The 138,929-nt window shown below is 32.9% G+C and overlaps 20 protein-coding genes, 1 non-coding gene and 1 pseudogene across 31 annotated transcripts in view; 8 read left to right on the forward strand and 14 right to left on the reverse strand.

Annotated features, from left to right (window-relative positions):
• Nucleotides 1-657, forward strand: part of LOC100808207 (uncharacterized protein At5g01610) — a 920-nt gene extending 263 nt beyond the window's left edge. Inside the window, exon 1 of the mRNA XM_003536038.5 lies at nucleotides 1-657. This exon is cut by the window's left edge and continues 263 nt beyond it. Within this exon, the coding sequence (XP_003536086.4) occupies nucleotides 1-535 (535 nt within the window). The 3' untranslated portion in view covers nucleotides 536-657.
• A 5,791-nt stretch (nucleotides 658-6,448) lies between these two features.
• On the reverse strand, nucleotides 6,449-7,764 carry LOC100306369 (uncharacterized). Its single transcript, NM_001250814.2, has 2 exons — nucleotides 7,542-7,764; nucleotides 6,449-6,890 (listed from the first exon to the last, which is right to left on the reverse strand). The coding sequence occupies exons 1-2, from the start codon at nucleotides 7,613-7,615 to the stop codon at nucleotides 6,677-6,679; spliced, it is 288 nt and encodes a 95-aa protein (NP_001237743.1). The 5' UTR covers nucleotides 7,616-7,764; the 3' UTR covers nucleotides 6,449-6,676.
• A 7,071-nt stretch (nucleotides 7,765-14,835) lies between these two features.
• On the forward strand, nucleotides 14,836-20,770 carry LOC100814110 (poly [ADP-ribose] polymerase 2-A). Its single transcript, XM_006588523.4, has 17 exons — nucleotides 14,836-14,996; nucleotides 15,067-15,309; nucleotides 15,682-15,763; nucleotides 16,008-16,243; nucleotides 16,529-16,655; nucleotides 16,882-16,937; nucleotides 17,344-17,417; nucleotides 17,627-17,673; nucleotides 17,818-17,867; nucleotides 18,151-18,213; nucleotides 18,459-18,539; nucleotides 18,846-18,956; nucleotides 19,123-19,198; nucleotides 19,321-19,463; nucleotides 19,802-19,875; nucleotides 20,342-20,447; nucleotides 20,547-20,770. The coding sequence occupies exons 1-17, from the start codon at nucleotides 14,910-14,912 to the stop codon at nucleotides 20,643-20,645; spliced, it is 1,755 nt and encodes a 584-aa protein (XP_006588586.1). The 5' UTR covers nucleotides 14,836-14,909; the 3' UTR covers nucleotides 20,646-20,770.
• A 6,141-nt stretch (nucleotides 20,771-26,911) lies between these two features.
• On the forward strand, nucleotides 26,912-27,001 carry MIR164B (microRNA MIR164b). The gene has a single exon (NR_048773.1). It is a non-coding gene; the product is annotated as a microRNA MIR164b (primary transcript).
• Nucleotides 27,002-30,601: 3,600 nt separating this feature from the next.
• LOC100819794 (gamma-tubulin complex component 4 homolog) lies at nucleotides 30,602-40,513 on the forward strand. Its single transcript, XM_003536060.5, has 16 exons — nucleotides 30,602-30,993; nucleotides 31,131-31,398; nucleotides 31,479-31,615; nucleotides 31,928-32,026; nucleotides 32,968-33,088; nucleotides 33,745-34,011; nucleotides 34,146-34,226; nucleotides 34,319-34,402; nucleotides 35,325-35,411; nucleotides 35,531-35,586; nucleotides 35,685-35,882; nucleotides 37,924-38,149; nucleotides 38,374-38,462; nucleotides 38,933-39,086; nucleotides 40,027-40,149; nucleotides 40,237-40,513. The coding sequence occupies exons 1-16, from the start codon at nucleotides 30,845-30,847 to the stop codon at nucleotides 40,294-40,296; spliced, it is 2,199 nt and encodes a 732-aa protein (XP_003536108.1). The 5' UTR covers nucleotides 30,602-30,844; the 3' UTR covers nucleotides 40,297-40,513.
• Nucleotides 40,514-41,477: 964 nt separating this feature from the next.
• Nucleotides 41,478-44,468, forward strand: LOC100777029 (blue-light photoreceptor PHR2). The gene is made up of 4 exons (XM_003536065.5): nucleotides 41,478-42,644; nucleotides 42,797-43,023; nucleotides 43,117-43,218; nucleotides 44,214-44,468. The coding sequence occupies exons 1-4, from the start codon at nucleotides 41,733-41,735 to the stop codon at nucleotides 44,293-44,295; spliced, it is 1,323 nt and encodes a 440-aa protein (XP_003536113.1). The 5' UTR covers nucleotides 41,478-41,732; the 3' UTR covers nucleotides 44,296-44,468.
• A 335-nt stretch (nucleotides 44,469-44,803) lies between these two features.
• Nucleotides 44,804-50,660, reverse strand: LOC100792839 (magnesium/proton exchanger). Its single transcript, XM_006588525.3, has 9 exons — nucleotides 50,409-50,660; nucleotides 49,592-50,040; nucleotides 48,349-48,524; nucleotides 47,735-47,853; nucleotides 47,482-47,639; nucleotides 47,218-47,345; nucleotides 46,513-46,729; nucleotides 46,262-46,391; nucleotides 44,804-45,332 (listed from the first exon to the last, which is right to left on the reverse strand). The coding sequence occupies exons 2-9, from the start codon at nucleotides 49,950-49,952 to the stop codon at nucleotides 45,035-45,037; spliced, it is 1,587 nt and encodes a 528-aa protein (XP_006588588.1). The 5' UTR covers nucleotides 49,953-50,040; nucleotides 50,409-50,660; the 3' UTR covers nucleotides 44,804-45,034.
• Nucleotides 50,661-52,868: 2,208 nt separating this feature from the next.
• LOC102662618 (pentatricopeptide repeat-containing protein At3g62890) lies at nucleotides 52,869-54,814 on the reverse strand. The gene has a single exon (XM_006588524.4). It carries the CDS (start codon nucleotides 54,627-54,629, stop codon nucleotides 52,923-52,925), a length of 1,707 nt encoding a protein of 568 aa, XP_006588587.1. The 5' UTR covers nucleotides 54,630-54,814; the 3' UTR covers nucleotides 52,869-52,922.
• A 4,837-nt stretch (nucleotides 54,815-59,651) lies between these two features.
• Nucleotides 59,652-61,551, reverse strand: LOC100305544 (uncharacterized). Its single transcript, NM_001249933.2, is given in 2 exon segments — nucleotides 59,652-59,957; nucleotides 61,283-61,551. Coding segments are annotated over 2 exon segments (360 nt in total). The 5' UTR covers nucleotides 61,498-61,551; the 3' UTR covers nucleotides 59,652-59,812.
• A 155-nt stretch (nucleotides 61,552-61,706) lies between these two features.
• LOC100786629 (outer envelope pore protein 16-4, chloroplastic) lies at nucleotides 61,707-64,835 on the forward strand. The gene is made up of 6 exons (XM_003536083.5): nucleotides 61,707-61,820; nucleotides 61,899-61,950; nucleotides 62,038-62,069; nucleotides 62,167-62,200; nucleotides 62,288-62,355; nucleotides 64,565-64,835. Exons 1-6 carry the CDS (start codon nucleotides 61,707-61,709, stop codon nucleotides 64,703-64,705), a joined length of 441 nt encoding a protein of 146 aa, XP_003536131.2. The 3' UTR covers nucleotides 64,706-64,835.
• Nucleotides 64,836-65,347: 512 nt separating this feature from the next.
• On the forward strand, nucleotides 65,348-66,292 carry LOC121172985 (caffeoylshikimate esterase). The gene is made up of 2 exons (XM_041006293.1): nucleotides 65,348-65,654; nucleotides 65,969-66,292. The coding sequence occupies exons 1-2, from the start codon at nucleotides 65,571-65,573 to the stop codon at nucleotides 66,203-66,205; spliced, it is 321 nt and encodes a 106-aa protein (XP_040862227.1). The 5' UTR covers nucleotides 65,348-65,570; the 3' UTR covers nucleotides 66,206-66,292.
• Nucleotides 66,293-66,905: 613 nt separating this feature from the next.
• Nucleotides 66,906-71,039, reverse strand: LOC100783463 (UDP-glucuronic acid decarboxylase 2). Its single transcript, XM_003536077.5, has 7 exons — nucleotides 70,052-71,039; nucleotides 69,823-69,970; nucleotides 69,234-69,313; nucleotides 68,989-69,072; nucleotides 68,805-68,879; nucleotides 67,976-68,068; nucleotides 66,906-67,425 (listed from the first exon to the last, which is right to left on the reverse strand). Exons 1-7 carry the CDS (start codon nucleotides 70,640-70,642, stop codon nucleotides 67,213-67,215), a joined length of 1,284 nt encoding a protein of 427 aa, XP_003536125.1. The 5' UTR covers nucleotides 70,643-71,039; the 3' UTR covers nucleotides 66,906-67,212.
• A 10,624-nt stretch (nucleotides 71,040-81,663) lies between these two features.
• LOC106794874 (pectinesterase inhibitor 6-like) lies at nucleotides 81,664-82,950 on the reverse strand (annotated as a pseudogene).
• A 770-nt stretch (nucleotides 82,951-83,720) lies between these two features.
• On the reverse strand, nucleotides 83,721-84,507 carry LOC100305793 (uncharacterized). Its single transcript, NM_001249833.2, has 2 exons — nucleotides 84,178-84,507; nucleotides 83,721-84,031 (listed from the first exon to the last, which is right to left on the reverse strand). The coding sequence occupies exons 1-2, from the start codon at nucleotides 84,419-84,421 to the stop codon at nucleotides 83,955-83,957; spliced, it is 321 nt and encodes a 106-aa protein (NP_001236762.1). The 5' UTR covers nucleotides 84,422-84,507; the 3' UTR covers nucleotides 83,721-83,954.
• A 775-nt stretch (nucleotides 84,508-85,282) lies between these two features.
• LOC100798288 (uncharacterized) lies at nucleotides 85,283-88,289 on the reverse strand. 2 transcript variants are annotated; one of them, XM_014762890.3, is made up of 2 exons: nucleotides 87,543-88,289; nucleotides 85,283-85,865 (listed from the first exon to the last, which is right to left on the reverse strand). In XM_014762890.3, the coding sequence occupies exons 1-2, from the start codon at nucleotides 88,210-88,212 to the stop codon at nucleotides 85,726-85,728; spliced, it is 810 nt and encodes a 269-aa protein (XP_014618376.1). In that variant the 5' UTR covers nucleotides 88,213-88,289; the 3' UTR covers nucleotides 85,283-85,725. The 2 variants fall into 2 exon arrangements, with proteins under 2 accessions (XP_014618376.1, XP_006588589.1); XM_006588526.4 differs by having other exon boundaries at nucleotides 85,283-85,838; nucleotides 87,543-88,287.
• Nucleotides 88,290-90,725: 2,436 nt separating this feature from the next.
• LOC100527357 (uncharacterized) lies at nucleotides 90,726-94,022 on the reverse strand. Of its 3 annotated transcripts, none has more exons than NM_001251789.2 (4): nucleotides 93,608-93,938; nucleotides 93,436-93,530; nucleotides 92,909-93,030; nucleotides 90,726-91,027 (listed from the first exon to the last, which is right to left on the reverse strand). In NM_001251789.2, exons 1-4 carry the CDS (start codon nucleotides 93,786-93,788, stop codon nucleotides 90,940-90,942), a joined length of 486 nt encoding a protein of 161 aa, NP_001238718.2. In that variant the 5' UTR covers nucleotides 93,789-93,938; the 3' UTR covers nucleotides 90,726-90,939. The 3 variants fall into 3 exon arrangements, with proteins under 3 accessions (NP_001238718.2, NP_001386906.1, XP_014618014.1); NM_001399977.1 differs by having other exon boundaries at nucleotides 93,436-93,539; nucleotides 93,608-93,834; XM_014762528.3 differs by having other exon boundaries at nucleotides 90,744-91,027; nucleotides 93,436-93,503; nucleotides 93,608-94,022.
• Nucleotides 94,023-95,963: 1,941 nt separating this feature from the next.
• LOC100803060 (E3 ubiquitin-protein ligase BAH1) lies at nucleotides 95,964-99,748 on the forward strand. 2 transcript variants are annotated; one of them, XM_003536112.4, is made up of 6 exons: nucleotides 95,974-96,392; nucleotides 97,123-97,367; nucleotides 97,493-97,747; nucleotides 98,229-98,366; nucleotides 99,012-99,070; nucleotides 99,255-99,748. In XM_003536112.4, exons 1-6 carry the CDS (start codon nucleotides 96,248-96,250, stop codon nucleotides 99,358-99,360), a joined length of 948 nt encoding a protein of 315 aa, XP_003536160.1. In that variant the 5' UTR covers nucleotides 95,974-96,247; the 3' UTR covers nucleotides 99,361-99,748. The 2 variants fall into 2 exon arrangements, with proteins under 2 accessions (XP_025979802.1, XP_003536160.1); XM_026124017.2 differs by lacking the exons at nucleotides 99,012-99,070; nucleotides 99,255-99,748 and having other exon boundaries at nucleotides 95,964-96,392; nucleotides 98,225-98,366.
• A 1,074-nt stretch (nucleotides 99,749-100,822) lies between these two features.
• Nucleotides 100,823-101,935, reverse strand: LOC100806784 (nucleolar protein 16). Its single transcript, XM_003536119.5, has 3 exons — nucleotides 101,548-101,935; nucleotides 101,308-101,429; nucleotides 100,823-101,218 (listed from the first exon to the last, which is right to left on the reverse strand). The coding sequence occupies exons 1-3, from the start codon at nucleotides 101,810-101,812 to the stop codon at nucleotides 101,102-101,104; spliced, it is 504 nt and encodes a 167-aa protein (XP_003536167.1). The 5' UTR covers nucleotides 101,813-101,935; the 3' UTR covers nucleotides 100,823-101,101.
• A 1,100-nt stretch (nucleotides 101,936-103,035) lies between these two features.
• On the reverse strand, nucleotides 103,036-111,050 carry LOC100793361 (ABC transporter C family member 4). 5 transcript variants are annotated; one of them, XM_006588531.4, is made up of 12 exons: nucleotides 110,796-111,050; nucleotides 108,026-110,200; nucleotides 107,600-107,920; nucleotides 107,305-107,391; nucleotides 106,578-107,207; nucleotides 106,270-106,434; nucleotides 105,816-106,110; nucleotides 104,700-104,914; nucleotides 104,122-104,427; nucleotides 103,957-104,020; nucleotides 103,610-103,849; nucleotides 103,036-103,501 (listed from the first exon to the last, which is right to left on the reverse strand). In XM_006588531.4, exons 2-12 carry the CDS (start codon nucleotides 110,105-110,107, stop codon nucleotides 103,401-103,403), a joined length of 4,506 nt encoding a protein of 1,501 aa, XP_006588594.1. In that variant the 5' UTR covers nucleotides 110,108-110,200; nucleotides 110,796-111,050; the 3' UTR covers nucleotides 103,036-103,400. The 5 variants fall into 5 exon arrangements, with proteins under 5 accessions (XP_006588594.1, XP_006588593.1, XP_006588592.1 ...); XM_006588530.4 differs by having other exon boundaries at nucleotides 110,788-111,050; XM_006588529.4 differs by having other exon boundaries at nucleotides 110,680-111,049.
• A 10,441-nt stretch (nucleotides 111,051-121,491) lies between these two features.
• Nucleotides 121,492-123,837, reverse strand: LOC100500134 (small nuclear ribonucleoprotein family protein). Its single transcript, NM_001352689.1, has 7 exons — nucleotides 123,687-123,837; nucleotides 123,424-123,465; nucleotides 123,206-123,304; nucleotides 123,021-123,098; nucleotides 122,840-122,879; nucleotides 122,396-122,560; nucleotides 121,492-121,931 (listed from the first exon to the last, which is right to left on the reverse strand). Exons 1-7 carry the CDS (start codon nucleotides 123,687-123,689, stop codon nucleotides 121,909-121,911), a joined length of 450 nt encoding a protein of 149 aa, NP_001339618.1. The 5' UTR covers nucleotides 123,690-123,837; the 3' UTR covers nucleotides 121,492-121,908.
• Nucleotides 123,838-125,312: 1,475 nt separating this feature from the next.
• Nucleotides 125,313-132,370, reverse strand: LOC100793891 (DNA mismatch repair protein PMS1). 3 transcript variants are annotated; one of them, XM_003536838.5, is made up of 11 exons: nucleotides 131,947-132,367; nucleotides 131,527-131,850; nucleotides 129,985-131,259; nucleotides 129,057-129,319; nucleotides 128,856-128,982; nucleotides 128,316-128,384; nucleotides 128,117-128,190; nucleotides 127,733-127,798; nucleotides 126,804-126,907; nucleotides 125,861-126,048; nucleotides 125,313-125,679 (listed from the first exon to the last, which is right to left on the reverse strand). In XM_003536838.5, the coding sequence occupies exons 1-11, from the start codon at nucleotides 132,166-132,168 to the stop codon at nucleotides 125,557-125,559; spliced, it is 2,835 nt and encodes a 944-aa protein (XP_003536886.1). In that variant the 5' UTR covers nucleotides 132,169-132,367; the 3' UTR covers nucleotides 125,313-125,556. The 3 variants fall into 3 exon arrangements, 2 of the variants coding, with proteins under 2 accessions (XP_003536886.1, XP_014618377.1); XM_014762891.3 differs by lacking the exon at nucleotides 125,313-125,679 and having other exon boundaries at nucleotides 125,915-126,048; nucleotides 126,800-126,907; nucleotides 131,947-132,370; XR_416199.4 differs by lacking the exons at nucleotides 125,313-125,679; nucleotides 125,861-126,048 and having other exon boundaries at nucleotides 126,833-126,907; nucleotides 127,985-128,190; nucleotides 131,947-132,369.
• A 1,603-nt stretch (nucleotides 132,371-133,973) lies between these two features.
• The window catches only part of LOC106794125 (uncharacterized), an 11,970-nt gene continuing 7,014 nt past the window's right edge, over nucleotides 133,974-138,929 (reverse strand). The window contains exons 14-27 of the mRNA XM_003536839.5: nucleotides 138,814-138,885; nucleotides 138,499-138,600; nucleotides 138,325-138,414; nucleotides 137,772-137,847; nucleotides 137,559-137,655; nucleotides 137,355-137,424; nucleotides 137,022-137,201; nucleotides 136,789-136,911; nucleotides 136,619-136,702; nucleotides 135,854-136,038; nucleotides 135,621-135,759; nucleotides 135,458-135,517; nucleotides 135,168-135,272; nucleotides 133,974-134,309 (exon numbers count right to left, since the gene is read on the reverse strand). Of these exons, the coding sequence (XP_003536887.1) occupies nucleotides 134,196-134,309; nucleotides 135,168-135,272; nucleotides 135,458-135,517; nucleotides 135,621-135,759; nucleotides 135,854-136,038; nucleotides 136,619-136,702; nucleotides 136,789-136,911; nucleotides 137,022-137,201; nucleotides 137,355-137,424; nucleotides 137,559-137,655; nucleotides 137,772-137,847; nucleotides 138,325-138,414; nucleotides 138,499-138,600; nucleotides 138,814-138,885 (1,497 nt within the window). The 3' untranslated portion in view covers nucleotides 133,974-134,195. The remainder of the gene's footprint in view (nucleotides 134,310-135,167; nucleotides 135,273-135,457; nucleotides 135,518-135,620; nucleotides 135,760-135,853; nucleotides 136,039-136,618; nucleotides 136,703-136,788; nucleotides 136,912-137,021; nucleotides 137,202-137,354; nucleotides 137,425-137,558; nucleotides 137,656-137,771; nucleotides 137,848-138,324; nucleotides 138,415-138,498; nucleotides 138,601-138,813; nucleotides 138,886-138,929) is intronic.

The following is a 138,929-nucleotide window of genomic DNA, read 5'->3' on the forward strand; positions in this document are numbered from 1 at the left end:
ACAAAACCATGAACCCACCAGATTTCAATTCGATTCCAATAATAGAAGGAGCATGTCCATCACCACCTTCCTTCTCCTCCTCCTCCTCTCGCCGGCGATCACCGCCACCCCGACGGCGTACGAGATGCTGGAGAGCTTTCACTTTCCGGCGGGTATTCTCCCCAAGGGAGTGACCGGTTACGAGCTGGATCCGTCCAGCGGCAAATTCAGCGCCGATCTGAACGGTTCGTGCAGTTTCTCCCTCGAAGGTTCGTACCAGTTGAGCTACCAGAAAACCATCACCGGCTACGTATCCGAAGGCAGGCTCACCGAACTCCGCGGGATTAGCGTGAAGATCCTCTTCTTCTGGCTCAACATTCTCGACGTCGTTCGCGTCGGCGAAGACCTCGATTTCTCCGTCGGCGTCGCCTCCGCTTCCTTTCCCCTCGATAACTTCTTCGTCTCCCCGCAGTGTGGTTGCGGCTTGGATTGCGATGATTTTCGAATTAGGAAACTCGATTTGGGAAACCGAAAACCCTCCCTTTCCTCTGTGTAGAAATCAAGTTCAATTAAACTCTCCTTTATTTAATTATGATTATTATCTGTGGACGCTTGTGCTCTATGATATCTCTTGTTAGATGTTGATTTTATTAGTACTAATATATATTATTATCGTATGACATATTATATTTATTGTTGCCGCCTGAAAGCAGCACGATTGATTTTCGATTTTCCTCATGATGGAAGAAAATAGTAATTTATAGGTATTAGATAATTTATAAGAACTTGTGTAAGTGCATTATTCCGATCCTGGACTCACCAGACAAAATAAATAAATGCGATAGGGCGATATTGGTGCTTAGTTTCTCGTTCTCTCTGGTCCATTTGGTTCAAATTAGTGCAAAAGATGGTTTGGGATTAGCCAGAATAGAAATGGCTAAATGGGGCACTTGTTACTGTCATTGATCAGTATTAGGCTATTATTAGCTTCATAGAGTGCCAATATTCTCTCTTGCCTTTTGGTTATCTGGAAAGTCATTTAAGATGTCTTGTCAATTGTCATGAATAATTGGAATATTAATGCAATTACCGCTGATTTTTGTTGAAAGTGGGATTAGCACTTTGTGGCCTCAATGGATTCCTGGCTTCTCTTCTTTTTCTTTTTTTTTAAGTCTTTGGCTTTCATATTATTTATTATCCACGCATTGCGAGTGCATCTTATATGCACTGATAATGAGTGAAGAAACTGTGAGTGGGATTATACAAGGACAATGCAGTATCGTAGCAAATGTTAGTATCTCATTGTTATCGTTGTTTAAAAAAACGTAAAATCATAAACTCTGAACGGAGAAATGTGTGGATAATGGAAGTCAATTTATAATTGGTAAGATCAGGTTGTGTAGACACAAGATTTTGGATTCTATTCCTACTGATAAACTCTTTGCATCCTATCTACCTTCTAAATATTTAAATCACCGAAAAAACAGTCGTGCAGCAAAAATTTGTCCACAAAGGTGAAGTATTTATGCAGGAGAACGCACCTTCACCTTTAGGATTGAGAAATCTTAAAGCTAGATATAGACTTAAGAAATTTAAACAAGATTTATTACGTGTGATTTGGATAGTGGGATATCACGCCTATTTTTGTAGTGTTCTTGCCTTTTGTATAGTTGATGGTGCGCGCATTATTACTCTCACAAGTCTAGGAGGAGTGGTGCCTATCACAAACTACTTGAGGCTTGAAGCTTGGGGGCTTTGTTAGCCTTCTCAGACAGTCTATGGTCTCTTGAGTCCTAAGTCGTGGTATTGATCATCTCGGTCATTCCTAGGAATTTAATTTTACTTTGTATATCTAGGTCGACTTAGTTGAACAATCTACAACTCCTCATGGGTTGAACCTACTTGGTGGGACAGTCCACAATCTCTCAAGCTAATAGGAAAAAAATATTAATAAAACAAGAAAAAAAATTGAACTTGTTAAGAAATAGATTTTTTTCTTTCTAAATTGAGCTTTTTAAGAAATTGAGATTTTTTTATAGATTTTTTTCTTTTCAGTTCCACATATTTTGAAGTTCGGTGAGTTAATTGATATTTTGGGCCTACGGGTGCTTCGTGATCTAGAAACACGTGCTACATCTGTGCTCCCAACTTGGGCTTTGTTGCTTACATATTGCCCAAATGTTTTTCACCTGATTTGCTATTCAAATGACTTTTTGTTTAAAGATGAAATTATTATTAAAAACAAAATAAATAGTATGATATTAAATGAGCTGATGAATGAATTTTTTTAGTAAAATGTTGAGTAGATGTAAATAATAACAATTAAGTTATAAATTCAAACACTACTTTAAGTAATATCTAAACAGAATTTTATAAAGCTTTAAACATCTTTAGTTAGGTTTCATTCGTGAAATTTTAATATGAGACTTTATTTAAGGAGTCTAAATTCATTATCACTCTTATTAATGATGTATTGGTATATTTAGATTTTAGTAGAGATTGGCCAAATTTATTCTAAAAAAATGAAGTAGTTTTATTCTCAAAGTAACAAGTTCTTTCTTTTTCATATTGTATGTTGGAATTTATAAAAATATGTTCTCAATTTTATTCTAACATAACCTTTGTAATTAAATGACAACATAAAAATCTAAGAAACAATACCTTAATATTATTTTCTCTCCTCACACTCTCCTTTTGCTCCCTTCACACATTCTCGTAGAAATATTATAAATTTCACTTAATTTTATTTATCTATAGTTTAGACTTAAAAATAATATTCAATTTTTTTAAAAAAAGAAACTGCACCACACACATCATATGTAACAGTATATCATCATACAACCTAAGGAGTTAAGAAAATCCATAAACATGAAGTGTGGCCGATGAGTTGACAAAATAAGTTTTAGTAATTTTAAATCCACTAAAAAATATGATGGCCATTGGCAATCAACAAGCTAAAACTTGAGAGAAAAATCATAATATGATTCTACATATGTGTTGGTGCAGCGCGTGTAGGGGACACAAAAATCATAAACTTGTGGCTGCCTTAATCTCGGCCAAGAATTTGGCTACCAGAATAAATCAGGGTAGGGAAAAGAATAAAGTAATTAAAATTTATGTTTTAGATTCATCAATAAAAAAATTATTATTGATTTTTAAAAATAAAAAATATTACATATGTTAATAATAAGAATCAATATATAATTTTTTCTTTTTAAATAATTTCTTTTTATTTTTAAATTTATTTTAGATTTCTCTCATGATTGGATGGGTCACCCTCAAATAAATGAGTTAAAAACAACCTACGACAGGTTGAGCCATTGGCGATGGTTTGCAACTACAACAACTGTAGTTAATTTTATCCTACTGGAAAACAGATTTACATCAGAGTCACGCACCATCATAATCAAATCTGTTGTTCGGTCAACTTCCTTTTGGTGGAACTCAGGAATCCCATTTGGGTGAACTTCCATGAAAGAATCTTTCAGGAAAAATGAAAAATAGAAATATCTTTAATAAAAGACAATTTTGATCAGATTAGTTAAAATTATTATGAATAATAAAAAAGATTCTAAAATTTTAAATAACTATATGTTCAAGAACTCAAATTTGAAAATAATTTCTTACTAATTTACCGATTTGGTGGTATTTTATAAGTAAGATGAAAAACAGTTCTGAGTTTTAGATGAGTATTTGGACGCCCATTTGCCGCTATTACCCACAACAAATTTAATTGGACCGAAATCTCTAACAATTCAATGCTTCTTATGACGGGACGTTTTTTATTCATAGCAATAACAAGTCTATCTTTAAAAAGCATACCTTCAGAACCACTGTGAGGAAATGGTGTTGGCTTTTGCTTTCAATATTGGAGTTTGCTCTATAACTTTTTTTATTTCAATCAAATTATTTGATAATCAATAATAAAAGATAGGCACACATAACTTTTTTTAAGTATTCATATACTGGTACCTTCAGAAAAAGTATTCATATAATTATATAGTCTAAATTTACGGAAACCTTTTTTTTTTTTTTTTATCTTTTCCTCTTTTTGAAACGGTGGGAATATGCATGCATTTAGAATTGTTAAACACAATAGCAATAACTTTTTTCCAACATCTTTTAATAATTCTCTAAATTATTAAATAAAATTGTTGACTATTTTTATATTGTCCTAATATATGAAATATATATTTTTTTTTATAAACTTATTGCTAAAAAGACATTGAAAAGAATACAGTACATGATATTATCCGTCCAATAATCAACAGCGAAAGTATAAAATATTGCAACCAATTAAAGAAAACAACAGTCAATTATCACCAGCGTCATCTATTATCTGTTATTAGGTGCATGCGATGTTGGTTGTGTTTCATACAGCTGGATTCATTTTGTAGCAATGATAGTTCACTTGTTTATAAATTAAACTAAGAAATGATTGGAGGGTAAGCGAACTTGGTGCTACAAACCAACCATAGCCACGGCCATTATACTGTAGTCTGTAGGGGCCAATTATGTTTGCAGAAAGTGGAGCACCGCCCCTCTATCATTCAGTGTTAAGTATGGGAATGTTGCCATGCTTTATTATTCAATGGATTTGGAGTACTATAGCACATTCAATTTTCACGATAAAAAAAAAAAAGGAAAGGGAAATTTTTTGGACCTTAGTTTAAAAACCGGAAAGAAAATTGATGAGATTAAAGATAATTAATTAATAAAATATGTGAATTATTATAAATATCATAAACATATCTTCAATTATCATAGATAAAAAATGTAAAAGAAAGAGAAGAAAAATAAAACTTTTCCGACAATATCATCTCCTATAATTAATAAACAAATAAACGTTGATAACACATTTCTTAATATATTTTTATCATTAACTAATTTTTTTTAAAAGTCAACTTTCATTTTAGGAAATACACCGATGATAAAAAAAATTGTTAAACATAAATTTAAAAATGGTACCGACTTCACTTATAATTAAGAATCATGGTCAAGATAGTAAATATGCACTTCAAGTAAGCATGATTTAGCTTCCTAATGTATTTTAAAAACTAATTTATTCATATTTTGCGTACCTATATTTATAAATATTCTAGATTGGCCTTTTAAGGAATTCAATTATGGATATATATGCATGCATGATTTTCAGGACAGCAAATTCTCACTAGTCACTAGTCTAATTTGAGCCGATTTGACAACCGGTTCACTTAGCCAGAGAAAATTAAAGCACCATAAAATTAAGTCCTTGCGAGATTTCTTAACACTGTTTTATAACATTTCATTGTGTTTTGTCTGTCAAATACTCTTAGAAGACTACAAAATTAACACTGACAGATAATCATAGCAGTAGTCGTAGACATCTTCCCTATATCATCTCATGCATGCCATGATATGATTGTCGATTTGTACGAATCCACTCAATTTGGTAACCATTATTGTAAGTCTCAGGGACATTCCTGTTATGTAGGTGTTTTCTTCTACCCATATATGCTATTACTATATCAAAATCCCATTTAACTTGAATATTATTAGAATTATTATAGCTATAGCCTAGGTGTCCACGTTTCTTCCGGTGTGCTCAACCAATATCAAAATATTAGGTTACGTATAAATTAACTGAATCTGAATTCTGAATTATCCTCCTCAAAAAATAGTAGTTTCTTCTTTTGACATGTATGAAGCATTTTAAAAATCAACTTTGCTTTCCTTGACAAATCAAATTAAGAATTGTGAATCAAATTTATAACTAATAATAATGTTAATGACTCTCAATGTCAACGATTAAGTTTCAAACTCCATAAATCCAATGCATGACACCCACATGTTACGTTCATATACGCACAAACTATTAATTGCTTTATATTTCAAAATAATTTTAATTTTTGAAAAGTATTTAATTAATTATCATTTATAAATGCTCTTCTATATATTTATTGAAAAATACTTAAAAACAAATAATATTATGTTAATTTTTTAAAGTGATAAATAAAACATTTTTTTTTCATAAAATTACAAATATTTCGAATGAGATAAACTCAATGCATTTAGATGTTTAAATTTTCATTTTCTAAAAACTTATATATCGCCCGTGGCAGTGGGTGAAAAGGGCAAAAGTTGAGGGAAGACGTGGGGCTAATCTTTAGCCATTAGGGACTTGTGGTTTCAATTTTGTATGTCTTATGGTCCTAGGGACTCTGCATTAAATGAACACAAGTCTCACGGATCAGTAACTTTAATATGAAATCTTGAAAACACGTTCGTGACCACAACACAAGTCGTGGAGGAAAGTTGATTGATCGGATTCGGATTCATTAACGAAAATAGCACACTTACGTGGACCAAATAAAAATGGACAAGGAATAGCACACTCATGTGGACGAAATGAAAACGGAAAAGGAGGGTTCATACTTAATAGAGCGTGTACATTTGGATATTTTGCATAGAAAGATTCAAAATACTCCTATTATTCGGCGAAAGTGAATTCAACAGAAGCATAGCTTTGAGTTTTCAACGGGAGATCCAATCACACTAGTAAACATTAATTTGGTCATATGCTAGTCCAAATTCTCAAGAGAGAAATACAAGAAAAAAACCCCATGCTGAATAATCCCCGAAGGTTCTGTGAACTTCATATATCATATAACATATTCACGTGAGACCAAAAAGGTTAATTATTGAAATTAAGTAGAGCCTAGTGGTTGAATTTTTTGCCCAAAACCGTGGCTCTCAGCTCAGCAACATCAATCTCTTTGATGTTCTCCGGTTTGTAGTAACCAGTGACAGGGTCTGGGACCCACGAAACCTTTTCAGCACCTCCTCCTAGTACCTTGTCTTCCCCTGACTTGCCGCTGATGGAGGCTGCTCCTCCTCTTGTTGCGCTTTGTGTCGCTACTGCGTACCCACGCCTGTTCCCCACACAAAACCAATTCAACATAACACTAATTAATTAGTATATATATATATCAATTATTAATCCCTCACTTCATTATTCAGTTTAGCAATTAACCCGACACTACAAGAATCCCCCCTTTTCATAAAGAGAACAAGAAATAACCCCCTCGGGCCAAAATTTAAGCCAGCTATTGTGGCTTTTGAACATAGAGCTCAACAAGTTATTCAACAAAAGAAAGAGAAACGTTAGTCGCAATTTATTTTTTACAACATTTTATAAAAAAAAACAAAAAAGATGAGAAGAATAGAGAGATTAACGTGTGATAGAATAAATGATGTGATGAACAAATAATAATATTGTAAAATAATACTCTAACTTAAAAGGAAAGTAGGAAACAGACAACTTCTTTTCTTGTTTATTGTCATGTACCATGACCATGTACTTGAATTTTGAAGAGACAGCCTAGCCTATGATAAAATTAAGATTTTGAATGGAAAAATATAGTAAAACGAGAAAACAGTCTAATTAATATTATCCGACAGAACGTTGATAAGATGTTGGAACTATAAGTAGATAAAGTCATCCCTTAGAAAATTACTGAACGTACGTGCTAAAAAACTGCAAAAAGATTATTAAAAATTGAGACGAGAAACGATTGTGGTACCTGGTGAGAGTGTTGGAGAATCCGTCGGCGACAAGAGCAGAGAGAACCTTGAGGTTGGAGAAAGAGCGAGCCATTGGTGATTCAAATTGGTGGAAAGCTTGTTCCTTAATTGGAAGTGAGATGAATGAACAAGAGAAAACAAGCTCTCCACAGAAGAAGACTAGAGAAACCTCTGTGGTCTCGAACGTTCCTTAAGGCAATTAAGTTATATTGTTTTGTGAGTGGCAGAGACAAGTGGTCTTGTCGGGTATATATAGGCGTAAGGAAACAAAAAAATTCTTTGGATCGTCACGCAAGATACCAGCGTCCTTAGAAAATTCCTCTCTTTCACACCACACCTATTCGTTGACACGTAGAGCCATTATTGTACCACACCATTTTCTTTTTGTTCAAAAAATATCGACAATTACATGGGTATATACATGCACTTGTCTAATATGTATATATATATAAAAAAAAAATACAAGTTCTAAAATAATTTGGTCGTCTCCTCAAACAACGGGCGTGTAGATATACGAAAAAGAAAGGGAGAAAAACAATAAACAACTGTACAAACAGATAAGATTGAAAATATCAATTTTCTTTTTGTTACACTAATACGCATCCTAATTTTACCGTTATCTCGATATAAACAGGTAGAAATATCAAAATTCAAAACTATATCAATCATCTAATCTCATTAGAATTTTACAATCACAGAATTTAAGTTGAGTACACTGGTTTATTTTCTCAATCAAAATCTGTTTACCCGAGATCACAAAAATAACGATCTTACTGTTAAATCAAAATACTAGATTTTGTCCTGTAAAAAAGAAAAAAAGAAAAAGGAGATGATGTATGTACTTTATTATTTTAAAAACTAATATTTTAAAATATTAAAAGTTTTAATAATTTCATATAGTAATTAAGTTTAAGTACTTTATGGATCCATGGAACGATGATTGGCATTTGCCACGAGTTAATAATTATGCGAGGAAAAGTCGGCGTTCGGCAGGTGTAAGTGTAATGTAAACATACTTGGTGGATCCAGTGTTCTCCAGAAGACCAGAACGACCGTTGTTTCACAAAAGAGTCACATCAGACCATCCACGTGGCAATGTTAGTTGAAATTCTGAGAGAGATTGTGGTGGCAGGTTTTGTCAAAAGAATCTTAATTACATGTTTTTAAAGATTTTTTTCTTCTTATTTTAATTAACTAAATAAAAAATATATGTTACTCATATTTTTTTTCTCCATTTTTTTTTATATTCCAAATGTACCATAGAAGACCCACCTTGACACGAACATAAGGAGACTTGGAGCCTGGGAGCTGAAGGAGTCAAATGAAGGGGTTGTTTTGACTCTTCCATTTGAACTTTACAACTTTGCCAACTTGTTGTTGGTCAGTGGCATCCCACGAGTTAATATACAGGCAAATAAATAGTGGTAGTCGATGAGAATCTTCCAATGCCAATTGACAAGTTCATAGATGGTGGGTTACTTGGCTTTTGACACCTTCATTCTCAGTTTCCTTATCTCTTTAACTTGCGTCTTGCTTAACCAATCGCAAACGTGCTTACAAGACACAATTAAGTAGTGGATTGCCCTCCATGACATCTCATGTACACTCATGTGAGCATATATACCTGTGAAGTCTTATAGAGTTTCTTAATTTATGTTAAATTGAGGATTAGATAAAAAAAGAAGTTAAAAACTAAAATTGCAAAAAAAATATATAAAAGAACTAAAATAGCATGTCAAGAATTAGAAGGAGATGTAAATTACCATCTAATCTACTTTTTATAGAGAGTTTAATCATTATTAACCGTTAATATAATAACATTTACATTATCAATTAATAAAAAAATATTATTAATATAACTTTTAAAATAATTATCATAAAAATTAACAATTTTTTTTAATTATGATTAGATAATAGAGTAAAACTTATTTATATTATTAGAGTATAAAAGAATTTAATAATCACTCACCGTCAAAGTAAAAATATTTATTAAATGATTTAACTTAATTAATTGAGTAAAATGTTTAAATCCCATAATGTCATGTTCAATTTCTATGAATGAATATAAAAAACAGTAAAAAAATTCTATTGACTATTGAGGTAAGTTTTAAGATTATTATTGTTTTATTTGATGACTTTTTGTTAAACAAACTGATAGATCAAGAAGATAAATGATGAAAGGAAAATAATATAAGATTTGAATTAATGATAGTGAATGAAAGTTTTTATTTTATTTTAACTTGGCTTAATTATCTACTTATTCTATTTTTCCTTTTAAATTAATATTTCTTAGTAAAAATTATCAATTATATATCTTTTATGATAAAATATTTTTTAAATAAAATGTTCTTATTAAAAGAAACTATAAAGTTACAAAATTATTTAAATGCATAAATGGTATACCAACAAATAAATATATTGTTAAAAAAATATTTTATAAAATAATATATTTAAATACAAATTAAAATATTTAAAGTCACATATAATAATACTACCGAGTGACGCATGCAGCGCAACTATATCATTCCACGAAGTTAAATAACAAACAACAAATTACCCTTTGGGGAAAGACAAGAGCCGTGTACTCTACTTTCACTATCTTGTAGGATAACTTAAAAAAAAATAAAAAAATCTTACAATACCATATAGATATTAATTAAAATAATGTACTAGCAATTTTCATCCAATAATAATTTGTTGTGTACGGTAAAACAATTAATTTTTATAATTATCATTTTAAAGTTATTTATGAGATGATTTTTAATTGATTGATGGTATAAAAATATTTTATGCTAACATTACAACAAAATCTAACTCTATATTAAAGTTATTTTCAATAAGAACTATTATTTTCTAAATTGCTATGAATCTTTACATGTTTTGGTCTGCATTTACATTTTAAAGAAAATATTAGGTCTGCCATTTGGACTTTTTTGGATGCCCATAGGACGGCAAGAAATTAGTTTATGAAACTAAATATAGGTACAAAGATAGAGTGGAACACAAGTCAACCAATAAGTTGGGTTCTACTTCCACCATGCATCCTTATCCGGTAGAGCATTCAACACTGTTTAGCAAGGATTTGTCTCTTCTTATTCTCAATATTAAACGTCACCTTAAAAGTAAGTTAATCAGTAAAAAAAAATTCACTATGTTTTTCAGTGATTATACAGATTATTTATTTGGTTCAATGGTACCAAAACTTAAGCCATAAGAATTTATATTGGGCACATATTCACGTACAGAGGTATATGAAATATGTCTGCCTACACAACACTGACCATTCATATCATACAAGAGTGATTTTTAATATTTTGCAGAGGTGGTGGAAAATTTGAATCATATTTTGTTTTCTTGCAAATTTGTACATGGAATTTGGCAACACTTTGTAGCAGGGATGTCTATCAAATCTGCGTTGCCTGAAGATGCTACAGTACATTTTTGTCAACACGTAACGGTAGCGCTCCCTAGATAGAAAGAATACCAGTCCACGTATCCTAGAAATCTATTCGGCCCACACCAAGAACACAGTCCAAAGCAATAATGGAACCAATAAATTGAAAAGCCCAAAGGTTTTGATACTAGATTTCTATCTATACTCAACAAAAGCGTCTCTTACTTAATATTCACTGTTTATCTACAAGCTATTTTACTGATTCTTATATTACTTTTTCACTACCTTAAGTCTGTTTTGAGGTGGTTGCAAGTTTTTTATTTTTTATTTTTAAATGCAATTTTTAAAATAAAATGTATTTAAAAAAACTAAAAAAGTTCTTAACTCAAATATGAGGACTAAAAAGTAAAATTTAAATTTGAGGGATAACAAAAAGTAGCCTAAATTTAAGAAATCAAAAAATATATTTAAAGAAAAATAAACACTCATTTCTTTTGTTTCTTTATTATTTAGAAAATTCTTATAGGCTTTATTTGTTACGCGCCATAGAAATAATTAATTGAAGACGAAAATGTAGAAAAAAAGTAATTTAAAGGAGAAATAAAATTGAGTGAGGTAAGTCTCCAAAATATTTGTGGGTAAAAAGTCTATTCGATCCTTTTAACTCTCTTCTCTCACATGACACTAACTATTTAAAGGATATGTTTTTGTCATTTCATCCTACTAAATAGCTTTATAATATTATTTCTACTCTAATTCTTACTTATTTATCTTAAATCAAACAACACATTACTCTATTTTATTTCTACTAATTTTCTATTTCCAAATTATCTCTCATTTAATTCAACCTACTCTATTTCTCACCTCACAACCAAATATAGTAATAATGACTATGAATTTTCCTTTTCCCGCAAATGTCGAACAAAGATGTTGAAGCAAATGTAAATATCAACATAACTAATACATCTTTAATCATATAACTTTTTTTGTAAACAAAAACTGATTCATTAAAACTCCTCATTGGCACAAGGCGTGACCAATTTAGAGAAAAGGGGTTACAAACATTTTCTATCTCTCTTTTTTTAAAGATGCCTTCAAAGGTTAGGAAAGTGATTAGTATTCAAAGTAATTTTTTATGGAGTAGTGAGGAGGGTGATAGGAAGATTCATTGGATTAGTTGAAATAAGGTATGTCAGGCCTAAGAATAATGGGGGCTTGATATTAAACATATTGGTATTTTTAATGAAGTCCTTTGGGCTAAATGGAGATGGACTTTATTTCATCAAAACCAAGCTTTGTGGGTAAATGTCCTAAAATATAAGTATGAAGGAGGGACTTGAGAAAGGTGTTTGGGAGGGGGCGGAGTGGAAGTTAGCTGATAGTGAGAAAACAAGGTTTTGGATGGATTGTTGGGGAGGGAATGAGAGTTTTGTTGACAGATTTCCTAGACTCTGTCTAAATTCTGAACAACAAACACACTTGGTGAAAGACATGGGAAGGTGAGAAGAGAGGTGTTGGTGTTTATCTCGGAGAAGGGAGTTGTTCATTTGGGAAACAGCTGGAGGTGGCTGGGGAATCTAATTCACCTTATTTTTATGGGACTTTTATCAAAAGGCTGTAATTTTTTTTTATGGTGAATTCTAAATTATCATTAAAAATAAGATAAGTTATATTAGGTTTTATAACTTTTTGAATCAAATGTAGTAATATCTGTTTTTGCCTTTTTTTAATTGAAGTTCTAAAATTTAGAACTTCAATTTAATTTTTTTTATTTACGACTTTGAAAGTTGTATATATATTTTTTATTTTACGACTTTTAAGCTGTAAATTTAATTTTTTTTATATTTTATTATTTTAAAGTCGTAATCCTTCTTTTTTTTTCCTTTTTTACATGTTTTAGCCTTTTTTAATTACTTGTATTTTCTTTTCTTTTGCTTTTAATTGGGTGGTGGTACTGTGGTGGCAGTCACAAAAAGCTCCTCCCCTTCGTTTTTTTTTTTTTTGTTAAGTCTTCCTCTTCGTTTCGAAGTGAAATATAAAAACATATATGTATATATAAAACTAAACGCTATCTTAAAACGTAGTCTCTGTTTAATTTGTTTTTCCACCTTATTTTCTTTTTGTAAGCATTTAATGAGAAATATATTCTAACAAGACACTTAAAGCCACTGATATATGACCAACTACATAAGCAATGTCAACGAAAAGATTAAGCTTCATTGTACGTATTCTATGTTTGAGCCAGACAGTTTAAATCTTAATTTCTCTCAACCTTTAATCTAATGCAATATTGAAGTCGTTATCTCACAGTTGAGACTTGAGATGATGTTGACTTTCAACACCGAAGCACAGTGGTCAAGCATGGCTTGTTTGAAGATGTCTATTTAATTTGCTTCCAATGCACTCGAGCAAATCCAAGGTTTCCCCTTTCACGTATGCTATGTTCCTCTCTTGACCGTAGTTTAGTTTCAATTTCACAACTTTAATGTCTGTTCGACAATCCAAGGTAGCGAGAGTGAGATTTTTGTGTTGTTGGATGAAAGACATTGCCTTATACTATTTTGTTTGGTGAATTGGTTAGAAAGAAACACGAAATGCACTAGTGAATTTGTTGTTGGAGGACTGATGTTTTGAGATAAAGACAGAGGAGACGAACATATGTTTGGAGTTAGAGGGACCTTGGCCTCCCCTAATTTTTTTTATTTTTTAAATATATATATATATATATATATATATATATATATATATATATATATATATATATATATATATATATATCCAAGTGTCATTTTACCTTTTTCTAATTTTTTTACAAAATATTTTATCTTCTTTTCATAGTTTTCTTTTTAAAAGATAATGACATTGTTCAGCTTTTTAGGTAAGCATTATATTTTTTTTAATCTTTATTGTGTAGATAATTGCGTTCTTTTCCTTTCTTTTAGACAAAATATAATTTATTTTTTTTCTTAATAATTTGTTATTGCTATTTTAAAGGATATAAGTGATTATACTTGGACTTTAATGACTTTATTAACATTCTCTTTACATTAATTTGATTATAATTAATTTAAGAATGAACAATTATTAACTTTTGCTGGTGGGATTTGACAGCTTAAGTTAAGACATACCAACTTATCAAGCCTTTGAAAAAAAGTCAAGACATATGAATAATTACTTCCTAACACAAAAATTTTCAAATATTTGCTTTGCTTATCTTTTTTGTCTATTTATCTTGAAACTATTTTGTGAGACTTTAATGTTTTCATGACCTCAAGTGAATAAGATAATATGTGTCGTAGTTGCAACAAATAATTTGATAAGTAACATAATATATATTGATTTACTAGATTTTTTTTATGAACTCACTAATCTAATTAACAATTTTGAGCCAATCAATATTTAGAAGAGTTTTGTACAAAAGAAATTCAGAACAAATCCATATTATTGTTATTAAGACATATTATTTTATTTATAAAAATGACTTAAATATCTAAGTGATTTTTTCAACCTCTCATGTGTGTTTGGAAAAAGATTGAGTTTAATCTAACTCACGTCCTGTTTAAAAATCTATAATTATCTCAGTGTTTGCTAATTTGGAATACATGAATAAAGTTAACAATAAATCAAACACACGCTTACATGAGATCAGGTCTAAAGTTGGACAAGGAAGAAGCATGTTGATAATAAAATTCAACATTTTTTAAGGGAAGAATGACGGAAAATACAACATTTATAAGAAAAACTAAGATTTGCCTATAAAAAAATAAACGTTTTTAGAAGTGAAGAAAATGATTTATGATTTTACAGTTTAGGGCTTTAGGCCATGAATATTTACATATTAGTCCAGCGTGCGAAGCACACCTCCTAAGTGGAGCCTTTGCATAAAAGCAGGCAAAGATGGTTGGAAGCTTCAAAATCAAAATTGAAAGCTGAGAGTAGTAGAGTAACGCAACCCATTCCATTTCCCTCTAAAATGGCGTCAAGTAAAATGAGGGTGGAGGAGCTGCGAACGGAGCTCCTCCACCGTGGACTCTCCACCACCGGAACCAAACCCACTCTGGTACACTCTCTAACCAAATTCCCACTCTTTCTCTTCTATCTTTCTCTGACGCATCCATTCATCATTCCAGGTCCGTAGGCTTGAAGCCGCTCTTCGTAAACAAACGACGAGTGACGGTGGTGCTTGTTCTCCTCGTAGGACTAGAAAGAGAGCAAGGGATTCGAACCACTCCGAAGAAATCGAGGTTGCAGAGGAGACAAAAGATGAGGAGGAGGAGGAGGAGAAGATAGTCACCGCTACCCAAAAGGGCGTGGCGGTTCTCGACCAGTGGCTTCCGGATTACGTGAAGACAAACTATCATGTTCTGCAACTGGTGAGTCTCGTAATGTTTTCAATGTTAACCTCGTCTAGTAGTTGCATTTTGTTGTATGTGAGATGTTGTAAAAATTCATTGTTTTTTGTTTGCCGGTGGTTACTTAGGTCCTGTTTGGATAAACTTTTTACGGAGTACCTATAGGAGAAGAAAATGAGAAGGCAAAATGAAATTAACTTCTCCCATAATAACATCAAATTTGCTAAGCTTATGCTAATTTCAACTTATGCATAAGCCAACAGAAACTAACAAGTAGCATTTGCGGATCAAAAAAAGAAGAAGCTAATTTTAGCTTATGCAAAGTTTATCCAAGCAGGACCTTAATAATAGGTTTAAGACTCACGTGTACTGGTATGCTTTTCAACAATGCAGGGTGGTGACGTATATGATGCCATGTTGAATCAGACAAATGTTCGGGACAACAATAACAAGTTCTATGTCATTCAAGTTCTCGGTTAAGTCTCAATTCCATCTACCTATTGATGTAACTGGTTATGAATATAATGATTCTTCGTAGCTGCAAAATTTTGAATGATCTGAACTATGGTTTAGACTAATCAGTTATATCCAACCCTAAAGTAGTTATGAAAATTTGTTGCTTGAGTTGTATAAAGCATGTTATGCAAGTTGCTTCTCCAGCAGTTTTTTCTGTTTATTCAACTGGTTTTGCTGATTGCATATATCAAACTTTTTTGCAGAATCAGATAATGGCAGTGACTTCCTTGTTTACAATAGATGGGGAAGAGTAGGTATAAAGGGCCAAGATACGATACATGGCCCTTTTAAATCACGTGAGAGTGCCATTCAGGAGTTTGAACAAAAGTTTTTAGCTAAGACCAAGAATGATTGGTCCAATAGGAATAATTTTGTTTCCTATCCTAAAAGTTATGCTTGGTTGGAAATGGACTACAGTGGCAAGAAAAATGAATCTACTGTGAGTTATATGATTCTATTCCTCTTGCTGCATTTTTCGTTTTCTTCATGTAACTTGATGTGCCTTTTTGCAATTAACTCTGGTTCTCTTTCCCTTGATCATGAAATTAGTTCACTGTCTCTTTTATAAAAGGCATTCTTATAGAGTAAACTTCACTCTTTTCTTGTCAATGGAGAATTGGTAATTGGTACTGTCTTTACTTGGAGCTTTACTAGTGGATGGGGAGCAAAAGGAGGAAGAAACTCTTTTGATTGGTCATTCTAAACACTTGGATATTGCTTTTAGGTTACAGAAAATCCTGGCCATTCTTTAGGAAAGCAGCCTCAGGAATCTAAACTTGAGCCACGTGTTGCAAAATTTATATCTCTTGTTTGCAACATGAGCATGATGAATCAGCAAATGATGGAAATAGGTTAGTTAGTTATTGCTTCTTTCCTCCACGTTGGGTGAGTCCCATGTCATCCAAAAGCATGCTTGACATTCTGTTGATTAATTTAAAACAATGATATGGTTTCCTTAGATTCAACTTGTGACAGTCAATACTCATTATCATGTATTTGAATTCCCTCATTCTAGAATTCTGATAGAGTCTCATTAAATATTCTTTATCTACTTTAACTGTGGGATCTTTACTTTAGGGTACAATGCGAAGAAGTTGCCCCTTGGAAAACTTAGCAAATCAACAATTTTGAAGGTAGGCCTTGGGCGTGTTATTTTTTCTCCTTTGGCATTTGTTAATTATATTTAATATTCCTTTCAAAATTCTCACATATACTAATTTCTTCTTTTGTCACTGCCATGTTGGTGAAATCAGCATTCTTTAATACCATCGAGCTTTTATTATTTCTCCTTTTATATTTGGGTAATTCAGGGATATTTTCGTGTACTTATGTGTGAGAATAACAAAATTAATTCATTTCTAGAATGAGGCCAAGTTTTCATGTCATTCAGAAGCCTTTTGATCATGGTGCCAAAGTTCCCTTGTATGACTTCTTTTGTTTTCATCTTTTTGGACACTACTAGATCATTTCAACTTGCATGCTTTGCATATCTTGTCTTCTTAAAAAAAAATAGCTATTTATATTTTGTGAATTATTTAGGGCTATGAAGTTCTCAAAAGACTTGCTAATGTGATTGATAAAGGTGATAGGAAAGTTCTGGAGCAATTAAGTGGGTAAGAAATTTGGTGTTCTTTTTTTTTGTTCCTTGATGTGCTATGCTCTACTTTTCCTTTGAAATACTTACGTTTTTCATTTGCTTTTGAAAGAGTTGTGTGCTGTTTACCTATATTATAATTCATTTTTTATCATTTGAGGTTAGGAACTTTTGCTTTAAAGATATTGGAAAACCATATGTTGTAATTGGTTTATTTGCTTGTTTCAGAGAACTCTACACTGTAATTCCTCATGATTTTGGATTCAAAAAAATGTGTAAGCTATCTCTCTGTCTCATTTATCTAAAGAACACATGCATCATTTTATTATATAATGGTTCGAAATCATAAACAAATTCTCATGGTAATTATTCATTCTTTTTTTAGAGGAATACTAACATGAAAATAATTATAATGGCAGGCGAGTTTGTAATTGACACCCCTCAGAAGTTAAAACGAAAGTTAGAAATGGTAATCCTTTTTCCCAGATGCATGTATTGACCTGCTTATTCTGGTTGCTCATAGATTATGATTATTATTTTCTTATATTTGGATGGTGGATTTTCTTATGAGGATTGTTATATACATAAATTATATACTTTCATTTATGACTTTGTTGGCTCTCCTGTTAGCCTTGGTAGCTTCCTCTTGTCCCCTTGGGGACCAACTTCAATTTTTTGCAATTATTCTAGAAAATAAACTTATAACTTTGTTTGTTTAACCATTGACATTAATTGATTCCTTATACTCAAAGGTTGAGGCACTTGCTGAAATTGAGGTTGCCACAAAGCTCTTGAAAGATGACACAGAAATGCAGGTATCTCTATTTTAATTTTGTTCTGGTAGTTGATTGTCAATATCTAGAATTTTTTTGGTCTTTTAAAAAAAATAAAATTCCAGGGATAATTCTGTTAATTATTACAGATAATATCCTTATCTCTTCCAGCTCCAAGGATAACTTCATGTAATGAGCTTGTTGCTTATGATATAGGCTGCAGCTAAATTGTAGTTATTATAGATAATATGCTCATCTCTTATTGTACAATTCTGGATTTGCTGCAGGGAGATCCTCTGTATACTCATTATCAATGCCTTCATTGCGAACTGGTACCAGTTGAATTTGGTTGTGTGGAATTTTCTATGGTAAACAACTATGCTGTCTTTATAGTTTTGTTGCAAAATTAAAAGGCAATTAAAAAAAAACTTCGTACCCCATTGCCCAGAGGCTCTTCGTTATGCGTAATTACTATGAAAAAAAAAGTCAAGAAAGGAAAAGTGAATTCTAAATGGTGATAACGTTTCTTTTCACCTGATATGAAATAACAGTTTGTTCCTAAGCATAAAAATCATTCTGCAAAATTGCATACTGCTGTCCTTTAATTTGACCTGTTGCTGGAGCAACTGTTCTTGATCCTGACAATATCATCTTGTCCCTTTTGATGTCACTAGATTGAAGAGTATATGAAGAACACTCATGCAGAAACACATTCAAACTATACAGTGGATATTGTTCAAATATTCAGGACATCAAGAGAAGGTGAGGCAGAACGGTTCAGAAAGGTATGGCACTGTGGCTAATGCATAATTGAATAAGGATCTTCCTCCCTTAATTTTTCTTCTACTAAGAATATAACTTTGTAATTCAAAGTTGTTTCAGTTTATGATATAATGTTTATATGCAGACATTTCACATTGAGCCAATTGTCTTTTTGACCTTGTATGACAGTTTGCTAGTACAAAAAATAGGATGCTTTTGTGGCATGGTTCTCGGCTCACAAACTGGACTGGAATTTTATCTCAAGGTTGATTCTTCTCTCCTTTGTTTGGTAGTTTTTTTGTTTGCGTGCATGTGCATATGGAGTATAGACATTAATTGTTTGATGCAATAATATCCGAGTCTGAGATGTGGACACACCATTGTCAGGTTTGCGCATAGCTCCTCCTGAGGCACCTGTAACTGGCTACATGTTTGGAAAGGGGGTGTACTTTGCTGACATGTTCTCAAAAAGTGCAAATTATTGCTATGCTACTCGAACTGCTAAAGATGGTGTGCTCCTTTTATGTGAGGTTGTTTCTTGTCTAATGAAAATATTGTTGCATTACTAATAGCTGTGCTCCCTGGAATGAGGATTGAAATTCCAATTATCAATTTCACCAAATGGTGTTGCATGTCAAACATTGTTATAGATAATTATAACTGCGCAAGTTGGAGAATTTTGCACTGTTTTATCATATGTTGCTGAAATATAATGAGAGTATTGTCTGCAAGATTCCATTTAGAAGTTTATAGGCTTGCAATATGTTTATTATTGATCCGCATCTTCAAGAAGTTTGATTTATATTAACTTGTTTACCGTGCAATATGTCATCTTTGATTCTCCATTCTTTATTTGCTGTATTTTTAGGTTGCACTGGGAGAGATGGCTGAGCTTCTAACTGCAAAATATGATGCTGATCAGTTGCCTAATGGAAAACTGAGGTTTGTTCTCCAATTTCGTTATCGTCACTATTCTGTCTTGTTATCTCATAATGGCAACAACTTACAACATCGTCTTTAATACAACACATTGTTTATGAAGTTAGTGTGAAATCAACTAACTTGATAGTAGGATCCTCTAAATAGGGAGTGGGACCCAACACATTCAATAAGTCTCACATGAATTTCAATTAATAATAGTGTTTTGAAGTGTGTATCTAGCATTTCTCATTGTGTCTATATTGATTAATAAGTATATATGTCTTCATGTAATGTGAATCATTATAACAAGTTTTTATTGAGTCTGGCTGGCTTGAATCTTGCCTCCCTGTTTGACTCCACAGTTAACAAAAGGTCATTGCTTTTAAATGCACTAGTGAATGTTAAATATACGTTCAAATATTGTGTTTTGTATTATTTTTGCCTTTACCAGTCAAATTTATATATGCTTTGCAATCTCGTTCTGCAGCACAAAAGGATTAGGAGGTACTGCTCCTGATCCTTCAAAAGCTCGGGAACTTGAGGATGGGCTCGTAGTTCCCCTAGGAAAGCCCAAAACAAAATCAGGCAAAAAGGTATGCACTAAAAGTTAAAATTCTATTAGCAGGGAAGTTTGTTGATAATTATCATGATTTAATACTTAACATTTATTCTCTTATCACTTTGTATTGCAGGGCCATCTATTGTACAATGAATACATTGTTTATAATGTGGAGCAGATTAGGATGCGATATATTGTTCACGTAAATTTCAATTTTAAGACTAGAAGTTAGCAGCCAGACGATTACTGTTATTTTATGTATCTTCATCATCTTCTAGTTCGCAAAGCCTATCAGCAATGATTATCTATGTAAAATATTTTCACACCTAAAAGTGATGAAGTTTGCAATGTTGCTAAGAAAATGAAGTCAAAGGCTAGCCAGTGCTTTCGTATCTTTGTGGTAAAATCGGAAGCCAAAAGAAACAAATGGAAACTAGGATGACATAACTAAGCGAGGTAAGAAATATTAATGCAATCACTATAAACAGCGAAATTTGGTTTTGAATTTTTGAAATTTAGTTTTAGTTCTCTGATTTTTTTTTAAAATGTTATTTTGTAATGATTTAAACATGTTATGTTAGTGACCGATCTAACATGGTAAGTGTCATGGTATGTTTAGATGTGTCATATCATTATTAAGTAATAGTAAGACTTATTTTCAAAACCTTTAAATTTATAGAGGAAATAGTTAAAGAGTTTTTATACTATCATTAAATCACAAAATACTATATATATGGTAAGTTTGTGACTTGCACTAACTTAAAAGCTATACCTACTATAATTTCTAATTAATTGGTGGTACGTCGGTACAAATTTTTTATATAGGAATTAAATTCATTTATAAATTAGAGTCAATGATTTTATTTTTTTAAAGACTAGACACTAAAATGTACCATATTTAAACTCAGATAATTTACTTATTAACTCTGTTTCTTAGTTAATAAATAACTTTTTACCATAGTGATTTTAATCAAATTATGTGGTGTTCTCATTGTTATATGCCAAAGATTTTAAGCAGAGTTAGCAAAAGTTAATGTATAGAAATAAGCTTCACTTTTCCTTATCTTTGTAAGTTCCGTATGTCTTGGTCCACCTTGTTAATATAAACCAAAAGAGAAAAACTGTAGGGAAAGGGCAAGTGGTAGGTATTAGTTCCATACTGGCAAATTATTGAACGAACATATGTTTCACTCCCATGTGACTGGATTCGATTTCGTGCAAATTTAACTGGTAAAGAAGCAATGACTTTTTTGTTATGTTGCTGTTCCTTTTTCTGAAGCGTAGTCAAACACATACATCAAGTGCAGTAGAATTTTAGCAGCTTGGGAGCATGATTGAGTTTCATAAACCTTTGAATAGTGTCAGTGCCTGACCAAATAAAGCATTTACCACATACCAAGTGCAGGGTGCACACGCCAATATTAAAGTCATTAGATTTGATAATGACCTCATCCAGAATCTATGTTCTTCTCCCACAAGATAGATAGATAGATAGAGCATGGCCAATTTCATAAGCCATAACTGCTCCAATATCCATATTTAATACTATATGACACTAGAAAATCACCCTCCCCCTAGAAGGGCTTCATCGATTCTTTAATGCACAAGACATGAGTGCATGCAAAATTTAGAAAATCCACTGTGACATACGAGCCTGTTTCATTTTTTTCCCTTGAACTTGAACCATTGTGCATAATTAATTTCAATTGACCTTGCAGTGAACCAAACAGCAAAGAGAGTAATGATGGGCTGCGTAAGTGTGACCTATGTAGAAACTGAACTAGGATTTGAGCCATTGCCGCACGCCACAGGCTCTCGCATGCTATTCACTAGACTTTTTTTTAATGTTTCATTACACCTCCTCCCCTCCGAAAGGGGCAAAAAACCTCTCAAAACAGGGCTTATAGGGGATTCTTTATCGTGAAATTGAAAATAGTTTTTGTCCTAGCTTTAGATCCACCATCAAGTGGTAAAGACAAATAAGACCAAGTTTGTGCTGAATTGAGGATGGTGGCCTATTAGTTTGCATAAAAGGCGAATTATACATACGTTACAACATTTGAATATAATCGTTATTGGTATTAGCCCAAGCAAAATATATGACATTTTGGTTCACCATTTGGCCTCTTTAGTAAACTCAACTTGCTGATATGTTTGGTTTATCTCGAAAGTACATTAGCATACATATATTTGGTTGAAATCAAGTTTAAATTTAAAGCAATAGCAAAGTTATTTTTGAAAATTCAGATTGCAAAATGAAATCCATGTAAACAGGTTTACGATGTTTGCTATTGAATTTGAAGTACTACGTATGACTCATGCTTTGCTGAATTCAATGCAAACATATCAGAGATGGAAGTTGTGTAGGACTTTTCTTACTTGGGCACAATGGCTAATCAATAACTTCAATTCTCAGTTTTTGTGTCCTTGATGGGCAGTGTTTAGGCATTAATGTTACCCTTTGAAATTGTAGTAGTGTAGGGTGTGTGTTAATTAAACAGCTAAAAACTTTGGGGAGAAAATGTAAGGGGCTATTAGATATAGGGAATGATATCAACCTAGGGAGCCTCTCCCAACTTACTCTAAAACTCACTCATACACATGCCAATGCCATACTCAAAAACTTGCGGGCAACACGCAAAGCCTACGTGCACTCATACATTATTCTTCTTCTACCCCTTGCAAAGGAAAAACTAAAAAGGCAAAGCCAACATGGGGGAGCCACGTATGCATGTGGGGCCCCAACACACAGGATCCAAAGTACTCGGTCGTACCAGTACTATCTCTGCTGCAGTGAACCTCAAATGAACAAAGGGGTTGGTGACCTTTTTATGAAATTAAGCCAGACAAGACTCCAATCGGGTTTCCTTCGATATCCCCTTCTTTGAATTTATGTGTATACAATGCCATCATGACATGGCATGGCATGACATGCCACAATTCTTTTCCTTTTCTTCATTTCTACCTCCATTACTCTACGGAGAGATTATTACATCTAGTCTCAACTAATCTCTTCATAACAAAATATTATCATAACAAAAAATTATTAGACAATTTATAATCATTATACTCCTAACTAATCTCCATATATAACATAATAAAATAAAATGTTATTAATTTAAAAAACTTAAATACAATAGTCATGACTATGAATATATGTACTAATATGTAAAACTCATGACACAACATATTCTAAAATAAAGAGAAAAGAAGCTCGAAGAAGAAGACAAAAGAAATGCTTCTCATTACTCAATTCAATCATGAATACAAATTATATACAAGAGTTAGTTTATAATAAACTAACTGACAATTATGACAGCTAAGACAGTTATAACTACTCTAACTAAAATGAGAGAGAAGGCTAATATCCGCCCCTCAAGCTAGGGAATGAATGACATTCATACCTAGCTTGGAGCGGATAAAATGAAAAGCACCAGGAGCTAAAGCCTTTGTGTAAACATCAACAAGTTGTTGTGCTAAAGCAATAGACAAGAGCTTGATCAAACCCGAAAGCAGCTTATCACGAACCAAGTGACAATCAATTTCAATATGCTTGGTTCTTTCATGGAAGATAAGATTAGCTGCAATGTGGAGAGCCAATTTATTGTCACAGAACACCAAAGTAGACTTATGAATAATACCAAAGTCATGAAGCAAATATGTGAGCCATTGAATTTCAAAAGTTACAGTAGCAAGGGCACAATGTTCAGCTTTAGAAGAACTTCTTGAGACTATGGTTTGCTTCTTAGATTTCCATGATATAAGTGATGAACCAAGATAAACAGAAAAACCAGAATGGATTTCCTAGTATCAATACATCCAGCCTAATCAGAATCGTTAAAGGCTTTGAGTTGAAGCTCACTGGTAGAAGGAAAGAAAATACCCAAACCAGGAGCAACTTTAATGTATCAAAGAATACGATAAAGAGTCATGTAATGAGCAGTAGTAGGAGAAGCAATGAACTGACTCAGGTGTTGAACGACAAAGGTGATATCAGGTCTAATATTTGTAAGGTATATTAACCTGCCAATTAAGCATCTATATGAAGAAATCTGTGAATCAGAAAGCAATGATCCAGAGGATTGATGCAGTCTGGTAAAGTAATCAAAAGGAGTAGAAACAAGCTTGGAATTTAACATATGAGTATCGGTGAGAAAATCGAAAGCATACTTTCTTTGACAAATGTTAATACCAGAGGTTCCATGAGTAACTTCAAATCCAAGAAAATACTCCAAATTATCAAGGTCTTTGATCTTAAAAGTGTCATCTAGTAATTTTGTAATATGAGAAATAACAGAGAGATCATTCCCACTCAGAACAATATCATCAACGTAGACCAATAATGCAGTGAATGAATTTTCTCTTTTCAAAGTAAAAAGAGAATAGTCAGCACTAGACTGTTTGAAGCCATGAGCCACAAGAAAAGTAGATAATCGAGCATACCATTGACTACTGGCCTGTTTCAACCCATAGAGAGATCTTTGTAACTTACAAACTTGACCAAGTTTAGTATATTTCATACCTGGAGGTAGAACCATATACACCTCTTCATTAAGATCACCATGAAGGAACATATTATTGACATCAAGCTGTCTGATAAACTACTTACTCAAAGCAGTGAGTGCCAACAAAAGTCGAACCGTAGTAATTTTGGCTACTGGAGAAAAAGTATCTAAATAGTCCAGACCTTCAATTTGAGTATAGCCCTTAGCAACCAAACGAGCCTTATACCGTTCAATAGAGCCATCTGCATTATGTTTGATCTTGTACACCCATTCACAACCAATCACATTTTTATGCTGAGGTAAATCAGTAAGCACCCATGTATGATTCCTTTCTAAAGCACAAATTTCACCATGCATAGCTCGAACCCATGAATCATGTTTAGAGGCTTCAGTATAAGACTTAGGCTCAGAATTAGCAGAGACATTAAGAATAAAGTTGAGATAATGGGAAGAGAGCTTATTATAGGGAATCACAGAGGAAATAGGATGTTTGGTGCCTAGATGATTAGTGACGGTGGTTGATGCGAAACTGGTTTGATAGTCATTGTATTTGATGGGTCTGGTTCAAACTCTGTCAGTCTTACGAATGGAATGTTCAGAGGAGGTGGGTTCAATATATGGCTGGTCAACAGCTATAGGGTCAGGTTGAGGAGGTAAAGGTGTAGAAGAAGGGGGATCCATAGGAGAACAAATGGCTTGTGGATTATAGGTAGTGATGGAAGGGTGAGCAAGGATGGTAGGGTCAGTAATGTTGAGAGTGGAGAAAGGAAAGTAGTTCTCATAAAAAATGACATTTCGAGACACTTCAATAGTTCGTGTATGGATATTGTACACAATGTAACCTTTCTTGTGGGATTTAAATCCCAGAAACACAAGGTAAGGCTCTAGGATCCAGCTTTTTTTTGTTAGCACTGAGAGTGCTAGTGTAACATAGACAACCAAAAACTCAAAGTAAATTAACATCATATAATGCAGAATAGAGTTTTTGATATGGGGACTCTTTTTTCAGAAAAGGTGTAGGAATGATATTTATCAAAGTAGCAGCATGAAGTAAAGGACCACGAAACCACCATATTGTTGGGACGTTTCCATGCAGTATGAAGAGCATGATTAGGCGCTGGTTGTGGCAAAGAATCATCGACAAACTCCAGCTTATTTTCGCACTGAGTGCAGTAGACATTGATCTGCACCATGAGTTATAATTTGTGGGATTAAGAAGAGGAGAAACAGGTGAGATTGATGGATTCTCACTTAGATGCACATAATATGGACTATAAGGATTAAGCGAATCCTCTAGTGCTGAAGGATTGGGTGAAGCCATGGGAGAATTGAAACAATGCTTGTATCGAGGAAGAATAAAGAGAGTGCGCAACAGAGCTTTTCAATTAAAGAGCTCTGATACCATGTAAAACTTATGGCACAACATGTTCTAAAAGAGAGAGAAAAAGAAGCTCAAAGAAGAAGACGAAAGGAATACTTCTCATTATTCAATTCAATCATGAATACAGATATATACAAGAGTTAGTTTATAATAAACTAACTGACAACTATGACAGCTAAAACAGTTATAACTACTCTAACGGAAAAGAGAGAAAAGATTAATATAATTATAACTACTCTAACTGAAATGAAAAAGAAGGCTAATACTAATTTAGAATAATCTAATATTTCTTCCTTCATGATAATATATAATCGAATGTTATTAATTTTTTCTTATATAATCGAATGTTATTAATTTTTTCTTATAAACTAAAAAAAATTGATAATGTATTATATGAAAATATAATACATAGTGGTGTGAGATCATTAATTTAATAATTTCTCTCACTCCATAACTTCATTTTCACTTCACTCGTTGCTCCTGCCACGCTGCTTATATTAATCTCTTCTGTCCCTCTCTCTCAGAATTTGCTACCTATAAATACTGAGCCTCTACTTACTACCACACTCGCATACTCAAGGTGTGAAGTGATTCTTCTTCACTGGGTGAGAAGCTCCTTGTTGGAGAAGCAGGGCACGTGCAACTCTCTAGGCTCTCTTAAGCGCCATTGAACCCTTTGCACGTGCTCCCCTTCTCCAACACGGCTTCCTCACCCTCCCTTCCATCTCTTTCTCAGTTACTCCGGTGAGTCTGCCACTTCATGAGGTAATTGCTTTCCCTCTGTCTTAATTTGTTAATTTCCCACGTAAATTTAGTTCCAAATTTACATGATGACTCTTCTTGTTGTTGGAAACAGTGTGAAGCATATCAATGTTACATTGTGGTCTCCAACAAATGAAAGATTAATTACGTACCATTTTATCTGACTACCCTTTGAACAGTAATTTCATTTCATCACTGAGATATCATGCACCATACTGAGAAATACCATGTGTAACTCTGGATGTTTAAGTAAGAACTATGAACACATTTTTTTTTCCTGCTATAGATGGTGTTATTTACTAATATCTGCTTTGAAAGTGAACACTATTCTACGTAAGCAGTAGTATATAGTTTCTAAAGTTGAGGACATTTCAATTCAATTTTTTGAGTCTCCGAATGCAATGTAACTCGATCAGGCACCTGACACGTAAGAGCGGGGCCATGGACGATGAGTTTGCTTGCAGTGTGTAATAGCGGAAAGTTTCAATTTGCAAGACTTGTAGTGTAATCGAAAATGCTGAAACATGTTAATATCTCGGTACGACAATCTAGCTGTCCAAATGCATTTCGCTGTCAAAGAATCTTTATTATTAGGCTTATGTAGTACTACCTTTGTCCTTATTATAAGAAGCACATATATTGCAAAGAAGAATGTTTTGGAGCTCTTAAATTATTGACTTGGTATATTATTACTTGTTTCTTATAATTAGTGTGTACTCAGTCATTAACTTAAGAGCTTCAAAACATTGTTTTTATAATATCGCTTATTTCTTATAATAAAAACCAAAGTTAGTAGTTTGTTGGGAAGCTCTTAAATTGTATATGAAAAATTTAATAAGAATGTTTTATTGAAATAAACTAATCTAGATGTATACAACCGTCAGTGTACAGTGTGAAAAAGATTCAAGTACTTCATCTCCAAGTTCAAAAAGACATGGCGTTACGTGTGGAACTGAAACAGCCACTGTTTTACACCAATGTCTTGTGCCTACACTATTTGCAGGAAAATTCTTCTGAAGAAACAACATCGTTACGGGGTCGGAAACCGCAGTTCTTGATGGAGTTGAAGATGATTTCTTACCGTTATGAGAAAATATACATGTGCAGTTGTACCCTTTTTCTTTTCTTTATAACATGAAAAAAAAAAGAGGCGTGGAAAATTATAAAGGGTGTATTAAAAAATTAATAGAACTTCTTATAAAATAGTATAATTCTGATTTACTTGAATCGTATTTATATTTTGAAAAAAATGCTAGAGAGTTCAATCCGCTCGGTGCTGAATACCAAATTATGGATTTACGCCATCTAAATAAGTTTTAAAATGTAATAAATAAAAAGTTATAAATTCTGATTAAAACTAACAATTAAAATATATGTAATCACAGTTTTTAGATTGCAAAAGCTTTTACAATCATTGTGGTAATGTTTGTTGTGTAATTAAATTAAAAATCTAAATACATTTTTATTCTTTATAAATAGTTATATTTTATTTTATTTTTCAATCAATTATTTTGTTGATTTTTTGTCTTTATTAATTTGAATTTTTAAAAATTATTTTGAGCTAATCCTCAAGACCTAAATTCCTCGTATAATGGATTTTTGCAAATGATCCATAAGGCTCGAGTGACACAACCTGACACAAACTAATTGAACAATGAAATAAGAAGGCACAAAATATGCATAAAAGTAATGAGGATACAATCAGCAAAACAGGGGATCTTTTACATGACATTAAAGGTCCTGTAAGAAGGTCTAATACTATGAGGGTGAAATAAGATTTGCAAGATGTAATTACGAATATCAAAGAAAGTATATATAAGTCAAAGTATGTTAAAGGCAACACAAAAACTAGTCAATCTTCCACAAGTTAATAATGATTTGAGTCCAACTTTATGAAAACAATTTGGAGAGTTTGAATTCAAATGATAAAGCAACAGGTTATGTATGGTTGTATAATTAGTGGAGTATTATTAGTGGAATGATGAGTAATAAGAAGAATGTTAAGCGACATTCCGTGTTAAGAAAAAATCTCAGAGAAAGTATTGTTTGCATTTTTCTAAGTAGTAATTAAGTCAGTTTTTATTTTTTATTTAATTTTGAAAGATTAAGTTCTAACACCTTTAGGCCTTAGTAAGGCAAGTTTTGTGTTTTTAAGACTTCTTAAGTCATTTTGATGACTAGTGGAAATATATTACCATGTGTGTCGAGTGGGAAGTTATTATGAACGAAGAGAATTTATGGTAGTGTGAATTTGTTGTGGTGAGAACTTAATTCTTCTGTTTCGAAGGGTCGCTAATTGCTTATGGATTAGTTTGTAATAGTAACATTTTGTACAATACGAAGGCAGGGAATTAGAATATTAGTGAAAATTTGAGTGTTTTTGTAGTATGAGAGTTTCCTTTTTCATCTTAGAGTTAACAACTTTATAGTTCTACTTTTAGTAACAAGTTGTTATTAAATTCAATGACTACAAGTATATTTATGATTTTCAGTTGAAATGGTCGTGACCCATATTTTAATGTAACTTGCGTTCAAATGCAATTTAAAGATTAGTGATAAAAATAAAATGAAAGTAAAAATAAGAGTTTATATCTTTTTACAAAAATACTTTTAACTCAAATCTACGTTTTTACCTGACTTCTAAATATGTATTAATTTAATTTGTGTGAAAAAACTTGAATTCAATCCTCATATAATCACTTGGGAAAGTATAATGAGTTTGAAGACCATCTAAGTTTTGGACGATATACTAATCACATAATCAATTCAAAAAATTGAAACTTTAACAATATTTCAAATCTCACCGGAAAGTTAAAGATTTTAATTATGATGATTAAAAAACATAAATTGTTATTAAAGTCAAATTTCTCTTTTGATAAATTTTATTCCATTAACAAATTGCAGTTAGAATTATGTTCTTTTTTTTCTTCTTTTACTTTTTAAGATGATGCTAAGAATTCCTAATGATATGTGAATCAGACAGATAAAAATAACAAGGGAAGAAGGTAATGAGAAAATAACAAATAAGGTGGTGGGTGTGATTTTAAGGTATATTTGTATCTTGTGATTTTGCATGTGTGGTAATTTTTATTGATTGAATTGTGTCTTTATTATGAACACTAAGATCACACATTAAAGCGTAACAGTGAATGATATGCTTTTGTCAATTAAGCATTTAACAAATAATAGTTAGCATTAGAAACTTTTCTGACAAGCTTTTCAGGAACTTTAACCTAACTATAATCCCTTGGTAAGTTCTTGCCGTTAGGTGCCATAGTTATCTTGACGATCGAGTATCTCAGGTGTCTGGTGGATGATTGAAGATGACACAAAGTTACTTTTCTTGACGGAACGTGGTTGAGCCTCAATCTTGTGTTATATTTCATTTAAAAAATAAAATAAAACTAATTTTTAAAATTATGTTTTTTATTAAAAAACATAAAAATCAACATTTTATTTTAGATACATTATTATAATTACATAAAAAAGATACATCATTATAATAATTTGCAAACATCACAATTTTAATATTTTTTGCTTTTCAGAAAACGGAGTAAAGCAACTAGTGGCAGTGTGTGCTGTGTTCTGGGAGTGGCTTTTGAAGAGAAAAAAAAAAAAAATAGCCCTAGCTGCTCAATACTTTTCGAACTTTAACTTTGGACTTTGGAGTGAACTCTCTTACGACTTTAAACAAAATTTCAAACCTCGATGATCTAAATCCAACAATTCTAATTTCCTCATTCTTCTCCACAAAGCGATAGGTTAGTTTCTCAAGAGACAACAATGTTGCACGAGCTTCTGCTGTCGTTGCTGGGCTACACCGGCGACTTAATCATCGACGGCCGGGACCAGCTCACCGCCGAAACCCCCATCTCCGACGAATGCACTTTCAAGCTCGCCCCCGACATCCCTTTTATCGACCCAAGCGACAGGTTCTTCTCACTGTAACCTTCATTTTTTTATTTTTTTTCTGAACCCCAAGATACAATTCGTTTATTTTGTGGGGGTATTTTTATAATGGGCACTTTGAAAATTGAAATTTTCGAATGGATTGTGTTGTTGGGTGCAGGGAACTTATTGAGAGGATCATCGTGTTGGGGTTTTATTATAGGGAGATGGAGCGGTTTTCAGCAAAGTGTAGGGATTTAAGTTGGATAAGGTCTGCAAATGCGAAACCTTTGGAGAAAAAGGAGAAGGGAAGTGTTTATCGTAGGGCACTAGCCAGTGGCATTGTTGAAATACTCTCAGTTTATAGGTCTGCGGTTCTGCATATTGAGCAGAAGTTGTTGTCTGAAACCATGCCTATCTTGGCAACAGTTACTCAGGGTCTTAACAAGGTCATTTTTTCTGTTCCCACCTTTTATTTTTGTGTGTGTGTGTATTTTGATGTTGGCTTTATTTTCGACTTGCTTTCCAGTTTCTTTGCCTTTTGCCTCCTCTATATGAGCTCATCCTAGAGATTGAGCGTGATGATATTCGTGGAGGTCAGCTTCTTAATCTTCTACATAAGAGATGTCACTGTGGAGTGCCTGAATTACAGACTTGCATGCAAAGGTATGCAATTCTTTTCACGCGTAGTCTTCTTTTGCTGTTGTGTTAGACTAGTAGTCAATAAACATTTGTGGTTTTAAGTCATGAATTTTTTAATGCTGTTAGTCACTACATAGTCTTTAGTGTAGTAAAAAAATTATAGGTGGGAAGAAAAAATATCTAAGACTATCATGTTGGTTGGTTTTCAGGTTAATGATGGATTTCTTTTTGGGTTTGATTTGTTTATTCTGATCCTTAAAACATTGCATCAGTCTTCAGATTACACTCCTGGTTAATTCTTATTATCTTTTTTGGTTATTCTTGTCCAAAGCTTAGGCTTCTTTGGCATGGACACCAGGTCATGTATAACCAGCTTGCATCCTGGATAGTTTATGGGATTCTTCAAGACCAGTATGGAGAGTTTTTCATTAGGAGGTAACTCAGTATTAATTTTTAGTGTGTATACTGTTGATATGCATGTTGTTGTGTTGAAATCAATTATAGAGGTAGACTGACGCGGCGGTGTTGTATTGCAAGAATGCTGATTAGATAATATATACTTTTCATTTATTATCCCAGTATTCCAAGCTTTTTGAAGGGCTGAAGGCCTTTGTTGAAAATTTTTATTTCCACAATTGATGTATCATACTATTAAATTGAATATACAGAATTATTGTTGTCATAAGTTATCAAAACAATTGTAGCCCCTGCTATATTTCAATAGTTTCTGTTATATGCTGTTGTCAGCATGATTTTCCAATGACTAAACATTAACGATACTTATTTGTTTTATCTGTTAGAATGTATGAAAATATCTAATATTATATTGATCATATCTTATAATATCTTAGATTACCCTTTAGGATCAGTTTGCCTATTTTCTCCCTATATTTTAAGATTGATTACCATATTTCACAATCTCATGATTTGTGTCCTGTTAGTTAGGATTATGATTGTAAGGGTTGGTATTCTATGTTTTATGATCACATCATCACATTGTAATACATCACATCATATGAGGTCAGTATCAATTTCATAGTATTTTTGTTTTTTTTTTCTTTCTATTCTGTGTCTCTATACTTAAAACTCCATAATTTCAACATTATCTATTATGTATATACTTAAGAGATTCTATTACCAAAACGATAAAAAGAAAGGTTTTATCACCTCCAATCTCTCCCCTCCAAACTAGAAAAAAACTATGTGCTAAAATATATGACGTGTTTGGTACATGAAAATTAATTTATCTGGATATTAGTTCATCCTCTCCTTTCAAACTTTGTGATTGTTTGGTTGCATTGATAATTTCTTGTTTCTTATGTTTTGAGATCTTTTATTTGCAATTATATACTTGACCTGATTCGTTTGCTTTTCAGGCAAGAAGATAGAGATGTAGAAAATAGCTCATCTCATCCGGACATCTCTGAAAAGTTGGCACGCATGTCAACTGATGATGCATCTTTGACTGATTGGCACTTGGGCTTTCACATTTCTTTGGTAATTGCTCTCGTTATTGGCTAGTTCTGGACATGTCATGAGACTGAGCGATTTCCTTTGGGTGTGACTGTTTCAAGGTTTAAAATTTATTGCTGAGAATGTGAACTTTGGAATGTTATATTCCCATGATTGTTATGGGCCATAAAAAAGTATTCCTAGGTATTGTTCGGGCCTGGGAAAGTAGTAATACCTTGATTTACTTAATTTGTGTTCCTATGCTAGGGTTGGGAAAGTTATACTCGTAGGAATACGGAAAGTTATTTTCTATCCCAACTATAACGTCCATTTCTACTTACTTTTTATTCTAATCATTTTGAATTTTAAAAGATATTCCTAGGAATATTAAAATCTAACCAAACATATTTTTTAATTTACTCAGAAATAATATTTCTGGTTATAGTAGTCCTAGGAATGTCATTCCTTGGAATGCAGAATTATACCTTGAAACGGATGTCATCTTTTTGATGAATATTGTTTTGGCTCTTAGTGTTTGTAGCACTCTTTTTTGTATCAATGGCATTCCATGTCTCATTTTTTAATGAATGGGATTTTGTCCAGTTTAATACATGAAGTTCTTATTGTCCTTTACTTTAGATCGACAGGTCACCTGGTGTTTATGCATACAATTTTTATTGTTTACATATTTTGTTTTGCAGGATATGCTGCCTGAATATATACCTATGCGTGTTGCTGAATCAATTCTTTTTGCTGGCAAAGCTGTTAGGGTTCTGCGAAATCCAAGTCCTTCCTTCCAGTCTGGGGATGCTGTGCATCCTCAAATGCCTAAAAGCTTTCAGAAAATACATGGATTAGCAGGGCGTTTTCATTTTCAGAGGGAACCTGCAATTAATATGGGAATGGGAGAAGATTTGCTTCCACAATCTGAGGCAGATAAGATTGAAGCAATGCTTCTGAACCTAAAGGTTTTCATGTAGTTGGATTGTTGGCACCCTTTTATCTGGTTTACTTCAATGGTTTTAACGAACTGACTAATAAGTCTTTCTTTACTATTAACATTTCCAGTTAGTTTTTAAGCAAACTCATTAACTTTCCCCAGGAATCATCTGAATTTCATAAAAGATCATTTGAATGTGCTGTGGACTCTGTTCAGGCCATTGCAGCTAGTCATCTCTGGCAGGTGCTTAACATAATCTCCTGGTTCATGTATTTATTAGTTTTTAGAGCATTTATTTTCAGAAACTTCAATTTCTATTCCCTCCATGTCTGCAGCTTGTGGTGGTACGTGCTGACTTGAATGGCCACCTGAAGGCCTTAAAAGACTATTTTCTTTTGGCAAAAGGAGATTTCTTCCAGGTAAATCTTGAGATGTTATCTATACCAACATTTTGACTGGCAATGAGTATCTGTCAACTTGCCCATTTTTTCTATTTGTGTTAAAGAAAAGACTGTTTATTATCTTTAAAGCTTGGCATTTGTTTGAAATGGAAGTGAGAGAAGATGAACAGTTGGGGTTGGGGCATGGGGGTGATATGACCAAGAGTGCTTACCACCATGCCAACTCTTGACAAATAGCACCCTGCATCTGATGGGGCCCTTTCCTATTTAAGCCATAGGAAATGGGTCATTGGGTTGAACTTGACCCACAGACTCAACATGTCCCCTTGTGACCCTTTGGGCATGTCAAGGGGAATAGGAGTTTTGAACTTTTGATAACTATCCATCCATCAAATAGTGATTTCAATGATATGTTTTCTCCTTTTCTGCATGTGTTTGTTTTAACCCTTGAAAGTGATTATATTGGTTTTATCATTATCCTTGTGTGTTTGTGTCTATGGCCATATCATATGACATTACTTGTAAATTGTCATCAATTTATATGTAGTGAAATTTACGGTGGATTACTTTATTTTGATAGTAGCTTGAGTAATTTGTAATTGATTATAAATTATAAATTATGTTAGATGAGTTTCCCCCTGTCATTCACTCATTCTTAGATTTCCAACATTTGCATTGTTCATTATTTTTTGAATGATCTATTTGAGAATGGTAAAAAATATTTGTTTGATTTCTGAACTAGTAAATAATTCAGTTACAAGATAGGAGATGTTGCAAATTCGTTTAAACTTTAAACTACAAAATCAACATTGGGCAGTGCCTTGTCTATATCCTATGCCTTGGATATGCAACAGTTGCTGAGGTTCATACTTCAGTTTATCTTGTAATTTTAATGAAATTATACTGACATCTTTGATTTACTCATTATTTTCTGTGCAAGTGTTTCCTTGAGGAAAGTCGTCAGTTAATGCGATTGCCACCACGTCAGTCAACAGCTGAAGCTGATCTTATGGTCCCATTTCAGCTGGTTTGTTTACCTTATGATATGATTTTTTGGCTTAATGCCATTCACCTTTTAGTTACATCAGCATGTTCATGTTTTTAGATGCATTAACAAAGCTTAATTGCAATTCCATTGGAATGTAGGCTGCATTAAAAACTATTGGTGAAGAAGACAAATATTTCTCTAAAGTGTCCTTGCGGTTAGGATCCCAATTCATTATTTTTCCTTCCATTTTTGCTAGCTTCATGCTGAGTTGTTATGAACTCTATGTGCTAAAATGTCCTCTTTCTCTTCTAGGATGCCATCTTTTGGAATCACAGTTAAACCTTCCCTATTGGATTTACCAAAGCCAACCTCTTCTATAGATGGTAGCTCTGGTGCTTCACTTTCAAATGCTTCGTCAGAAGTGTCAGTAGATGGTTGGGATGGTATTGCTCTTGAATATTCTGTTGATTGGCCTTTGCATTTGTTCTTTACTCAAGAAGTCCTCTCTAAGTAAGTTTCTACCGCTAATGTCCTGCGGCCAAGGGTTTATTGACTTATTCTTTTTCTCTTGCTATTATTTTATACACTAGATCTAACTGGAAACCCTTTATGGTATAAAACTTCTTAAAAAGTGTCATGGCATTGTAAACAAAGTGTGCAAGTGTACTAATTTGTCAAAGTAATATTAAAACGGCAAAAAGAAGTTTCCTTGACATCTCTTCATCTGTAAAGAATTGTCGATGTGAAAAACACAGACAAAAGGTTGATCTTTGAATAGGAAAAAGAGTGGATCCGTAGGGTCCCAAATGAATTGGCTTATTTGAAAAAAGTAGGGACTTTGATTGTGCTCAGAGTTTGTAGATACTGGGTTTTAAGCGAATAGATGACTAAACTGAATATTTTTCAAAGTGATTGTGCCGAAATGTAAACTTCAACCATAACAGTGGATAGGAAAGTGGAGCAAGATACAAGAGACAAGAAAACAAACACTTGGAGGTGGAAAATGATATTTGGTGCAGGTATTTGGAAAAATGTTGGGCATTTGATTACTCTTGATGCAATGTTAAGGATTTTTCACCATTTAAAGTTATTCCGACTATTACCTTCATCAATTAAACTACTCTAACCATGATTCCTCATGGGAAAGAGCCTAAATCACCTAATTTCATTCCTAATCTCTTAAGAGCTAAACCAAATAATTTGCTTAAAGATGCATAAATAAGGCTTAATAACACCACTCTTAGGGTAAAAACATTTCCCAATGATTAAAACCCTATAATATACATGTGAATGGATGATCAAACCATAAACAAGACAATAAACTTAGAAAGGAAACAATAATATTGAAATAACATTAAATGGATAGTAAAAATCATTACATTAAAGAGTATTTGGTATACAAACCCCCAACAATGGGTAATTTAGTCTCTCATAGTCATGAGAGGTTCAAAAACAAAAGATGAAACTAGGAAAATGGAAGAGCTCCCAAAGTGGATGTTTTTGCTTCAGGGCATGCCCTAAAAAAACTCTCCAAAAAGCACAATGCCTCTTTTTATATCCTTCAAAATGCTGCACTGTTATGTTTTTCGAAAAATCACTGTGCGCTAAGCCTGCATATGCGCGTTGAGCGCACATGCATAGTATAAATTGGCTTAAGTGACCACGTGCTAAGCTTCCAAATGTACGCTTAGCGCACATGCATGATACAATTGGCTTCTAGCTTGGCTTCTCGTGCTGAGCACGCTGCTCCAATTCTTCATACATTTTCCATTTTTCTGTTGATGTATCCAAAAACTCTACAAAATAAAAACTCTGTAAAATTACTAACTTTAGCATTCTTAAGATAAAAACTCAAAAGAATCTAAATTTCTATCTTTTTAAGTCAAAAGAAGCATCAAAAGAGAAGAAATTAGATAATTGTATGTAATTTAAGTGCACAAACTATGTATGCATAGCAATTATCAGCAAGATGTACGACTGTTACATTATCAAAAGGATCGTTAGTTTAAAAGATATATATTATTTATGTATAGGGGATATATCTTTTGAAACCACTGGTTTAGTTTTATTATGAACAAATGTGGACCGTTGGATAATCTGGCTTAAATGGTTAAAGATTGAAAGAGTGTTTGAAAAAGTCACGTGACTGTGTTTTAATGTTCACCATGTATTATTCAATAATCACTTAATCAGGATTTGTTCCCTCCCTCTCGTACTATAACAATGCTTTGGTATTATGGCTTCTTTATATAATCAGTTAAGCACTTATTGAAGAAGAAAATAAAAATGAATTAAACTTCCTTCATAGTTGAATATAAGCTGATGCACATCAGCTATTGGAGAAGTTAGATTAACGAGAGAGCTTTTATTAAAGTTGAAGTGCATAAATTGATTTTAACTTCTGGTAGAAGCTTCATCAATTTTACCTTTTGTATTTTCTTTTCAAAGTACTTATGGAGAAGTTTATTCAAATAAGGCCTTTATATCGTAATATACTTGAGATGTTATTTCTAGTTCAGTAACTTTTCTGCACAAATAACACTTTTTACAGGTACCTAAGAATATTCCAATACTTACTACGGCTCAAACGAACACAAATGGAGTTGGAGAAATTATGGGCATCTGTAATGCACCAATATCATAGTGATTTTCCCAAACACCGAAATGATCAAGAAAAGTGCTCAGAAGCACAGCAGAAACGACAGCGGTTTCGACCGATGTGGCGTGTTAGAGAACATATGGCATTCTTGGTCAGAAATCTCCAATTTTATATTCAGGTTGTCATTTCATTCATATCTTGTCTTTGATTTTAAATTTATTATACTGTTATTATAAATTATCATCATCAATATTTTTAGCAAAAAAAATAAATTCAATTTGAGTTTGGTTTGAGCAAAAGCACAATGATGGTATCCTAATTACAATTTTTTGGTGTGTACTGTACCTTTTTATGACGAATAAAATGCCTGTTTAACATTTAAAATTGTGCTTTCCTTTGCAGGTTGATGTGATAGAGTCTCAATGGAATATTTTGCAATCTCATATTCAAGAGTCTCATGATTTTACAGAACTTGTGGGCTTTCATCAAGAGTAATAATTTCTCTATTGCATGTTTAGTTTTTACATTTTATAGTGGCATAAAATTGTTTTTCTTGCCGAACTATTTCACATGCATACTATCAATACCAGCATGATCATATTTATCCAAATTAAATTCAGCTCTTAGTGACCATTGACTCATTAGGCCAACTTTTATCCTATTGCTGTCACCTACAGGGATCATATTTTTACTTTTGTGGTCAAAGATAACTTAGTTTTTCACTTTGCTGTTATTGAGTATGGATAGTAACAGTAGATCAAAAAGCAGCTTCCTTTACCCTGAACTAGCAGTTTAATGAGAAATAGGGAAGCATTTGTCAGGTGCCACATTGTTTAAACTGTTTATTGCTCTGTGAATTATAAACTAGTTAGTGTGGTTTGTTGTATGCCTTCTGGTGGCTATTTTACCTAAATATTGCTAATTAGTTCATCATGCTATTTGACTTTAATGTCTCCTACAGGTATCTGTCAGCCTTAATTTCACAAACTTTCTTGGACATTGGTTCTGTGTCAAGGATACTGGATAGTATCATGAAGCTTTGCCTGCAATTTTGCTGGAATATTGAGAACCAAGATAACTGTTCAAATACTTCTGAACTGGAGCATATAGCTGAGGTGATATGCATTGCTGGTTTTGTTTGCCAAATAACCGTACAGGAATAAGTATCTCAATAAAGCCATTATTTTCCTCATACAACTTCATATATTAAAATTAGTAGGCTCAATTATCTGAACCTTTTTTAATTAAGAGGGAGAAAAACTTAAAAACTATACTAATTAATGATCATCTTATTCAATCTGTGTCATGTGCATTCTTGCTGTAATATTATGATATATTATGAATAGCAGAAAAATGCTCTGCTTTTTTTTTTTTGACTCACCTTTCTCCATATAATTTCATTATAACTTAATAATCAATGATGTGGGTAAGGTTATGATGATAAATCTGTGAATTCTATAGCTGTATCTCTTAGATCTACCATAAGACAGGCTAAATTGGCTTTGAGGAACTTGAGAATTGACTTCTAAACAATATTAATTATCAACAATTGAACTTGTCTGGTAGTAGTCAGAAAAAGTACAATATAGTTGCTTCTTCATGGTTCTGTTTCCCACAAGCCTCCTTTTTTAGTGGAAGCTGGCATAAATTTATATGGAAATATATGCTTGAGCGTTTCTATTTCCCTTCAGATATCTGAAGTACTACCTCCTTTGACTCAATGAACAAGAAATGAAAAATTACGAATTATGTCATTTATTCTTAAATGTATACTGTCAAAAGTTGAACTTTCTCTCTTCACTTTAGATGTATTCATAGAAATTTACTCTAACCGGGGCTAAATTGCTGGGGCAGATATATATTTAAATGCAATCTGTGTGTCTAATGAATAAAGGCACATCCATTTTTCCTCCCTGTCTCACCTGATTGGACCTTTTCAAATTACTCGTTACATTTCTATATTTTAGATTTAGATAAGATCTCCGTCCTTTACTGAAATCTATTGTTTTGACTGTTCATTTATTATGTTTGTTTTATCTAACCAAACATCTATAGGAATTCAACAAGAAATCAAATTCCTTGTACACTATACTGCGCAGCAGCAGGCTTGCTGGAAGTCAGCGGGCACCCTTTTTGAGACGTTTTCTCTTGCGGTTAAATCTGAATTCCTTCTTTGAGGTAAAACAATCAGATAGATAATTAGTCTCACTGTTTAACTTTAGATCAATGTTTCTTATTGTTGTTTGTTATTTTGTCCCTTAACAGGCAACTGCTGCAAGGGGGGTTCTGAATGTTGTTAGGCCACGCCCTACACTTCCTGTTTAACTTTAGATCATTAGATTTGCTGGTTCAGCCTTCACTTGGGATCTGAAATTTCTACTTTTTTTTTTTGGTTAAATCTGGTTCTTTTTGTTTTCTATCCTCTTCATTGTCTAAAAAATCAATTTTGGTTGTGATTAAAATTCAATTTTGTTTTTGTACGGTTCTGGATATTGTTCTCTTCATGTTCTTCTTCTGCAATGAGATTCATTTGGTTTCCCTCTTTTTTTAGTTGTTCATTGATGTAAGGACAATGTGTGGGATATTGTATTTTATTGTTAAGGAACGGGTGCTTGCTGACGAAACTCACTTCTCTCCGTTGAAAAAACCCTGTATGTCCCGTAGACTCTCTCCAATGGTGGTTTCTTCTAAGAGACGGTTTCTTCACTTAAGAAACTCTCCAAGGAATCCCAATGGAGATGCTCTAAATGGTATTCTTCCCAAATCCCACATGGTTAGGTTGCTTGTGGAAACGCCCTCCCACCCAAAACACATTTTATAATCTGAATTTGCCCTATTGCCATTATATCCTCTAACTCTTCTTTATATCAGGTGATACCAATGGAATATGATAGAATAAGCCAATTATTCTGAGTTGCTCTTATTTCAATAAGACAAACAAAACAAAATGAATATGCAGAGCAGCAACCGTATAACTACTGTGGAATATTCTATTACTATGCCATCATTCAGACAACACATGCACTACTCCCGTAGGGGCAGCTAGCTCATAATCAATGAAGTAATTTATATACGAACAAAAATATTAAAAATCTTCCTTTATATAATAAAGTGCTAAACTAACCATCACAAATGCACAGCTGAGAAAAAATAAAGAGTCATTATAATTATATATTTATTTTTTATTTTGTCTCTTTTATTTCATATTTTTTACTTTATATTTCATCACATCATGTATTATATTTTTCTTTTTTAAAACTTTAGCTTCTTTTCATCTATACACCTAAAAACAGGTGTACGATAGACATTTTCCAAAAATAAAACACCAACGATAAGGAGAAATTGGAGAATACAAATCATTGTGTAGTGTATGCATGAACCGAACGCCAAGTAAAAATGCAAACAGAAAAAAAGAAAAAAAAAAGGTTAGGTAGGTGGGGGGTGTAGGTGGCTGGCCTACAAAGAATATTAAAAAGCACTCATTGCAAAGGTAGATGAGATGAACCATTAACAAACTTAGTTTATGAGCATGTAATAAAAAAAAAAAGCAAAATTAGTTATAAAAAAATGTTTATTTTAGTCTTATTATAGTAATTTTAGAAAATAAAATAACAAGGAGAAAATTAAAATAAATACGGTTTAACAATTCAAAAAATGAAAAAGAATCTGAGATGAAAAATATATAAATAAAAAGGCATGATAATGGTATAATCCATAGATAGCAGATAAGGGAAGAAGAGGTTTTCGTTTGGTTAAGCAAGATGGATTTGGAAGCAGAGAAAGAGCATGAAGCTGCATTTGCAGTGGCCTCACTCTCCCTCTCTCTCCCCACCATTTTCCCCTTCGTCCAACCCAAGAATATCCCATCAACCACCCTTCAACCAACCAAGCTCAAAGTCCCAACCCAAGCCTCATCCCTCACACACCTTTCTCTCTCCACCACCACTCCTCCTCCTTCCAAAACCTCCTTCAAATCCACCGTCTCCGCCAACCCCCTCCACGCCCCTCTCTCCCTCGCTCCCCACCGCCCCCGCGACCCTTCCAACGCCGCCGCCCTCCGCCGCGCCGCCGTCGTCTGGTTCCGCAACGACCTCCGCCTCCTCGACAATGAGTGCCTCACCGCCGCCAACAACGACTCCCTCTCCGTCCTCCCCGTCTACTGCTTCGACCCCTCCGACTACGGCAAGTCGGCATCCGGCTTCGACAAGACCGGCCCCTACCGCGCCGCCTTCCTCATCGACTCCGTCTCCGACCTCCGCCGCAGCCTCCAGGCGCGCGGCTCCGATCTCGTCGTGCGCGTCGGGAAGCCCGAGACGGTGCTGGTGGAGCTCGCCAAGGCCGTCGGTGCCGACGCCGTGTACGCCCACCGCGAGGTCTCTCACGACGAGGCGAAGGCGGAGGAGAAGGTGGAGGCGGCGATGAAGGAGGAGAATGTGGAGGTGAAGTACTTCTGGGGAAGCACGTTGTATCACGTGGACGATTTGCCTTTTCAATTGGAGGACATGCCTTCCAATTACGGAGGGTTTAGGGATAGGGTTCAGAAATTGGAGGTAAGGAAGACAATTGAAGCTTTAGATCATCTTAAGGGAATGCCTTCTCGCGGTGATTTTGAGCTTGGGGAGATTCCTTCCTTAATGGACCTTGGCCTTAATCCATCTGCAACAATGTCACAGGTTTTGTATTTTAACCACCTTTTCCTCCTTCCCAACCAACCTTATATCTCCGCTTTTTATTTTTAACTTGTTGTGTCTTTGTTTCTATGCATTCTTGTGTTAGCATCAATGGTTTATATATATATTGGTTGCTAATTGTTATCATTTTGCAGGATGGGAAGTTTGGTGCCAATGCTTCTATGATAGGAGGGGAGACTGAGGCACTGCAGAGGCTCAAAAAATTTGCAGCTGAGTGTGCAGCTCAGCCAAACAAGGGGTTTAAGGATGGGACACAGAGTATATATGGTGCCAACTTCTCCTGCAAGATTTCTCCGTGGTTGGCAATGGGATGCCTCTCCCCTCGCACGATGTATGAAGAACTAAAGAAGACTACCAGCAGGTCTGTGGTCTTTTTGTGTTGTTCTGTTTGAGGGTATTATTGTTCTTGGTATGAATAGGGTGTATACTCACTGGTGAATTGTATTACTGACAGAGCCATTTCTGCTTCGGCGGACAAGAACGATGGTGGTAATGGCTCGTCCAGAAACGGTACAAATTGGTTGATGTTTGAGTTGCTATGGAGGGACTTCTTTAGGTAAATATTTTTTGTGCACTTGTTTTTTGGCTTTGCTTGGAACTTCAGTATACATTTTTCTTTGCATGAGATATATGGAAATGGCAATGGTCCTATAGCATTTTCATAGTTATAAATTATTTACTTTGTATCATAATATTTAAAATAGCGGTCATCCTGCTATAGCATTTTCATAGTTAGCTGTGGCACACCACTATCCGAGATTGATTACTATGCTTATAATATTGCTCTCCTATTTTTTTCAAAAGGATGAAGTTAGTAGTGTTCCAATGTTTTTAAATAACCATTATAGCACCACCATATTGCCATAACATCATAATGTGGCATTGTCCGACCTTTCTGTCATAAGCAATTTTTGAAGGGAGGCCTGTTATGGCAGTGCCATTGGAAATGGCGTGTTTATATGGTGGAATTTTGGCCTTGTGACATGTTCTGCCGTCCGCTATTGATAACCTTTTTAGTGTGCACGGGAAAGTTGCAAACACTCATATCTAAAACATATCCATGACTGCAATTGCAACCACAATGTCAAGGTTTTTAGGGTCTTTGTAATTGCATTTGTGGCTGCCTTAACTGCATTTGTCTGCAATTTTCTAGATGGATTCATAATTGTGACTGCAATTTAAAAACCTTGATATCAACTATTTGCCTTTCACGTGCACTTTTTAAATGATTCTCTTGTCTAAGTTTATCTCATTCCCCTTACCTAGAAATGTAAGGGTGGCCTTGTGGTTCTTGAAATCGTGGAGAACATAATATTTCCTATTTGACCAAATAACGATCAAGTTTTGCTTGAGATTACAACTTAATGATTTGCCTTCTGTTATCTGCTTTGTTAATTGTTATCATACAGAGTGATAGTATTGTAAATAACATATATTGCTGTGTTATTCACTTATTTGTCAGCAAAACATTATTTATGGATACTGTTTCTGGCAATAGACGGGTATATATAGTCTGATTTTTGAATTTTTTTATCTTGTTGATTTGTCCAGGTTTATAACAAAAAAATACAGTTCTGCAAAGAAACAGCTGGAAGCTGCTCCGGTCACTGCATGTGCTGGAGCATATGCTTAAGCTGGAAGTTCTAGTGGGCATTAAAGAGTTTGTTTCAGGGTGTGGGTTGGTTCCCTACGCAGACATGGCAGTAGGGTGCTCGATGAACAAGATTTGGTTCCCCTTCTGAAGTTCTGTTGTAACTGACAGATACATTATATTTCAATATGGAAGCTTTACATTATTTTCTCGAAGGCAAGTGTTGGTATTCTTAGAGTAACATTTCGTCTGCATCGGGCATCTTTTGAGTAGATCTTTGAGTCCAAAATTCATGTCTTTGTCTCTCCCCCAGTAACTCGATATTGTGGGTGAAATTTGAAAATTAAAAATGGATGTAATTACTACGGCATCTATATTTTTAATAATACCAGGATGAATTCTCTGGGTTTTTTCAGTTATGATTAAGAAAGCTGGTTAGATAAGAATTATACAATCAATTTTGATGAGAGCGGAAAGAAATTTAATACTATATTAGTTAGACAAATGAAAGCATAACCAAGAGTAACACAACATCGTTTAAGTGGATATATAAAGAAAAAGAAAAATTCCAACAAAAATTGAGTATTTTTTTGTTACAAAAATATCAGTATTTATTTAATACAGTACATGAAAAGAAAGAAAAATAGAAGAAAAAACCCAACTAGTCCGTCAGCGTGACGAACAGCCATGAGCCCATGATGACTGGAGAGGGCACCGGAAAAACATAATGCACCTAAGGATATTGCCAAGGATCTATACAATAAATTTGCTATATACAATTCTAAATGAATCCAGAAACCTTGAGTGACGATAGTACAACAAAAATAATCCACAACAACATGAAGAACGCACAGGTAATCCATGCCCAGAGCCTAGGCCCTCCTAGCTCTGCGCCAAAAATTATACGCCTTAAAACCAAAACTGAGATACACCCGACAGAAGTGGAGAAGAAAACAATCAACGAAAAGCTTAGTCCCCCTGCATTTTGGATTCGGAGAGGTTCTCTATATGCTATGAAGTTGTACAAAGTATCAATAAGCCATGGAACACCAATACCAACATATATATTCACTGAATTGCTACAAAAAGAATAAATAACGAAGTTAATAACCAACTTCATCAAAACAAAAAATGATTTGGCAAGTCATAAAGCAACTGATGGTTTCATCTATGCTTCATAAATGCAGGATTCATATGGGTATAAACTATAAAATAAAAGAGGACAAACATCTTACAAAATAATGAAATTTCAATTTGAAATTCTAGCAAATAATTTTAGTTACTTTTACAGCATAATTTTAGTTACTTTTACAGCATAATTTTAGTTATTTAGAAGCCATTACTAGCATTTTTATATTAGTATGTAAGATTCCCTAGTGAATAAATAATAATTGTAGAACTGAGATTTCTGCATTACTGGGTATTCCATGTATATATTGAATTATTTCTAATTGTCATGAATATAGATTTTTTTTTTTTAATTCTGAAATTTGACTTGAAGGAAAAAGTATTCCTGTTACATTCAAAAACTGTATTCATAGATCAACACTTGTAATAATTACAAAACTCAGGTCCAATTAGTCCTGTGGTCTTTCAATTAAATTTCTTCTTAACAAATAAATAACTCTACCTATGTTCATAAGTGTCATTCTTTTTGTGCAATTAAAACATAGCATGATACATACATACATACATACTTAATGAACTTCCATAAGCCTGCTCCACAATATTTATATTTTCTATTTAGGACTAAACTTTACCATTATCGATCAAATTATATTTCAAAATCAGATGAGATGCAAGAAACATATAATCATGCCAATAAGGGGTTGAACCAATATCAACCAAATAATAACATCCTTTTGGAATCAAAAGAATTAAGAATGCTAAGAATATTATTAACTACTAATATGCTTCCTCAAGAAAAGTGTTAAGGCAAATCATGATGTAATGATGACATGTGACTGTTTCCTAAAGCAAGAATGAGGTAAATGTTGAGATGGAAAACCTGCAAGTGATGTTTGCAATTGCAGAATCAGCAGTTTTTTGACGTTCTGCAGCAATTTTGCTTGCCACTAGATCAGGCCATGAGGTTCCACTGGCTAGGGCTGTAAATGCTATCACGTAAGCATTTATCCCTGTCAAAGAGGGGGGAAAAAAGAACTAAGATATGCAGAACTGACATTAAAAAAGGCTACTTTGGATCTATAATGATCTGTAAAGAAGAGAACAGGAGTATCATTGAGTGAGAAAGAAAACCTGTGACACAACTTATAACATCTGTGATCTTAGTCACAACGTAAGCTATCCCAGAGATGAAAAGCAGAGAGCAAATGAAGGAGATCCATCCATGAGCAATTTGGCATGGAGGAACAAATGCAAACAGAAACCTCCAAGGTAAAATCAGCAATTGCCAGAAAATACAAGCTAAGCGGAGACATGCATTTTTTATTTTTTTTGATTCTGGTCTCAACAACTGTTGAACAAATTATAGACTGGTATTGAGAAATTGACAATATAATGTCGGAATTCTACATAAGTGAATTTATTGACAGTTAATAATCATATAACTCATTTAAGAACACATTAAAACGTAAAGGTTGTGCTTAACTATGTCCTACAAAGTGTGTATGTGACATTTATGTGGGTATATATATGAGAAGATCCATTGCACTATCACTAGAAAATACACTTTAACAGAAGAAGCCCATATCCACGTCTTCAAATCCATAATACCACTAAAACTACCTGATTAACTGAATCATAGTAACAGTATTACTAGCAACGTTCATGAATCTGTGACAAGATCTTGCTCCAACTAGTTTTGTAAAAAAAATTGGATTTTGAAGAGCTTAACAATGTCAATTGATAAGGAGTAAGATTTAGTTGTGGTTGATGCTATTCTTGAATCTATGATATCAGCATTTAACCTTAAAGATACACTTGCAACATAAAACGAAATACCCTCAGTGCATCCAGAAATTGCTGTCTCCAAATTGTAAGCAAGTGTGTATCCACCAATGTCGTTTCCTTAGCTTTGTCCAAAATTTCAGCCTCATCATTTATTGAAGGTACTCTGGCATATAATGGATCTGCAAATTATAAAATTTGGACAAAAGATGGTTCTGACATTTCAGGATGTTTCTAATTCTGAGCAAATTGTTTCAGAAGAAGAAAAATTTGTGCTAAGTCAAGCCAATTTTCACTACATTAAGGTGGGAGACCTACCCGTGGGGTTTTCTGAATGAATGGAAAAAATATCAACAGTGTCCCCATTTTCTTCATTAACATGCTTTATATCAGAGAAATCCACCTCCGCATGGGCTTCATGTTGAAAATAAGGAGTCTCTTCCGGCACCCAATCCTCTGGCCTCTCATCTCTTGCACTTTAAATAAAATATAAGGCATCAAAATCAAGATTCAATTGGACCATGAAATTTTAATTTAAATATAATAAAAAGAAGCAAGTAGAAGCACATACATAGGTAGAGAAATATATGGCCAACGTTTGTCTTGAGCATAAGCATGAGTCAATAGTAATCCGTATTGCAGTACAGTCAACAATGCCTCCCAGAGAGTCACAACGTTTGGAGTCCATACCTACATTCAGTTTCTTGATGAGTATTCCACAAGAAGAATAAGAACGGTGAAGAATTAAACAAGCAAAGTGATAATATTAATACAGTTAAACAAGATATGCGTTGTTTTCTAAATACTTTTGTTTTTAAACTTATCTAACCTTAAGTATGAGTAGAAGAATTATAATTGTTCTGACTTGCTGATTGGGACACAAGATTGTATAGGATATTCAGGGCTAACTTAGGAGATGCAAATGCACTTATAGATATTGGCCATGAAAACCTAAGAACTACATCTAACATTCTTGGAAGTGAGAGACAGTCTCAGAAGTTTTCTCTCACTATCTTTCCCTAAATTTTTAGGTTACCTACAATTTCTAAGGCAAGAAGTCTTCTAGTGAGAAATGTAGGCCCAGATTAGAGTTCTTACACAACCAGAAATGAGCTAATGAAAATAAGAAGGAAACTAATAATACATATTTAAGAAGTTCTAAACAGAAGAGTGTGGGTATATTACCTCCAAAATTATGTATAACCAAATGTAAGCCCAGAATGACCAAAACAGCTCCACCAGCCATACTCCTAGATCAGCAATCTTCTTCAGCTCTCCTGCTTTTGGAACTACTACACAAACAGCGTGGATGGGGAACAGGTCAAATGCTGCAGAACCAACAAGTGTTCCGGGTCCCAAACCTGAATATTCAGCAGTTATAGTTATTACATTGCTTAACAATCTAATGCCCCTCAACAATTCCAGAAAGAATTAAGATCACAATAAAACAAATACTACAGCATCAAATATTATTCAAAAGGAAGAAAGTCACTGCAAGCACTAGAGTGACTCATTCGAACAACTATTTGCACTTCCCAGCATTAAAAACCAAATTTGAATAATCAATTAGTCAGCAACAACTTTGTTGTAGTAAAACATGTTTCCAATCACATCAAAGATAGAAAAGCTGGAGGAACAAATTAGTGATATAATTGACATGCTTTATCCTTATAAAGTTATAATAATACAAGCGAAAGCAAGATGCTAACTTGTGTTTCTAGGGACTAGTAAGCTTGAGACAAATTTTTATGAACACAAAGTCAGTGTTGAAAGCACATCTCACTTTTTTTCATTGCATTTTGAATTTTTGAAATAAAAGTCATTTTATTTGAATATTCCTTTTATAACTTTTGTACCTCTGATATCTTTCTTTCCACTTGATACATAGAGCACCATGCTGTCTAACATAAGCTAAAAAGATCTTCTAACATAAAGTGTATAGAAGAATTTATGCATACAAGCATGTATGTTTTCCTTAAAGGCTGTTGGCAACTAACCCATCATGAAATTCTATAGGTACAGCAGGAACACAATAAAGAGTAATCAGAGTTGGAGTCAGAAAGTTTTCCAAGAGGTAATAATACAAGGAAAATAATGAGAAATTAATTGCTTGGTCTATTAACATTTGTTCAGAAATTTGAGGGAATTACAACTTACAAGGGGGAGAAGCAAATTCTTCAAAATATACGTATCAGTATTCTATATGTAGCCTACCAAATAAATGAAATTTTATCTATAAAATGACAGTGTCTGTCAAAGTAGAAAGACAGAGGATTAAAAACATAAAAAGTAGTAGCAAAAATTATTACTTATTGACATATACTCCCTAAATTTCAAATCTACCAAGATGATAATCAAGAAACAAATCAAACTTGATTCTAATACTCTCACAAAAAAAGGAGCAGAACAAAAGCTTTGAAAAACAAACCTCCAGCATACAGCTTCCCTATGTTTTGTATAGCATCAATGGTGGCTAATGATATCTGGGGAAAGCTAGTTCCAAAGGTCAACAAGCTAATATCCGCAATAGTGTAATTCCAAACTTTTTCATGCCTAATAGTTTCAGTTTTAGTAACAGGATCTACCTCCACTACCTTCCTTGTGTGCTTGACCACATTTTCCATCGATTGAAAAAAGCGAGCAGTTATAGCCGATAATCCGATAAAACAATAAGCAAGGCAAAGGAAGTAAAAAAATGCCCGAAAATTATCTCCAAGGGTAGTTTCTCCGCCAAAAATTAAGTAGCTTTCACACTTTTCGTGCCCCAGTATGTTGGAAAAGGGAACCATTCTTTCGGCCTCTTTTGGCAGTGAGGTGTCACTCAGTACAAATTGCGGTTTAATTATGAGACTTCACGCAAGAAAACATTCACAATCCCTGTTAAAACAAGTCGGTTATTAGAAGACAAACTGAAAAGTAAAATTGATCATAAGTCAAAACATTCTATTGCTTAAACAACACGAGATCCGTTTTCAATTTTGATAAAACAATCATTCAACTGGCAACATGAGCACGCTTAAGTAGAGTCACTCAGCTTCTACTAATAGTAGATTCAGAAGAATTAATATTTGTTATTTTCTTTTTTCGAAGTTGTAAAACTAATCACTAGCTGGTACAGGAGTTCGAGCACGGAATGATTGAGTACATTCAGAAAGGGAAAAAGGCATGATCTAAAATAAAGATACAAATGCAAACTATGGATTTTGATGTGAGAATTAGAAGTGCAAATTCAGAAAGAGAAGTACCGACGATCTGACCGGCGAAGGCAGAGTTCGCCGGAGTTGATCGCAGGGACTTTTTTTCAGGCGAAAACGATTTTTGTTACTTGAAGAAAACAAAAATGGAGCAGAAACTGGATTCGGGAATAAGCTTTTTATAGAACGTGGTGTTGCAAGGTGAAGCTTGTTCTGTGTGTCAAAAAACTTTTAAATGATAAATTATTTGCCCATTTCCCTTGAAACTAGAAATCACAACCGCGCGCCCAAACATTGCTGCTTGGATCACACGGGAGATATAGCATACATTATTATAAAGTTTTTTTTTACTGTTTAAAAATTTATTTAAAATGATTTAAGAACTTAAAATAAAATAAATATAATTTATAAAAATTAAATTAAAGAAATACTTTTTCAATAATAAAATATAAAAAATACTGTAACAACTAAAAATATATTTAAATCTTATAAATAAAATTACAATACTGCCGAAACAAGAATCACGTGGCGTTGAATGGGTCTGTGGGTGTCACTACTACCAGATTGTACGCACACGTACCGTTGGATTTGGAAACAAGAATCACGTGGCGTTGAAAATGTGTAAATGTTAGTTTTTTTTTTATCTATTATCAATTTAAAATTACAGAAAAATATTTTTATTTTCTCATTTTATAGTTATACATTTTAATAATGTTTAGTCATGTTTAAATATACTTCTCACTATGAAAAAAAAAAGGAAAGAAAATGAACTAGTGCAAGATATTTATTACCTTCTAGTGAATAGCAGCAGATATTTATTATTTTTTGGAGAATAGTGAAAGATATTTATTTTAAAAAATAGACATTACATCAGTGATAATTAATTAAAATATTGACTAAAAAATATTTTGCTATCTTAATAATTATTGTAGTCTTCCTGAATCAAAGAGCAGCCAAAACTCAAAAAAGAATTAATATCTGGCAGGTACGTCTCATTTCTGGCCATTCTGATTAAGTGGAGAGGCAAAAAAAATGAATTCTAAGTGCACGATAATAGGTCGTGAAGGAACACAAGAAGGAAAATAGACTTTAGTTTTATAAATCTCTCTCATTGTAGATTGTACTAATTAATAACTTTTATTTATTCATTTAGTTGTCTAAGGTGAACGTAAATATATTTTAAATGGATGACATGACCTTCACCTCTCCGTACGTTAGTAATTAGTAAGTGCTACTAAAACTAAATCTCAATTCCCTTGTGCTCCTCCATTGGACTATAGACTGCCAAAACAGGAAGCTCACTTTGTGGACGAATAAGCTTTTTAGGCAATATGTACTCGGCAACTATCCAAGAAGTTTCATCTTTAAATCATAAAATACAAAGGGGACACAATGATTTTAAAGTTTTTTTTTCCTCCACTGCAAAAAGGATTAATATCATAGAACTAGAGTGTCTTCGATGCCTCAATGATAAAAATAAAAAAACATGAACAATTTCACTCGTTCCGGAAAAGGAAGCTCACTTTGTGGACGAACAATTTTTTTTATGGGAATATACACTCTACAACGATCTATGAAGTTTCTGTTTTAATTTTTAAATCATTGAAACACAAAGAGACACAATGATTTTTATTTTTCTATTGTAAAGGCAAATAAACGAAAGAATAACAGCTTGCACATTCTGTGACCTGTGTGAACTTTTTTTGTATGTGATATTACTCTTAATTCACACTATCTTTAAAGAATAAGTTCCTTTCCTTTCTTTTTTATCTGAAAATAGTCTCCACCGTTCTTCATTTTCTCTCAAGTAAAATCATTCATGAATCATCAGGTAGTGCATGTATGCTACATCATCAAAATCAAACCAAGGTTACTTACAGCAGGTAATTTAAACCTCCCTCGAGCGTTAACCTGAACATGGCATGTCCGAAATTACATCTATCCCTAGGTTTTTACTTCTGGTTTCAAAGGTTTAACCTACGTGTTCATTCAGTGACCTTTATGAACAGCTAAATCATCCATAAAGCCCAAAATTCATTATCATATATTATAGCAGCTGAACGTATAATTGTACAATAAGACTTTGAGTTTAATAGACACTTTATGATCACAAATAACCTCCAACAATCTAAAAACAAACATATTTTTTAAAAGATAAAAGTTTGAAAATGATAATTATTTTCTAAAAATAGAATAGAGAATGAAGATTATTTTCACAAATTTAACGGACCCAAACTTTTTTTTTGGTAACGTAGGAAAAGAACATACCCAAACTTCTTTTTTTCTAATTTTTTAAGTAAAGGAAATAAAATGATAGATTAACATAGATATCTTAATCATTTATTCATTTTGTCTTTAATTATTGTTATTCTCTTCAAATCCACAAGGGGATGCCCTTAAAACAACTACATTTAACTGTTAAACTTGCCAACTCAAAGTTAGAATCTGCTAGTCCAACTATCAACTTCATTTTTACCACCCACTTTGTTAGAATTAGTTTGCTAGATTTTCGGTAGAATTTGAAGTGACAAAATCCTAAATTTCAACAAAATTTATGCTTTATATTTACCAGTAGTCTTTGCAGGAGCAAAGCCCATTTTTAAAATGGTGAAATCGGTTGCAATCTCTAACAATAATCTCCCTATTAAATTCCTTAGATATAATCTTGATTGCAACATGGCAATCGCTACATATCCTCAAGTTCTTCACAATCCGAATTGTGGTACCCGGGCTTGTCCTGAGGAAGCAATATGCAATTGCCAGTTTTTCACTATGAAGAGACAATGCAAACTCCTTCCCTTCCTCATCCAAATCAAGTAATACCTCCCCAGTGTTACGTTCATAACCATGCTTTTCCAACCTCTTCATAATCTCATCAAGCATTACATATAAATTTAGCAATTCTGGATGAGAATTATCCCCAGCAAAAAACTCACGAATAACGCCATCTACCTCAACCAAACTACACCCTGGAAGTTTCTTGATTCCCCGGACCTCCATAAGATCTCTCAAATGCCTCACTTCCCTCCACCGTCCCAGCTTGGCATACACGTTAGAAAGAAGAACGTAGGCACTACTATTTGCAGGGTCCAACTCAAGAAGCTTCGTTATCGCTATCTCGCAAGTTTCAACATCCCCATGAATCCTAGCCCCATTAAGCAGAGCTCCCCATATCATCACATCAGGTTCCATAGGCATTGATTTCACCACATTCCAAGCATCCTCAATACGACCTGCTCTGCTGTATAAGTCCACCATGCAACCATAATGTTGAATCATAGGGCTTACACCATACTCATTCATCATCCTCTTGAAATATTCATTTCCTTCACTAACTAACCCTCCATGCACACAAGCACAAAGAACAGCCACAAACGTCACAGCATTAGGCCTCACACCATCATTTACCATCCTTGCAAACAGTTCAAGGCATTCCTCCGAGAGTCCATGCATGGAAAAAGCAGTAATCATGGCACTCCATGCCATCACATCCTTTTCAGGACCCAAATTATCGAATATGCATTTCGCCCTTTCAATGCTTCCACATTTGGCATACATGTCAATCAAAGAAGTCCCCAACACAACATCGATTTTCATCCCAGTTTTGTCAATGTAAGCATGAACCCACTTTCCATGCTGAAGCGCACCCAACCGCGCACAAGCTGAGAGCACAGATGACATGGTGAACTCATTGGGTCGGAGTTGACTTCCTTCCAACGTCTGCAAACTGCGAAACAAAGAAAGCGCCGCCTTGTACTCGCCACAGCTTACGTAACCATGAATCATGCAGCTCCACGATATGACGTTCTTTTCAGGCATTTGATCGAACAGTTTCCGCGCAATGTGAATCATGCCGGCTTTGGCGTTTGCATGGATGATGGCGTTCCAAGAGGGTAAGTCGGGTTGAGTAATTTCGTCGAACGCTTGGCGGGCGAAGGTGGGGGTGCCACATGAAGAGTACATGTTGATAAGGGAGGTTTGAACAAAAGGGTCGTTGGCGAGACCAAGGAGAAGGATTTGAGCGTGGAGTTGGCGACCTCGATGAGGGGTATTGATGGATTGGAGAAGGAATGGGAAGGTGTGAAGATCGGGAAGCACGGCATGGAGGCGCATGCGAAGGTAGAGAGAGAGTGCTGGCGGAAACGCTGGATTTTGAACTCTGCTTCTAGTGCTTGCTCGAATCAGGTTGTTCCACACGAACGATTCGATGTTGGGGTGGGAGAGATGAAGACTTGGGTGCGTGCATGATATCGCCTTCGCGGAAGCACGCATTGGTGGTGAGTGGTTAAGTCAATCATGAAACTCCTGAGTTCTGATCAAGTTCGTGGTTCAGATTTTAATGCAAGAAAATAAATCATATAAATTTTTCTTATTTAATTTCTAGAACAAAAAGGAAAATAAAACTAACTTATTAGTATAGTTTTCTAAAATCAATAATTTTAAACGGATCAACTAAACCCTGAGGAACTGATCTCCCAACAAAATCACAATCTTAAGCCCTCGGGCCCCACCCAGCCAATCGAACTAAGGTTGAATTTAAAGAAAGGGTTAATTTCTAGTAACAGATAAATTAAGATTCAAATTCTCAATGAAAAAATCTCTACATCTAGGGTTCGTCTCGATAACCATTGTCTCTAAAGAAAAACATCTGATAAATAAAAAATGACATGAATTAGTTTGTGTGAAGAGTGTGGTTAAAACTTTAAAAGAGTGTTAGGAGTACATGCTTTTACCATTTTTTTTTATCTCTACAATAAACTGTTTTTTTTTTCTTTTTTACATCAATGTTGTTTGTTATTGCACCCTTTTTTTATATTTATGTAACAGAAACCATTTATGATATTCAGCTCATTCAAACTAAAAAATCCCCGATTCCCATTTCTCTAACCCATTCCATCATCATTACAACATCTCAGTCTCCCGAAATTCAAAAACCATTATCTTTCCTCTCACTGGATACGCCTTTGATACTTTTATACTTTCAAATATAAAAATATAAACAAATTATCTATTGAGAAAAAAAAGGTTAAGCAAAGTTTATACATGAGTGTTTATGTTCGAACCTTTTCTTGATTCATCATTTATCAAAACGATTGATGTGTTTTGTTATCTTATGTGTTTCAATCAATATAAGTAGTCTCTCCAATGCAAGTAACATATTAAAATATATATTTTATTCCAATCATGAAGAAAAGATAACGGATTGGGTCAAGATTCATGGTTAAAAAATTCCATTTTCTACATCTCTGTAAGGAAAATGTTTCATTTGTCAATTTTATCTGCCACTATGTAAAAAGTCCCACCTCAAGGCTTATCAAAATATCAAAGCCTCCTCCTGTCCACTCGAAAAAAATATCAAATCAGAAATCAATGAACAATTTTAAATATCAATTGCACCAAAATCTTTACAAGTTAAAAACAACAATAAATCAATGGCAAAAACCTCCTTGTTTTTCATCTTTTGCTTCTATAGATTCATGTTTTTGTTTCTCTAGTGTACGAGAAAGATGGGAAAATAATAGGTTTAAATACACATTTTATCATTCAACTTTATAATTTTATAAATTTTATCACCAAAAGTTTCAATTTTGTGAACTTTACCACTGTATTATTCAATTTTTTCGAATTTTATCATCTAGTTAAGTTTTTGTCCAAAATTGAAGGTAATTAAGTGCTAAATCATGAAATGATTGCAGACTCATTTATTTGGTAGAAATGTTGAGTCAATTTTATAAATTTTAGATGATAATTACAAATTTTTGTTGCCGCAACTATATGAAAATTTCTTTTCTGTGGTTTTGTTTGTATACCTAAAGTGTACTTGTTAATTCTTATGAGAAGTTTGGTGTTCAACTCGTGCTTGAAAATCAATTATCTCAGTATCATCTATATAAATTCTACTAACCTTCAATTCGACATTTCCTGTTATTTTTTATATTGCATTCGAGCACTTGATGTCTCATTTATGGAGAACAATAATGAGTTTTTAGCTTTCATTAATTAGTTCCTATGTTTGGAGGCTCTCACTATTGTTTAATTTTTGAATCTACTTTGAAAAGATTGCTATATATATATTGAAATTTGTTTCCAGTAAAGCAATTTCCAATTTCGTTCCTATGGTTTTGTTTGTATACCTAAAGTGTACACGAGGTCTAATTTTTGTTAATTCTTATGAAAAGCTTGGTGTTCAACTTGTGCTTGAAAATCAATTATCTCAGTAAGTATCATCTATATAAATTCAACTTACCTTCAATTCAGCATTTCCAGATATTTTTTATATTGCTTTCAGGCACTTGATGTCTCAATTATAGAGAACAATAATGAATTTTTAGCATTTCACTAATTAGTTCCTATGTTTGGGAGTCTCGTTTCTATTTGAGTTGATGATTTTAATTTCATGATTTTTGGCTTTTGCTGTTCTTATTTTAGGATCCATCCGTATTTGTATGGTTTTGCTTTTCCAATTTCTAAGCTTGTTTTTCTTAATTTTATGATTTTCTATTTCTATTCAATTATGTAAATATCATTTAAATGTTATCTTCTGTTGATCGTGGATATTGGCTTTGTTCTGCTCAAGTTCATTCATTTGCAGCATGTGCTGATTTATTATGTTCATGAGATTTCGGTGTGTATCAATTTGCCATCCGTGCAGCAAATTAGAATGGTTAATAAGTCTAGATGAATTTGATTTTTCTTCAATGCGATCTTCAGTATTATTAGTTTCTGAATTTGATCATGAGGCATATGGATTGAGTTTTAAACCTTTTTTCTTGCAATGTAGAGTAGTTTTGTGTTGCGTTCTGCATAGCATCCAATCTCCGCATGATTTGGTGATGTCTAGCCCAGATCAAACTCTCAAATTTGTCTTCAACTTCACAATTTTCTTAGGTCTACTATGGGTGTTTCTTGACTTACTTCCTCTATGGTTTCTGCTTTTTTGGTCTCACAGGGAAGTCAAGTAGTGGAAATGTGGTGTTGTGAAAGCAGTGACTATCTTATTACATGATTTGGTGATCACAACCCTGGATTTAGAATTCTTGGAATTTGTCTTTTGCTTCATATCTCAAATTACTTCTCCTTTTTTTGCATTGGTAATGTCAAATTTCTCTCTCGCTGTTTCTGTATCAAAAATAGTGCGACTTTAAGGTTATTGGTTTGATCATCTTTGTCATTTCAAGTATATGTGAGGTTTAATCAAGAATTTTATATGGCTTTACTGGAAAGATGAACAATGAATTTATAGCATAGTGTCTTATGTTTCGATGATCATTCACTAGATTTTAAATTGTGGGATTTCTAATGGATAGTTATATACTTCTCAGTGATTTTGCGAGTAATGAATGTGTGGAGGCTGTGGATGCTGTGGGGGGTTGACTTCATTCTTAACTAAGTTATCTGCTTCTATGGGATTTTGGATTAGTTGTTGTTTCTAACAACAGTATTTGGTAAGTTGGTAATGTCAAATTTCCTTGTTGTTGTTTCTGTATCAACAATAGTGCAACTTTAAGGTTATTGGTTTGATCGTCTTTGTCGTTTCAAGTATGTGTGAGGTTTATTCAAGAATTTTATGTGGTTTTATTGGGAAGATGAACAATGAATTTATATTGTGTTTGTGTGCTTGTGCTTGTGTCATGGGTATTGGGCGCTGTTCACATGTTTTTGAAGAATTTATCTTTATTACTTTGTCTTCTCAATGGACTACTAGTATATTGGAAAGAGTATATTGAACAAGCTTTGTTAGGTCAATTTTTGGTATCTGCATCTTTGGTGGTATAAAGAATTATGCTCCTCTTTTATATGATCTTTAAGTATGTCCCCTTAAAATTGGATGTCGTTTGTTAGTTCAAAACACTACATTGAGGAACAATGAAAATTTAGAAGCAGGTTTCAGATTGTTGATCTAGGTGTTACTCCACCGACCTCATTATGTGGATAAAGACGTGTAGAAGTTTGAACCAAATATGAATTGATTATGTGAGTGTGTCATATATTTCCTAGGAATATAGCTTTTATTTGAAGGATCTTGTACTAAAATAATGAATATTTTATAATAGTGTCTTTTTAGTAAAATTCCTCATTATGTGGATAAAGACATGTAGAAATTTGAACCAAATGTGAATTGACATCTTTGTGAGTTTGTCATATATTTCCTATAGGAATATGACTTTTATTTGAAGGATCTTGTACTAAAATAATGGATATTTCATGATAGTGTCTTTTTAGTAAAAATTTTCATTGTATGGATAAAGACATGTAGAAGTTTGAACCAATATGAATTTACATCTATGTGAGTTTGTCATATATTTCCTAAGAATATAGCTTTTATTTGAAGGATTTTGGACTAAAGTAATGAATATTCCTTAAAAATGTTTGACATTAAAATGTTGATAACAATGTTGATAATGTTAAAATTATTGATAACAATGCTGAATTGCCGAAATTATATTTTTGGGTTACATTTATTAGAATATTGATAATGTAATTTGTAATTGACAATAATGCTGAAACTTCATTTAAGTCATGTTGGTAAGATATTATTTGTGGGTTCTTTTTTATAAATTTTTGGGTGATGTGTTAAAATTAATTGTTTTTTAATCTAACTTAGCATTTCTTGTAATTTTGTAATGTTATTAAATTTAAACTTATTTGGTAATTTTGTAGATGAAAATAATTTAATAAAACTAAAAAACTGTTAAAAAAGACTTCATATTCATTAAAGACCTCTTATTCACTAATGACTTGAGGAATAATATTATAATTTGAGTTGCAAGTAGTTATTTTTATTAGATTATATAATTTTTATCAGATTAGTCAATTTTTTAGGTGTAAAATGTATTCTTGTACATGTACTATCGTGTCTTTTTTTTTTTTATTTAGTAGGTCAAATATGAGTTCCGAAAGCAGCTTTACGAAAGTCATTCATGCATCACAGATTCCTTTTTGGGGTTATATTTTTAAATTGTAAGTAGACTATACTCAAATTTTTGTCATGTTGAAATTTGTTCGTTCTAATTCTCGTCTCTAACAATGCTGAATTGCCGATATTCTACTCTTTTCCAGCTCCAACCATCTCACTAATCCACCTCAACTATTGTATCAGCTCACGTAACAAGATGAATCCGGCATTGAAACCTACTTAGGGTGATTATAATCGACGTGAACAGCAATTTTATATGCCGCATTGGAGGCCAAACTGAAAACTTCTCCCACAGTAACTGTAAATGGAAGCCAAATTAAAGATACATGCCAACATAAAGTAGCATGTATTGCATCTGACTTTTAATGACAACATCTCCAATAACCTCTATGAAATTTCATATGAAGACATAACGTCGGTCCAAATAAAACACAGGAATATTTAAACCAGTAACAAGTTAAATAAATAAAACAGATAAAAGAGACTCCACAATAACTAAACCTAAACAGAAAATGCCTCAAGACACAGAATTAGATCTTCAGTCTTCCTCTTCACCCTCGTTCTCAGCGATGTTGAAGTATCTCAATTCATAGACACTCCGCTCCTTGTTGGATGCAATCACGCGAAGCCAATCCCTCACATTGTGCTTTTTCAAGTACTTCTTGGTCAAATATTTCAGATACCTGAGAAAGGTGTAAATGAAACAAAGATATAAGCAAAGGAAATCAAAATACTATAGAAAAGACTACTACAGTAGCACCCCCACAGGAAATTGGGCGGCAAACACAAAAAAATTACAGAATAGATTACAAGGCAATAGTGAGGAATGTTCGAACTTTTCCTACTTAAATATTAGAAAAGTTTAGAGATGCTTAAGTTGGTTATCTCATGCATGAATATATCCTAAGCAATAGTTTATTTGCATTTTCCATACTTCTCTATCAGTCATAACATTAACCCTTACTGAGAGATATGATAAGTATTTGGCTTTGGTAACTAAAAAGCCCTATTTTTATAACCCAAACATGATAGAACATACATACAGCATTAGCAACACGTCATCTCAGTTAAGATAACTAAACAACACCTGAATACATAGTTTCTTGTTTAATTTAACCTTCCAAAAACTTTATAAGTTAGTAAGCAATCTGACAATTCACAACATAAGTTAAAACCTACATTTCGAATCGTCTTAACATGAAGCATATTCTGCCAGATTACCGCATTAAAATCTTACACCTATTAGCCAATCCCATAGTACAAAAATACACACGAATATGTTAAATAACTTTGTAGAAAACTCTAAGACTGTGTTTGAATGGAGGAATTTAAAATTCTGTGAAATTTTAAATTTTAAGAATTTTAAATACTTCAATTGAAATTTTTTTATTTTTAAAATTTTGTGTTTGGATAAAAAATGTCAAAATTATGAGGTGAAAAAAAGAAAAAATATGATTGGTGTGCTAGTTATACGTGTTTCTCTACGCTTAGACCCGATAGATGTTTCACAATCGGGTGTTTCTTGAAGAAGAATGTAAGAAGAAAATTTTAATTTCTTGCCTTTTAAAAGGAAATTAAAATTCCAGATTTTTAGTTGTTTAAAATTCTGTTTTAAAATTCCAAAATTCCAAAATTTTTTGACAAATAATGAATTCTAAATTATAGAAATTCAAATTCTCTGGTAAATTACTTTTCTCAGTTAAAATTTTCTATCCAAACATACTCTAAAAGACTAAAAGAGCTTTAGCTTTAGTTTTCTATCGTGCTGATCTCAGTGTCAAAAAACGAGGTCCTGGACTTACTCTCTTTGAAGTTCGAATATATCAGCCAACAGAACAAGAACATCAACTAATAATGAATAACCATACAGAAAAATAAACAACACGGATTTTGAGAAATGCTATAATCGATAAAAGAAAATAAAAATCCAGTCCTGTGAGAAAAAAATGGCAGCATACAAGAGGAGAATGGAACAAAACAGCATCGGACAAAAAAACGAAGAGAGTACCGTTTAGAGAAGTTGCTGTCGGAGGTGACGGTGATCTTGCTCTTGTCCCTAGTGACAGTAATGGAATCGCCGAGTGCACCGGCCTTGCCGCCAACCTTAATCCTCTCCTGAAGGAACTTCTCCAGAGAAGCAATGTCCATAATTTTATCCTCCACCGGCTTCGCGCAATCGATCACAAAGCTCGCTCCCTTCTTCTTCCCCTTCGCTCCGCTCATTTTCGCGCCTCTCTCTCTCTCTCTCTCTTGGGCGCGATGGTGATGATAAGCTGCAGCAGTGTCAAAGAACAGAGACACCAATATAAACTAGGGTTTCTGTCTTTAAAACGCCAAAAACACCTGCCGTTTTATTATAAGCCCGTTCCAAACTACTTGGGCCGAAAATACTTTGTTCTGGGCCGAGACCCAACTAAACAGGCCCAATAAAAATGTTCCTATCCAACTGCACCTCCCACGACAGAGAGAGAAAAATGGAAGAAGACCTGGACGGCGTCGCTCCGTGCTCCTCCCTCGCCGTCGAGGCTATGATTCGTGTCGGAGCGGTAACAACATCACCTATTCTACCTTGCTTCAATCGAAAATAATACTCCTAATGAAAGAAACTCTGAATTGTTGTTCAGGCCGGTGCAATCTGGGGCTTGTGTGCTGGTCCTTACGACGCTCGTCAACAGGGTAACTATGGAAACTCGTAACTCCTAATGTATAGTTTCTATTATGATTATGAATTTCTAAAACGTAACCATCCATTTCTGTGTGCAGGTCTTAGAGGCTCTGCTAAAGCTTCTTTTGTGGTAAATGATTTGTTTATATTTGTTGTTTATCGAATTCTCGAAACTAGTGCTAGGGTGTTCTGTGAGCTGATGACTTGATTTGGGTTGCCAAGTGCAGGCAAAGTCGGTTGGCAGGTTTGGGACTCGATGCGGTAATTTAACTGTGGACAAGATGATGTTTGTGCTGTGTAATCATGTTTTGTGTTGTGACATTAATGTTGCTTGATTTGGGGTTTTAGGGTTTGTAGCTGGCGTTTTCAGTATTACGCGATGCGGGGTTCAGAGGTACCGAGGGCGGAATGATTGGGTTCGTTTATTGCTTCTCACTTTTATATCCTTTACCTTAGTTTGCAAATGTTCAGGAGAATATTCAATCGCGACTTGACGAGATATAGATTTTGCGACTGTGCAAGGGGTGCAACATAGTCATTTTTTCAACTATTCTAGACCTGTTATGAAGCTTAGAATCTTAGATTTTGCTCTTTGAAGATAGTGTCAGAAAAAAAATATAGAATGTGTGCATCTATTAAGACAAAAAAAATGATTTTTTCACTTTTTGTTGATTTTATGCTTCACATGCTGGGATTGGTTTAGATATTTCTTAAGTCATGTCATATGTTTGGATATATATAGTTGTTCTTGACTATACCCAAGGGTTGGTCTCAATACTGCCTCGTCATGTCGGGGAGAGAGATGAATGTGCCTAACTATTAAGCCCAGGTAGTCCAAAATTGGCAAAAAATATCAATGTTGCACACATACTGTTGGGGAAAAACTCCCTCGAACACACAGAAAACATACTACAAATTGAAAGAACACATAATTAATGTGTTTGACATCTCTTGTCTACATCTACAGGAACATAGTAAATATTCACTATCTCAAATAAGATTACAAGTTTCATAGACAAACTTCAAAAAACCCTCTCTATTACAAGTTTTTTGGATAAACATGAGAAAACTTTTTCATCACATGACCTCTTCTCCCTTGGGTGTGAGGCCTCTTTAGGTTGGGTGGTTTTGCATCTTGAGTTTACTCACCTGAATTAATAACCTCTCCTAGCACTGCTTTGAAAGTTGAAACCTTGGATTATTTCAAGACCATTGAATGTCACTTTCACTCAATGATGACGACTTCTAACCTTAGTTGTCTTCAGAATTTTTCCAACATGTGCAATATGCCCAGATACATATCCTGGGTGTATCCTCTCTTATTTAAAAAAAAATAAAAAATTTGATCTGTGTTTGGCTTACAGCTTTGATACAGCTTGACAGTTGACACACAAAGCTGCAATACATTGATATTTTTCTATTGAAATGGTTGTTTCAGTATTAACTACAATGCTTCTGTTACAGTTTTACACATAATACTGTAATAGCAAAATTCGCAAGGACTAGGGCTTGCTGGTTTCGCAGTCACACATCATATCATTGCTGCTTTTGCATGTCTTTTTTGTTCTGGGTCTCTCACACTTTGCCGGTATTGCTGGTCTGGCTTCCTCTAGTCTCACATTGCACCAAGGCACCATAACCCTTTGGTTGCATAACATTACCAGGCTACATATAGTACATTTTGTTTATAATATAAAGGCTTTTCAGATGCTGTAAATGTCCAAGCACATAAATACTCAGGCTTTCCGCAGCATTGCCCCTGGATATAATATGGAACAAATACGCAGTTGCTCGCCCATTATTTGCAAATGTGTCTATTTTGTATTTGCATGCGTGAGAGGCCATCTAGACTTGTAGTGCTCATTTGTATCAGCTTTATTTTAATGAAAAATAATTTTTTAATATTTTTAATGTGTTTGTTCAAGTTTTTGAAAAAAAAAACTAAAAGAAATCAGATTTCTTATTATTTTGAGTAGCATTTCGTTTAAAAAAAGCTGTTATTTTTAAACTAACTTTTGAAATAAAAAGCGTTTTCTATGATTGTAACCAAACAAACTATAGTTTCTACTATCTATAAAATCCTTAAAAAAGATAAATTGCTTTTTAAAATTTTTAAAACAAATGGGTCTTTAATTTTGCTTCTATGGATTGTTTCAATGCCTCCCCTGTAGTCAGAGTTTAAATGCTTCTAATCATCTTTGGAAAGTGCCACCAGTGGTGTGAGTATGGTTACTTTTTATTTGAACACTGCATAGCATCATTATTCTCTCCGCGGTGATCAGTGACAGGTCATTAGTCGCTCGGTTATATATTTCTGAGGAAATTTGAATTCTTGTTTTGTGGCTAGATTCTTCTTACCAGACAACAGTCTTCATATGATCAGTGGTTTTGACCACATGATGTTCTTAATGGAAGATAATATTGCATATTTGTGTGAAATATGAATGTGCTGGAATCTTATTGATATATTGTAGTTTTGGGGGCTAGTTTGGCATTGATTCAGAAACCACCGTTTTTAATTTTGCACGATTTATTTTTGCATATGCGTTGCATGGTTGCATATGTTGGCACTAAACTTTGAGTAACAATGAGTTGCTGAAAATTAGTTTTAAATTTCCCGAACAGGTCAATGGTTTGATTGGGGGTGCTGTAGCAGGTGCAGCTGCTGCTGCTGCTGCTGGGACACGAAGTTGGTCACAGGTGATAGGGATGGCCGGTTTGGTTTCTGTTTTCTGTGCTGCAGCTGACTATTCCAGAACATCTTAAAATACATCTGTGTTTAGTGTAATCTTAATTTTGGTTTTATTTGTACTTTGTCCAATTTAATTCCTCCTTGTACTCTGATAGAAAATTCGTGCAGTTTGAAAAATTCAATAAATTTGTTATTTAGATCGGAGCTAATGTCTACAAAAAAATATATGAAAAAAACCCTCACATTTTTTTGCCATACAACGTTGCGAGAAGAAACATTTGCCAATTCCCCCCCCCCCCCCCCCCCCCCCCCACCCGTATCTGAAAAAAAAGTTTAGTATATTATATATATATATATATATATACACACATACATATATATAAGAATTGGTATAAATAGTTAATTACAAATAGTTCAATTTCAAACAGATAATGTAATAAATTAAAACTTTTGGAATACTTTACTATCAATCTAAAATTGAAGAAAAAATATTGAGATTTTAAACTAATTTTGGAGGAGGAGGAAGGATATATAGAAAGCTTATTATTATATACAACATTTAAAATTAATATTATATAGTTTATTTTAATAAATAGGAAGTGGATATTAAAACAATGAATCTGTGACATTCCATTTAGGTTGCAACCCGTAAAAAGTTGGTTTGGGTTAAAAAAAATTACTATTTACGTTAAGTCGATTATGAAGGGCATGGACGCTCTGGAGGTGTTCGATGTCTCGTAACTAAGTTTGAAAATGTTCTTAATGATTGTGAAGACTTTTTCAAGTCAGTTTGAGGTAGGGTTTCAATTTCTTGTTATATAAGCAATAATCTTAGTGTTGAAACATATCAAAACTTTTTATGTTGAACTACTTCCTCATTTGGGTATTTTAGAACTCCAAGATTTCAAGGGGAAACCTAGGTTCTTATACGGGGATTCAATGGGAGCATCAGTGTACTTACTATTGCATAAAAGGGACCCTTCGTTTTGGGATGGTGTTGTTCTTATAGCACCCATGTGTAAGGTATGAATGCTTTCTATGAAAATATTGGCATTCATTTAAATTAAACTTTCTTTCTCTATCCTTATTGAGAATAACATGATTAACTGTTGACATACAAAATATGGGTCAAGTTTAACAAAAATATGCTCAAATATATGTCATATATCAGAAAAATTAATGCCATCTAATCAACAAAATTAATGCCATCTAATATGGGTGATTTGTAGATTTTATTTTTTAATATAATTTGTTATCAATTATCTCACCCTTTATTTAGGCCTAAAAGTCATATATATTACCCCCATTTTTAGACTTATTCTACAAGTTTTAAGCAGGTTACACTTTTAGTGTTACAAGGGGAGCAAGATGTCGTGACAGACCCAAGAATGAGCAATGCATTATATGAGCAAGCTAGTAGCAGAGACAAGACCATCAAATTGTATACTGGAATGTGTCATGGCATAACAACCGGAGAGACAGATGAAAACATTACACTTGCGTTTGTTGACATCATAGCTTGGTTGGATAAGCACGCAATCAAGGCAATTGTTGAGTCCGTCAAATTAATTTAAAGTTATGGCATTGAGACATAGATCAGAATTGCATTACCTACAAAATGTTGACACAAAAATTGGCTAATTGAGTTTTGTTATGGCCAACTTCACCCTCCCTGGCCCCAATTTGTTTTTCCAGAAATGAAGCAAAATATTTTAGGCTTCAAAATCAAATATTGTAGTATAATTTTCGTAACAACATAAATATTAGGAAAGATTCGTAGTTACAACAATCTTTTATTAGTAGTATTCCATTGATTTAAATAAAACCATTTAATGGTATCTAAACGGATCTTGAAATATCCATTTTGTGATTGGTGAATATTATATATCCATTTTGTAGTTAGTCATTGTATTGAATCCATTATGGGTATAACTATTATATTTTAGATGACTATACTAAATTATTGTAACTTATAATAAAAAGTCAATCTCTCATTCACTTTCTCTGGTATTATTTATACAAGAAACTGAATCATTTCCCGTTACCGGACTAATCAGTAGAAGAGGGAAAGACACACACTTTTGTGGACTCGACATATTTGTACAGTTTTCATACTTACTATAATACATAGTTTGTTGTAGAAGGAAGTCATAAACAACGAATGATGATGAAGATCGTAATAATTTCAACAAGAGTGTAGCAAACTCTACAAATTCAGAGATGAAATTGCAAATAAGTGGTGAAGTAATGAAGTTCGAATAAAAATAGAACAAGTGAAGGTAAAATGTTGAAATAAACTATAAGTGTAGCCTCTTGCACGTACCAATTACATCAAAAAAAAAAAATAGAAATAGAATATAGATGGCAGGAATTTGAAAAATGAAATCATGGGTGGGGGTTGTCAATCTTGAAAGAGGGTAAATAACCCGCATGTAAAGATTGACGGAGAACAAACGACAAAAGGGACATTTTAGTAGAGCTCATGTAACGCTGTGACGACTAATGGGCCTTTGCGGGCCAGGGTTATCCTCGAACTATTATTTTTTCTCTTTCTGGCTCTAAGATACATGACATGCTAGAATTAGGCTACGGATGCCTTTTCCTTCTGGTCACCAAAAATGCGTTGCCGGAAGTCAGAAACCATTAGTGGGAGGCCCTTGCGCAGGTCAACCTTGGGTTCCCAGCCAAGTTGATCCTTAGCCCTACTTATATCAGGCTTTCTCTTGTGCGGGTCATCCTCTGTGTTGGGCCTGTACTCTATCCTAGCATCAGGGTCTATTGTTTCTTGAACCACCTACATCATCCCCAACAAAGCTAATGTTAACACGTGTATCTTGACCCCCAAGAAAAAAGAGGAAAAAAAAAAAACGCAAGTATATAGATGCATTCAATTAATGGGGTCTATCAGCTATGAGACTAAAATACAGAGTTCACCGACAAAAATACAGCCCTTTCTTCCAAATTAACACTGTTCATTTCCATCCACAATACATGATTAAAAAATGAGTAAACAAATCTAGAATGTAGGGAACAATCATGCTCATGCCACAAGGTAAATTGAGAATGGGAAAAATGAAGAAAAGGTATCCCATGCCAAGAATGATGTATGAGTAAGGTTCAATTAACTTATTCGGATGAACATGAGCCCTTCGGATTATTAGTATGCTCATGAGTGCATGACTATGAGCAATTTTCTTTTCCTTCCTAATCTTAATTTGCACTTTCTTGTGGGCAGTTTCTCAGAATTAAGCTCAGGCATGATATTAGCCTACTAGTTTGAAAGTAAGAAAGTTTCAACCTTACCGCTCTTATAAAATTATATTTGAAGAAAAACCCAACTTTACCTTGGCAAGTTCAAGCATGGTAAATTCTCCGGGATTTCCAAGATTGAAAGGTCCCACGTGTTCTCCTTCCATAAGGCGGATTAGACCCTCCACCTATTCCAACATTAAAATATCACATTAATACAGCAAAAATAGCAGATATTGAGCAAGATTCTGAAGGTATAGCAACAATCTCACTGAATGCTGATCTAGGCCATAACCTAAGTAATTGAGGACAATATTAATATTTAATTTACAGTACACGTGTCATTTATCAACTTCGTGCATTCAGCTTACAAGGACGCTGTCGCTTCGATTTATCTAGGCTTCTGTATTCCATTGTTTTCAGTGTGTTGAGCATTTGAGCTTGTGAACTTTTTATTGAGTAAACTGCAATAATTAAGACCTGGCCCACAAGGGCCTTCAAACTCGCTTTCAGTCACATGCAAATGCTTCTTCAGTGAAATTAGCCACCGTTAACGTCACACAGGAGTATGCACAATGAATGAGTCATTCAAACGCACATACAAACCTTATCATTTACAAAAGGAAAGGACCCTTTTTGCAGAAATCGATGAATTGTTTCTGTTAAATATGCAGCATGCACATGGGGAAAAGTTGCATTAAAGTTTGAACCAAATGACCAAAAGCCACCAGTAATCGAAATCCAACCCTTGCACAACAAGCACCATATATGAACTCATACAGATTCTTTTTTATATTTGAGGGGGGCGGTGGATATATTAAGCATTTTCAGCTAAAGAACAAAGATATATGCTAATTACATTATAAGCAAAATGCAAGCCAGTGGCAATTAATAAGAGTGATGAGAAAGATATTATTCGCTTACCAAATCAGAGACATATTGGAAACTTCTTGTCTGTTTCCCATCTCCATAAACGGTCAAAGGCTCCTTCCTTAGTGCCTGCAATAAGTTCACCAGATAGAGACAATTATTACACAAATAAAGCCAACAACAACTCCTTCCTTCCTAATTCAAATTCAAGTAAGGAAGAGGTATACAAAAGGCCAACCTGAGCAACGAAGTTACTAACAACACGGCCATCATCTAAGCACATTCTAGGCCCGTAGGTGTTAAAGATTCTAGCAATTCTAACCTGTAAAACACAATACACAAGAGGCACCGTTTGAATTTTCATAACTTGAAAAGCCCATCAAATCAAAGGCTGGACCAAACAAACAAGTTAAACAGAGCAACAGCAACAAAAATTGATGAGAGACAGACAGAAAAGAGTTAGTTAGGTCCGTAGAAAATGACCTCAACGCCGGCACCTCGGTGGTAGTCCATGGTCAACGTCTCGGCCGTACGCTTTCCCTCGTCGTAGCAGCTTCGGACACCTGTCACACATCCATGCACCCACACATATCATAAAACCATCCATCACATAACCAACATAAAACTCTTATCACTTCAACTTTAAAAACTGGCCCATTTTGTTTTTACCCCTCTTAAATATCAAAATCAATAATACAATAAATAAATAAAATACTGAGCGTGCAGTTACAGTTGCAGTTGCATGTCCCCTCTTCCTTCTTCCATTTCTAGCTAGTTTCTACAAGTACTTCCACTGCCACCAACCCGTCACTATCTTTCACTTTTACCGGCGATTTTCACTTTTCACGTTTAACCGCTGCTTTGAAATGAAACAAAAAACAAAAAAAATATCTCTTCCCTTCATTTTGTGGACCCTCATATCACGGGTTCCTCGTTGGCGAGACCCTGGAATTCCTACAACCCGGTCCTCTACCTCCGTTCCACGTGTCTTATTAAGTTAAGAAAAGCATGCCTAAACATGGCCCAGGCCCAGAAAGTCCGGTGGTCACCGGAGAAAATGAGAACTACTAACCAATTGGGTTGACGTTTCCCCAGTAAGTCTCCTTCTGAGGGTGCTGCAGAGGATCTCCATAAACCTCACTGGTACTCGTCAACAAGAACCTCGCTCCCACTCGCTTAGCTAGACCAAGCATGTTCAAGGTCCCCACCACATTGGTCTTGTGGACACAATTAAGGACTCCAATTCCCCAACCAGATCCCTAAAACTTTAATTAAACAAAAATATAAAACAAAAAGGATATGATAGTCTTGACGGGATTGAACTTGTAGTGGACAGGGGAAGCAGGGCAAGCCAGATGGTAGATCTGATCGACCTCGAGAAGGAGAGGCTCAACGACGTCGTGTCGAATGAGCTCGAATCTAGGGTTTCCAAAATGATGCATCACGTTCTCTTTTCTTCCCGTGAAGAAATTGTCCACCACGATCACGCTGTCCCCTCTCGCAATCAACCGATCCACCAGGTGCGACCCAACGAACCCCGCGCCGCCGGTCACCACGATCCGGAGCCCCTTCCTCTTAATTCCCAACGGCACCTTCCCCACCGAGTGCACCGCCGCAGCGACGCGGTGGTGGTACGCCGGAATCTTTGACTCGCGCTCGAAGTACGAGATCGGGAGAGACTCGTACGGAACGCTTGAAGAGGATGAGGAAGGGACGAGTGTGAAGAAGAGGGTTGCTATGATGACGCCGACGAGGACGAAGACGAGTCGCTGCTCGCGGAGCATGTAGTGAATCGGGCGAGTCACGGTGAACCAGGGCTTGTGGGGCTTCGGCGAGTACGAGTCGTCCACGGGCTGAGCCTCGTGGCCTCTGAAAATCAATTCGGAGCCCATTTCTATTCTCTTCTTCTCACTCAATTCTGAATTCAAATCTCCTTCTTCAGAAGAAATTTGGTTTGAAGAGAAATGCGGAATGGACTGAGTTCCGAGTTGGGAAGAGACCGCGACTCAGTCGCCGGGGACGGGAATGAGATGCGGGTCAAGTGTGTGAGGGTGTTAGTATTTAATAAAGAGCGTGTGTGGGAGGGGGGAAGGGAAGGCTTTCGGTGCAAAGACGGAACTGCCCCTGTCATTTGGTGCGAGGTCAAGGTTGGGTGAGATTTTGGGTCGGGGGGTTTTCAGAAATTTGCACTAGTAATTAATTTTGCCGTAATCGATATGGAAACTACTGCTAGTATGCCGTCAAATAGGGGGTTTTAACTAGTAATTTTAATTAAGCTTTGAATGGTAATTGCAATGGAAACGTGCCACTCGAGTCAAATCCTGAAAATGATATTTTGATTCTATAGTCAAATAAAATAAATAATAATTTAGACCTCCCAAAGAAAAACATTAGAATGATGGTAAGGAGTAGCTAAGGACCTCCCCCCAAAAAATACAAAAAACTTATAATGAAGGCAATCATTTCTCATTTATATAAATATAGAAATTTAAAACCAAATTTATGTGGGGGTAATGGATACTTAGCGGGTTATGTATCATAATCATTTTAGTTGGAGATACCATTATTTAAACTACAATTTGTAGTACTGTTTTACGTGGGAATACTTCCAACGATTGTTTTTTTTGTTTTTGTTTTCTTTTTCGGACTGTGTCCATGATTAGTTTTTCAATTCAGGCCAAGCACTGCGTGATAAATATTCCAGTTCTGCGATTATATATCAGGAAGCTAAACGATGACCAGATATTGAAAGGATAACCTCCAGGCTACAAGTTATCCTCTTTGTAAGAATTATAAGAATTATAAGATTGATTTAATAATTATAAAAAAGAAATAAGAAATAAATCATGAATTTAAATATCTTTTATTAACATTTTAACCTATGAAAAAAATTATAAATTATTAATCATTAAGAAGAATGAAAGAGGTAAAAAAGTAAATTGAGATAAAAAAAAATATAAAATATATTTGAATTAAATTAGGATATAAAGTTATGAAACTCACATCAATTTTTAAAATTTTCATCTCAAACAAATATACCCAAAAGATTAATTAAACCAAAGACTACCTAAATATATCTTACTATTTTCAAACTATACTGATAATTAACTCCATGAAATTAACTCCACTGGCACCGATTTGACGAATATATTATCCTAAAAAGGTTTACAACCTGATTAAGCCAACTTTACGTTTTTGTCCCGGTCGGTATGTCTTGGAAGTAGGGGGGAAGTCGTATAATGGTGAAGTGAAGTCCTTAATGGATCAAAATTATTATAAGTAACACATTTGACACATTCTATGTAATTCTAAACCTATGCACTGGTTTGCTAAACTGGATACCATTCAGTGGCTGTTGACCATTGACAGCATATGCACATGTTGTATTGAATATTAATAATTGACCTAATATCTTAATAAGGAAGGATATGCTAACACGCTAAATTAGTGTGCTGTTTAGATAAGTTATTTTCTTATGTGAATTTTATCATGTTTTTATGAACTATTCTTTTTAGCTTTTGAGAAAAATATTAGATCAGTTACTATTTTAAAAAATTACATTTCAATAAAAAAAATACAAATTCTCTTAAATATATTTTAATTTTAAAAATACCTTTTTTTAAAAAAAAAAAGACATAAATTTCAATGTGTATAGAAAGGGTCAAACATATATATATATATATATATATATATATATATATATATATTGTGGACCACTGATGTATTCGAATGTTAACAAAATCTGTCGCCATACAACATTATATTACCCTTTTCTCGATAATTAATTCTATAGGATACCACGAAAAATAGAAAATGCATCCTCTAGGTCAGGCATTACCCGTTTTTTATAATATTATTTTTATTCTCGATAAGCTAAGTTATTTCTTATAATATTATTAATTTAAAAAATTGATGGAACAAGCATATATAAATGCTTTTTGTTTGTGTATACATAACTAGAGGTGACATTTTCTCCTTTTTAGGCATCCTTCTTTGTCATTCAATCACGACAAGAAGTTGCTTAATTAGTTGATAAGAAATAATATTAGTAAAATTGGGCAATAACTTGAGATGCAAAACACAAAATTCGCTTTATGACTTGTCAAAGCTTTCAAAAACTAATTGAATTATGTTAACCTCAATAAAAGGTTTGGCGTAATAATTTCATATGCTTCTCAAGAAGGGAAGACAATTCCCAAATTAATAACAATGAACTTTATTTATTGTAGAACACCTAACACTCACACTTTTGACCAATAGGTTTTTGGTTAGATTATACTACTGGTGGTGTTTGTTGGCAATCATGAGCCTATTTCTACTTGAAATCCCTTGATTAGGGCATTGGCTAAAGTGGTACGAATTCCTGATCAAACTTTTCATTTGTTACTTAAGGAAACTGATTTAATTAACTTGACGAAAGAACCATTATAATATTTGGAAGTACAAATTTTAAATGTAATTCGTTACGTATGCTTTATATTATTCTTCTATCAAAGATAAAGTTTCACTTCACTAATTCATATAATAAATATCAATATTAAAAGTTAATATGAATTAATAAAATACCTAAACAACTGTAGCTTAATTTTGTTTTATTAGCAACTATCCCATTTCTCATGATTCTGTTCAACTATCCCATTTTGTATAATATCTAGAATTTTTTTGGTACAGATATAATATCCAAAATTTGAACCTGAATAACATTTTTCCTATTTGAATAATTCTAAAACCTCCAATAACATATTTTTGCCAACCATTCTACTTTTTTTATAGAGCAACCATTCTACTTGATAAATATATAAATTGTTAATTTTTATTTCATATTTTTAATAAATTATACAATTAAATTTTTCATGAAAATTTTTCTTTAGAAAATTTTAAGGACATTTGTAACCAGCCATTCTACTTGATAAATGTAGAAATTGTTAAATCTTTTCATAATTTAATTTTTCATCAAAGACTTTATTTATAAAATATTAAGGATATTTGTAAGAGAACTGGTAGAAAAATATAACTTTACTCTTTCCATTTTTATTCCTAGACAGATCTTACTCGACATTTCCAAATTTAATTATCATTAACTAAATTGCAATTCAAATTGGATCATCACCAATGGGCTTGCTTTTTTTACTTTAACATTGTGTAGCAACTCAATTGCAACATCACAAGTGGAGTTAGATACACAAGAAATAACATTTACAAAAATTGATAATTTTAAAAAATATATATTATCAAATATTTTACTAATTAATTAATATTTTTCATTGAAAGAGAGGTTGAATATATGTACCTTTTTAAGCAAAAATTTTGTTGATGGTAACAATCGCAATGATGATGATGGTGAAAGTAATAATTACAACAGTCATAATAATTGTGGTCATGGTATCGATTGATGGTGATTGCAATTGCGAGCATGACTATGGTAGAGGTGGCATAAGTATGAGATATTCTATGATAATATAAATTAAATATTTAATATATTGTGTAAATCTTTTAGGAATTTTATAATTAAATAAAAATTTAATTTTGAATTTAAAATATTTTAGTTTTGATCTTTCATTTTAATTTAATGATTGAAATTAATCATTTTTATTCTCACATAAGATAATTATTTTCATATAATATATATATAGAGTCTATCTTTATGTAAATTGGCTTTAGTTTTAGCTTCTCTTTTCGCAATCTAGCTCCTTTCGAACTTTTTTTGTAAAGCCTAGCTTTGTTCCCATCTCTAACCCTAGTGTTGTATTAGTAACTAATCCAGATGCAATTTGAGTATTCTAACTTCTAAGTGTGTAGTCTATAATGTCTTTGATAGACTCGTAAAAAAATGCCTTTAATAGTTTGATTTTGTTCTATCTCTTTCTAATCCTAAAAGCAGTTTGGGAGGGTTGGTCTAAGGTGGAGAAGTTGTAAGAAGTCCAACGGCGAATCACTTTATTTTACCTACAATAGAAGGTAAAGATGACCCGTTATTCTATTACTGTATATTTTAACTAATTAGTTATTAAAAACTAAATTTTAAAATAATCAAATAATTAACAATTTTAATTTTAGTAATCTGAATTTTCTTCTCTTTCATATTCTCTAAACTTTTTTTAGATCCACTTCATGGTCTCCCATCTTCAGCTAAGGATTTTTTCTTTGATGATTGCGACTCTGACGATAACCACTTCATCTTCCTCCTGTCGATATCGTTGCTGCGAGATACAGCTTCACCCTCAACATGATTTCTGTGAAGAAGATATGGGGAGGGATTAGGAAGGAGGTAAAAAGTTGAGATGTTGAATTGGAGAGAGGAGTTATGGTGTAGATATGGTACAAAAAATCTGGATCTAATAGCATAGAAAAGAGACACCTAACAATCTTCAATGGAGGGGAATTAGGTTAGAAAAAAGAAAAAAAAATGTATTAATTAAAAAAATTAATGTAAGTTCTTTAAAAAATTAATTTATATATATAAGGTGATTTATTAGTGGACCACTTAAAACTTCTCTAGCATAGACAGGGCACATATGTACACTTTGAGACCGCATTTCCTGTCTGAAATGTAGTAGTATATCTGGTTCGTCTTTATCCCATTTGTCACATCTTACCCAATCAAATATGACTTTTGCGCGTGTTATAAAAAAATATGACCTTAATTAATACTTCATTCAACATTTTGTCAGCCATGCCATGTCAGCATTAAATTAACTAAAACTAATGATAAATACTAAAAAATTGCCGGAAAAAAAAGTAACTATCTTTTGGAAAGATTAAAAGGATGTATTGGATTGAGATTTTAACATTATTTTTTGACAAAAAATTATGTAAATTTTAAAAGATTTGATAAGAATGTAATGACTTTTAAGATATTTTTTTAAAAATTTATAATTAGGATTTTATAGTTTAGATTTTAATGTATTTATAAAATATAAATTCATAAGATTTGAAAGGATATTATGCATTTTTAAAATATTTAATGAATTTTTTTAAAACATTTAAAATTATTGATAAAGATTCATGAATTTTGTTCACTTAACATTCTAAATAAAATTCATCTTATAAAAATAATCCTAAACTTTTACATAACAAATCAATTTCTCCTAACATATTTACAAGCATAATAAGTTTATTGTCCTTGAATTATCAATAATGTTAATTGTATATAAAAATTATATACCACAATGTCCACCAGTAGTATGAATATCTGTGGTCATTACACAATAATGATTCCACCAAATAAAAAATATATCCAACATTTGTTTCAAATCTCATTTATATATTTATCCATTTATATATGAGTTGACTTATATATAAGTACTTAGTCAATATGTCCTCCAAATTCAAAGAATTGTTAAAATATCTCATATTACATAATCTAGGGCATATATGATCATTGGTGGAAAGAGTAAAAAAAGAAATTATGAATGATTACCGCTTTCAATAAAGAGACAATGAATTATGTGTGATTTGAAAAAAAAAACATGTCAATGTGTTGTTTTTGTGAGATTGTTTAATATGTATTTTTTCATTAAAAGTCTCATGAAATCTATTAAAATATATCTTAAGAAAGAATCAATCAAAATTTATATACCAGTAGACTTTGTTTTAAAATTATAAAAAATCTTAACAAAATACCAACCAACTTTATTGAATTTATTTAAAAATCATAATAGTCTTAATTAAATAGCAAAAGACTTATTTCTATTATTTATTTTTTTTATTAAATAATTTAAGACATTTAAAAAAATCGTTTGAAATCTTAATTAAATAAGTCGCCTAGAACCAAACAAAATCATATTTGCTAAGATTTAATACATATTTATGCGTATTAATAAATCTATATAAACTTTAAATTGCTCACACATTAACTTTATATATAATATTTTTTATACATATTTCAAGCAAATAATTCATCTGATGCTTGCTTGATTAAGGCAGGCATGTTTGAATTAAGTCTCGGGTGGATTAAATCTTACTTTCATCAGCATTTTATTTTTTTTGTGTGTGTGTGTGACTTTATAAAACAATCGATGACACAGGAGCTAGGAAAATTGCTAAAAAAAGTGTGGAGTGCAACTCATCACTGATGAAAAGATGATCAGAAATATTGAATTTGTTCAGCCATGATTCTAGAGTGTGCACGTCGCCAGGTTCCGAAGCAATGTTTATTGTGGTTGTTGTTGTTGTTCTTGACCTGCAATACAATGCATATATAATACATGTGAATATGGTGCTTATAAAGTGCGCACGTTTATTGTACCCTTCCCACGCCACCATTATTGCACGGAATCCCAACCAAGGAAATATTGTTAAATTTCTTCAGACACCTTCCTCCTTAAAGTGAAATATCTATATCCTAAACCAATAAATAGGTTAGTTATGGGTAGATGGATCAACCACTCACGTAAATAAATCCTCACAGAAATGTACCAATAAATAATATATGTGTTCATACTCAGTAGGGTCGTCGACCCCTAGCAATATGGAGTTTGAATAGTAAGCATAAGTTTTAATCTCAGTACGATTATGACATAACAAAAAACAATATATGTATTCACAGTGCTGATCTATTTATTGGGTGCGATGACAAATTATGTCGATAAAATTATTTTTTTATTTTAATATATTAAATAAATATTTTTCCCCCATAAAAAATAAATCTTGTTTGCACAAGATATTTTTTTTAATAAGATAAATGTAAATAATTATAAAAGAGAAAAGAGAAAATAAGTTGATACTAATTTTATCCATATTATTCTTTTAAATTTTACTGTTTTTAATTTTTTATTATCATTTTTAATAAAATTTATATAATTTTTTGTTTAAAAAAATATTACACTATATTTTGTTCTCACTCAAAAAACATAAATATTTTTTATACTCTTATGTAATTATAAATTATCATATATAATAAATTTATTTATCATAAAACCGGATAAAAACAATTTTTAATTAATTAATAATATTTTTTAATGAAAAATGATAAATTTTTAATTAGTCAAGCTTCGTAACAAACACGCTGTCATATTCACCTGGTCCATTTAATTTTTTTATGCATGAGAATTTAAAAAATAAAAAATGCTCCTTCACATCAGAGGAACCTGCATGGAAATGGAAATGAAAAGTAAATGGTATGATCCAGGAAAGGCGTTATCTAGTGGTCCAAGTTGGGTAGACAGACACGTATAAAAAAAATTAGAATTTGAACCTCAAAAGTTAACTTATAGAATCAGGATTGTCTCTCACTTTATAAATTTTATAAAGTTTAATATAATTGTATTGTTAACTAATATAAAACTTGGATTATTTTTAACATTAAGATTTGTAAAACTATAAATGACTCCTTCTACGGTTTAATTAAAGTCCATTTTTGAAAGACTATCAATTAAGCACACGGATTAACTTGTTTCAGTTTAATTAGAGATTTTGAATTTAAATTTTAGATATAAAATTATTTGTAACCAGAGTTTTATGCATGATATTGATTTGAAGAAGATTGTTTCTCTCAAGAATACATGGTGGTCTAAAAAAAATCTTTTAAAATACTTTTCTATGCAAAGGGGACCGCTAGGCGCTAGCCAAGGAATACGTGAAATTCCAGTTTTCAGATACTTGTTTGGCCACTCAACAAATTGTCAGGCTTCTTTAGAAAAATGTGATCCGTGATGGTTGGATGCAACCATCAAGTCGAACATGGCTTTGACTTTATCTCATCTAATTAAAGAAACGGCCAAAATGGAAAATTTATTATCTCCGTCGAAAGAAAGGAACAAAAAAAGGGTTAAATGCACACCAGAATGTTCTTTCTTTTAGCCTGAAGGGACAGTTCTAATGATGCTATGTGTGTTTGTGTGAACCGGTTCAGGGACTTCATAAATTCCACCGTTCATAAATAAAATGAAATCATTTGTGTATATATGTATATATAATAAAAACAGTAAAAAAAACATGCTGCATTACTAAAACTAATATAGATTTATATGTACAAATATAATAATTAAAAACTGAATTAAATTATATAAAATTTTCGTTATTATTAGGTAAAGTATGTCATAAAAAAAGTTACTAACAACTAAGTATGCACATGTAATTTTTTTTTAAAAATATTAGTTTGCTGCGGGAAAAAAGTCATTTAAGACAAATTTTAAAAGAGAAATATTATGTGTACAATAATTCATACAACAGTTCGTAAAAAAATATTTTTGTCTTTTTCTATTAATAAGTATCATTCTTCCTTAAGAAAATATCGGCCAACTCTTAGTTTTTAAAATCATACTTTCATACTTTACTTTTATTAGCTTCTTAAGTCAAATTTTTTTTATGATTAATAACATTTTTTTTTAAAAAAAAGCTTTAACAAATATTTCTAATAGTTTACTTTAGTCAAAAAAAGCTAATTGCCAAACTTATAAATTATCTAGACTTTGTTTGGTTTAAGTAACTAAAAAAATAACTGATCGTCGAAAAGCTAATCGAAGGCTAATAGTAACTACAAATTGAAAAGTTAAGAGTTGAAAAATAAAAGTTGATGAACTTATTCAAATAAAAATGTTTGGTAAAATAAATTAATGAATTAGCTTTACATACATATATATATATATATGTGTGTGTGTGTGTACACTCTCTGTGCCTTAATATTTAATTCAAGTAAAGTATATTTCATACAAAATTAAGAAACTAAAATATGTATGTATGTAACTATTGAAAACAAGGGTATTAATTAGGGCATGACTTTTTAGAAATTAATAGGGGCAATCGTGCATTAAAATAACCTGAGTAATACGCTACTTCTATTAGTTCAGCAAGACAGAGCAAGTCAATAGTTTTTTTAAAAAAAAAATCCCAAACAAACGCGAGTTTTTAATAAATTATTTGTGGTTAAATAAATCAGTTGACTAAATTTTATACTAATGAATTATCTTGCTAAATACGCACCTAATTATCTTACCTAACATTCATGTATCACTTTACTTGCACTTACTGTTTTTCTTTCCATATTTAAGCTGTAGAAACTCCTTTTTTTAATTAAAAAAAATAATGATTGCCGGAGTTATTAGTATTCACTTTTGATCTCTTTGGAAATCATCCGAATTAGGACCCATATTTAAGCACTGATATATAGTAAAGTATCATATAAATACGTAGTGATCTCCAAGAATCCGTTTGTATAAACTTTTCTACAAGCATTTACAGGAGAAGACAAAAATATAAATAAAAAATAAACTTTTTTATAAGCTAAAATTAGTTTTTTTAAAGGTTAAATTACTCATTTGGTTCTCATAATTTCATAATTCTTATTTTTTTAGTTCCTATAGTTTGAAGGTGATCTTTTTAATCCGTATAATTTATATCTTAATTCTCTTTTAATTCATTTAGTTTAAAAGTGTTCTTTTTAATTCTTATAGTTTGTATCTTAATTCTCTTTTATTTCCTATAATTTGAAAACTATAGGAACTAAAAAAAGTAAGAGGCATGAAACTATAAAAACTAAAAAGATCACTTTCAAAATTACAAGGAACTAAAAAAAAATTAAAATATAAACTATAAGGACTAAAAAGATCACTTTTAAAATAAGGATTAAAAAAGTAATCATGAAATTATAAAGATCAAACTAGTAATTTAACTTTTTTAAACAATGATTTGTAGCTTATAAACAATGATTTGTAACTTGTGAAAACTTATCTTATTTTTTTTTCCTATAAATGTTTATAGAAATGTTTAACAAATATGTTCAAATTATCTAATAATTTCTCATGTCAATATTTTTTTTACTAATACTTACCTAATAATTTCTCATGTCAAATAGAACTAGACAACTACTAGTCGTTGGCGTCTGCTTGGTAATACTATTGAGAATGACATGCTATTTTACAACTTCGGGAAAAAGAAAAAATGAACGAAGTGTGCTCAGATCGAGTGCCAAGGACTACCGATCTGCCAGTCCATTTGGAGTTACTAGAATTGTTGGATTACATCCCACGATGCACTATTCAAGTTTGCCAAGGGATTATCAATAGATTGCACAAGCAACAAGGCCTTTCTCAGTTTATTTTTTATATATATAAATTTATAAGGATTAAATTTTTTTGACAATTTAGCTTAAATTTAGCCACCGTGGCATTATACGGGAATTCTTTTGATTATTTAGAGCGGTTTGTGGCACATAAAATTAAATAATAATTAATTAAACAAGAAACTAATACATTTAAGTCTTAAAATTATTCTAAGAAAATGTTAACTAATATGTTAGCGCATTATAATAAAAAAAAAGATAAACTTTTTTGATAACAAATGTGATTGTTGAACTCTTTTATTTATTTGACAATTATGATGACATGATGAATATAAGAAAGAACTATACTCACAATAGATCAAATTAAATCCTTATGAAGATGTTATTGCATATCTAGCATGTTTTCTCATGCAAGAGTAGAGAGACAGATCAACAGCTTAAAAGTAGGCTCCACTCCTTTCCCCGAAATTTTTTTGGGAGAATTAAGGTTAGATTAATATGTATCCACGTAGGTTCTTAAATTATTTGAAAAAATTTAAATAAATCATTGTACTTTGAAAGTTTGTGATTAGGTCTTTAAATTTTTTAACCATTTTTAAACGAGTCCTTGGATACATTTTCGTAAGATTTCATTAACCTAATTAAAAAAATTAAATAGTTTTGGGATTAAATTGCTAGTTTAATTATTCACCAAGTCTCTATATTGTTTTGGGTCACCATATTATTGGTGGCAAAGTATCCAAGGGATTAAATTTTATATCGGTTGGCCATACAAGCTATAGTACCATGTTAAAAACCAACTACCTCAAAAGCTTATTTTGTTAGTTGAAAACACGTGAATAATTTTGTATTACATCTCTAATAGATAAAATAGAAAATATAAAATAGCACCAAAAGTCACACAAAGCCTTCACAAAGTTATAAATTAGTAGCTTGAAATGTTTCAATGTATGCGAAGTAACAAGACAACTTTTAGGATTGCTTGTTATGATTACAAAACCATCATACTACTACTTGATCCAAACTATTTTTTCAGATATCTCGCCTAGCTAGGCTAATTTTATTTCTTCTCATGGTCACATTTCCTGGACTCTATTTCTTTTTTCTTTTTGGATGGGGTGGGGGGATAGGATACTGCAGAAAGAAACAAATCAAAGTTTACCTGTAAGCCCTCAGAGACAAAACACTCACAGAACGGCTAAGAGCAGAGGACTCAAACTACCATGGGAAATATCCCTTCACCTTTTCTTTGCTCAAAGGAGTACTCCTACCCTAGCTACTCCTGTTCACAGCTTATCCTAGTTTGGAGATTTAACAATCTTCAGAACTTCTATGGATCAGGTATGCTTCCTAGACATGTAGTAGCAAGTTTGTTTACAAGAGCTAGAGCGTTACTGGTTATTGTTATGTTTAGATTACCATTAAAATTTCGTTAGAGGGTATCAAACATCCTTTTACAAAAGGATCTCTTTTGTATATTTTACTCTCAACGTACTTTTGAAAGAATGCAAATGGTACCCCAAACATGCACTATATAATAGACTTTCAGAACCCGATTCAGCAGCCATTTGACTTTCCTCTCCTTTTCGCCTTGAAACCAATCAAGGCAAGTATCTTCATTAGTCAGTGTTGCATTTATCCATGTATTGAGGTCCCCCATCAGGGTACCAAACGTGCTTCTGCTAAGCCTTGAGCACACCCGGTAATTTGTGAAGCTCATCGAGGGCATCAGCAAAAAACTCAAAATAATCGGAAAGTTCTACTATGCTTTTTCCACTTACACCTTAGATATGCTGTAACATTCTTAACCTCGCCAATTGTCACTGACACTCCTGCTCTCGCCCACTTGCTGGGACTTCTTCCAGCACTGTTAGAAAATGGTGCTAACGAGCAGGTACAAAGGTCTAGATACCTAGCTAGTAGTAGTTACTCCACAAGCATCTCTAACACTGTTTCTCCCTTTTGCAAATACCAATTGACCAGAATTTGCGAGGAATCAAAGAAAAATAAACAGAAGCAGTAACATATTCTGATCATTTTAAAGGAAGACCAAGGGAGAAGTTGAACTTGAAAGAAGATGGAACAAGAAGTAATGCGGCTAGTTTAATATTAACAGTACAAAAACAGAGTTAGGAATGAACATTAGAGTTCTTATAGTGGAATTGAGAATTGTTTGACTAGTTTCGAAAATGGTAGGCTCTTTAAAAGCATTATGCTAGCCTTATATCTCAATTTATTGCACCTTTTCTGGGGGAGTTTGCTGCATATAGTAGAACCCAAATGGATTCCACTCAATAATGAAGAATGTGTCAGAAAATGTGTTGTTAACATTTCTTTTCAACCAAACATGCATCTGCGTCTATTGATTACTCCCTGGGGTCTCAAATATAAGAAGGAAAAAAAAATGATTCTCGTTAACTAACTAAGAAAGTTAGTTAACCATGTTTAATTGCACCAATCTTAATTAAAAATTAATTTTTTTTCTCAATATATTCTTCATTGGAACTTGATATAAGGAATAAAAGAGTCATTGGAACTAAAATCTCAATTAAATGAAGGTTATTTTAGAGATAATAACATTAAATGAGATAAAGTTAATTGAAATTTTCTTATATTTGAGACCAAGAAAAATGTGTTTTTATCCTTATATTTGAGATTGGAGGGAATATGTCAAACTGTCCATTTGGGTATCAGTATCTTTAAGGTGTAAGTCCCTATATTTTCACCCATTAAATTTTAATCCCTGTACTTTCTACTTATTAAGGTAGCCATTATTTTTTCATAACAGTTTGGTCCTAGAGGGGAAAAAAAAAACCCTTAGTGATAAGAAACTACAAGGATCCACACTCCATGACCCCGTTGATATGTGTGAGTGTGTTATTTATAAAGACAGAAATCGAAGTGAATATAAACAATAGGCACAGCAATCTTATCCAAACCAATTTGAAATTCTGCTGAAGGCAAATTAAACAAAAAAACTTGGGATACATTATGTGATCATACAACAAAAAAAGGGCATCATAAACTTTTGCCAGTCAGATTTATATCCTGTCTACTCCGCTAAATAGATTTGAAAGGAAACAAAGGATTGGGAGCAAAAAAATAATAATCAAACACCCCCATAAAATCAGAGGCAATACTGCTTATTGATCCTAAGCAAAAATAAAAATCTAGACTTTGTTCTAACCGCTTGCCTCTTGTCCCTATGCTGACTTCCGAATAATTTCTTCGGAGGGAAGTTCAAGCGTTGCTCCAGCATGCTCCTTACACGGCTTCACCGCTGCAGCGACAAGTTTGCAAAAATTGAGATGTAAAATTATAATTCCATATAATTAAAAGTGCGTGAACTACAATGTGGTAGTGCTGAGCGAGGAATGGAAAACGAAAAAAAGAGGAAGCGAAATAACAAACAGGAGGTGAGCATACCGTAAGTGCCAGAATCGGGATTGAGCTGTGCCTGGACGAGCATGTTGGTGATGAAATGGGAGGCCTCTTCAGCCTCTAGGAGAAGCTTCTGGATCTCCGCCTCGGAGCTCACGTTCTTGTTTTCCTCGAACTTCTTCCTTACTTCCACCGCAGATTCCTTCAGCATCATGGTGTCGCCGGAAAATGTTTTCCGTGTCGCTTTCAGAAGCGCGCGGTACGCGCTCAGAACTTGCCCTCTCCCCATCTCTGATACTACTGATCTCTCTGTCTCTCCGATCTCCCTTTTTCCCCTTCGCGTCGTTTTAGTTTCGCTTGCTTGTAACCATTGTCAAAAAGTATCTCTCACCTCTTATCAATTTTCTTATATGGAAACCCTTAAAATCTCCTCTTTTTTTTCAAAAAAAATGTTTTAAATCTATATATTTTCATTAAAATATGATAACAGTGTCTATATTTTTTAATTGATAAATTTAGTCTCTAATTTTAAAAAATATGTCAAATATATCCTTTTAATTTTTAACTTGAAAAAATATGATAAAATCTTTCAAAAATGAACTAAATCCATGTGCTTTTTAAAGTTTAAGAATCAAGATATATAGGAACTTTGATTAGATTTGATTGAAAGTATAAAAGACTAAAAACATTTTTTTAATTTTTTTATCCAAATATCGGAGGATTTATGATGGATTTGAAATATAAAATAATTTGGGAACTAGAAATTTAGTGAATACTTGATAAAGTTCAAAGGATTTAATAAAATGTGAAATCAGGATTTGCAGAACAATTTTAGTTTAATAATTCAATATATAAAGATTTTTAGTAGGAAATGATAATTTGAAAATTTTTAGAAGAAAATTGATACATAAATCTAAAATAGCTCAAAATAATGGATTTAACTCAGTGATGGAAGGTTAGGTAATATGCATGAAATCTTCAGTTCAAAGTTCAAACCTCAGCACCATCTTTGTAAAAAAAAAATTGTTAGATTTAAAATATAGAAAGACTTAATTTACTTTAAAAAAAACCTTGAGAAACCAACGTTAAGCATAATTCAAATTAAAGGGATTAACTATAAAAAAGGAATTAACTTGCAAAGAATAACGGATTGCAGTCAAAACTCAAAAAGATTGATGGCAGGTTAGTACATATAGAGTTTTCGAACGCAAGCCCAACATGCTAGAATATGTTTTATGAGACTTTTTTCAACTGTATTTTATGAAATTATAATGACTCATTAAGAAGTTGTACCCATCCCAAACAAATAACCAAAGCCTAATGCTTATTCGTCCGTCCTTGTACATATTTTCCCTTGCAGAAATCAGAAATCATTATCGCAAGTACAGCACTTCATACTTGGATCAATGTCTACAGAAGCGGATTGATCCCACATCATATTTTCATACTCGCTAAAATACTTCGGATTGGCAAATGGGTCAGGCCGTGGGTAAGCACCAAAACCACTTGGTCAGGGATTCATGCACAAAAACCCTGGAAAGATTGGACTCTGTTCAGTCTGTTGAGTTCACATTCCACAGATTTCTGTGATAGTCACCTTAATGCATCAACCATTCTACAATCATGCTTCCTGCGACGGCATCTATGATGAGATTTTTGATCTAGCAAGGTGTTCTCTCCAACCATCTCCCTTTTAGAATCTACAGCTGGTGCAATGAAGGTCAAGTCATTCTCTGAAACAGCCAATTATAGTGCTGCTAGTTTTATATGCAACAAATGCGTTCGTAGATAATGCTATGAAGTTGTATGAAATCCAAAAAATCATAATCAAATAAAAACACAATAAACTAGAACATTTCAACCTATTCACTCTTGCATAACTCATTGGTTTGTGAGTAATCTCGTGCAACAGAGGATCAGTAAAGCTAATCAGGGAAGCACTTAGCTTCAAATTCTAATTAGAAAAAAGCATATAAAATGAAGATTCCATTTAAACTTTCACGGCATGCTATAGAACAGCAACACAAAATTTTTAAGGTAGCTAGCAAATGTGAGCAAATTTTCACCAGGCATCAGTTGAAATGGCAAAAGCAAAAACACAATTTCTTTGCATTTTCTAGTGATTAATCAACATCTTCAAAATATTCCATTCCCTTACCTAAAAAGTTACTGTCAAAACAGCAATGCCATTTCTAAACAACCTTCTTCTGTTTTCTGAAAGTCAATAGTTTTTCCCACAAATATATAATGCAACTTCATATTAACACTTCTAGAAAGAAAAAAAGAAAAAGTCTCTCAATATTGTGCACTTTAACAACTCTATGGCCTATTCTAAACTCAGGCAAATCATCAGTTACAACACTACCAACACAATTGTACTGTTACATCCATCAACTTGTGCTCATTGAGACCTCAAGCCCCAACCCTCAAACCTAGATTTTGCAAAAGAGTTATCTTGGCACACTCTCCAAACATCTTGCCAAGCATCTAGAAATCAAACATTAAATAGTTGAAAAGGGGAGGAGGATTTGAGGCAATAGATTGCCACTGTTGTTTTCCCAACAAGTTGTAACTTGCAAATAGAAAAGGGTTCTTTAATAAGTTGGTATGCAGATAAGATCATCCTTTTATTCCCCAATCAGAAGCTTTACCAAACTCCAACAAGATACATAGCATAATGGAATCCAAGCATCATCTTCCCAACATCAAATATATTATCATTGAGGCTAAGTATGGTTTGGCGGTAAACCAGGGAGAAATTTTAAGTAAAGTTTTCTTAAAAATGAGATGTTTGGTATAACAATAATGAAAAGAGAACTTTACAGGAACTTAAATTCCCCCTCTTTAAGGAGTAAAATTTATTCCCAAATATGATCATTTTCTTCTGCCTGAGTCATGACTTTCATTTTTGTATACATAAATTTTCAGTCCAAATTATCCAGCAAAGCCTGGTTATCCTACCACATGTTCTCTGGGGCACTTACATGTATACAGTATACATACATTAAATAAGCTATATAAAAAATTTCAAAATAACAGCTATCCTGCTATCTACTATCCCGCTATCTGCTATTCAGCTATAGCGTTTTCGGGGCTCACTGCTACATGCTGCTATCCAGGATTTTAAAACACTAACAATTGATTTGAGAATGAACTGAAAACTTATTCTTGAAGCAATAATACTAATCCAAACAAGTTTTGTAAAAGAACACCACCAGACAAACAAAACCAATCCTTTTCATTTTAAACAATTGAAACACAGAAAAAATTCACCAGCCCTTACTAGAAATATACATAGCTCACAAACAAAAGCAAAACAAACAAGTTAGTGATCAGACACACACCAAACATCATCCAGGAGAAAGAAAACAAAATCCAGTAGAAAGGAGCTAAAGCAGAAAAAGCTTTACCTCCAAGTTGGTCACCCCAGAACAACAATCTGGGATCATCCTCTTCCTCATCAAACTCATCCCCATATCCAAACTCAGCATCCCCGCGATAACCCGGTTCGCTCCCATACCCAGATTCGTTACCATTTGCATCAGAGCAGCCACTCACCCCAAACCCAACACCCACATTCTCCTTCTCGCCATCCCTCTCTCTCTCCCTCCTCGAATTCTTCGCCTCGCTCACGTCCGAAGACCAATTCGGATCCCCGTTGCCGAAGAGCTCCCCACTGGAATCGGTGCCCATGGCCACCGGGAAATCGGAGCAGGTGCCGTAAGCGGCGGAGGCCCCCACGGAGCAGCAGCGCCGCGTCCCGCTCCGGTCGCTGCTGCGGCCGGACAGGGATCGGGAGCCGCGGCGGCGCCTCTTGCGCGCGACGAGGCGGTAATTGGTGGCGCGGTTGTTGTTGGGGTTGTGAATGGTGTCGTCGTCGGCGGCGAGGGTGAGTTTGGACATGTCGAGGGAAAACGAGGTGGTTGTGCGATCGGAGAGGCAGGGGCGTTTGTGGTAGTAGGGTTTAGGGTGGGGCCCGTCTTGTTGGAGCTTGAAGGGTTTCCAGCTGCGGAGCTGCAACAAGCACGAGTCTATGGAGTGGCGCGAGTCCAGAGGCTTGTGCGACATCGATTGAGTCATCACAAACAAGACACAGAACCAGGAATTGAATTTCAATTGCCAATTCTCTATTCTGACCAACTCATACTTTTCTATACACACCACTGCAATGGCTTTTTTATATTATATGAGTTAGATTTCACTATTTTATTTATTTTTCATAATTATGGCTTAAATAACATTTTTATTCCTGTAAAATAGGTTTTGTTTTGATCATTATTACTTTTTATTTTATTTTAGTTTTTACTGTCGAATAATAAATGTTTATCGATACAAAATAGTGACGTTAATTATATTAACTTGTCGCATTCATAAAGAAGTCTAATAATATGTAATTTCCATTGGGAAATTGTATCAATGAACTGTGAATATCAAAATATGAATGTTGTTATGTCATTAGTCATGTGGGAGGGGGGCCTGACTTTGTTGGATCGTTTGTTGTTTTACAAAATTGACTAGAATGGGAACTAATTAATATTAAGTTCGGTTAAAAGTTGCATGTGCTATCATCTCTATATCAATTAGCATTGTTTATTGGTTTTCATGTTTAATCGAATCATAAAAAGATTTATCTTATCTGATTTTTTTTTCGAGATAAATCTTATCTGAATATTATGCTCTATCAAATTTTAATTATTATATGATCAAATTTTATTTCTAACTTTTCTAAATTTAAAATCAATATTTTTTTTTAAGAAATCTTATTTTCAAATATTATATTTGATCAAATCTTAATTATTATCTAATTTATAATTACTTTTATCCTTGACTTTGTTAAGTGCCAACAGTGAACCTCTTTTAATAATAGATTGTATAATCTATTATAATCAGTTTTTATTTCTAACTTTTTATAAATTATAAAATTAATAATAATATTATTTTTTTGGTAAATTACATTAGTATTTCTTGAGATTTTTTCATATTGCACATATTTCTTCTTCTTTTTTTTAACTGTACAACAAACTCTTATAGAAGTACACGATCTAATATTTTTTTAAACGATTAACGAGATTGATGTAATGTATAAGAGAGCTAATGTAATATTTTCAAATAATTAAGGAGATTAATATATGGATAAAAATATAATATTGTGCAATATCTTTAAGAAGTGTCAGTGTAATTTACCTTTTTTTTTTAAGAATCTTGTCTAAATATTATTATTTTTATCAAATTTTAGTTATTATTCAATCAGATTTTTTTTTATTTTGTTAAACACTAATAGTGAACCTCCATTAACTTAAAATTTAAAAATACAATGACACAAGTCAATGTAATTACAGATCATGACATCAACAACATGTAAAATATCACACCGAGTGAAAGAAAGATATTTCTATTTTTTTATATTCCTTATATGACATTTTGGTATTTTACATTTATATATAAAATCATGGGTCATTTATATATGTATATATATGGTTGGCCTCCCCTTTGGTTTGAGTCTGGTCCGGCCTTGTCATTAGTTACCGTATATTATTTTAAATCGCAATACGTCCTATTGTAGGAACTTTGGTTGCAATGCATAATGGCATAATGCAGTCAAAATCTGCGAGTGTGTTTATTAGGAGGAAAATAAATGAAAAATATAGTGAATTTTCCTAGTGTTTTGTTTGAGATAAATAAAAAAGAAATAAGGAAAAGAATAAAAAATGTATAGGTAATCAACTTTCATCGATTTCATTTTCTTTATTTAGACAGTTCAAAATTGCTAAAAAATTGTCTTCTCATTTTATAATTACAAGAAGACTATTAACCTTATTTTATAAATACTTTTTTTTCTTTTTCTTCTCATTATTATATTTACATTTCTCTGTTACTTGTGGCAAATACAATCCTTCCATTATTATTACTATAGTTTTATCTTTAGAGACTATTAACCTGTTTGGGTATGTCAATTGTATAAAGCTTTTTAAGTTACAAAATTAGATAAATGATCTTATAAGTACTTATAAAATAATATAATAATATGTTTGTTTAGAAAGAAAAAAAAACACTGGTTATAAATATTGTAAAAAGTACACTTCATCATATGACATTTTTTTTTTATTAAGCTAACATCCACATATGCTTAATAGATAAAAGAAAAACTGCATATACCTTTTTGAAGTTAACTTAATAAAATATTTGTTACCCACATTAATTACTTGTAGTAGCAAAAAAACATATAATTAAAATATTAGCTCATTTTAAAACTAAATAAAAAAACTAGTGCAACACTTATGTTGAAAATTAATATCTAATTGCATTTCTTACTTCTTCCATGCATATAACATATGTTTGAATTGGTTCTTGTCATTTTTCATAATCAACCCTGTCATTATCGATCATCTCCTCCACCAACTGATTAGAACAATATTTTCTAAAATACTTTAATAACGAAAAATAAAATAAACATATTTTGTAAGAATTAAGATGAAAAAGAAGTTATGAAAACAAAAATGAAAAAAACTAAATTATAAGGAAAAAATATATATTTTTCTTTTTTTTAGAAGACACTGGATTATTATTATTATTAGAATGCAAAAGAGCAGTAATGGAATTAAACACATCAATTTAATAACTTTTTTGATGGTTCCATACTTCCATCTTTAAAAATAAGCTGTACCTCAACGTATCAAACCATAAGGACAATATGTAATATCCATACAACAAGCATAGTTACGAATTTCTGTGAACATTATTTTTTTTCTTTGGCTGAAAGGGCCGGTTATGTTTATTGTTGTACTATATAGACGCAGCCATTACAGATCAGTGTTTGATTTTTGGCTTTTTCACGATCATCACAGTGCAGTGAGCATGATGAGCACAATAGTCACTGACACTACCTAAAACCGCCCTGAAAATAGAAATAAAATAAAAGGTGTCTAAGTATAACTGAATTAAGATATTTTGCAGTGAAGTGCTCTCGCTTCTGGCAACAATTAATTCACATGTTCCATTCCATTATAAAAGAACCAAAAAACAAACGAACTTGAGAAAGCAAAAAGGTGTTACCATAGGTTAAAAAGAAAATGATCTCACCGAGAGTTTGTAATCAGTAGAAAATTAATGTATGTCAATACACAATACAGTAGCATACAAAAACCAATGCTGATCTAGCTGCTGCATGACGTGGGCTATGTAATAATTTTTCAGGACTCTTGAATTTTGAGTATGACATTACATTTTGCTCATGTTCTTGCCAATTTAATTATGTGATTGTGATTATTATATTGGTTCATTTGAAAATGCTAGAACTCAACTCTGTTAATTCATGGTAGACCCCATTCACATGGAGTGGATCTCCTCAATTTATAAAAAAATTATATAATCTCAATTTAAATAAATAATAACGGTTAGATTAAAATAAATGGTTAAGATAAATTTTAACAAAACTTATTGTTTCATTAAAGTTAGAAATAACTTTCCAGTCCTAATTTTATTTCCCTTTTCCAAATCAATTTTCCCTAATAAGATAATTTTAAGAAGGTTGACAATGAGTGGTAAAAAAAAACCATGATAACCTTGACGTTTTGGTGGCTCATGCGACAATCTGAAGTGAGACTCTACAAAGGTTAGTAGCAAGTGGTGAAAAAGTTTTTGAAGAAGACACAATAACCTCGACTTCGTGGTGACTCTAGCAACAGAGAGAGAAAGTGACCGATGACGAGAACTAGAAAGTGAGGACGACAACGATCAGATAGCGATACCGACAAGGCTCCATCATGAGACACCAATGATGGTGACCAAAGAGCGACGAGAGGGCGTGCCAAACCCAATTTCTGATATGATTTTCTCTTTTTTTTCGTAATCATTACTAATTCAATAAAATGATGATTTTTTTTTCTATTTCTGAATAGGATGGCCATTGATCATTTTATTATCATTGACAAAGTTGATTTTTGTTGTTTTTTAATTTTGAGAAAATTGAAGAAGGTGAAAAAAAGCAATTGGCAAATGCTAGTCATCAATGAAATATGCATTTATCAATTGTCCTAGTGTATTTTTCTTTATCTGGACTTGTCGATTATTACTCTAAAATGAATTACTTTGAGAACTTATTACTTGTTAAGATTTTGTGGATAATAACTTTAATTAAGATGAAAGCTTCGGATAGTGTTTGATGGGTATTTTTTTTATGTGATTTCTATTTTTTAGGATGAAAAAATGGTTACCATTGAAATTGTTTTTGTTATAATAGGACTAAAATTGCATGTTATATCACAAGAGCGAAAACTTTTGTATTGAGATGAGATATTTGGAAGGATTTAAAATCACATCAATATTGTAACTTGGCAAAGATAGGAAACAAGCAAGAACCAAGATGAGCAAGATTATAAGAGGAGAGTTTTTTTGGAGGATTCGAAAGTTTAAGATGAAAAATTCTTTAGGAAAATTTCTGTATTGAAATCAAACTTTTATATTAAAATGAGTTATAAAAAGAGGCAATGTTTCGGTTCTACAAGTAATACGTTTAATGTGAGTTAGAAAAAATGTTAAGTAAAACTGTGAGTTTTTTTTTTTTATAAAAAACATTATCTTTAACAATTAATTTTAATCCAACCGTTATTATTTATTTAAATTAAAATTATGCAGTTTTTAATAAATTGAGGAGATCTGCTCTCAGCATTCACACATGTCTCAGAAAGGTATTTATTATTGTCCAAATCCAATCAACTATCACTGCAAAGTGAAGTGAAGAGCATGGATTATAACTGAGAGCAAAACGAAGGTATACCTTTTTATAGCCCCATAACCATGGCTGCCCACAACCAATATTGCAGCACGGTACTTATCCACAGCATCACAAAGAACATTTCTAGGATCACCTTCCACCACTTCCGCTGTCACATCATTCACCTGACAAAACATCATACGTACTATCTTTGAGAGAGGGTCGACAAAATTAATTTTAAAAGTAAATATATAATTTTGGATAATAAATTAATAATTAAATTTTATTTTGAGTTCCTAATAAATTGATATTATAATTTAAATTTTAAAATAAATATTGATAATTTTTTAATCTCAAGAAATCACATCTTTTTCTAAACAAAACATATTTTTTGTCTATATATAATTCATGCTTAGATGTCTTATAAAAATTATTTTAATTCAGAAATAATTATGGACACATGATCAATTCCTTTAAGGTAGAGTTAAACATACAAAAATTTACCTAAAATCAATTTGGTATAATTAAACATGCAGAAGAATAGTTAAGAGATCAATGAAAAGGCATGGAAAGAGGGAAAAGTGAATTACGGATTTGTTGAAGCAAAGTTGTTTGGCGGTTTCGAGGACTCTGGCGGCAATCTTTCTCAAATCGGAATCTACAATAGGCAAGATCTCAGCGGCTCCTGCATACACTAAGGAAGCGATTCTCAATTAACTAAGAAAAGCGTGAAAAAGCATGAGCGTAAAAGAATGAACGTACCAGGGCCGGCGAAGCCCACGGCGGAGGTGGCGGTGGGCCTTGAGTGGATGAGAACGAGCTTGAAGATTGGGCTCGGGAAGAAGTGATCCAAAGCCCAATTCAGCGCGTACGTGCTCTGCTCGCTGTCGTCTATGCCTATCAGCACCACTTGCTTCTCCGACGACGACGACGACGCTGCCATTTCAAAAAGCAAAACTCTCTTTACTTCTCTGTACTTGGTTGTCGTCTATGCCTATCAAACCAAACAAACCACTCGTCAATTATTGAATCAGTCCTTCACTATGGAAGCCGTGTTTGAAAACGACGTCGCGGATTCTCGCCCTTTGCGGATAGTGTAGGATACGAAAGAGGGCAGAATTTAATACTTTATTAATTATTTTTAATTTTATTTTCTTAGCCAATTTGAAGCACAATGAATATGTTCCCTAAGATAAGATTAGAGAATTAAATTTGTTTAAAATAATTGTAGAGTAAGATAAATTTGTTTTTTCTTTCACGCCTTCACGGCTTGATTTGGTTTTGGTGGTGTAGGTGATGGATGTGAAAGCAAATCTATGTGCGTGGACTTTAATGTGATCCATGGTATGCAATATTTGATGACTATGTAAGTCATGTTCTACATGGTTCTGTTATGTCCGATAAGTCTCACTGTCTGCCTCTCATTAGCTGGAAGAGTTGTCAAATTGGCTATGCCCAGCCACAATCAAAATGGGTGTAAGAAGAATCAGTCCACTCTTTTGTTGGTAGAGCCTCATCTGTTGCCTCGTCAAATCACATCAAAATTTATCTATTATTTTTTAACATTCAGTGATTTTCAGGCCAACATTTGGTTTGTTTAGCAGAAACTAAAATAATATATTATTTTATTAGATAATTTTATGAAACAAGCTTATATCTAGATGTCAAATAAAGAAGAGTTCTCTGCCTCATATCTTTGATTATGATTTGGGTCAAAGCAAACCACTGTGCAATCAAAGTTCTATCTAGATCAAGGTTGTCAAAATATTAAGTGGCCTTCTAATCTTTAATTAACTTGTGTGATATTAATGTGTTTTGATTATACATTATGTTTTTCTTTAAAATCTATTAATTGGTATTTTTTGGATCACTATATAATTGATGTGAAGTGTATATTAAGTTTGTTGATGATTAATTTTTGTTAAGAAATTTGACTGATTATTTTTAATGAAATTTTTTCACTAAATCATATATATAAAGCTCAAATCTGATATTATTTTAAAAAAAATCAAATTCAATTTCATTCAAATTAATGATTTTTTGGTATTTATTTATTGGTATGAATTACTAAGATGGTGCATTTTGAGATTGTTACGTGTTAGATTAACATTAAAATTTTAGATTCAATTAAACCAAACTTTTTTTAATTTCAATTTTGATCAAATTGGAGAAAATAGGCGGGGGATTCTTTTTTATCATATTTTTGTGATATTGTGTTTTGTATGTAATAATTAATAAAAAAAATTAAGGAGGTCCAATTTTTTTTATGTCTTCAATCTTTACTTGGTTTGGTTTGAAGATGATTATTATTCAAAAATTAAATTATTTTATTTCCTATAAATAATTTTTTGGTATATCTTCATATATATATATATATATATATATATATATATATATATATATATATATATATATATATATATATATATATCATCCTTTTTTTTTAAGAAGACTTTTATCTTTTTATATATAACTATATAAGTCTATTTATCCATTGGTTGACACTTAAGTATAAAATAAATTGTATTGGAAAGAAAATAATGTTATGTTTGCAATAAAAATTTATCAATAAAGTATTTTTAATGAAAAAAACTTTATACTAATATTATGATCAACAAAAATAAAATATAGATCTATTTACATTTGATATATCTTTTTATGTTTTTAAATTTTAATGTTAATGGAATGTTTTAACATTTTGTAACTCGAAACCAGTTTCAAAATATTATTTTTTTAAAATTCAAATATGCTCTTGACGTGAATATGATGTATTATCTTATACTTTTAATATTTCTTTTAATCTATCAACATATTTAGTTCTAGCTTAAATTTATTTATTTTAAAAAATTATCAATAATTTAAAAAATATACATAGCACAACATAAACTATTTTATCATAAATTTAAAATATAATTTACATGTTAAAAAATATTTATTGCATATTTTAATTAATACAATGTATGACCAAAATGCTATTTATTTTATATACCCAATTTTTTTTTTTTTTTTGACAGCATATAACCAAAGTTTATTTATAATAAATAAAAACAAGTATAGTAGTAGTTATTAAAATGAAACTCTATTTTGACTTTGGCATTTGAGGAGGGTGGTGATAATGAGATGTGGATCATCCGTAATCCCTACTTTAACCCTCTGTTACGCGTTAAACCGTTGGCAAATACCTTGCAGAGGATTTCGGAAACAACAAACAAAAGAACCACTCGTTCGCATTCAACCTCACCCTCCTTCTTTTGAGTCACTCGTCACGCACGCATGCACGCTTTCTTTCTTTCTCTGTTTTTAAATTAAGTATAATATATTATCAGATATCGAGAGAGAGATAGGATTCATCGTATTGTTATCATCCCTTGCAATCCATGTTTCTGTTTCTACCACCAAAGCATGAAGTTCTGCAAGACCTACCAGCAGTACATGCAAGGACATGGCCACAACAAGCTCCCTTCTGTTGGCTTCAAGAACCTCAAAAAGATCATTAAAAGCTGCAGGAGAGCCTCCACTCAACCTACCTGCCCTGATCATTGCCCAGGTCATCATCATCATCATCATTTATATTAACCCTACCTTTTCATTCATTATTATTGTTGCATCCCATAATGTATTAATGAAAAAAAAAAAAAAAAGATGTCCTTTCCCCTGTTACCTGCTTTGGCATACATTATACATGATTATTTGTCTAATGATAGGTGTGAAGTACTGGTACTTTAATTTGCTTCACCGATACGTATCCGATATTGATACTCACCGATACGTATCTATAAAGTATCCAAGCCCTTACAAGAAATTATGCAAATCCAATATTACATATCAGACACATAAGCATGTATAATTTACCCTTGATGAATAAAATAGAAATATTCTTCTTTATGCATGATTTTAAGAAAGGGATGAGATTGATACTATTCCAACTTTTAGACAATAAAAAGTGATTTATGATGACCCTGATTTATAATTTGTATTTTGATTTTAGTAATGTTCAAGAAGTATGTTCTTAATTTGGATTTGCATTATTGTAATTATATATTTATTATGTTTTATGATTTTTTGTACATATCTAGATGTGTACAGTATCCTATATATATTTTTAGAATAATTGTATCTCCACATCCGATATGTGTTGGGTAAGATACATTCATTTATTGTATCTGTGCATCATAGAATGATGGTAATGTTAAGGAGACAAATTTCTTTAGAGATAGTTTAAACTTTTCAATATTTCGAACTACCTCTATGCTAACTCGATCAATCTAATTATTCAGTGTGCGATGGGACCTTTTTCCCTTCCCTTCTCAATGAAATGTCAGATATAGTAGGGTGCTTTAATCAGCGCGCGCAGCAATTGCTGGAACTACATCTTGCTTCTGGCTTCAGAAAGTACTTTCTCATGTTGAAAGGAAAATTACACAAGAATCATACTGCTCTAATCGAAGAAGGAAAAGATCTAGTCATATATGCACTCATAAATTCCATCGCAATTCGAAAAATCTTGAAGAAATATGATAAGGTGTGTCTAGATATCAGGTTCTTTCCTATTTCTTTCCCATTCTAATTTAAGTTTTGAGTTTTGATAATCCATGCTAAGCCGTATGTGTTCTTTAATTTATATTCTCACTACTACTGTCACTGCAGATTCATTATTCCAAGCAAGGCCAATTATTCAAGTCGAAAGTCCAGACCATGCACAAGGAAATTCTTCAAAGTCCCTGGCTTTGTGAGCTTATTGCCTTACACATTAACTTAAGGGAAACAAAATCCAAGCCAAGGGAGGCATCCGCACTGTTTGATGGATGTTATCTCACATTCACGGATGGAAAACCATCACTTACTTGTGAGCTCTTTGATTCCGTCAAAATTGATATTGACTTGACCTGCTCTATATGCTTGGTAAGTTAATTGGTTTCACTTGTTGGAAGAGTTTCTTATTTATGTGCATTAAACCCATTTTTGTATGTTTTCATTTGAATTGAACACATATACCGAGTTTGTCTATTTGAAGATTACTGCTGCTCAGATGCAAGCAGGATCTAATCAATTTAAAGGTTGTGCATCGGAATTTTAAACCGAACACAGCTTCATTTTTCCACCAAAAAGCATGCTTACTTACAAACTATCTTATTATCATATGGTTTCAAATATTTTAGGTGTGCCAACGGTTTTCAGGATCCAAACCTCCATATATTGTCCAATATTTTCCTAGCTAATAGCCCTAAAGCACTTGACTTTGGTTTTGGATCGCATTGACAGTATCACCTTGGTTTCTTCAATATAAATGTACATTTTTCTATGTGAAAGCATCTCTCATATATAGTTATGCAGTTCTTCACATTTTTTTTAACTTAATTTTCATATGGCTCTTCCAAGACAGGATACAGTGTTTGATTCAGTTTCTCTGACATGCGGCCACATATTCTGCTACACCTGTGCTTGCTCAACTGCATCAGTTACCATTGTCGATGGACTTAAGGCAGCAAATCCTAAAGAAAAATGTCCTCTATGCCGAGAGGTAAGCTACCGGATGTAGTAAGCATTAAGCTTTCTCACAACTTACTATTTTCAACGGGAGTGTATGCACAAAAGGGGAGATGTTCCTTTTGATTACACATCTATAACTTCTTTTAATCGGTACATATGATAAATTTTGATAACTTGTAAAATAACCCTTTACTTGGCAATAGAGCTAATGGATGGTCATTGACCTTATTCCTGAGGTTATACACTTATACTTAATTATGATGCAATGACCAAACAAAATTACAATGTCAAAAAGCCCCAAACAACTGCTAAAATTTAATAACCATACCAGCTGCCCGTGACTAGTTCTGTTCTCAGCTCCATTTGGCCTTCAATTTAATGACCACAGTGCATTGTATGTGAGTTTTTCTAAAGATTCTTTAATTTTACCATTGTAGCCCTTCTGGCTTCTGCAATTCTTCAACTTTTTTATTTTAATGTCGTGACTATTTATTGAAGTTTAGAGGAATAACTGTTCACTTATTTTAGGCATTTCAATGCCTGACCAACTATATTTGATTAGTTCTTCTCTTCTAGAAAGAGTGGGGCAGCTAAGAACGGGCTAATGCATTTGTTTATTGGATTTGAACCTGTTAGAATGGTTGGCAACTTACACTTTTTATATTGTTGACTGCAGGGAAGAGTTTACGAAGATGCTGTGCATTTGGAAGAATTAAATATTCTGCTAGGCCGAAGGTATGAATACCGATTATTCCATTAGCAAGTGGGTGAGATTAGAATTAGAATGACATGTCATGTCATGTGGCCAAGGAAGATATGGATGCAAAAATCCACATAAACTCTGAATTAGATCTTTTCAATAAAATAAAGAATATGCTTTGCAGATCCCTTAACCTAAACTTTTTAAATATTTTTACAGCTGCAGGGAGTACTGGGAGCAAAGGCTTCAGATGGAGAGGGTAGAGAGGGTTAAGCAAGTTAAGGAGCACTGGGAAACGCAGTGTAGGGCGTTCATGGGCATCTAAAAATAAATATAAACAAATGTTCACTTTCTCTTTCATTTCCCTATTCGTCTCGTTTTCACACTCATCTCATGACACTTTGGGGTGTAAGTTTACCCAACATCTAAACACGATCAACTTCTCTTGGGTATGGTAGTTTTCGGTTGAAATGTCTGTGTGTTGTTTGATCTTGTATCTTAGCAGTAGCATTTCTAAGTTGTTTATTGGTAGTGTTCGTACTTGACTCTCTTCAATGTAAATAAAGGCTTCTACTTTAGGAATTATTAATATGGCCGTTTATTTGCCAGAGGCTAAGAGTTGAGTGTTTATACTTTGTACTTAACTCTGTTCAATGTAAATAAAGCCTCTACTTTAGGAATTATTTACTAATGACCATCTATTTTGCTAGAGACTTAAAAGCATGCGCTTATTTAATTTTGTATCTTAGCAATAGCACTTCTAAAAAGTTGTTATTGGTACTGTTTGTACCTAAATCTGTTCAATGTAAATAAAGGCTTAGGAATCACTGTATATGATTTTAGTCTCTAAAATCATAAAATTTTTACTCTTAATCCCTAAACAAAATGACTTATCTAAATCTCTGAACTTTTATTCCCATAATAATTTCAATCCCTCCATCAAATATTAATGTTAAATTTAATATTATTTTATTACAATTAGTAGTGGCTAGTTATTTTACAGTTAAAAACCATCAAAAAATTACTTTGTTAAAAGGTTTAAAATGTATTAACCAGTTTACCGCAATTTTTAACAGTCAGAAAATTTCCCCCCCTTTACTAATTCCACCATGGCTGCAAAGAAGATAACACTGCCTCACACCTCACAGCACCACCAACAAACAAACCCAAATCCAACCCTTCTATTTTCCCTACTTCCCCATCGACCCACAAATCCAAATCCCCCTCTTTCCCCATCGACCAAAATTCAAATTGGTAAGTGTTATAGGAACTGAAATATACAGAAATCTAAATAAGATAAAGACTAAGAGTGATCACTGATCAACATCCCACTGCAAAGGAACCCTCGAAGGAAAAAAAAGTGATGCTTGGTAAAAAAATTGGACCAGAGAAATATTTCGCGCTCTACACTATATCTCCATGAAGCCTGACACGAAAAGCTTAAAAAGAAACACGAAATATATTCCAGCAGCTTGACTTGCAGGCAAACCAAACCACAAAGCCAGGTGCGGTCATTAACCTTCACACGATCCATAAGGCGACCCGTTAATGTTCGATTTCTTATAACGGAGCAAAATCCAAATTAATCCTAATAAGTAACGCGTTGAACAAGTAGGCTATTTTCATTCCAGTAGGAAAAAACCACACTACAAAACGTGGAACTGTGCTGCTTGTATAGAAAAAATAAGAGTGTAAAAACCAAACGTATAATTTTATAATAATTACTTAAAAAATCCTAATCTAACAAAGATGATTTCTTAAGAGTGTGAAAACTCCAAAAGTGCATGTATGTAACTCTATTTCATGATTGAAAATCTAATTCTATAATAAAATGCTACATAATCTTGGTGGTAGCAGGTTAGGAAGACTGGAAGAGCAGAGGTCCAGAATGCCTAATCTATCACAACAAAAATCCACAAATAATTCAAAAATTCAAAAGCATTAACAAAATTTCTCAACGATGACATGGTAGAGAAACACGTCCTCACTGTGACAAAAATTTTGGCTAAACGATCCACTCCAATCATTGCATCTCCATCCATGGATTAATTAATTAAGCTCCCATTTCATTTGGCCTTAAGGAGCGGGTTCTTATTTTGATACATATGATACCTCATGCACAGCTTCTGCAGAGTTCCAATTGAATGCTGCATCGGATTCAGCTTTATATCCACCAACATACTCTGCAAAACAAAAACAACAACAATAACAAAAAACCTTTAAAAACCCCAAACGAAAAAAGAAAAAGAAAAAAATATCGAAAATATCAAACCTGATAATCATCTCCGTATTTAGCGACGAGACGACTGATATGAATCCGTTGCATTGCAGTCAGAGGCTGAGGCGGCGCGCTCCTCCCATCCCTTCGCTTCTTTCCTAGGGCAGATTTCAAGTCTACAAAAACCAAATAGAATATTACATTATTCGCATTTCAAAATCAATTACGGTATAATAAACTGTTCGATTCGATGCAGGAATGAAAATTAAGAGGAGGACGAGAGGAAAAAGGTACCGTCTTCTTCGAGATCGCTGCCGGAATCGATGGTTTGAGGATCGGAAGAGAGTTCGGTGAGGGAGTTAGGGTCAGAGAGAACGCCAAAGGAGGAGTAGTTGGTGTTAACGGTGCCTTGGTCGTCCCATTGAGGCTCTTGGTCGAGGGATTGCAAGAGCTTGGGTGGAACGGAGAAAGAGGGTTTGAAAAGCCTAGGGTTCTTCTTAGGGAGTCCCACACGGACCTTGGTTCTCGATTGCTTGTACTTTCTTCTCGACCTTCCCATTCTCCTGTCACTGCCGCTACCGCCAACGAGGCTTTTAGGTTTTCTCTAGGTTAGGGCACAAAATGTCTCGTTATTTCAGCACAGCTTCAGCGACGTCGTTTCTCGGGCTTCTACTGTGCGATTACCATGGTGCCCTTCACATTTTAACTTCATTAATAAAATAACTAGGCGACAAAATACAAAAACTTGAGCAAATTGCGTAGTAGTTGTAGTTCTTACCTTTTAAGAATTAAACAGTTTTTTCTCTCTTTATTTTTATCTTGAAACAAAACAGGAAAAAAATATATATCTTATGTCATGATTTTTATATCAAGAGGAAGAAGATTTAATACATCCGTAAGATAATTAATTATTTAGTGATTTTTAATTAGGTCCTTAAATTAAAAATATATATTTAAATTTTTTATTTTATATAATTGGATATCTCGAGTTAATTTATAGTGGCTTGAAATTGCTAGAAAAATAAAAATGTGACAGCTATTGTTTCCATATATATAACCAAATTAAAAAAAAAAAGAGTATTGTATTTTGTCTTATTTCTTATTTTTTTAGCAAATATTTTTTAAAAAAAATCTATGAACATAAATATTACAACAGAGAAATGAAACTATTTGAACACGTGATTCACAGAAATAAAATATGTAACATACAAACATGTCATGCATATGTAATGACTATATCCATTGGACGATGTATGTCTTTTAAGACTCAATACTTAACAACTTGATGTTTAGTTGATAAAAACTGTGGATTGTTCCTTTCCGAACATGACTTTGTTTTGACATATTATATGCTATTTAGAATATAAGTAAATGTTCATTGATAGATACTATACCAATAAATATGATTTATGTAATATTTGATATACATGATAAAAAAAAAAGATAATATCAAATAATTCGGTGGTTTAATTGACTAATTTTGTATTCTATTCTACAAGAATAATATTAAGTGGTATAAGTATAAAAATTGATACCAGTATCAGTCAATGTGTGTGAGATTAAAATCAACTCACATTTCAACATTTTTAGAATCTCATGCATCTAATTTCTTCCCAAGCAACTATAAACTTTTTCTTTTTTAAAAAACAACAAAATCAACAATAGAATTTTACCATTAATAAAATCCCATAAATTATAAGATAATCTAAAATGCATCTTCCATTTAGAACTCTTTTCGCGACATGAACAAGGTCAACAATATTTAATGCTGTAAGCTAATGCTCAACGAGAAGTCCAAAGTATATTACTGATGATGCATAATTCAATATAAAGGCAGTGGAGCAACTGTGTAATTGTACACTGGGCACTGTGTTATATAAATTAGGACCTAAAAAAGGCTATATTTTGTTTGTATACTAGAGCTACTTAAGCCAGAGGTAATTAGAAAAACCATTCACAAGGTTTGCTCATTCTTCACTTGTCCAAACAGCAATTATGCAGGATGGTAATTGCACCTCTCTAAAGTAAAATGCCTTTCTCCTTTCTCGTGGCACTTGGAAGATCAATCAAAACTTAAAAGGCTTAGCCTAAGTTTGGTTTTCTGTTATTGTCTGAATGGCTGAGAGAGACACATGCATGGAACTTTCTTATAGGCCACTGGAACGGTTGGCATACTCTTGAACTAATGCCCCAAAGAGAGATGGCCTTTGGAGCAAGTTGGCTGGTGAATCAAATTCTTTGGCCCGCCCTATTAATGAAAAAATGACCACAACTTAGTATACAAATACTATAGACTATAGTCCATGAGATGTTATTTAATAAGAGAAGAAGCAAGAGAATACATATATCATCATACCTGCATCTACAACTAGAACTCTATCACAGTCCATTACTGTTGGTATTCTATGAGCAATGCTGATGATGGTACGAGCTGCAAAGTCCTCTCTGATGATCTTCTGAATAACAGCATCGGTTTGGGAATCAACAGAAGCTGTTGCCTCATCCATAAACAACAGCCTGCTTTGCTTAAGCATAACCCTCCCTAAACAAAGCAACTGCCTCTGCCCCACACTCCAGTTATCTCCATTATCAACCACTATATAACATTTCAAGTAGCATTATTGCCATTAGTAAAGAACAAAATGGGATGCAAGTGAAATTCAAGCAGGTAAACAAAAGAAAATGGTAAAGAATAATTAAAACCTGAAGTGTCAAGTTTCTCAGGCTTAGAAGCCACTGCATCTTTTAGTTGACAACGTTCCAAACTCTACAGCAATTAATAATTAAAAAGTGATGAGATTAGGCCAATGATGGCAAAAACTTCATCCATTAAATCAATGAAGTATATATAGCATTGAGTGTATTCACCTTCCATATCTCTTCATCTGTGTACTGTCCAGTTGGATCAATGTTACTTCTGACGGTTCCTTCAAAAAGGACAGGCTCCTGAGGGATGATACCAAACCGTGACCTAAGATCATGAAGCCCCAAGGCGGATATGTCAATGCCGTCAATGATTATTTTTCCTCCTGTAGGTTCCACCAGCCTGAAGAAAACTTGAATTAAAGTTGATTTTCCACTTCCTGTTCGACCAACAACTCCAATCTTTTCCCCTCCGTTGATGCTTAGGGTGATGCCTTTAAGAACCAAAGGAGTGTTTGGACGATATCTGACCTGTTTACAGTTTAAGAAATTACCATAAGGAAATTATAGTGTGCTACTCAAAGCAGATTGATAATGAAAAATAATACATCACTAACACTATTTTCAAGGATAGTTGCAATGTTGCATTGCATAGACATAACGAATAATTAATTTGAAATTCAAAGAAGTCTTCATAATAAGATTTTAGAATTGAAAACCTCTCATGAACTAGAAGCTTATTCAAATTCGGCCACTGCAACTGTAATGTACAATTAATAAAACTTTGGTTATAATCTAGATACCTGCAAGTCTTTGATATCAACATGGCCTTCCCCGGGCCAATTTGCAGGAGGCAGGCGATCCTTAATGTTCCATGAAGCTTCCGATGGAATATTTGTGAACTGTTTGATCCTCTCAACAGATACCATTTTGTTTTCAATGAAACAGCTCATGTATATAGCCCAGAACATCACGGCATTTAATGACAAGCCATATGAGAGAGACAAACCAACATTTTCTGCATCAAGTAGAACAACCCGATCAATTGTTTTATAACAATAAAACTTTTGACTGCTATATAAATACAAGTATTGCTTTTCAACACATTTTAAGTTAGTAGTATTTTTTACATGTAACTACGAAAGACAGTACATGTAATAGTTGAACAATTCCATAGTTGAATGATTCAAAGGAGCACGAGCACCATCTTCAAATGATTTTACTATCTTTATATTTTGTTTTATATGTTGCACACACATTTTGCATCCATAGCCCATAGGATATTCGATTAGAGCTGCGCTGGATGAGTATGCTGAGTGATATATGACTCATCATTAGAAGACAAATTCAAGAGCTGGATGGGCATGAGTGACGTGACTACCCCATTAGAATTTAGAAGACAAATTTGGTAAGGAACAGAAGTGGAACGGACACTCCTTTTTGTTGTTTGATAGTGTAAATCGGTGGAACCCTTTTATCTTCAAAGAGTAGTTGTAATTATAATGTTTTTCTTTCTTTCTTTTTCTCTTGTACTTTTGGTTGGTATGTTTTGTCTTGTTTAGAGAATATTGTTTTTGTTATTTATAACTTTTCTCATTCCTTCATTTTCCTAGCTAGTACATTACATGACTTCCGAGTAAAGGAAAAGCAGTGCCACTCCTTTATCTACTCAACTTTTCAATTTTTCATGATTACACCCATAACGTCCTAACATGAGAAGTGATATATTTATCAAGTTGAGGTAGATTGAGATGGAAATAACAGAGAGATAGAGAGAAAAGAAAAAAAAAAGTGATACTGTGATGGGTAAGTGATGGAAAAGATTAAACCACCATCTCTTCTGCTGAGAAAGATTAAACCAGATATATCGTCAAGGCAAACAGTTCACAAATAATCCTTTTGAAATAAAGTTTGTTTACCTGGCTTTATGATACTGCTGGGTAACATGATCATGAACATTGCAGAAAGGCAAAAAACTAAGCTTCCAAGCAATTCTAAGCGGAAACCCAACCACGCATTGGAACTGAAGTTGTGGAAATCCATTCTCAAATTAGCATTCACCCGTTTAATGTTTTCTCCGCAAAATTCCTTCTGCTTTCTGAATGCGCGAATTGTCATGACCCCGGAAATGCTTTCAGAGAAATGGTGAATCACTGGTGCTTTTGTAATTGAATCCAGACGAGTTAACTCGCGAGATGAAGCAAGAAAATAACCCTGCAAAACAAAAAATCAAAATCAAAAATCAAAACACACAGATTTTTAACATAAATTGACAATCTAAGAAAGACAAATCAATTAAATCCATGTCATGCTTTAAAAATCTTAAAACATATGCTAGCAATCATAGGACTAGCAGAACAACCATGTACATACCCGGTACCAAATGTTTAACCAAGCAAGAGGAATTAACAAGAAAGCTGTTGGCCAAGAATTTTGACACGTGATTATGAAGATGCTGATCACTGTAATGTACATAGCCACCACAAAATTGATGAACAAGGGGATAAAGACATCAACATTGGTTTGATCAGTGGATGCCTGTATAAGTTCAAGAAAAAATAGAAGTCATTATACATGTGGACTTCAAAGATGACATTAATGTACAAGTTTATGTCAATACGAATTAGGTTATTAATCCATGTAACATTTAACACAACATACTCGAACCTTAGAATTCTTACCCTGCTTAGAATTCTCCCAGATGGCGTGGTGTCAAAGAAAGACATGGGGGCATGCAAGATGCTGTGGAGAATTTGAGAGAAGAAAATCTGTGCTGTCTTTAACCCCAGGACTGTGACAGAGTAGGATCTTAGCACAATTAAAACAACTGAAACTACCGCAATAATCGCGTAGATGGAAATAAACATGGAAGGATTGAACAACTGAGCACGCTCTTCTGATGTTTCATATGCCAGCCAATAATCACTTGCCATCATTGATGCTTGCCACAACACAGAAAGAGAGATTACTGCTATAATGCCCCACCACCCAAAAGCCTCAGTGCAGTAGAGTTTATAGATATGTAAGCTAACTTTTCCAGTCTCTCTCTCCTCCTCTTTGATGAGTTTAGAACCTTCCTTGCCAGACTTGGGCTGGTCAAGAGAGTTGCTTTCACCATTGGCTTCTCTGTTATTCGAAGCTGCCTTTGGTGATTTCAATGGCTTGTTCAAATTTTCCCCAGTCATGACTGCACCTTGCTCCACTAGTTCCATAGAGGTGTCATGTGCTGCAACAAGAGCACTAAAATCCATTCCAGACGCAAGTAGATCATCGTACTTCCCCGATTGGACTATCATTCCGTCCCTCATCACCTTTTGAGCAAGCAAGCATATGCATTAGAAAAACTCACCAAGTTAAATTGAAGATTGAATGGAACAAAATGTTACAGGATTAGAAAAAGAGGCTTACCACTATAAGATCCACATTATGTAGGAAGTCTACTTGGTGTGTAACAAGAATAACGGTCTTGCCTTTCAGAGCCCCCCTCACGCATTCCTGTATAAAACGACTCTAAATTAAAATTTGGCTAAAACTACAAAAACTGAACTGTACATAATTTTTTAATATAAGGATTCAAAAAATTGACTTCAAGCAAGAAACTAGCACTTGCCAAACGTCAATGGTCCAACAAATATGAATTAGTGTAACTTATAGAATGCTGAGAGAAGTAAACAGTGAGAGAGAGAGAGAGTAAATTAAGGACCTTGAATATTTCAGTGCCAGTGTGTGCATCAACAGCACTAAAAACATCATCAAGAAGATATATATCAGAGTCTTGATACACAGCCCTGGCAAGCTGTATGCGCTGCTTCTGACCCCCACTTAGGTTGATTCCGCGCTCTCCAATCTCTGTCTGGTCCCCATGTTCCATCATTTCCAAGTCCTTCTCCAAGCTACAAACTCTAACAACTTCATTGTACTTCTGTCTGTTCATTGGTAAACCAAAGATAATGTTCTCTTCGATGGTCCCATTTTGAATCCAAGATGTTTGTGCAACATAAGCAGTACTCCCACAAACTTGAACCTGTCACCAAAACATATATATAATCAGAAATGAACATCACTGTACAAATTAGTGACTGCACGGTAAACAAAACAAAAGTCCTCATTAAACAAAAAAAATACATACCTTCCCAGAAATTTTGTGCATCTCGCCAAGAATTGAAGCAAGGAGAGAAGACTTCCCTGAGCCTACAGTCCCAACAATTGCTGTAAGCTCCCCCTTATTAATCTTCAAGTTAATATTTTTCAAGTCTTTAAGTTGGCCATCATCATCCCAGCTGAAGGTTCCATCCTTGACCTCCACAGCAGTGTGTCCACCACACCCTTCTTCTCTCTCAACCGAATCATCCATCAATTCCCTGCTAGACATGTACCTATCCAACCTCCCAAGTGACACCAGCGCTTGTGAAAGAGATATCATACTCTGAGGGAAGGTCCTAATAGGTTCCTGCAGGATCTTAAACACAGTTGTGGTGGTGAAAACCGTCCCTGCATCGAGTCGAACTCCAAGCAAAAGCGCAGTACCAAACGTGAGAGTTGATATCAACAATGGCGTGCTCCACAACACAATAATAACGCCACAGATTGAGTACATGAACTTGGAAAGCCACTGGAACTCGGACTTTCGGAAACCCAAAATCCTCCCATTGAAATGCTCCTCCCATGCTTGGAACTTGATGACACGCATGTAATTGAGCATCTCATTCACTGCCTTCATCCTTGAATCACGGCTCATCATGGCATTAAACTGGTAACGCTTGTTCTTTCTTGTAGACACCACAGCAAATACAATAACAGCAAGAAGTCCAAGTAAAGCCGTAATCACTGAGGCTCCTAGACAGTTGTACAGCAAGAACAAACCAATACCAACTTGAAATGGCATCATCCACACGGCGTGCAACTGAAGCATCATATCAGAGAGTTGCTGGCTATCGACAGCCATGTAATTGACAATAGGCCCAACTCCATGATCCTGTCTCGCGGAACCGGTTAGCCTCAGCCCCTTCTTGTACAAAGAAGTGATGAGGGTGCATCTGATAAGCATCCCAAGCTTCTGAGAGTTGAAGTTGAAATGGTGAGTTGTCAAAACTTCTACGAATTTAGCACACAGGAGAATCAACACGAGGTAGTACCCTTCATACACAGAGCTACCTTTCCCTGCCGTGAAATCAACAAAACTTTGAATTAGAACTGGCCCTACAAACATTACAGATAGCCTAATAACAGCCAGGAAGGCAGTGAAGGCTATCTCCCTCCAGAAACACCGAAGCAACGTGGTTCGAACTGGGTGCTTTGACCTCTCGTCTGATTTAGGCCACTTCGATTCAAAGATTACCGACATCCTCTCAGCTCTATGCTGAGGTGAAAGGTATGGAATTTCATCAATCTTCAACGGTGACTTGTACCCTTTACTCAGCAACGGGTTTATCCAAATCCAAAAGGCCTTGGATATTGCAGAAGCTGAAGCAAAGCCAGTAACGTTGGATTTGTCATATAGTTTTGTTTCCTCATCAATAAGAGGTTGTGTTTCTTCCCCGGACACAATCCCGGTGGAACCTTTAACAGCAACGCAAAGCAGAAAAAGAGACAAAGGTAGAGAAATGAAAGAAACCGTGTCATCAACCAGGAAGCTGAAGTGTTTCCCATCTTCCACTCCCACAGAGACCAAACGTATGACCCCAGAAGCTGTGAACAAAGAAACCAAGATGAAATTTGCAATCCAGTATATTCTAAGCGACAAAGGGTGAACAACAGCTTGAAACTTTTTCTCATGGATGATTAAAACTGCAAGGACTAGTTGTGTTATAGCCTGAAGTAACCAAAAGAACCCATCAGTTTGCTTCCACGTCCCATCGGTGGAACTGGTAAACACCAGAATGCAAGCAACCGTGTACAAAATAGTCCAAACAGCGGTTGTGGTTAGAGTTAACTTAAACCATGCTGTTGTTCGGTTAGAAACTCTGTTGTTTCTGATAAGGGGCTTGTCGAGCTCTGAGTTGTGGTTGCCAATGGAAGTGAACCTAGAATAGAGCTTTATTAGCGCAAACACAAAGAGAGTCAACAGGAGAAGAATGTCAACACCAGACAAAAGAGCCCTCTGAGGACACGGAGAGAGGAAAATGAATCTCAGCCAGTGAGGTAAATTTGGAGTTGCATTGGGTGAACACGAGAAGGACGTGATCCAAGTTGAAGCTGCCGCAGAAGACATGTTTAATTATTTATAGCACCAACGAAGAAACTTCACTCGTATTGCTGCAACCTTATAAACTCAACTCTCATCGACCTTGTTTCTCTGCTCCCCCTGAAATAATTCAGAAAACACGGTTGGAAAAAGTTAAGGAGACGCAAAAGGGTTATAAGTTATAACTTATAATAACTCATACCCTTTGAGCCAGTAATTGACAGGTTGGAAATGATGATTACTATGATACAAAAAAGAGCTACAAAAGGAAACAAAAAGAAAAAACACGCAAGTGCAAAATAGGTGGATGTGAATGAACAGCGATGATATGTGAATTGATAGGCATAAATGAATGAAACCTCTTTCTCTTGTTTGTGAACAAAACTTACCTTTCTTCTGGATGAGTTACGACCCCGCAACCCAGAAAACAGAATCTTAAAAAAGTCGAAGCCAAAAACTAAAAGGTTGTCCCGAACAACCGATAAGTCGCTCTGGACTTGGGGCTATTGAAGCTTTTCTATGCAACTTGATAATACATTTATAGTATGAAAGAAAACAAAGACCCTTTTCGGTTTTCGCGCACTAAAATAAAAAATTACCAATCTTCTTGTTTAATGTTTACTCTTCTTAGCTACGTGATCTCCGGAACAAACAAAACTCTTGTGGAAAGAAAAACTAGTTAGTTGAGTTGAAATTTGCAACTATACCCGCCTACCATGTCACATGATTGTGTCTAGTTTAATTTCAGCGAGGCTTCTATCTTCACCAACTATTGTGAAAAGAAAAAAACTATAGCAGCCTGGTCTACAGATAAATTCGCTATTATTTTTAGGAAACAGCGTGCAAGCTTCCCTGTTGTTCCAGCCAAGTCCAAGAAGGCTCTATTGTCAAACCACGAGAAGCACAAAGAAAATTCTTCTTTTACAACTGAGCAATAATAATAATAGACTAAACACAAAGGTTGAATCACGTTGACCGTAATAATAATGAAATCAAAGAGAACACATACAGTAACACATTAATAGGCAATAATAGTCCAGCATTAATTACAATCACAAATTGAACGTAATATTCAAGTCACGAGAATCTCTAACTATTAGAGATTTAATGTAGTAACCTCTACTTGTACTCCTATTAGTATAGGAAGACAAATGTTGTTCTCATAGTATTTGTTAAAGAATTAAAAAGAGAATGAATTTTATTGAAATGCATAAAATTAGTGTGAAAGATTTTCTTAAAACTTTTTAACTAGTTAATAAGACTAATCAATTAATTAAAATGAAAACATGTGATGCTCAAGAGAAGAAACGGTGCCTCGATGTGCTAAGATAGGGATTGGCCGAATGGGAATAGAAAAGACAAAAGCTTGGTCCAAAGTATACCGGCTCTGGCGAAATTGCAGTATAGAGTTAGAGACTTCATTTACGCAATTTGTTAAACATTAATGGGTGGATTGTTCTAAAGATGAAATCAATGAGACTGTACGTGCTTGTCATCATGTGGAAATAAAATGTTTGTCCAGTTCTTATTTTATTTATTGGCACTTGGGAGGCTGCTCTCATCCATTTATAATAGGGGACCATAAAAATTAAAAGTTTAAGGCCACATGCTTATATGTGGCTTCTCATGGAGATTCCGAGTTATTATTGAGTACTATAATACATTAATGATTATAAATCATTTATAACATTTTTTACAGGAGAAAATCATTTATAATCTTATTTATATAAAAAAAAAGTTTTGATTTTATGAGATTATGTTACTTGACAAATTCATATTTATTCTCTTCAAAATTATTATTAAATCACATATATCAATTCAATTGTTCATTGTAATTAAGATAATATTTAATTACGGTAATTAATTAATCATGACAAAAATATTCTAATTAATTAATAATATAAATATTAATAAATTAATTAATACTCAAATATTAATACATTAATTTGTTTGATGAATTTGTATTTTATGAATTGATATTAATTTTCTTGATTGCATTTTACCAATTAATATTAATAAATTTGATTGATATCAATTATTTGATCAGATTAATTAAACAATTTATTTTATCCGATTATTACATTTAATTGAGGTAATTAATAATCTTCACGATTTGATTGTTCAATCATTCCCTTCTTGAAATATTTAATTTAAATAAATTATGATCAATATATATTATGAGTTCCAGATGAAATAGTAATTAGATTCTTTTGTATTTGAGTATTTAAAAATATATTATATAAAAAATAAATACTTAATTTTATTAAAAATGATATATTTTGTTACATTAAATGAATAATATAATCTAATAAATTTTAAAAAAAAATATTACACTTTTTATTTAATTTAATCTTATATTATCATCTACCATCAATTTATTCCAAAAAAATATACATAACATAAATATTTATATACAAAATAAACGTGAGAACGAGATAAATTCGGGATAAGTTTAGATTTAAAAAAGATAAATTTATATTTTTCAAACTCATGCATCTTGCTTGGATCTTATCAGGTTTGGTAAACCTATGAGAAATCAGTAACATTTTTTTTATAATTTTAATATACCTATATATTTTTAAAATAATAATTTTATATTTATAATTTGATTTAAATTAATTTTATACTTTTTGTCTATGGAAAAAAAGATACTATAGTTTGTTCGTTATGATCTATCATTAATAAAATATTATTTCACCTTACATATGTTTGTGCTTTATTATTATTAGCTTTTTGACCCGTGATTGCATGGATTAAGGATTATTTTGTGTAGTTATATGATAAATTTATATTAAATAGTGTAGTTTTAGAATAAAAAAAATATTTTTTATTGAATTATTTGTTTTAACATATAATAAGTAAAACATAAAAAAATAATTTAATATAATAAAAGTAAAATAACATGTGTTTTTGTAGAGTAATTATTATTTCTTACAAAGAATTATAAATGTATATAAATTGTTGAAACAAATATTTTTTCACATGTTCAAAACATTTTATCAAAAGAAAATAAATATAAAAATAAATCAATATTATATTAGAAGTATAGGTATAACTAAAAATGTTTATGAATATACAATTTTCTATCTGATTTTTTCTGCTAACAAAAACTATCACCCTTGCTAATTAAAGAACTGTAATACTTTTGAGATGAAGTGAGATTGTAAAATAAATATAAGTTATTTTATTATATATAAGAAATAGAAATAATATTATATGAGATTATTTGAAAAATATTAATTCGAGGGGAGAGATATGGAAATATTTTGGTTTGTTTGGTGGAGAAGATCTGTAACAGTTTTAAAAATTGTGAGATGCACAATTATTATTTTAATTAATTTTCACTCGTTTGTCCATTTTTATACATGTCTTTATGTATTTCCCATCAACTAAATATCTTTCATTTCTACTTTATTAATTTCTCATATTTTTACTCGTCAATTGTGTTTGTTTATACTTTGAAAAAACAACTTTAAAATAAATATTTTTAAAAAGCAAATATGACTTGTTTCTTAAAATAAGTAGAAATTCTTTTTTTATTTAAAATAAATATTTATTTTAATAAATAAATTTAAACAAATTAATTCCTATGAATGAAGTCTAGCCCGGTTAGTTGAACAAAATATATGTGTATTATAAACTATTTTATTGTGCTTAATTCTTATAAATAAATAAAAAATAATCATTTATTTTTATTCACTCCATTCCTCTCTTCTCTAACAAACAACATATACTGATGTCATAATGAGCTAAAAATTTAAGAAGATAACATATTAAAGAAATCCAACAACAGATCCAATTAGATTTTTTAATCACGTCACATTTTATTTTAAATAAAAAAAGAAAAATGAAATGATATAATAATGTTAATCTAGTTATAAAGTAATATAGAGAAATTATTCCACAATTTTTTAAAAAAGTTGACCCCTTTTAATAGTAGACCGTGTTCTGTGTCATCCCAACTTTGGCCAAACTCAGAGTTGGTCTTGATAATCTGTCGTATTAAAATGTTAATGTCATATTATCACTAATGGGTCAGTTAGTAATTTTCATTAAACAATTGATGACACACTAATGGTGAATTAAGATTGCTAAATTTTGAACACATGATCATATGCGCTATAAAAACTTCTAAGGGATCAAAATTGTACACTTATAAAACTGTAAGGACAAACAAAATTATACAATTATGTTTTTAAGGAAAATAAATAAAATGATATACATTACTCCATTTCAAACTGACACATATTACATTTTTATGTTTAAAATTATATTCACTAACGTTTTCAATTTTCAATAAAATGTTATATTTTTTACAATAATCTATTGCCAAATAAACAATCAACACAATAACTTTTTATTATCATAATCTATCGATTATTCAGCAACCAATACAAAAATCTTCCACTTATGTATATTTTTATTATAATCAATATTATTTTGATTCTTATTCATACAAACATAAATTTTACATTAAATTTTGGTTGATCTTTCAACAATAATCGAACATGCTCAACCTCAATTTTTTTTACCTATACCCTGTAAGAAAATTATATGAGCATCAACCAAAATATTTTTATGTGAACTTTAACTTCTCCTATGTTTATGTATTTGTTTGTAACATCCATTAAACTTTTGAACCAAAAAATGGATCCTGTTCAATTGAGATTTTAATTAAGTCCAACTTCTTTCACAAAATTATACACTTTTAACACATATCATCATTGTTGTATACAAGTTCTCCACGAAGATCCTCTCCACTGTCCAGTTTCTTCACGAAACCGTATCTTGCTGTGAACGAACCCGATCTGAAAATGCTCTAAATCATTTTATTGGAAAGGTAAGTGAGTAAAATGTTCTTTTAGAGAAAATTTAACAAATTTAAGCTCTAACTTACTAAAAATATTTGTTTTTAAACTAGGAACAATATTTTTTTTTGTCTAATACTACTAGTATTACGTTAAACATTGGATTAATTCAAATCAAAGTAGATAGGATTGACAAAGTAAACAAAGTATTGGTGGAGACAAAATAGGATATTATATCAACAAATAGTTTTACAAACCATTCCTTTGAAAGTAATATTTAACAAATCTAAAGTTATATTTTACTAACATATTGTTATGAAATAAATAAATAAAGTATAATAATAATCTCTCTGTCTACTTATAAGGTAGAAACTAAAAGAAAAATATAATAATTAATCTCTGTCTTATAATTATTTATAAATAATGAAGAGCACGCCATGACCATGATTGCTAATTCTACATGTATGTTTTTTGCTTTGAAAAACTATTAATTAATTAAAACGACATTTTGGTTGAAAGCCACAACTTCTTCCTTCTCAGAGAGCGCAACATTAGATAGCATGTACTCAAACTTGTTTAGTTATACCGAAATGCATGCTTACTATATATGTAGATAACATGAGGAAGGGATCAAGAGTGATCAGAATGTTAAAGATACTCATATGAATTATGATAGAATCATCGTCATCAACAACAACATCGATCAAATCATTATCATCATCATCACAAAATACAAATTAAGCAAACTCGTGGCCATAACTCTATGATGCCTATTCTTTTCCTCACTATCACACTATGAAACTTATTTTATTTTTATTCTTCTTGGTGTGACGTTTGTTTGGCACCAAAACATATTCTTTCCAAAATGTTTTCTGCATCTATTCCTTGTTAGCCAATAATTTTTCATGTGGTTTGCAGGGACGTATGGACGTAGTAAATTGGAACGGAGGAGTTTTGGCCTCCCCAATTATTTCTAATTTTAATTTTTTTTAATATATATGATATCTTAATATTAAAGTAATTATTTCTATTTTGGGATCAGATAAAGATACTTAAGTGTCATTTACTTGTTTAATTTTTATGGAATATTTCATTTTCTTTGTTATAGTTTTATTATGAAGTTAACGACATTCTTTCATTTTTTTATTTAAAGGTTTTCATTTTCTTTTATAATCTTTATTATAGAAATAATTATATTTTTAGACCAAATATTTAAACATTATTTATTTTTTCACTTATTTTTACTTTTTCCTATTATATTTCTGCTCATACTTTAATTTTTACTCATACTTTTATTTTATCTATTCTATTTTTCTCCGTCCAATCAAACAATAATAGAAGAGCACGGGTATCTCACTTCTATTGTGAAAAGAAATCCTCCTTTTCCTTTCAAAGAAAAATTCTCCTTCAACACAATGCAAGAATAAAAGTCCAAGCAGAGGTTCGTCAGGCATGATGTCAACATTTTCCTACATTAAAATCTAATGCAGTGATTAACTATTATAATATATTTATTTTTGACTCGGATTCATTGCATTTGTTTGTACGTTCACATAAAGTAAGATGATAGTAACTTAATAAGAGGGACCAGACAATCCAGCAGGATCCCCTCCATGTACGATCCTGCAGGCTGCAGTCATAGTTTAATAATCTATCTATTCTGTAAGTTATATTTTATTTTTAGATTAATTATAATTTTTCTCTCAGTTTATACAATATCGTGAATTTTGTTTTCAAATTTCACCTCCTATAACTTTTTTTCGCTAACTTTTTGCTCTGTATAAGTTTTTTTTTTTTTTTTTTTGCTGGTAACCCTATTTTCATTTTTGTAACATGGCTATTTGCCAGTTATATCAAATTTTGTTAAGTATTATATATTGCTTTAAAACTAGTCTAATACAAAATATTAATTATTAAATAACAATTATTAAAAATTATAATTATTATTATGAACCAATAATTCGAACTCATATGGGTCCATATTGCCTACCGGAAAATAAGAGTAAATTACTATTTTAATCCATGTAAATATATAATGTTGTTGCATTAGTTTTTGAAACTGAGAAAATTTCAAAGAAGTTCTTAGAAGTACAATTGATTAATCAAATTAATCCAGAATTTTAAAAAATAAGTTAAGCAATAATATTAACATAATACTTAGGGATAAAAATGATAGTAAGTGATTAAACTTTGCGACTTAAATGAAATTAAACAACTGAAATTTTTATGGACTTATTTGGAGTTTATTACTAAATTTCAGGAACTAACGAGACTATGTTGTACACTTCACAGAGTGGTGGTTTATTTTAAAAACCACAAAATTACTATCGTTGTTCAAAAGCAACGAAGCCTAATACAAAATTTTAAGTAGTGATTTTCGTGAATCAGTTTGAATTGCTATCTTAAAACAAAAAGTGATCCAATCCAATATAATAAAAGATGGTTTGGATTGAATTGGAGGATTCAGGTTGTTATTGTCATCTTAATTTTCTTTTATTAGATGTCTTTAGATTTAAATATTGAACATTTTTTTTTTCAAAATAAGTGAATTATATTTAGGTTAGTTTTCTAATAACTTGTTTAAAAATAGAATAAAAAATATCAAAAGGAAGCGTGCCAATCAATCGATTAATTATTACAACATAGTTATTTTTTTTAAAGGAACAGGAATGTGTGTATTCAAAATAAAAGTCTAAGAGAACATGAATATATTATAATTCTACTACATTATACATGATTTTTTTTTGGGTGAAACGTCAAACAACCTAATAAAACATATAAAGGTCACGTATGAAACGCATAATAACATATATGTATTGGAAAATATCGATTTGGTTTGAATATAAAACAAAAGAAAAAATAAAATATAAAATGCTAGTATTCTTTCTTTTCCAAAAATTATAAATTTAATTTTTTTAAAAAGAATAATTAATTGATTCAAATTCTTTAACACATATATGTATAAAGTATAAGAAAATGACAAATATTTTTATGAATTTTTTTATATCCATGCTTATTTGTCATTTATATTTATATAAATTATAATAATTTAAAAGATAACCCGTGTATTGCACGGATCCAGCAATTCGTAGTTATTTTAAAAAGGTGTATGATATGATTTCTCTTTGCTGGTATATTATAGTTCGTTCATTTTCATTTCAGTTTCTCCAATCAATTAAGATCTAAGTCTTAGTCAAGTTGGTTGTTGGTGTCCACAACCACAAGTTTTATATATATACACAAACAGAGTCGTGCTCCTGCATGCTTTCTATTTGACCAGTAAACCTGATTTTCAGGCTATTTCCAACTCTCCGAATCTTACAAGTTACAAGGAAAAATATTTATTATTAAGAGTTATCATGGCTGTCGTGTGTATTCTTTTTAGATAAAATATAACAATATGAGGTTATTAGTGAGAATCATTTAATAAAGTTTTAGATTTGACTTGTTAGATTAGAGAAATAAGTTGCTTAAATTATAAAAAATAAATATTTTATAATGTGTTATTCGGATGAAGATGACATGATTCATGGGGTTATATTTTATAACTGATTTATTTTAGTACTTAAATTTATAAATATTTTATTTATGCTTAATATAATATTAAATTTTTATTCGTTTTAATATTATTATATCAATATCAATGAAAGACCGTAGAAAAAAATTAAAGCAAAATGAAAATTTTACAAAAACAAGAAATAGAATGAATGATATAATAATACTCATAATTTGAAGAATCAAAATAGAAGTTGATTTTATTCCATATTTGACGGATGAATATCCATCATTAATTGTTTTTCAAACTACACGAGATCTGAAAATTGAAATAATTTGAAAAAGTGGTTAGAAATTGTCAATCATGATGAGAGATTTTTTTGATACAGCATGAAATGAGAGACTACACCAACTATAGTTGTTTAAAAATTCAAGGGTGTACGTATTTTTTTTAACGTATACTTTTGCATTGAGTTGACTCTATTTTAGAATATTATAATTGAGAATGTTATAGTCAAATTGTGTCATTTGTGTGTGCGAGAGAGTGGGTGGTGTGTCAGGTCTGAGTTGTTACTTGTTAGTGTTTGTTTTACCGTATGCTTTTACATTGAATGATAATTTTTTAGTATTATAATCAGTAGGAAAATTACTATCGCATTAATATAAGGTAACGTCTAACATTTCTATGATAATGCAACATACTCAGCTTTCATAATAGAAGTATGGGTTAAGTAAAAGACGAAAATGTCACTTTTTAGAGAGCAATCATGCTCAAACATTGTTTTAAAACTTATTCCAAAAGTAGGAACGTGCCACATTCCTAAATTTAGTTTCCTCAAAATACTTTTTTGAAGCTTAAAACGAATTAATTTAAAGTGGAGATATTTGAAGAATGATATATAAATATTCATTCTTTTTCAACACCTATTTTTTTTTCTATTTCTTTCCTCTTATCACGTCATATATTATATTGAGTGTCCATAAATTATTTTCCTTATATGTATATAGAATCTTTTTCTTTCTTCTCGAGAATCATGTTTTTTGAAAATTATATTATTTTTAGAATCATATTTTCTGATAAGGAATTCCAAATGCAACATATATTGAAATAATCATGGTCCTTATCTTGACCAAAAACATATTGTTAGGACCAAAAGATTGTTAGTAGGTTTATTAAAAGACGGGTTTGCCTTTATATATATTAGTTCTTTCCTCTTTTTCCTTGTAAACTTGAAGTTTATTAAAACCTAATATTTTATTATTGATTGTTGCCTAGTAATGTCTGGGACGGCCAACATGCTGGAAATGAATTAGACTTTGGGTTATACAAGTTCTTCCTTATTTGATTGTTCAAACACGCATATGAGTTTCTTAAAAAAAAAAACACGCATAAGTTTTGTGGCCACGGCAGCTCAAAAGAAATACTAATATGGCTATGAAAAATGTTAGTAATACATTATTTTTAAGATACTAGATTTTTTTCTTTCACGGTAAACTTCACAATTTTTCATGAATTTGACTTCTCAGCGGTATTTTCTCATGCTGTCATTGTGCTGTCCCATTTAAATTATATAGTTTTCATGATTTTTAAAATTAAATGTCACCATTAAATATTAACACAATTGTGTATTGTTATTTTAATGGGAACAACACAGAAATAACATATGAAAGAACAACAGAGAGACCGTTTTTCACTAAACACCATTGCTCTTGAACTTAAACACTTTCACAGTCAATTTTTTTTTTTCTTTTGCTGATTGTCATTGTCGGATAGAAGCTGAACAACTAAAGGTGATTGGTGGTATTAATGATGATATTGCGGGCTATTTATTTTGATATAATTATGATGTGAAGAAACAATTCTTGGGACTTCACGCTAGCCTAGGCATTTTGGCTAGACAGGAGGGGCGGAGAAGATTATCACCGGTCAGAATTAATTTTGAAAAAACAGAAAAATTACATTAAAATATGTTTTTTTATTAAAAATTAAAAATGTAGATTGAATTTTAATCCCCTCACAGTTTGCTGCACAGATTATCACCGCTAGGAATATTTGTTCCAATTTTAAACCGCCAGAAAGTTTCTCCAATGTTAATAGAGACCAAAACATAACTTTTAAGCATGTCTAAGAACATCAATCGTCATACAGTCCAGAATTTTTTCGCACGGTGCAGGACCTATCTAGCTTGTGCATGCTATCAAATAATTTTAACGTTGTAAAAAATACTGCATAAGTTTTAAATTTGTCTTCGTTTTCTTAGGAAAGTTTTAGATTTGTCTTGTGTATTACAAGTTTGTACCAATAAAATTATGTACTGCTTGTTTTCATGTTAATGCTTTTTTAGTTAATAACTTTGTATTCAATTACACTAGCATATAGAAAATTTGCGGACTGGAGGTATAAAAAACAAAGTTGAGGGTGTAATCCAGCATAAAGTCAAGGGTGTTTTTTTTTTTTTTTTTTTAATAATAAATTAAAGGATTTGAAATCGAGATGGTACTAAGATAGCAATGTCAAGTAATGAAATAAAGACAAAATAACTTAATGACATATCTTGCTATATATATATATATATATATATATTTCATCACATCACATTTTTGCCATATAAGCATATGCTAAGCAAATTACTTTCATGATAATTACACCAATCATCAGTGCCAAGAATTACGGCCTGTTTAGTTCAACTTTATTTTTTCTTCTTTTTTGACCAGCTATTATTTTTATCTATTGAGAAAATCACTAAAATAACTTTCTAATGATTTTTAAACTTTTTTGACCAGCTAGTTTGTTAGTACTTGTTTTTAACTAAAATGTTTTATTACATTATTTTTAAATGTTACGTTGAATAGTAAATGCATCAATCTTGCCAAGTTTTTATAATGACTTGTACAATCATTATAATTTTTAAAACATTTTAGTTAAAAACAAGTACTAACAAACTTGAGATTCAACGTAACATTTAAAAACTTACCAAGATTGGGAGGCATTTACTATTCAACAATTAACATGTACCACCATGATTACTTCTCGCCGTCCCGAGACTATGTTTGAATTGAAGGAAAAGAATGTAATAAAATGTAATGAAATAGAATTAAGACTAGGTTCCATTATTTGGGTAGTTTATATTAGAATAGGATGGAATGAAACCTCATGCTTTGTATTCTATTCCTTCCCCTCCAATAAAACTATCCAGGCAATAGAATGCTAATTTTATTTCATTCCACTCCATGATTCCATTTCATTTCACTCATCACTAGAGACCTAAACATAGCCTCAGGAAAAAAGAACTACAAAGGCAAGTTTTTAACCTGAGAAGGCATCGGAAAACGATGTTGGCATAGAAGCTTTGGTGAGGTCCATAATAAACACCATTTTTGTGACTATAAATGCAGGAAAATAATTGGAAACCTAAAATCAATAATACACAGGAAACATAACATAAATAGTAACTGTTCTGAACGGGCACCAATGCCTTTAAAAGCAGCAACTGGCCCATCTGTAGTTCCATATCAGTACCCAAATCAACCTCTACCTCGCCCTCCACCTACCACAGAAGGAAATTTTTTGGATGAGATTCATCAACAATATCTATTTTACACAATATGTCGGATGGGAGGTAAAGATGAGGATGCAAATGACAAAAGTGGCCTAAACTGTTGTTTGGGGGAGAATTTTAAAGAGGAAGGGAAGCCACTCTTACCCCTAGGTCTGAGTGATATAAAATTACAAAATGGACTACCAAATTCTCTCAAATATAACCTGAACTACCAAATTAATTTTCCATAAACATCCAAGCAAAAGAAAGAATAAGACTCTCCAAGTTCCTTCAATAATAATTTAATTTACTTTTTACATTGAAAAAAAAATGTTTGGTCCATCAACAGATCATCCAAGAGACAACAAAAGCACAGATAGCAAGAAGGTGAATTTGAGGGATAGAAACCAACAAAAGAATAATTGGTATACATGCAATACTTGCATTTTGAAATGACAATAGGAATGATTTACCTCTGTTTCCACCAGGCTTTCCACCGGGACCACCCCTACCTCGTCCTCCTTGTCCTTTAGGTCCACCTTCATCAAGGCCACGCCCAATTCCTTTTGGTTGACGTCCACCAGGACCATCCTCCCTACCTCTTCCTCTTCCACGTCCCACACCAGGGGGTTTGCGATCTTTAAAAAAAAGTCACATCAACCAAAGAATTTTTTAGCTTTTTGGTAATTGAAAAAGAATATGAAACAATAACTTGTTAACAGTGATGAAACTTTCCCTTGCTGATTTATGAAAGAAACAAGTTTGCCTCTGAAACTGTTAGGTTCAAGCATATAAACTATATGCATCTTTAATTTTCTTTTATTCATCTTTAGTATGACAAACAAGCCTACCAGTTTTTTTCTTTTTCTTAACCTCTTAAATCACCTAGTCATTTAGTTGTCAAAAACAAGGCTTACCAGTGCGGCTCTTTGTTTCTTCCTGGACTTTGTCAATAACCTAAATCAACAGGAAGTAAAGCTAGATCAGTGGATAAATGAATGCATCACTAAGAGCTTACCACATTCACTAAGAAGTTCTGAACCTTATTCACTGAAAGAGAAAAAAACATAAAACGACTGAAGCACCAGCAGCACACACCTCATCAGGAACCCGAAGGTACTTTATGGTATTGCCGCGAATGTAGCACTCGGGCATACGCCAAAATCTATCTCCATCCTGAATTGCCAATTTCAAATTGTAAGTTAAGTTGTAACAGACATTCACATATGAGAAGACAATATCTGAGAGTGAATGCAGGGAGAACAGTGAAAAAAGATCGTTACTTTAGAGGTACAAATGACTTCTCGGAGATGAATGTTCATCCATGTATCACAATTAACCAAGTGCCCGTTATAAGTCTCCCCATTTTTCAGTTCCACTAGCTGTTACAATATGTCACAAGTTACAAATCAAGCAGTATTAACATAATTTCTATACATATAACAATAACGTAACCCTAAAAAAAGAGGGTAAAAATAAAGCAAAAGAGGGTTTAACTCACCATAGGGTGGCCTTGGGCAGTCTTGAGAAGGGAAAGGGGCAGCTGCAAAAAAAAGAAAGAGAGTAAACAGTGAGAGAATGTAACCCTAATAGTAACAAATAGGGCATTGGTGCGCATGATTAGTCAGGGGGAAGTTATTGGGTTTTAATGTTTTAGGTTAAAAACAATATATCTTAGGAAAAGGAATGAACTTGACGAGATCTATGTATCCATTCGTGTTAGGGCTGAAAGGAACGAACTTAGAGAGAGAGAGAGAGCATTACCATGGTCGGAATCGGTGATTGCAGAGTTGACGGTGCTAATAAGTGTCACTGTTTCTTTGCGATTTCACAGAGAAAACTATTAATCAGACCTCTCTTTTGTTCCTACTTTCTTTTTGAATCTTAGGCGACTCTACTCCTATAGTCCTATTTCGTTTATCAAATTAGTTATATAGCCTATTTATTATTTATTCACCAGTAATTTCAGCTGTTTTTTTTTTAATCACGCTCATATTTTTAAAGTTTGATAAAATTATGCTACAAGATTTCTTTTATAAATATTTATTTTTATATAATTAACATTTTCTATGTGTAATGCACACGCAAACCCCGTAAATAAGCGGAGAAAATTTATAAGAAACTAAAGAAAGATAAAAGATTGTGAGAGAAGAAAATTAGTTTCCTTTCAAAAAAAAAATAGTTAGTACTATTTAGAAGAAAAAATAATAAATAACCATTTAAAATATTTAGCCGCAATCAAATGACAATTAAATTAGATAAAATGATCATTTTTTATTCTGATAAATCAAAATTAGATTAAATTAATTTGTAGTCCTTGAACTATTTGATAATTTTTAATTAATTTTTTTATTTTTTTTCAATTAAATACCTGAACTTGTATTTGTTCTTTTTATTTAGGTCCTTAATTAGCTCTCCAATTATAAAACACATAAGTTTAAGTACCTAAATTAAAAAACAAATACAATTTTTGGAACTTAATTAAAAAAACATAAATTCAGGAATCCAATTGAAACGAAAAAAGTTTAAAAATCTAATTAAAAATTTGATAAAACTTCAGAAACGGCAGAATAATTAAACCTAAATATTATAATCGTAGACTATTATATTTTATTCAAACGATTGAGATTAAAAAAATGTGTATGACTTATTTAAAATGATCAAGGGATTCTCATTTAATTTTTAATCTTGATTATTTATATACAGATATATGACTTAGATTTAAAGTTTCCGTTTCTTATGATAAAGACTTCTCACTTGATAAGTTTCCTATAAACAAAATATTATATAAATAATATAACTTTTTTTTGACTCAATAAATAATAAAACTTAGAGAATACATTATTAAAGATTGGTAGGAACAAACTTGCGTCGTTACACAAATCAGTGTTCCAAAGTGTCCAGAGTATTGGACTAAAAATTGCGGGACTTGACTGACAATAACACTGCATAAAACATTCTCTATGGTGCAGTTCTCTCTACTTTTTATTTTTTTAAGCAACCACGCTTCAAAGGATATGCATGCATCACAGCAAAGTTTATCCTAAATACAACTATGGACGTAATTGAAAAACTTAACCTAAAACTGGAAGAGCTAAAAGAACCGGAGTAAATTAATCAAAGTACCAATAATTACACTTAAAAAGAGGAATGTTGTCTCCAGGAGAATCTTGGGCTTCTCCAGTATTCATCTCAACTTCATCTGATGTTTGAAAAAAATTACATTACGATATCCTCTAATTCAAATATTATATCATCGTTATTTTGAATTGCTTAATACAGATGGCTCCCTTGTTCTTTTTAACAGAAACAAAACCTACCACTACATACAAATTTTCCCTCCCCAAGTAAAATAGCTCTGATCCAAAACCAAAGTAAATTGAAATGAAGGTTCAGAAGTTATGCAGCTATAGCATTTTTGCAGAGACCATTACCAAAGTAAAGCAGGAAGACAATCCAACAAGATCAGCACATCAAGCATGCTTATGTAAAGACACTCAACATGTCTAGGCTCATTAAATCTACAGTAACATTTGAAAACAAATATTTTTACAGGTATTTGTACAAAATAAGTTACATAATTCCCTTAGCTTCTAACATAACAATGGCGGTAAGGGCAAAAATCTATTATTAATTAGATCGGCATTGTAAGTTCAGAGCTCGTGTGAATTTTTGTCAAGTCAACTAAATGGCGCATGGTTGGTCTGCCATGGGGGCAATTCCATGGGGATTTCAGCTCAGCCATATGCTCAAGTATCTGAAACATTAATGTAAACTACAAATCAGTCTGTGAGGGTGAAATATTTGAAATTCAATTTATTCAGATTTAGTCCCCAAAAAACAGATGCTTATCGCCCCCACTCCTGCATTGTTTATCATGTGTTATTACTTATTAATGAAGGGGAGGGGGCAGGGCCAAATGTATTGTGCTTTACTACCTTCTGCATTTCATTTCTTCCAAGTGCATCACCAACCATAATTGATGATCGACATGCACGTGATGCCAACATTGCACGAACTCTTGAAGGGCAAACAGAATCTGAGGTGTCCAGTTTATAGCTACCAACTATGGAACATTCCACATGACCATCACCATCAGACAGGATAGAGATCAGCTCCTTAACATCTGTAGGGTTGGGGAAAAATGTTTATCATTAATCACTTCAATACATCATTTTTTTTACCTTAATGAAAGTCTTCAATACATCAATGCAAACAAGCAAGTAATTCAAGTTGATTGAACAGAAATTCTAAATAGAATGATTATGCACAACGGAACTAGACATTCACAAGATTCAAATATGTGTCAATCTGTAGACCATAGCTTAGACTGAGGTATAAATAAATATGAAAATATAACAACTCGTATAATGGAATGGAAACAATCTCAATTCAAAGGGTACTAAAAAGTGCTTATAATGATTTACAAGGTGAAGCAGGCCAGGCTCCACAGATCCTTACAAGGGTTGAGGGCTTTTATAAAGCTTAACCTCAATGTGAGCATCATTTATGCATCCTAAAGCATGTTCATGCAGAATATTGTAGGTTTAACATGTATCATAAGTCAGTTGAGGATGTCTCCAATAACTAAGTTACTGTTTTTAAGTACCAAAGCCATCAGAAGATGAAAAACCTACACAATTGTTAAGATCCTAAATTGTCTTCTTGATATTACTTGCATCATATATCAACTTAAGCCATGTTTACTTAGCTAGACATCCAGCTTTGGCCTGAGTTATCTTCCACTTCAAATATAATCAAAAAAATAAGTTGAGTAACATGGACCAATGCAGATGCTTTTCCTTGACCTAAAGTGATATGATCATATCATTCAACAAAATCCCTAAACTAATCATGGATAAAATCTACAAAATCACCTGCCTTCAATTCCAAACATAGTGTTTTTACTGAAGGGGACAGACTTTAATTTAAAACGGCATCCAGGCGGTGCATTTGGATCCTCTTCCAAGGTAAATCCATTCTTCCTGAAAATGTGGATAATGCAAATGCATGTTACTAACCACGCTACTTTTTATAGAAGCAAAAACAAGACAAGAGTTTAACATGATGAAACGTTGTAACTAGAAAACTGAATTCAATTTCATTGAAACCTCCATAGACAAAAGTAATCAACACTACAAGATGCACTAGATGAAGCATAATGGACCATAGTGTACCCCTAAGCAAGACAATCTTTCAGTGATTATGCAAAAGTTAAAATTTCTAATATGCATGCAACAATAATTTGGAAGATGTCAAGCTCAGAGTTTACAGCAGTGATTTCTGTTCATACAAGCCGTTTCAAGCTTTGATAGAGAGATATAAATGCTGAAACTATCTATTTATTACCAATTAAGGCAGCACAGGTCACCCATTGAATGACTTAGCATTAACATAGTGCAGTTTTGAGCACAAATTTCATGTGGGCCAGAAGTGACATCTGGTTATTGATTTTTATATAGCAGAGAAATTCATGACTGGTACATCAGGAAATGATTTGCTAAGGTGACATTAGATCACAGCTACTATAAAAGATTCTTAAGTACACAAGGAAAGATAATCAAACTGGTCGTTTTTCAAAGTTGACCATCTGAGGCAATTTGTTATTACAATCAAATCAACTGTATGAGAAGGTAAATAAGAGATATCGTTGCAGCTCATTTCTGTTCCGGCAACAGAAAACAGGAAACATAAATTGTTCAATTGATGCAGGATTGACAGCAGGATCCTGTAAATGAAATCTAGCTTCTTACAATAACCAGAAGTAAAATCAACATATCACTACTTAATCAACATGGCTCTAATTTTACCTGATAATGTCCATGTGCATTGAAGCAACTATTTCTTCTTCGGGGGATAACTCCAATTTTATTGGCCTACATATGAAATTTTTATTGGTAGAATTTAGATAATGAACAAAAGAGAAGAGATAAATTGCTCTGTCATGTGCTATCTGATCAATGTAGGAAATATATCATCCATTTACAGTAATTGTACATAAACAATCAGTTTCTGCTCTAAGCACACTCTGTAATCTTTTGAACTCAGCAAGACCCTTTTACCTTCTCTTGAAGTTTGCATCAGAATAAGCAATTTCCTTGTACCGTGTTTTTGAAAGTCTCCTCCAATCCAGACAAAGAAACAGGAATAATATGTATAATGATGGTTAGTGAATAATGATATAATCTCCTCACCTAAGAAGAGGTTGTTGGTTCAAGATGGTTGACTGTGATAGACGCTCAAAATTATACTTCTCATCAGCAGCATGCTGAAAATTAAATTTTGGTAAAAGAAACAATTAAATTTAGCAAAAGGATGCATCTATGTGAATTAATCATTCAAGGGAATGGTGGAAGAAACCACGTATTCAATAGTTAGTATATTGGAAATTACCTGATCCACAATGAATAAATCTTGATCCAATTTACAAATGATAAATCCAAGATTGAATTGCCCAATCACCTGTTCAAACATGTTGTCTCAGTAATCATCAGTAAATACAGTATATATGTAATCTGAATGTGCAGATATGATTGAGCTGTTAAAGAATATATTTTAATTTTGGCATGATAAATTACATATCTGACAAGGTATTCCAAATACAAAAACAAAACCCTAAACAGCTTAGCCTGACCATTTATGGTGTGTTTAGTAGAGTGGAGTAGAATGGAATGAAATGAAATAGAGAAGAAATATTTAAATTAAAGTAGTGTTGTGAGGGTGTGGGATCCACACTAATTTTTAAAAATTCCCCTTCCTTTCCACTCCATTTCATTTCTACCGAGCACAACATTACTGGGATAGCAAACGACCAAACAGCAGCTGTGTAACCATTTACAAAATAGAATCAACTATTGACATTTGTGCAAAGCCAAGCCTTACATGTTTTATAAAAAAAGTAAAAAAACAATATGAAGCATACTAAGTAAGGACCTTCATTCTGCTGAAGTCTTCCTTCTTGAAAAATCTTTCAAGTTCGGTAGCTGCTGCTGCCAAGGCCCTTTCTTTCTGCTCTGCAATTTCTGATCGTGAAAGCTCCAAAGTTGCATCCGAATAGCAACTAGAAATAATTATGAGAAAAAGTCAGCACATAAATATTTTCCTATTTCATACAAAGGGTACAGAAATAAAAACCTTTTGACTTTAGCTTTTCCACATCCAAATTTACTGGATTGCAACAGAGAAAGCCTCTTCTCTCTTCTTTTCTTAAGCTCTTGAAAAGAAAATTGCATGTTGGAGCATATCTTCTTCCTGGAAGACTTGGAAGAATCTAACCGTACAGATGATGAATGTAATGGAGGGTCTGAGGCAAAAACATCCGCAGTGATCATATCAATGCTAGAAGGATTAATAGATGCTGTATCCCCTATAGGTGTATTATTCTTTAGATCTAATTCCTGTAAATCAGCATAAAGGGTTTTTTTTATTTTTATTTAATTTTCGTTTCTTTTGGATAAAGGTAGAAATTTTATTGGAAAGAATGAAGCAGTATAAAGGAAAGGAGGATTAGTCTTCTCCTTAGACAAAGCAACATAAAAATGTAGAATGAATAAGGTAAAGACATTAATACTGCATTTAGTTCTTTCTTTTATTGGTATCCAGTGTTCAAAAACAGAAATTTCTGGAAAGGTTTATCACTAATTTGGTCCCTATAGTTACAAAACCTTTTTCTTTTAGTCCTTATACTTAAAAACATCTCCTTTTAGTCCACATACATACCATTTTTAATCCCTTTTAGTTCCTAGACATATAATTTTAATACCTTTTAGTCCTTAAACATATCATTGTAATCCCTTTTAATCCCTACGGCAAGGACTAGAAGGGATAAAAAATGGTATATGTGGGGACTAAAAGGCGATATTTTTAAGTATAGGGACTAAAAGGGAATTTTTTTTAACTATAAGAACCGAATGAGTAATTAAACCTTCTGAAAATGCCATTAATAATAAAATATCAAATATTTTTATAAACCAATATCAACATATAGTACAATTGCATGCAATATTACACTTCAAGAACTAAAATTATGAATATATGAAATTTTAGAAGTTCAAACACTTACCATATTAGATTTAGGTTCTCTATCAGAGGAGTCACCCTTAAAAGAAACTGAATTTTCATTTTTGTGGAAGACATTATCAGGATTAAGTTGCTTCAAAGCTTCAATCTCGCTCGCCCTAGCAAGTTCATCACATTGGTCAAAACAAAGTGATGATCTTGTAATCAAGTCATGTGTTTCAGTATTTGCAGTCTTCAATTGACAATGAGGATTTCTAAGAACAGGCACTTCAGATAAGGCTCTAATGACACTATCCCGATTTCTTTTATTTACAGAAACAAAGTTGTTAAGAGTGGACTGAACATGTCTTGAATGGTTAAATGAATATTTACTAGAAGAGCTGCCACTCTCAACTGTCCTTGAGACAAGGGTAGTTTGATCAGGTATAATACTACTAGGACTCGCTGACTGTCTTCCACTATTGTCATCCTTTGAAGCGCAATGCGCTCTGAGTGTGAACTCCTGGTTCATTAAATTCCCATCATTCTCACGAATTAGCCCTTCATCAACATCTGAGTACAGATATTCATTAATCGATTCAGAAGCATTTTTGGAATGAGTAATATGTTTCTCCTCATGCTCATCCTGAGAAATAGTATCATTGTTGCACTCAGCATTAATTTCATCTAAAGAAATACTGCCATTGTTACTTTCACTACATTGCTCTTTCTGAGGACGACTGCCATTTGGGGACAATAGTTTCATTACAATAGGAGACTTCCCATGAGAGGAACACAACTCAACACATGCTTCTTTTTCAGCAGGCAACACAACTTCATTAACAGAGTAACAGACGTTACTAGCAGAATAAATTTGTTGCAATCCCTCTCTCAGGGCTTGCAATAGGGCATTTTCTTCAGAAAAAAATATTTTCCTCTTGTCAGGAGTCACATTGACATCATACGTTCTTGTAGGAACCGTAAAATTCAAAATAACAATGGGATACTGTTTGGAATTTGCACCCCTGTACAACTCATTCACAACTTTGCTAACTTTAGGCATATCCACCGGTCTACCATTCACAAAAAAATACTGTCTATCCACCAAATTGCGTCCATTGCCCTGTCCAGACTTAGAAAGAAATCCTTCAACCTTGCAAGAATCAGATATAGACAATGTCACGGGCTCTAAGCAGCTGAAAGTGTTCATGCCAAGCACTGTTATGATGTTATCCTTAAGAGAACCACTTCCTTGCGTTTTAAGAACCACAGACCTCACATTTTTACCAGTCGTGTTGGTGCAGACAAAACGGACTCCTTTCGCTATAAGGGCATAAGCCTGAAGAAAGTAAAAGTTCACAGTAACAAATTAAAGTAACATACAATAACTAAAATTACAAAAAAAGAATCTAAGAAAGTTCTCATAATTTGTAGAAGCTCTGTCATTTAGCTTTTTCAAACGCTGATTTTAACTTATGCATAAGTTATTTTTAGTTTATGGGCTAAACTTAACTTATCTAATCTTCTTATTTTCTTCTCTAAGTGCTTATTCAAAATTTCATCCAAATAGGGCCTAAACATTATCACACAGAAAACAGAGACTCACATTCAACAGAGAAACCAACTTGCCATATTCCCTACGTATGTTACGACTAAACTCTTTGCTTCTCACAGGCAAACTGGAGAACAACTTCTTAACCATAACAGTGGTACCAATTTGCCGTGCCGTTTTTCTTTCCGCCACAAGGACACCGGAACTGTCAAAAGTCAAGTGCGTAGCGACCGGTTCGCTCGCCGTTCTGGTTTCAACTGTCAAGTTCCCCAACGCGCAGAGCGAACTCAGCGCCTCCCCTCGGAATCCAAAAGTCGTCAGAGACTGAAGATCGTGAAATTCCGCTAACTTTGACGTGTGATGCTTCAGCGCAAGAACCTGCAAAATAAAAATAAAAACGGTTAAAAAAGAAGCTAAACCCTACTGAAACCTAATAACGACGATTTCGGCGTTGAGTGATAATTAAATAAACACCTTGAAATTGTTTGGGGAAATGCCGCAACCGTTGTCGATGACTTGAAACCACTGTTCGCCGAAGTCTTTGAGGGAGATTTCGATGCTGGTGGCGCCGGCGTCCAAACTGTTTTCGACAAGTTCCTTGACGGCGGAGGAGAGGTCGAGGATGACTTGACCGGCGCAGATTCTGTGAACGATGCCCTTGCCGATGGGCTTGATTATTTGAGCTTCAACTACCATTGCTGCTTCGGTGCTTCTTCACACACTCGATTACCGAAACCACCATACAAATCGACGCGCAAAACCTGACAATTTTGCCGCCAAAACTGAAGCGCCAACAGCCACAGAAGCGCGCATAAACGGGAAAGAGTAAAATAAGTATAAACTATAAAGTATAAACCTCTGTTTCGCTCTTAATTTTACTCTTCTAGATTGGATTGAAGTGAATAAACCAATCCATTGTTCTTTTCAATTTTGATTTTGATCTTGATTGCTAAGCAATTTGTTGAATTTTAATTGATTTTAAAAAAAGAAGTAAATTTGTTCTCTTAAGTATCATATATCATTTTTTTAAGCAAAATTTTATAATTAATATTTTCTATCTAAATATTTAGAAATATATGTCACATTAAAAATATAAAAAATTAAAAGGTGTAATCATCTCAGTTTATAAAGATTTAAGTAAATAAATATTTTAGTTGTAAGAAATTGATGGGAGGGCTGGGATTTACTAAATTATAAAAATAAAGAAACCGAGTTAACTTATAAAAAAAATCGAAGGATTAAAATCTTACACAATCTAACTAAAAGAAGAAAAAACTACAAATAAGCCTAAATTACAATAAAGTTTGGACTTTATTTTATTTCTTCCAAACATGGCTTAAGGTTTTGGTTAGTCAAATATTATTTTAAGATCCAATTATAATTTTTATTGTTCACCCCGATTCAATGCATACAATTTAAAAAAAAAAGGTTATAAATGACAACATATTTAAATTTAAATTAATATATTATTTTATTTTTTTTAGTCACATGATATTTGTGTAAAATGTTCACTAATATTATTAATAACTAATAATATTAGTCATAAAACTTGACTAAACACTTTTAATGAAATTTTTTCTGATAATCATATTTTGTTTATTTTTTCCTTAAACTTAAGCATAATTATGAACTTATGTCACTTATATATGAAAAAACAAATTACTTTGATGATGTCTACGCCTCCACAGAAAACCTCAATACTTACTTTTAGTTACATACGGGGTACTTTGGAAAGAGAAAAAAAAAAAAAGCATAGTTACGAGCATATTGTAGGCGGTGCACATCTTGTGCTTTTGCCAAATATTTATATCAATAAAAACTTCTTTGCTTATAATTTTTTTTCATATTTTTCATGACTACAAATATTTTCTACAAAAAAAAATTTAATCAAGAACATTTACATTATGGCAACGTTATCTTAACATTTCCTTTTTTTAAATTAAACAGTTATAATTGTGATAAAATATTAAATTAAACACACATAACAAATTGAGGTTATTTAACCATTAGTATATATGCTAGACATATCCAGTGAGAATGTTGTTAGTAAGAACAATAAATCTAAATCTTATAACCATACATACAAAGTCAATATTTTTATTTTAAAGAAAAAGTGAATATTTTAATGTCACATGATCATTTAAAAAATAATTTGCGTTTTTCAATCTTTTATCATTTTTAACTCAAGATACCAACATGTCATCCGAATGAAACTAAATTCTAATCCCTAAAAATGTACTACTGAAACTTTTTTTGCCCTATATGCAATTTTCATTAGATATCTGCAATTTTTAGGTTCACTATCTACAATACAATTAGAAAAATTGAGTAGCGTTCATATATATTCATACACACCACAAACTGAAAATCAGAAATACAATGCCATTCAGCCACAGGTTACACAAGAAATTAATAAAAATAAATATTTATTTTATTTTTACGAGAAAAAAAACTTGATATATACAAGCAAGAATAAGGGGAGGGAGAGTTGGATCAGTAGGGAACCTAAATTAAACTTTTTTTTATCTCAAGTGAAATTGTCAACAAATTCTACTAATATGTGAAAAAATTTGGAGAGGATGGTGAGGGTTGGAAAAAGGGGAAAGAAAACCTATGATGATATAATACAATAGAGAGAGGCAGAACCAATGATGGGATTTCCACATCAATAGTTGGTGATATAAGAATAGCCTAAGCAAGAAATGCTATACAGAGAGAGAGCTTTACATGAAATAGCTCAGAGATCTCATTTTTCTTGATCCTCCTTCTCCATAGAGGTCATTCCATTGGAGTAGCTCATTCATATTTGTTGACTCTGATGACACGCTTGCACACACCTGCAACAAAATACATCAAACATTGTAATTACCACTAAAAGGACTCTATCGAGCAATTACATGATCACCATGAAAAACAACCAATTTTGTCTACAAAGGTAGTAGCTTAATGTTCAATGAAGTAACATTATTTTAATAATTCTTTGGGCCGAGCCAGATTCAGCATCATTTGCCTAAAACTCCCATCCATCCACTGAACAACATCTTATAATTCAAGTCATTAAACATTGAAATTCCATTTGCTAATTCAAGTCATCTTATAACTCAGTGAGGCAATTTTATAAAGCAACACCTAGAGTCAAGATTACCCCCTCTCCAAAAGATCTCATCAATATAGCCCGTCAAGCCTTGCAAACTTCAATTTCTTGTAAGCTAGCAACCTAGAATGAAGCTTCATCATGTTTAAACAAGAAGCTGAAAGTGCATGTGACAGTATCATGTTTACACTTTAGTTCTTCATCTGTGACAATAAGAAGTGCCCATCCTAAAAAGCCAACCCCCAGGACTGAAGAGGACAACAATGCTTTTTTCACCACCCCCAACCCAACCTCCAAATTTAAGTTCACAAGCCAGACAGGGATTGCATCCATTTATTATAAATGCCCTCCACCAATAATGCAAAAGGCCTTTCCACCAAAGTAAATTAATAAAATGCAGGTAAGTGCATAAGCCTCCCACCATGTGCGGTTGTAGGGAAAAGGGGGGGTCATGCCATATTTATTTTAAACACCCTTTCCCCAGTGTCCAAAGGACATTTCCAAAACTAGGTGTCACAAGGCAGCTATCTTACTTTTGAGGACACCCTATACTCCAAAGTGAACACATTATTTTAAGAAGAATGGAAATAAAATAATATACCTGCTCATGTGCATATCTAAAATCATCCATCTTTAAGGGACGAATGTCACCACTGCCACACAATCCAGGTAAAGGTTTGCTCTCAGACAAAGCTAAGCTTCTCTCCTGAAAGACATTTCATATCAAAGTGAGGAAGAGATTACCAATCCTTGGACTATAATGCAAACCCATTAAAGTGCGCAGATTTATATTTAGAACTGAACTGAGATTTCTGCATGAGTAATACACACACACACACACACACACACACACACACACATATAGATAGATATAGAGAGAGAATCACTAACCTTCTTTTCCTTCTCCAAGATCTCTCGTATTGGACAGTGAGCTGCTGTGACACACAGATTCTGCAATCAAAAGATAACAATGAGAATATTTTATGTAGAAACAGATGGTACCTTCTCCAGAAACCAAGAAAGGAAGTGAAAAATACATAAATATACATACAACCTTTAGGTCACTCCCAGAATATCCATCAGTCATATTAGCTATTGCTTCAAAATCAACGTCAGGTGCCAAATCTTCTTTCACTAAAATGACTCTGAGAATTTTTTCTCTGTTTGGAGCATCTGGCAAATTAACCATCAATCTACAAAAAAAAAATGAAGTCAGACCATGCATTAGAATAGATGTCATCTGTAAAACATGAAAATACAAGTTAACATTAAACATAACATGCTCACCGTCGAGGAAGCCTCCTAATAACAGCCTCATCAAGATCAAAAGGCCTGTTTGTAGCAGCAAGAACAAGTACACGCTCTTTATCTTTTGTACGCAGACCATCCCAATTTACCATAAACTCATTTTTCATTTTTCGCATAGCCTCATGCTCACTAGGGTTTTCACGTCTCCCTAGCATACTATCAACCTGCCACAATTGCCACAACAAATCAACACAGATAATTGAAACTAAGAAAATTCATAGTAGCTATCATAAAAAATTGGAGATTTAAATGTTTAGGTCTTCAATTCAGACAGTTTTTCACTTGCCTTATAGAAAATAATCACAGAAACAGTATAACTGAGAAATTCAGTAAAAAATCAGCCTTAGATCTTTTGGTTCAAATCTACTAGATATTCATTCAACCCTTCATAAACACTGTTCCAGACTTCCAGGCACCTTTGCCATTCTCCTTCAGCTTAGCAAAGCCCTAAGAGGTCTAGCCCATTTTATAATCTACAATCTATTAACTTCAGTAAACCTAAAAAGCACTTCAGAGCAATCTATTATTGTCCCCATCACATTGTAAGCCACAGACACCTTTTTACATCCCTTAAACATCATTATATAAAACATGACTTTGCTTTCCCCATTTGATGGGCATACTATCCTCTCAAACTAGTCCGGAAATGGCTCATATGAATTCTAAAAAGTATTAAAAATAATATTTAAAATAAAGGAAAAGAGAACTTCAAAGGAATATAAACAAATGACATGATAAAGCAACCTCGTCAACAAAAATAACACTTGGAGCAATTTTGCTGGCTAGAGAAAAGACAGCTTTGACATACTTCTCTCCTTCACCAAACCACTGCAACAAACAAAACCATATTTTTCTTGTCACTGAAGCATACAAGGAAATACACCACAAAAAAAAGTAACTTACAACATTAATACCTTTGAAGTAATGCTGGACATTGAAATGTTAATGAAATTTGCTCCAGCTTCAGTTGCTACAGCCTTTGCAAGCATTGTTTTTCCTGTGCCAGGGGGCCCAAAAAGCAATATTCCCTTGCAAGGCTATATCCAAAGTAATTACAATGAGGTGCTACACACATGATATGAATATCATCTACTAAAAAATGTGTTCCACTTGTCATTTAAAGCAACTAAAAAGAAAATCTACCAACCTTAGCCAGCTGTCCTTTGCAAAACAATTCAGGCCTCTGTAGAGGAAGCATAACCAATTCCTTCAAGGTGTCCTTCACATTTTCTAAAGCTCCAATATCATCAAATGTGACCCCAATATCAGTTGGTGGAATAACATCAGCAAGAAGTTTTTTCTCAAATTCATTCTCAGTAACCACATCCTGGAAAAACAATTCCAAGAATACAGGTGACAATCCCACAATTCAAAAAATGACAAGGTAAAGAAACTAGATGAATACCAGTAGTAATGCAAAATATCTCCACAAAATATGATGGAAAAAGGTTTAAGTTTGTAACATCTTATATTAAATTACCTTCAGTGATTTTTTCAAGTTTTTGTTCTCATTTTGAATGCCCTGTAGAATGTTAATTCCATAATTAAGGCTGCACCAGTGAAATGAAAAGTAGTGTTAATAAAATTAATGCAATAACAACAATTTTTTACATGGTACTATATATTTCATTGCTTAAATTTTAGGGTTGAGATTATCGACATGCCCAAAAATGACAAACACAACCTTTCTGCAGATATCACAAGCTTGGAATCTTTGATAGAAGCTTTAGATGAATGCATAAAATGGTAACTTATAGCCCAGCCAATGATCTTCTCCACACCTAGGAAATGGAGTTCATAGGATGTTATCAGTGATAAGGCAGCAAATCTAAACATCTTTTATTTACCTGGAAAAATAATTTCAGACATAATATTAAAAAAGAAAAAAGGAACTGACTTTCAGTTGTTAGGGTTTGGTCTTTGATGCTAAGAGTCTCAAGGTCAGGGCAATCCAATCCAATCCTGTTGAGAACCTGAATCATTAGAAGAATCTTATCAGATGTTTGACAAAATGGCATGGCAAAAATGAATTTTAATATTTAAGAAATGAAACTTAAGTCAGATACAGGTCAGAAAATGGAGCTCTATATTATTTGAAAAATGAAAATCAAGTAATCATTTTGTTAGCAGTAATTGGCCATATTAGAAAGGCAGTGTAAATCAAACAATGGATATGGATGGCCAGGATGGGTAGGCTTGAAAAAACAGGAAACAAAAGAGAATTTTATCCACAGAAACAACTCTTAAAATGACATTGAGCATTTTTAAGCGCAGTTAGGAAAATTTCACAAAGCCAATGCAAGAGATGCTACATATTCAAAAGGCATATCACAACTAATGCACAGCAAGTGAAAAAAATTGAAACATGTAGAAAAAATGCAACAAGAGGAAGCACAGAATAATAAAAGCAAAAAAGGCACATAAAAATGATCAGATGTTTCCGGACTCACTGTGCGAATGCTGACAATATTGGACTGAGCTTTCATAGTTTCAATATCACGTTCTAATTGTTGCTTCCAATCAGAAAGTATAGCCTCGTCCTGTACAAGTTGAATTAAAATGGATACTTGAACTGTATATAGCAACGGAATAAATTTCATAATAAAGTTAATCTAACATCAAACCTGAGGCAGCTGTATTGTCACTTTGTTTGGGAAAAGACGACCAAGTTGCTTCATTACTTTAGGGGTTTCTTTGCTCCGATCATGCAGTCTACCAAAGTTATCCTAAAAAGAGAACAAATAGTAGTGGATTGATAATTTAACTCAAGGAACCAGAAGCAACCAAGCTACAATGTACATATAACAATATTAACAATAATTTAGAAAAAGCTATGAATAGTGTGAAGGTACAGAAAAAGACAAGAACTGTAACTTCCATGCTAGAAATGCACAAGCTTTAAACCAAGGTAAGAAGAGCAATGACAGTGGTTCTTATACCGGAAAAGCAAGATCAAGTAGTGCTGTCTGATTGCTCCCAAACTTGGTAAACAGAAGGCCACCAGGTTGGGTCTGGAAACATAATCATGCAGTCAGTAAATACAGCAGCAAAAACA

The sequence above is a fragment of the Glycine max genome, chromosome 10 (genome assembly GCF_000004515.6).
Source record: "Glycine max cultivar Williams 82 chromosome 10, Glycine_max_v4.0, whole genome shotgun sequence".
Lineage (NCBI taxonomy): Eukaryota > Viridiplantae > Streptophyta > Magnoliopsida > Fabales > Fabaceae > Glycine > Glycine max.

Coding starts and splice junctions, on each gene's coding strand:
- LOC100306369 (NM_001250814.2), bottom strand. CDS start 7,615: ATGGCTCGCTCTTTCTCCAACCTCAAGGTTCTCTCTGCTCTTGTCGCC. Junction 6,891..7,541: donor TTCTCCAACACTCTCACCAG/GTACCACAATCG, acceptor TGTGGGGAACAG/GCGTGGGTACGCAGTAGCGA.
- LOC100814110 (XM_006588523.4), top strand. CDS start 14,910: ATGGCGTCAAGTAAAATGAGGGTGGAGGAGCTGCGAACGGAGCTCCTC. Junction 15,764..16,007: donor CTATGTCATTCAAGTTCTCG/GTTAAGTCTCAA, acceptor ACTTTTTTGCAG/AATCAGATAATGGCAGTGAC. Junction 18,957..19,122: donor AGGCAGAACGGTTCAGAAAG/GTATGGCACTGT, acceptor CTTGTATGACAG/TTTGCTAGTACAAAAAATAG.
- LOC100819794 (XM_003536060.5), top strand. CDS start 30,845: ATGTTGCACGAGCTTCTGCTGTCGTTGCTGGGCTACACCGGCGACTTA. Junction 31,616..31,927: donor TTACAGACTTGCATGCAAAG/GTATGCAATTCT, acceptor TCCAAAGCTTAG/GCTTCTTTGGCATGGACACC. Junction 35,883..37,923: donor ACTCAAGAAGTCCTCTCTAA/GTAAGTTTCTAC, acceptor CACTTTTTACAG/GTACCTAAGAATATTCCAAT.
- LOC100777029 (XM_003536065.5), top strand. CDS start 41,733: ATGGATTTGGAAGCAGAGAAAGAGCATGAAGCTGCATTTGCAGTGGCC. Junction 42,645..42,796: donor CATCTGCAACAATGTCACAG/GTTTTGTATTTT, acceptor ATCATTTTGCAG/GATGGGAAGTTTGGTGCCAA. Junction 43,024..43,116: donor CTAAAGAAGACTACCAGCAG/GTCTGTGGTCTT, acceptor TATTACTGACAG/AGCCATTTCTGCTTCGGCGG.
- LOC100792839 (XM_006588525.3), bottom strand. CDS start 49,952: ATGGTTCCCTTTTCCAACATACTGGGGCACGAAAAGTGTGAAAGCTAC. Junction 47,640..47,734: donor CCATATATTTCTCTACCTAT/GTATGTGCTTCT, acceptor TTTTATTTAAAG/TGCAAGAGATGAGAGGCCAG. Junction 46,392..46,512: donor TGTTATAAGTTGTGTCACAG/GTTTTCTTTCTC, acceptor CCTCTTTGACAG/GGATAAATGCTTACGTGATA.
- LOC102662618 (XM_006588524.4), bottom strand. CDS start 54,629: ATGCGTGCTTCCGCGAAGGCGATATCATGCACGCACCCAAGTCTTCAT.
- LOC100786629 (XM_003536083.5), top strand. CDS start 61,707: ATGTTCCTATCCAACTGCACCTCCCACGACAGAGAGAGAAAAATGGAA. Junction 61,821..61,898: donor CTATGATTCGTGTCGGAGCG/GTAACAACATCA, acceptor ATTGTTGTTCAG/GCCGGTGCAATCTGGGGCTT. Junction 62,201..62,287: donor CAGGTTTGGGACTCGATGCG/GTAATTTAACTG, acceptor TTGGGGTTTTAG/GGTTTGTAGCTGGCGTTTTC.
- LOC121172985 (XM_041006293.1), top strand. CDS start 65,571: ATGGGAGCATCAGTGTACTTACTATTGCATAAAAGGGACCCTTCGTTT. Junction 65,655..65,968: donor TTATAGCACCCATGTGTAAG/GTATGAATGCTT, acceptor AGTTTTAAGCAG/GTTACACTTTTAGTGTTACA.
- LOC100783463 (XM_003536077.5), bottom strand. CDS start 70,642: ATGGGCTCCGAATTGATTTTCAGAGGCCACGAGGCTCAGCCCGTGGAC. Junction 69,314..69,822: donor GGGAAACGTCAACCCAATTG/GTTAGTAGTTCT, acceptor GATGTGTGACAG/GTGTCCGAAGCTGCTACGAC. Junction 69,073..69,233: donor ACCGAGGTGCCGGCGTTGAG/GTCATTTTCTAC, acceptor TGTGTTTTACAG/GTTAGAATTGCTAGAATCTT.
- LOC100305793 (NM_001249833.2), bottom strand. CDS start 84,421: ATGGGGAGAGGGCAAGTTCTGAGCGCGTACCGCGCGCTTCTGAAAGCG. Junction 84,032..84,177: donor TCCCGATTCTGGCACTTACG/GTATGCTCACCT, acceptor TTGTCGCTGCAG/CGGTGAAGCCGTGTAAGGAG.
- LOC100798288 (XM_014762890.3), bottom strand. CDS start 88,212: ATGACTCAATCGATGTCGCACAAGCCTCTGGACTCGCGCCACTCCATA. Junction 85,866..87,542: donor CTGGGGTGACCAACTTGGAG/GTAAAGCTTTTT, acceptor TGGCTGTTTCAG/AGAATGACTTGACCTTCATT.
- LOC100527357 (NM_001399977.1), bottom strand. CDS start 93,788: ATGGCAGCGTCGTCGTCGTCGTCGGAGAAGCAAGTGGTGCTGATAGGC. Junction 93,540..93,607: donor CGTGGGCTTCGCCGGCCCTG/GTACGTTCATTC, acceptor TCGCTTCCTTAG/TGTATGCAGGAGCCGCTGAG. Junction 91,028..92,908: donor GGTTATGGGGCTATAAAAAG/GTATACCTTCGT, acceptor TTCTATTTTCAG/GGCGGTTTTAGGTAGTGTCA.
- LOC100803060 (XM_003536112.4), top strand. CDS start 96,248: ATGAAGTTCTGCAAGACCTACCAGCAGTACATGCAAGGACATGGCCAC. Junction 97,368..97,492: donor TCTTGAAGAAATATGATAAG/GTGTGTCTAGAT, acceptor CTGTCACTGCAG/ATTCATTATTCCAAGCAAGG. Junction 99,071..99,254: donor AATATTCTGCTAGGCCGAAG/GTATGAATACCG, acceptor ATATTTTTACAG/CTGCAGGGAGTACTGGGAGC.
- LOC100806784 (XM_003536119.5), bottom strand. CDS start 101,812: ATGGGAAGGTCGAGAAGAAAGTACAAGCAATCGAGAACCAAGGTCCGT. Junction 101,430..101,547: donor CAGCGATCTCGAAGAAGACG/GTACCTTTTTCC, acceptor TGGTTTTTGTAG/ACTTGAAATCTGCCCTAGGA. Junction 101,219..101,307: donor AATACGGAGATGATTATCAG/GTTTGATATTTT, acceptor TTTGTTTTGCAG/AGTATGTTGGTGGATATAAA.
- LOC100793361 (XM_006588531.4), bottom strand. CDS start 110,107: ATGTCTTCTGCGGCAGCTTCAACTTGGATCACGTCCTTCTCGTGTTCA. Junction 103,850..103,956: donor TGAGAAACTTGACACTTCAG/GTTTTAATTATT, acceptor AATGTTATATAG/TGGTTGATAATGGAGATAAC. Junction 103,502..103,609: donor AGTTCTAGTTGTAGATGCAG/GTATGATGATAT, acceptor TTTCATTAATAG/GGCGGGCCAAAGAATTTGAT.
- LOC100500134 (NM_001352689.1), bottom strand. Junction 122,880..123,020: donor ACCTTCGGGTTCCTGATGAG/GTGTGTGCTGCT, acceptor CTGTTGATTTAG/GTTATTGACAAAGTCCAGGA. Junction 122,561..122,839: donor AGAAACAAAGAGCCGCACTG/GTAAGCCTTGTT, acceptor TTTTTTTTAAAG/ATCGCAAACCCCCTGGTGTG.
- LOC100793891 (XM_003536838.5), bottom strand. CDS start 132,168: ATGGTAGTTGAAGCTCAAATAATCAAGCCCATCGGCAAGGGCATCGTT. Junction 128,385..128,855: donor AAGACTTCAGCAGAATGAAG/GTCCTTACTTAG, acceptor ATGTTTGAACAG/GTGATTGGGCAATTCAATCT. Junction 127,799..128,116: donor AACCAACAACCTCTTCTTAG/GTGAGGAGATTA, acceptor TTTCATATGTAG/GCCAATAAAATTGGAGTTAT.